This window comes from Haliotis rufescens, unplaced genomic scaffold (assembly GCF_023055435.1).
Source record: "Haliotis rufescens isolate VD_foot unplaced genomic scaffold, xgHalRufe1.0.p SCAF_15, whole genome shotgun sequence".
Taxonomy (NCBI): domain Eukaryota; kingdom Metazoa; phylum Mollusca; class Gastropoda; order Lepetellida; family Haliotidae; genus Haliotis; species Haliotis rufescens.
This window is the reverse complement of record NW_025963835.1, coordinates 4,541,800-4,685,978: the sequence shown is the minus strand read 5'-3', so window position 1 is coordinate 4,685,978 and position 144,179 is coordinate 4,541,800. Positions and strand designations below refer to the sequence as shown.

The 144,179-nt window shown below is 39.9% G+C and overlaps 4 protein-coding genes and 1 long non-coding RNA gene across 11 annotated transcripts in view; 4 read left to right on the top strand and 1 right to left on the bottom strand.

The window, feature by feature from the left end:
* The window catches only part of LOC124134968 (cytoplasmic polyadenylation element-binding protein-like), a 19,305-nt gene extending 7,949 nt beyond the window's left edge, over window positions 1-11,356 (top strand). For all 4 annotated transcript variants that reach the window (XM_046500091.2, XM_046500092.2, XM_046500089.2 and 1 more), the window contains exons 9-13: window positions 20-144; window positions 608-806; window positions 2,067-2,161; window positions 3,294-3,492; window positions 7,804-11,356. In XM_046500091.2, the coding sequence (XP_046356047.1) occupies window positions 20-144; window positions 608-806; window positions 2,067-2,161; window positions 3,294-3,485 (611 nt within the window). In that variant the 3' untranslated portion in view covers window positions 3,486-3,492; window positions 7,804-11,356. The remainder of the gene's footprint in view (window positions 1-19; window positions 145-607; window positions 807-2,066; window positions 2,162-3,293; window positions 3,493-7,803) is intronic.
* Window positions 11,357-26,587: 15,231 nt separating this feature from the next.
* LOC124134966 (solute carrier family 13 member 5-like) lies at window positions 26,588-107,110 on the top strand. 4 transcript variants are annotated; one of them, XM_046500086.2, is made up of 15 exons: window positions 26,588-26,910; window positions 38,022-38,602; window positions 90,409-90,558; window positions 91,295-91,410; window positions 92,104-92,246; window positions 93,466-93,559; window positions 94,136-94,282; window positions 94,859-94,987; window positions 96,852-96,953; window positions 98,127-98,231; window positions 98,516-98,610; window positions 99,730-99,872; window positions 100,875-101,036; window positions 104,606-104,743; window positions 105,567-107,110. In XM_046500086.2, exons 2-15 carry the CDS (start codon window positions 38,495-38,497, stop codon window positions 105,714-105,716), a joined length of 1,782 nt encoding a protein of 593 aa, XP_046356042.2. In that variant the 5' UTR covers window positions 26,588-26,910; window positions 38,022-38,494; the 3' UTR covers window positions 105,717-107,110. The 4 variants fall into 4 exon arrangements, with proteins under 4 accessions (XP_046356042.2, XP_046356041.1, XP_046356043.1 ...); XM_046500085.2 differs by lacking the exon at window positions 38,022-38,602; XM_046500087.2 differs by lacking the exons at window positions 26,588-26,910; window positions 38,022-38,602 and adding an exon at window positions 64,300-64,448.
* Window positions 51,924-76,653, bottom strand: LOC124134967. The gene is made up of 3 exons (XR_006861187.2): window positions 76,185-76,653; window positions 74,363-74,496; window positions 51,924-52,557 (listed from the first exon to the last, which is right to left on the bottom strand). It is a non-coding gene; the product is annotated as an uncharacterized LOC124134967 (long non-coding RNA).
* A 5,824-nt stretch (window positions 107,111-112,934) lies between the features above and the next one.
* LOC124135034 lies at window positions 112,935-120,135 on the top strand. Its single transcript, XM_046500186.2, has 4 exons — window positions 112,935-114,103; window positions 114,706-114,774; window positions 116,165-116,254; window positions 118,687-120,135. The coding sequence occupies exons 1-4, from the start codon at window positions 113,150-113,152 to the stop codon at window positions 118,789-118,791; spliced, it is 1,218 nt and encodes a 405-aa protein (XP_046356142.2). The 5' UTR covers window positions 112,935-113,149; the 3' UTR covers window positions 118,792-120,135.
* An 11,608-nt stretch (window positions 120,136-131,743) lies between these two features.
* LOC124134965 (cartilage matrix protein-like) overlaps window positions 131,744-144,179 on the top strand; it is a 15,836-nt gene continuing 3,400 nt past the window's right edge. The window contains exons 1-9 of the mRNA XM_046500083.2: window positions 131,744-131,870; window positions 132,567-132,582; window positions 135,972-136,195; window positions 137,704-137,866; window positions 138,332-138,508; window positions 139,133-139,243; window positions 141,413-141,475; window positions 142,519-142,551; window positions 143,888-144,179. The exon at window positions 143,888-144,179 is cut by the window's right edge and continues 140 nt beyond it. Of these exons, the coding sequence (XP_046356039.2) occupies window positions 131,823-131,870; window positions 132,567-132,582; window positions 135,972-136,195; window positions 137,704-137,866; window positions 138,332-138,508; window positions 139,133-139,243; window positions 141,413-141,475; window positions 142,519-142,551; window positions 143,888-144,179 (1,127 nt within the window). The 5' untranslated portion in view covers window positions 131,744-131,822. The remainder of the gene's footprint in view (window positions 131,871-132,566; window positions 132,583-135,971; window positions 136,196-137,703; window positions 137,867-138,331; window positions 138,509-139,132; window positions 139,244-141,412; window positions 141,476-142,518; window positions 142,552-143,887) is intronic.

Below are 144,179 nucleotides of genomic sequence, written 5' to 3'. Positions count from 1 at the left end.
ATTTCCCTGTTTGTTCCAGGGTACGTGTACCTCCTGTTCGACAATGAGAAGTCTGTTAAGTGCCTTCTGCCTGCCTGTACACACGACTTCAGCAATGGTGACTACTATTACAAAATCTCCAGCAGAAGAATGAGGTCCAAAGAGGTGAGAACATCTCGTATCATTTTACTGTTTACTGTCAAGGATTGGTTAGTTATTATGGAATGACTGTGAATCCAAAGTTAGAGCCCATTTCAACAGTTGCAATTATGAACAGTAAGCTGAAACAAATGTTTCCATGTTTAGTATTTAATGTGGACACGAGATTATCTGGATCTGTCAGGTCAAATATCTCCAAGCCTGCAGCAAATCTCTGCAACTTCCTCAATGGGAGATTTGCCTATTGATGTTAATGTGATGGCTTGGTCAAGGTTACTTGTATATCGCTGATAACTGAAAGAGGCTTTAATGCTGATTTAAACTTTGCATTGAATGCATAATTAGAATACAATAACTGACAATAAGAAATATCTGGATATATTTGGGAAAGAATTACACTATTTCCCCCAGTTTGACTGCCAATGGTATCCTATGTAAATATCCCTGCCAACTTACTTTGTTATTTAAGGTCCAAGTGATTCCCTGGGTGCTGGCAGACAGTAATCATGTGAGGTCCCCCTCCCAGAGGCTGGATGCCCAGAAGACTATCTTTGTGGGAGCCCTGCATGGCATGATCACTGCCGAAGCACTGGCCAGTATCATGAATGACCTGTTTGGGAATGTTGTCTATGCTGGCATTGACACCGACAAACACAAATATCCTATTGGTGAGTGTATATGACAGCAAGACTTCTTGATTTTTAATGTCATTCTGCACTTGTTTGTGGATGGAGGTGGTAAACTTCAAATTAAAAATATTTGGAAGATATAAAAAATATCTGGAATACAGCCGTCCAACTTGGCCTGGGAAATTCATACTTAAACTATTGGGAGACAGTGAGTATCTTAAATCCATTTCCGATTTTTTATATGCTTCATGCTTCTTTGTTCAAAGGGTCAATCTGACTATTTACTTTCTGTAACAGTGCTTTGTCATAGGTGTTTTTTAAGTGTCTTGATTTTAGGCCTAATTAGTTATTTTTCACTTCAGAGCAAGATCATGTTTCACTTATCTTATTTCCATCTTCTGGCAATGTTTATGATTATTGCAATTTGTATTCAATCATTTTTTTATAAATTTGAGATATAAAATGGTAGTCTACAGCACGTTCCTTTGGCGATGAAAAAAAAAAATGTTAAGAAGATAAGTGGTGGAAAATTTGCAATAACTCCTTGAAGTTGGAATTTACCTGCACTGCCAATGGCAAGAAGTCACCAGACCCGTGAAGAACCCATGCTTGCCGTAAAAGGCCACTAAGGGGATCGGGTGGTCAGGCTCGCTGACTTGTTGATGTATGTCATCGATCCCAATTTCGTCTTCAAACAGTAGAAACTGTATTTTATTTTCGGTATTTGTGACTCGATTTATGTTGCAATTAATGTTACTAGATTGTATAGATATATCCTGGCAATACCAAATTTCAAACATGAATAATTCACTGAATATTTTAAAATATGTGTAACATACTGGATTATGTGCATTGACAACTGAACTAAAATACCAATTACATTATTATTTATGTATTTCTGTTAATTGTCGACTTTAGGAGGAATTATGAGTCAGTCAAATTTCGAGGTCTTCCACAATGTGTGTACAGATCATGATTTAATGTATTAGTGACCGTTAATTTGTGTTTGATGTCAATCACTGGATTGTCTGGTCCAGACTCAATTATTTACAGACCACCATTATATAGCTGGAATATTGCTGAGTGCGGCTTTAAACAACAACAAAACAACCAAAACAAACAAAAAAGTAGTCACTAAGAGTGGTTATTATGTGAGTTCATCATTACATGTTTTCAGTAGTATTTCCGTTGTCAGCTGATTTGGACAAGTAAAATAATGCATAAGTAAAATTTTGAGATAATGTTACTTGTGATTCTGCTATGCTTACTGTTTACTTCTATCTGCTGATTGTTGTCCAGGGTCAGGCCGTGTTACATTCAGCAGCAAGAAGAGTTACATGAAGGCAGTCCAGGCTGCTTTCATAGAGATCAAGACACCCAAGTTTACAAAGAAGGTAACACTGCTGTTCTCACGATCATGCCTATCTTTAGGCTAGATTTGTTGTGCAAAGTTGCTCATACTCAGATTTTCATTGGAAGTTCTGACAATCTACCTTTTTAACCCTGTTGAGTCATATTTGTTTGGCCATGTCAGAAATCCAAAGGTTGCAAGAGTAAGAAGAAAAAGGGCTAGGGGTCAGTCATTTGAATATGTTTGATAATTTTTCAAACCAATATTGCAAAGTTTTCCCACAACATTAAAACTACTTTAAAATCGGTTGTCCAAACAGGCCGCTATCTTACCTGCTCCTTTCATACTTATTCTAGATGATTCAAGTCAGTCTGTTTTGAGAGCACCTGAGTGCTCAAGATAATTTTTCAACTTCAAAAGTTTGTACTCCTTAAATCTGTGATGCCAGAGTAATGACATAGTATGAGGAATACATAACACTTTATAAAGCTAATAATGCTCAAACATTGTTTACTAACTTGAATGTCACTCGACCAGCTGGCAGCAGTCCTGATATTATTTGCATAATTTGCTGAAAAGCTTATGGGAACCTGACGTTTTATCATGAACAATTTCTAACCATGGGTATAACTTCTGCCATGATTTATCTGTGCGGTCTTGAATGTGACTACATTTACAGCTCTGAGCGACATTATCTATCAGCTCATTGCTAAAACCCACAACCGTATCTCATGTGGTAGATAACACCGAAGGTGAATCTGTAGTGTTGTTTTGCAGAAGAAATTCCTATTTGACTATTTTGCCATTATCAATGAATATTTGCCAATTGCATAAAAAAAATACAGAAGCTGCTTTAAGATTGCCCTAGCATTTGGATTTCACAAATGAAGTATTCCCATACACATAGATTTTTACCTTGCCAGTGTAATACAATCACTGATGTATATTTTGAAGAGCAATGTAATTTTGTAAACGTGAAAGATATTGCCTAAAGTAAAATGTAGGACGTATTTACTCTTTTAAAACCATATAAGTATGTTTTCTAACTTAACTGCACTCATCTGTAATTTTTCTAGTTGTACATACACCAATACTAACCTTTTCTTGAGCATTGAGGACTACATGTTTGACCATGTCATGTTCATCTTCTTACATTCTATGTGTTTCCTTGATAGATCCAGATAGACCCTTACCTGGAGGATGCCATCTGCTCGCTGTGTAGCATCCAACAGGGGCCCTACTTCTGTCGAGAAATGCAGTGCTTCAAGTACTTCTGTCGATCATGCTGGTACTGGCAGCATGCCCTTGACACCATGAGACACCACAAACCTCTCACAAGGAACACCAAGAATTCCATTCCATTTTAAGGAAGAGGTAATTTTTATTTGTGAAGTTGGATGTCTGTAGTGAAACGATGTTATATTTTAAGTTTACATCATCAATACTTTACGGTTTGGGTCCGAGTTGCATCCCTTGGGTACGCCAGAAGACTGTGATTGTAGGTTTGAATCCCTGTTCAAATCGTGTTTCCCCACGATTGTTTCTAGACTTTTTAGCACTAGATCCATGCTCGTTGGTTTCACCGAAGTGGTAAGTCTTAAACATGCATCAGTTAGGGCTTTCCTCCCACATTATGCTGACACACCATGACAACTGGAATACTGTTCAGAGTCTTGTTCAACCCAAGTCCTCGTCCATCAGGTCAAATCCTATCCTGTCTATTTCCATCCTAAACTCATCGCTTTCGTATTCAGTCAGCAGTGAAAGCGGTTTATCATATTTGTATAAGAAGCAGTTTTAAATACTCTGCTTTTCTAGCATGCCTAGATCTCATCTGTTCTCCACTTACTGAAACAATTAAGTCATGTCATAAAGTTGTCCCTCTTCAGTGTCTGGTTTAGAATTGGTCTTCAGCATTTAGATGTGAGGCTTGTTGCCTTTGTTGATACTTGTCATTGCATCTTGTAGCGACGGCTACCGTGGTCTAGTGGTAGAGCATCCGCCCGGGGATTGGAAGGTTGGGGGTTCGATCTGCAGCCTCGTCATACCAAAAGAAGTTAATAGGTGGTACCTGATGTTACCCTACCTGACACTCGGTATTGAGGGGTTAAAACAAGGACTGGTCGGCTCGGAGTTACTAGCGTGTCTGAGTGGGGTATTCATGTTAAACTGTGCCATTGTATCCCAGTGGGCTGACTCTAAAAAAATCGGCATTAGTCCAGACTAAAGCACACACGCACTTGCAGGCACATCACAAAATAAGTGCAATCATTTTGAATGCAATGTGAAACCCCATTACACCTCAATTGTGAAGATCGATGCTTGTGATATTGGGTTGTCTGGTCCAGACTCGATTATTTACAGACCGCCGTCATGTAGCTGGAATATTCCTTGGTTAATTGATCTGCAAACAAATTCCAGTTAAATGTTTTTTATTGCTGCGATAAATAATTAAACAATTAAAAATAGAAATCACAAATTGTTTCCCAGCCAATGCTGTACAGAGAATTATCGAGACCTGCTCAAGGGCCTATGCTCGGCCCCAAATCTGAAGCAAATGTAGGTAAAATTTCCCAAATTGGAATTAAGGATTTGCAACATCACGTTATTATTGAAATAACAAAGGTTATTACATTGCAGAGGCAAGTTGCATTTCACTGATAACAGAACAAATGAACAAGAGACTTTAAGGCTTCGTTTTACATTGCACAGAATTAAGTATTAAAATACCTCTGAATTTAAAATAAGGGCTTTAAGGAACACTTACAGTTTTTCCTCACAATTCATCTTATTTTTTATGCATGCATAAGCCCTTAATAATCAATTTAATTTGTGAAAGAAAATCCTAATAGTGCTTCATTTATTGAAAAAGTATGATCATGGTACCTTTAATATATATACTACTCAAAAGAAGTTAAGGAACATCCGATTCTTTCAAATGGCTACAGATAATCTCTCATGCCATGACAGATTAACTTGATAGTCACATGTAAGAATAGTGTTCCTTAACTTCTTTTGAGTAGTATATATATAACCACCTATTAGTGCATGACAGCTAATTGTCTTAGATTAAAAGTCATTAATCTGCAAGTTAATATAATTCCACCTTTCAGTAGTACTTGTCCCTTCATCAGGTGAAGATTGAATGGACTAGAAGTTGCTTTGCACCATTATGTACAACAGGTGGGCAAGATGAGAAACTTTTGTTTCACCTTCATTGAAGAGCACAATAGCGAGGGAACACTTTCCATCTGGTACTGGAAATTTTCCTCTGCTCAATGAACCCAAAAGGTGCAACTAAATGGTTTGCATTCTTAGCTCACCTGACTGAAAGTCGTTGTGCATTGACTGTCTGTCTGTCTGTCCACTGTTAACTTTTGTATTTTCGTCATCTCTGAAACCACAAATGTCTATAAAACTAAAACTTTGCATAAATGATCACTAAAACTTAGCACACAGAATTAGGAACCAAATTTTAATATAGTAGCCATCGCAGCCTGTCTCATTTAGATTGGATCTTTTGCTCTAATATGGTACATCTCTGCTTGAAGATAGGTCACCTCCATGGGGAGTCGCATCGGGTGAACATCTTGGTGCAAATGAGAAGCATTCAGACAATATCTGATTTATGTACGACAGAAAGGAATATTATGTTTGTTGTTTAATGCCGCACTCGGCAATATATTTCAGCTATATGACGGTCTGTAAAATAATCGAGTCTGAACCAGACAATCCAGTGATAGACATCATGAGCATCGATTCACACAATTGCGATCGATGACATGTATCAACCAAGTCAGCAAGCCTGACCACCCGATCCCATTAGTCGCCTTTTACAACAAGCATCATCGCCTTTAACGGCAAGTATGGGTTGCTGAAGACCTATTCTACCCCGGAATCTTCAGTTCAAGGAATATAATGAAGGAAATCTGAAAGTGAAAAAGATATTGCTGGTCTATTTTATTGCTGTGGAAATTTTTTTAGTCCTGTTTGTGAGTGCCATGGCATCTATTCCCAAAAGGTTTACCATGGAGTGTATGTTTGTATTCTGTGGTTTTCTTTGCCAGAGTTCAAAATTTCCAAGTCAGTGAGATGTGAAGCATTATTGTTTTAGAAAGCTGACATTTTTTATTAATAATCTGAAGAACCTATACATCCTTCATTTTGATTGGGCAGTCAACTTTCTCTTTCTCAGGTCTTGACAGGTATCATAATGGAGTTAAAGATCAGATTTTGAAGATATTGCCAACTCAGCTGGAAATACTCATAAATATCTTATTCTCCTCTGATACTGCTTGAATGATAAGTTTGAAATTTTGTATACAGGTTCCTTCATGTTATTTGAAGACATTTTATCTTGTTCAGATCGATAGGATTTTGTAAGTTTGTTCGTTAAAAATATATATAAAATCAGTTTTACAAACAAATCTTACTCTTAAGAACCACAGAGTGCAAAAACTGAGACGTTGTGTGAATTGTAAGATCCATGTTTGTTTAAAGCATCTTGATTGTAATAAAGGATGTTGCAAAATTATTTTTCCTTTTCCAGGAATCTTTACACAAAAATAAGGTTGAAGTGTCATATATATTATTTCGTAAGGTGAACTACAGAGCTTCTGTGCTCTATTACTAGGCTATCTGAACCATATGTTCAGTGAATTGATGTCATGGCATGTTTGTCTGACATCTCTAAGTGAAATATCCCCTCATTAGCAAGTAACGCCGCGATATAACTGGAATACTGTTAAAAGCGGCGTTAAACCCAACTCACTCACTCATTTGCAAGTAGAAATTTACTATCATGTTCCTGTTGATGTTTACAGTAAGTTTGTTCAAATGCATCACCCCTCATTGAATGGCTCCTTTTCTTAACATTCTAACTGCTGTTCTGAATGTGAAAAGTAGAGCGACAGAAAAGTAGCAATATAAAAATACTTTTTGACTGGTCTGATCTAACAAACCCAATGGGTTAGTTTTTCCTGTATATTCCATGTAAATCTTTGCAAGCCATGCCAACTATATTTTTTATCTTATGATGTAACTGTTACATTTTGTTTTGTTGTTTAATGCCTGTGACACTCATCAATTGATTGCAGCTATATGAACACCCTACCACTGGAGCCACATCAAATATTTGGTAGTATGCACGCACAGCATGACTCATAAAAGAAACATTCACAGCCACGGTTATTACTTTATTAAAGATTACTCTTTATTTGACATGCAGCTCTCAATATACCTGGTGAACAATGGTACTGACTTATATATAAGTGTATTTGCCATAAGAAGTTAAAGAACACCCAATTTTCATATTCACCTGTGAAGATCAGACTCAGAATAGGCCTTCAGCAACTCATGCTTGTTGAAAGGAGACTAACAGGATCTGGTGATCAGGCTCGCTGACTTGGTTGATGCATGTCATCGTTTCCCAATTGCCTAGATTGATACTCATGTTAATCACTAGATCGTCCAGTGCAGATTTGATTATTTTGAGACCGCCCTCATATAGCTGGAATATTGCTGTGTGCGGCAGTTAACAAACATGACTTTTTAATGTCATGGCTGATGGGAGTTCTGCACCACACAGCCTTCCAATTGTGGGTGATCTTAAACTTGTTTTGAGTAGTATATGTAATGTTCAAGACCCCTTAGCACTGAAACTGACAACTGAATTTTGTGTTTCAGGGTATATATTCCAGACATCCAGTTGCTTGTGAGACTTGAAGAGGTTGCTTATTTTTTTACCCTGGTCATGTGATAACCTTTACCTATTGGACACCTGATATTTTTCCTATGCCACTATACTCTATTGTTGGTTTGTTGAATAACAATAACTTGTTTTGTACATAAGTGCTGTTTTCTTTGTTTACATTTGATTTTGTTTACCAGTGTCTCAAATGAATTTTGTTATAAATGAGACATTGATGATTTTCCCTGATTGATTATAGTTTCAGATGAACAAGATGTATCAATATTTTATTTTTCTTATCCCATACACTAGTCTCGCCCATTTCATAGACATTTTATATTATGCTAGCCTTTTAGGAACATCATTACAGATAGTCTTGATACCAGAAATACATACTTTTAGAAGTTTTATAACAGTTGAAAGGAAAGTGTTTAACTCCTGGAATGTGTCAAGTTACAATTTAGGAAATATAACATGGCAATCCTTAGTGTGATTAAGGAAATGGTTGAAAATTGCTAATCTTTTAATCTCCAATCAGACCATATATGGTATATGCTTGTCTCAAATACATGAACAGGGGTTGATTGAATAGCTGGGTTTGTGGCCAGTAGAAATGGCAGAGGCTATGTAGGCCATTTAATAACCTATCTGCACACATTCACAGGTTTATAAATAGGCTTGTAATGTTCTGGAATTCTACATATAAGCAATATGAAGTTGATTATTGCAACTAAGAAATAAGACCAAGACCCACATTGCCACAGATAAACACAATGGGCTGAAAGCAGTATTTGGTTTATTCATATGACCCAGTGTGCTTCCTTGGAGGACCATTGATGGGGCATTGATGGCCCATGTGTACAGGCCCTAAGTTTGCTGAAATGCTAATTAAATAGACATTAAGCTCAACACTCACTGAAGCAGTTCTTTTCAATGCTTTGCTAAAAATCCACCCCAAATTAAAATGAAATATACACCAGGAGCAGTTTTATCAATGTGTTAACATCTTTTTATAAGCATTAATCATCCCATTGTACTTTCTAGCCTCAGATCAGTTCAGGTTTATTTAGTATGAAGTTATTTTATTGAAACATGATTATTTTTACTGTGACATTTGACCTTTGTATCCATCATTTTCAGGTTTTGACTGATAGCATAGTTTCTTTCTTGCACAACACTCTCTGGTCCTGTTGGGTCTTAACACTGAATCCTTAAGTTTAATTGCTTTGAACTTGGATGGCACAATATGGCATGTTGACAACATATATATTGTTGCTATCTTTTTGCTCATTTTTGAAGGTTGTAATTGTATCTGTCCTATTTTTGTTATTTGAGTTGGTATGTTAGATCAGTTATTTCTAAACAAATTGAGAATTGAATGGAAAATACTCTATTCCCCGTAACAATTGTATTTTGTAAAATCTGTATTTTCACAAAGTTTAATCATACAGAAATTTGGAAGATTATAAAGTTTTGTTTGTCTGATCAGGCGAATTATACATTTCTTTAGTAGAAGATACCAAAATTTGAGATCTTAGACAGTTAAGAACTAAGTGTAAAACATGAAGTTCAGCCAACAAAGACCTTTTGTCTCCAAAGTCACCATGATAATAAATCAGCCTGCAATGTTAAGCTTTATCCCAAGTACCTTTCCTTTTAATTGCAAATGCAAGTCAGTCTATTTTTGTTTTTCATTTCATAGCAAACTATTTAATGTTTGTTCCGTCTGGGACTTTTTTATGTTTCTTTTGTGAATTTACAAGTGACTTTGAACCCATTAAATATGTTCAGTTGACTCATTTGCTAAAGTTCTTGTATCATATTTTTTTTTGTATTGAAATGCTTTTCAATAGTTACAAAAAGTTTTATCTGGAAGATTGGTTAGAAATGTGATACAGATAGATTATGAATTACTGATTGTACCCACACAAAAAAAATGTTTCACATAATTTTGTGAAATTCATCTAGTATAAGAAGTTTATCAACAAAAGTTTGGGTTAACAGTGTACATATATGTATTGTTACATGTAGTTACCTGTTTGTGTTTATTTTGCACAGTTATAAATTAATGCACTTGTTTTGTTTGAAATAGTTCAGGCTATGAGTTGATGGTCTCAGTTTTCAGTTGGCCATATTTCTGCTTATTTTGATTGTGCTATTTTTTGACGTGCTATTTTTTGACGTGCTATTTTTGTCATGTTCGTTCAGTCATTCCCTAGGTAGTACACACTTGTGTTCAAGCTAATTTGAATCTCTGCCTGAAGTGTTGTTGCTCAAGTCGTATTTGTATGCCAGACCTGTCAGTATTGAAATGATGCTTGTCCTAGTGTATTCTCAGGACTTGATTTAGCTACATGTATTTAAAACATTTACTATTGTTAAATGCAAACTAATATTCATATTTACATGCACTTGGTGCATGTAAACAAAACTCAAATTGTCTGATTAACCCTTACAAGTCCACAATATTCAATGTTTGAACCCTCAGTACCCCTTCAGTTAACATACTATTTCACAAGTCTGTTAGGTGTAATTCATGACACATGGCAGTCATCAGAGACTAGTTTCAACTTGATAAATTCATGGGACTGCTGTGCAACCTGGTTTTGTCAAGTTCCTTACATCGAGTCCAGAATACTCATGTCTGTTCCTTTGTGTACCCTTTACAGTCAGTGTTATGCCTACCCTCCATTTCAATTAAAAAAGGGATAGCTGAAGAAGCTGTAACCCTGTTCCAACTAATGCCCTATTTTTAAATACCATCAGCATAGGTGTTTTTTTCTTTCATGAAAAGCCAAAATGAACCTCTTATTTGCGTAGTTGTTTGTTTCAATGCTGAAAGTAGACTTTTTTAGAAAAAAATAACTTGCAATTATTGGTTCAAAAGCACAATTTGCAGGTTGCTAGCCAATGTTTAAACACAAGTCAAATTCATGTATTTTAATGTACTCTCCTTTGCAAACTAATATTTCAGTGATATTTTCCAATAAGGGACATGAATGTAATTGAGGATAAAACTAAATATTTCATTCTCTTGCTTTGACAGTTTTAGAGACATGCCTTAAACATTTTACAAGCTGATAATTTTTACGCACATCTTTCCAAGGAAATCATTCATGCAGTTTTATGTGACCGAGATAGACCTTTTTTTAAATCGCATGTAACAAAGTGAGATGTAATAGCAAGCTTTTTAAGAAATCTGAAATGGAATGTAAAGATTTTTATTGCTTTAACAAATGTAGTAATATTTTACCAGCAGTAATGACTCTCTAAACTTTTATGACATTTTATCCAACAGCTTCAATTCATGGGATATATGTCTAATCTTTTAATTTCCTATACAAAGGGAATTAGTTACACAATTCTAATTGTTTCTGCGTTCATTTTGTCATATTTCTTGAGTTGATTTTCTTTGTCATTTCCATTTTGCCCTTGTCAGGTGATGGTATATGTTAGAAAAAAAGAAGAAAAAAAATGTAAAATATTTTGTGATGCAAAAATATTTGTTACTATCTTTAAAAAATTGTTAAATAAAGCTTTTTATAAGTACACCTTTACTTTGTTTTGCACATTGAACTATATGAAATTCATGTCCTTCATTTATGCATTGCATCAACCCAAATACATGAATGAACAAACACAAATATTAAATTTGTGATATGTCTTGCAATTTAACATGTATCAATTGTAAGGATTAGGTATCCCCTAGGTTTACGCAAATGATGACTTGGATGGTTAAAACATTCAAAACTTTCATATTTCACAGAAGGTAAATTTCAACCCTTCCCAAGCAGAAGGATGGACTGTCAAGACTGCCTCTGACTTGTCTGAGCTCTGTGTTGTAGTCTCCAACATCATGGTGTTTAGTGCTTTCTGGCTGACAATGACATTTCAGGGGGAAAATCCAGAGCATTTAGCACAAAGGAGTTTGTTTTATACAGACATGCTTGACTTAAATGCAGGGCCTTTGCTCATTCTGAACAGTTCATGAAGTAATGATATGGTCATAAAACACACGATAGTTAACCTGGAGGAACTCATACCAAATGTTTTTGTAAATGTCATGGAGGGGCATTGTATTGAGAGTACTGCTTTGGGGATTGGGGACAACAGTGGCCTTTAATAAGTGACGTCAGGTAGCCACAGAAACAAACCAATACATGTGAAGTACTGTCGGAAATGCTAGAAAACTGCTTTTTGCCTGTTCGAAAGGATATATTTTTCAGACTTATTGAAATATCGAGTAACTACCGATCGCCCTACCTGTGGTTTGAAGTATTTCAGTCATCGACAAGTTTACAGGAGACAAATTCGAACGAAAACAGGAAGTTCACATTTATTCAAGTCCAATGATGACAGTCTGAAACGGACTATAGAAATGCGCACGTGACTCCAGGTATAATGATAATAATGTAGTATCCATAAAACATCTTATCCACACAAAAATCATTTTGAGAAAATTCTAGATGTGCATCTTCGAAAATGACAAAATGACGCTGCGTTTTCTTAACATTGCTCCCATGATGCATGTTTCATTACATTTGCATAGCCATAACCATGGTACACGATATGGAGTCTGTACTGGGAAATGTATAAAAGTTCTTTACACTTTTGAGAGATGGATGGAAACCATTTATTAGTTTAGATAGGGTGAATTACCGAACTGCCCAAGCTATGGGGTTTTTCAATTCATACCATCAAGTATGATAAGAAAACAAAACAGATATAGGGGTGGTCTCAAAAACAAAACTGGGAAGTAAAAGGATATTAGACTGCTTTCATTAGGCGTATAGTGTACAAGCTTTATGAGCAGAAGGTAATCCTGACTTGAAGTAGAATTTTTGGAAGAATTAAAGATGCCATTAATGTTTCCCGGACTGCACTAACTATTGCTCTCCAAGAGATGGGATTTCGATACACTGCGCGTGGCGATGACCGATCACTTTTCACGGGAAAGTATTCCAACCTGCCTATAAGGTCACATTATCTGCGAACCATTCGTAAATATCAGTCAGGGCGTCCAGATAATTTACCTTGAATCACTCTTCCGATTCCATGTGGCTATCGTCAGATGGACAAAAAGCACCCATGGTACCACCAGGTAAAGGAAATCGTATTATTGTTTTGCACGCTGCAACCCATGATATGGGGCTTATTGATGGACGTGTGCTAGTTTTCGAGGCGAAAAAGAAAACTTTCATAAGGAAATTATAGGAAGTGATGTGTTCATAAACTGGTTGGAACTTCCGCTATTGTCTATTTTATACAACGACAGTGTTGCCATGGATAACGCCAGTTAATACAACGCCCGGGAATCGGATACTGTCGCCCAAACCATGAGTAGTCTGAAGGCGACCATACAGGATTGACATTTTCGACTTCAGACCATATGGAATGAAAGTTCAACTCACGGAGAAATTCGGCTGAATAAGAAACCAGTAAAGTGCAAGACATATGTGCTGGCGGCACAACACGGTTACGATGTCTTACGTACGTCAGTCAGACATTGTGAGCTCAACCCTGTTGTGTCCATCTTGCTTAAGTCTAACGGGTTCGTAGCAAGACATAACACAACATTCAAAAGTACAGATTCATATACGTCATCAGCGGAGATAAATGCTACCTCAAGAAACCATCGGTAGAACAACAAATACTTCTGGTTTCCAAAACCGAACCTTCCAATACTCATCCCGTTTCATAGCTCTTAACTGGTCCATCGTGTTTCCAAGCAAATATAATGCAGTACATATCCTAAATTGCTACCCCATCAAAGCATGTAAATTAAGTAAAATAACAGCAATATTTTGAGACCACCCCCAACTCGATGACATTTGCACCTGGGAAAATGCACGGGGCGGTGTCAAGTCATCACCTAGGGACAGGTGTTAGGTAATTACCTCAGGTTATAGGCCATTTCATATATGCATGACAAAACACGAATATTTTCCAAGTTTATCGTCATTTCAGCTGTAAACGTTCATTTTAAGGGTAATCACAATGTCCGTAAGGACAGGATAGATTAGGTCAATTCGCTTTATTTTGATATATGCTCTTTTTATAGTCCTATGACTCGTTTTTATTAAATGAAGCCAGAAAAGCAGTTTTCTTGCATTTCCGACAGTACTTTAGCTCTCTGGTGTAACAAAGACCCTTAGATTCATGGTCAGATGAGGTCTTCAGTTTCCAAATCTTGGTGACATTGTGTATAACTCAAATGTCTTTAATGGGAAGAAGCTAAATCTTACTCATGGAGCGAAATACTGGGGTCGATATTTTAACTGGAACGTGGTACCATGAACTTGATTTTTTTTTTTTTTAAAGCACACATCATAATGAACATCCTATAAAACAGCAGCATGTAAGTAACAACTGACTGCAGGCATGAGCAGCGATTGGCACGATGGCGCACAATCGACCAAGACCTCGAGTCTGACCACCGACGGTCTTCAGTTGCCTCTATATCAGTTGATGAGACCAATGAGGATCGGGTTACAAAAGGTCCTTAGCAGTCTATGCATGTCGGTAAGAGGCGACTAACGGGATCGGGTGTTCAGGCTCACTGACTTGGTTGATGCATGTCATCTTATTTTAATTGTGTGGATCGATGCTCATGTCAATCACTGCATTGTCTGGCCCATACTCGATTTACAGACTGCTGTCATATAGCTGGACTATTGCTCAGTGCCGTGATTAACAACAACCAAACAGGAACCAAACAAAACCATTGTCAAAAAGAATATTTGTTGACAACTGTATTATGGTATTCACACTGTAACATCATATACTCCTCAAAACAAATTAAAGAACACCCACAATGAGACTGTTTTGCAATAAAATCAGCAATGACTGATTAGCCATATTAATATGAACGAAAGGTGTTCTTTAACTTCTGAATAGCATATATTTAGATTTGAACCTGATTAAGAGTATTGCCATGACCTTCCACGCTCTGGGATGGTCCCATAAAACACATAATTAAGTCAAATAATGAATCAATTTGTTTTTAAAACACCAACGTCTGTACAGTTACCTTAAGTGAATAGTGAGACATTTCAACATCCCCTAAAAGGGGATTGGAAAAAAAATAGCACTCTTTTATGAAGGAAAAAAACATCTCGGCCCCAAGAATGTAGAGTGCACGCACGCACAGTGGTTAAATCGTTCACTCGTCCCGCTGAAGACAATGTGTGAAGCCCATTTCTGATATCCCCCGTCGTGATATTGCTGGAATATTTCTAAAAGCGGCGTAAGACCACACTCACTCACTTTCAAACAGTGATAACACCAGGTGTTGACAAAAAGGTGAACGTACAATGACCCACCGGTTGCTGTTCAGTTGGAATATTCGACGTTTCTACAGTGTTGTTTTTTTATATTAATACATGTTAGATGAACAGGCAAAAGTTACATCCTTCCATACTTTTATGTATAAAGATTAACCCTTCCGAATTATAGTTTCATTCATGATTAACGCACACACCCACACCTTGAAGACCCTGTGAACACCATTGTTCATCATAACATTGCAGTTCCCCCATATTGTGACGTGGTCAAGCACCCCTAATCGCCAGCAAGACGTTTAGTTTGCAAAGGGATGTAATTCTATAAAGTCATATTCATAACATACCAATAACGATTTCTATTTATATCTCTTCCTACCATCGCTACACGACCCGTGAAGATTCCGGGGTAGAATTATTATTGGTCTTCAGCAACCCATTCTTGCCGTAAAAGGTGACTATGGTTGTAAAAGGCGACTAACGGGATCGGGTGGTCAGGCTCACTGACTTGGTTGATGCATGTCATCTTATTTTAATTGTGTGGATCGATGCTCATGTCAATCACTGCATTGTCTGGCCCATACTCGATTTACAGACTGCTGTCATATAGCTGGACTATTGCTCAGTGCCGTGATTAACAACAACCAAACAGGAACCAAACAAAACCATTGTCAAAAAGAATATTTGTTGACAACTGTATTATGGTATTCACACTGTAACATCATATACTCCTCAAAACAAATTAAAGAACACCCACAATGAGACTGTTTTGCAATAAAATCAGCAATGACTGATTAGCCATATTAATATGAACGAAAGGTGTTCTTTAACTTCTGAATAGCATATATTTAGATTTGAACCTGATTAAGAGTATTGCCATGACCTTCCACGCTCTGGGATGGTCCCATAAAACACATAATTAAGTCAAATAATGAATCAATTTGTTTTTAAAACACCAACGTCTGTACAGTTACCTTAAGTGAATAGTGAGACATTTCAACATCCCCTAAAAGGGGATTGGAAAAAAAATAGCACTCTTTTATGAAGGAAAAAAACATCTCGGCCCCAAGAATGTAGAGTGCACGCACGCACAGTGGTTAAATCGTTCACTCGTCCCGCTGAAGACAATGTGTGAAGCCCATTTCTGATATCCCCCGTCGTGATATTGCTGGAATATTTCTAAAAGCGGCGTAAGACCACACTCACTCACTTTCAAACAGTGATAACACCAGGTGTTGACAAAAAGGTGAACGTACAATGACCCACCGGTTGCTGTTCAGTTGGAATATTCGACGTTTCTACAGTGTTGTTTTTTTATATTAATACATGTTAGATGAACAGGCAAAAGTTACATCCTTCCATACTTTTATGTATAAAGATTAACCCTTCCGAATTATAGTTTCATTCATGATTAACGCACACACCCACACCTTGAAGACCCTGTGAACACCATTGTTCATCATAACATTGCAGTTCCCCCATATTGTGACGTGGTCAAGCACCCCTAATCGCCAGCAAGACGTTTAGTTTGCAAAGGGATGTAATTCTATAAAGTCATATTCATAACATACCAATAACGATTTCTATTTATATCTCTTCCTACCATCGCTACACGACCCGTGAAGATTCCGGGGTAGAATTATTATTGGTCTTCAGCAACCCATTCTTGCCGTAAAAGGTGACTATGGTTGTAAAAGGCGACTAACGGGATCGGGTGGTCAGGCTCGCTGACTTGGATGATGCATGTCATCGATCCCAATTGCGTTGATCAATGCTCATGATATTAATCACTGGATTGTCTGGTCCAGACTCGATTATTTACAGACCGCCGTCATATAGCTGGAATATTGCTGAGTGCGGCGTTAAACAACAAACCAACCAACCACATCTCTGCTGAGAGCAGGTTCGATTTCACCCAACATGTACTATTACCAACAATGTACAGATTAGAGACACATAGGACAAACTAATCTGGGTTTTCTTAGATACTTGAAACACGAAGGCGCTGTCTGAGCCAGTCTGAGGGCCATTGTTCGTGTCGTGTCGGTGGCATGACAATTTCTCCACATTGGAGACCCGTTCCATACCATAATTTAAGTGAAATTCTGCATGCGGCGAGAGTCCAACGTATCTGTTCTGTTGGTCTGCAAGATGCCAGAAGGGTTATCTCCATCCGCCATGTGGAGGTATGAGCCCTTATTAGTTTCAATTTTAACTGCATCTCAGAGTTCGGTTAGATATCATTTATCAATGGCTGCGTGCATATAATGGAAGAGAGTAGTACTTTTCAACTCACATGAACAACCACACACGTAACATATTTTACGTGACACTTAATTGAAATTATTGAAATTATCAAGAGCGTGTACAACGACTAGGCATTTTACTGACGCTTCAATCATTTGCAGATTGCCTTGCGAATGTCTGAACAAATGTCAATATTTGTAATATTGCTTGAAAAGAAATTACTACCTTTGAGTAATATGAAACTCCTAGCCAAAGTGTCCCTCAGTGACGCACGTGCAATCCATGGGACAGTCATATTAAGGGTAAAAATATGTGACCAGCATCCTGAATGCATATCGTCTTATTTTTGGCACATCCCTTGAACAGTCTCCTGATGTCGATTATCTAATGTCAGTTCTGAACTCACCGAATTAAGAATCTCCACCTTCCCACAACATGAGGTTTACAGCATGAAGTTTGCATTTTCTCCCTTAATTCGACAGACATCTGCTCTCCTCGTCCTGTCGACTAACTGAGGAGAGAAAGAAACTCTTATCAACACATAAAGATAACCATTGTTGTGACGAGAATCACATTATACTGTTTCATCAATCAAAGTTTATTTCCATTTTTCGTTTGCAAAAACGTGTAGTGTTGCAGCGTTATTGCAGTATAAACGATGTAATAAATGATGTGGAAATTACTGAATTTTGATGCTTTTGGAGTCGCGTGTAATCTAGAATCTTCAGTTGTTGACATTGTATGGAACTTTAGTGGCCAAGCGCATGCCTCTTTCATCTCACATTACATCAAGACCAGAGGTTGGTGGAAGACCGTGTTTTCACCCTGGATATCCAGCCTGGGCCTATATTGGAAGCTCGCAATTGACAACTGTTGCTGTAGGTGAATATTAATTTTATACTGCCATTACATTTTGTATTGCCACTCTACTGTGGCCTGCCATTGTAATTACCTTGCAGTGATTTGTATTGATTTGTGAACCTAGTTAAGGTTATAATGCAATTGTTACTTGTATAACATTTCTTTGTTATTTGTTGGTTTCACCCTGAATTATTTGCTTATAGATTTCTGGGTTACCTTATTATGGCTGACTACCTATATATCACTTTACAATGGCACAGATCGTGGTAAACACGTTGCTCAAAGTGAAGCTATTTTCCCTGTGCATTCTCAACATGGTCTCTGTCTGAAGTGTTTGGTCTGTATTCGGTCCATCGGGGTATTCCCATGAACTAGAACTTACCTTGGGTCTGAGGTAAATTCTTTTGTTCTGGTATCTTGTGATAGTAGTGTTTTTTCAAGGGATTAAAACATTGGTTACAGCAAAAATGAGAAATGTCTTCACTCAGTAACCGAAATGAGATATTTTACCAGTGAGTTCACTCAGATATGATTCATAACTCAATTTAATTTCATATATCTTACATAAACATGTCAGTTATTAGTACTATCTAAATTGTTGAGAACATTTTCATTTGCACAACCACAACCCATTATGGCAAATGCACAGTCAGACTATTTGTTCATTCCAGCTTGTCATGGTGGTAGATACGTGTGTGCAGATGGCTACATGTTCATAGTAAATAAGAGGAAGGCAGGAGAATGGATCTCCTGCAGATTGCAGGTCAATTGTCTCAACAATTAATGACATTGTTTCCAAACTACCTGGCAACCACGACAATGATACTGTACAGAATGACATTAAGGTATGACTATATAAAGTAAGAATTAATGTAATATAATGGAATGTAATGTTATGTATATTTATATGTTATGTATATTTCAGGTCAAACAGACTCTTCACAGCCTGAAGTTGAAGGTCACCACTTCCTTACAGCCCATGCCATCTATCTTCAATGAAGAAGTTTACACCTTCAGAGATGGAGTCTGGACAGATGTCAGCCGTTAGTTGGTGGAGTCCATGCCAACCTTCCACAGTGTGAAGAACCAACTATACCGAGCAAGACATTCCAACTTCCCTGCCCTGCCGACAAGTTGACGAGATAGTCGCTCAAGATGCCTACCAGAATGCCAGTTCTGGGGATCACTTCATGACTATCATTGACTAGTTGTCAGGAAAATAGTGGTATTTAATGTGAGCAGTGGCGAGGAAGTTACTTTTTTAAGATGCCAGTGTGATGAGTAAACTTCAGAATAGAATGGATGGATGTCAAGCGCTATGGAAACATGTGGAATATTCCGTGGTGTTCATGTGACGCTAGACTAGTCTGCTACGGTGTATAAAGTTCTCGAAGGTAGTCGGACTATAACACATTTCAACACTCATTTCCATCTACAGAGAATATATCAAGACCAGCTTTCGTGTGAAGATCACTCATCACCCCTGATTTCCTGCTTCGGAAGCTTGACCACTGTCGCTGCTGGGTGAATATAAACTAGTGTCCAAAAGAAACGATACCAACTTATTTTCAAAATTGTTTTTTACTAAGTGAATTGTCAAGTATGAAAACATGCCAATTCGTATTGCACATCCCAAACACAGCATAGTCGATAAAAAATACCGGGAACACGTGATCACTTCCGGGAAAAAACGTAAATTTCGTGAAAGTGACATTTCCCTCTCTAGCATGTTCTGCACGTGCAGAAAAACTGTATAAAACGGCTGATCAGACACGTTGATATCACAGCAACAAAAGAACACAAGATATGCCACGTTTGACAGCCATCGAGAGAGAGAGCCGTTGGAATGGTCCAACAAGGAGCGTCACACGTCGACGTCGCCAGAAGGTTGGGCTGCGCACGCATCACTATCACCAGGTTGATGCAGCGGTTACGTCAGACAGGTCAGACGTCAGACAGGCCCAGGAGTGGAAGACCACGAGTAACCACGCCCCGTGAAGATCGTTACATCCGGGTATTACACCTGAGGAACCGCACCGTAACAGCGACGTCCACGGCGGCTACAGCACTGGGACACAGGATCAGTCGACAGACCGTCTACAGGAGACTACGGCAGTATGGTATCCGGCCACGTCATCCCTATCGCGGACCGCTCCTGACGCCTCGACACCGGAACAACAGACTGATCTGGGCCAGGCGAGTTCGACGTTGGCAACGGCGGGACTAGGCACGTGTTATGTTCTCTGATGAGAGCAGATTCCTCATCTTCAGAAACGATGGACGGCAGCTTGTATACCGACGATTTGGTGAACGTTTGGCGCCTAACTGTATCCAACAGGTCCGGCCGTTTGGAGGTGGAGGGTTAATGGTTTGGGGTGGCATATGTGGTGACGTCAAAACGATGCTTGTCGTAATTCGTGGAAACCTGAATGCACAGCGTTATCTTGATGACATCCTACGGCCTGTTGTGGTGCCCTTTATTCAGCAACAGCCTCGTGGACTCCTTTTCCAACATGACAATGCAAGGCCACACACAGCAAGATTGACACAGAACTTCCTTGCCAACGCCAACGTACAGGTTTTGCCATGGCCCGCATGTTCACCGGACATGAAGCCCATCGAGCACTTATGGGACCACCTCGATCGGCAAATCCGACGTCGCCGTGTGCCTCCAGTCAACGTCCAGGACTTGGAACGATGTCTCCTCGAGGAATGGCAACGCATCACTCCCAACGTCATCAGACGTTTGACGTCATCAGTCCGTAGGCGTGTTCTGGCATGTATTGATGCTCACGGTGGACATACCCGCTACTGACTTGACTTTGAGACGTGTGGTGTGACATTTCCCGTTGTTTCTGTGATCAGTGCTCTAACGAAATGTTCATTTTTCGACCCCACCCATCTTTAAAGGCTTGTCATATTGGTTGTACCGATTTTATTGAAATGAAATTTTTGTACAGATGTTGTGAAAGGATTTCTCAAAAGCATAACACCAATCCTAAACTTCTGCATTGTTTAGTTTTTCTTTTATGTCGTTGCAAACAGGTGGTATCGTTTCTTTTGGACACTAGTTTAGTTCAAATCTAGTATGCAGCCCCCATCCGCCCCCTCGATGGTGATTGTCAAACGTTTCTTTACGATATCAGTATCATTTAGTCATTTCAATTAAATTTGGCTTTAAAACAATTCCAAATAATGTTTTACTGATTTTTTAATTTTTGGTACTAAAATTCATTATTTGAAGTAATGTATGTATTCTGTGGAATCTATTAGACTGCATGAACTAGGTTCAAATTTTGTAACTGTACACCCAACACAGTGCTGTCTTCAGGTTGAAACAAATTTTCAGTGGAACATTCCCTTCTGACTGCCATGAACAGTCTGTACCTGTCTCCTTGAAAGTTCTAATGAGTCTGATATTTCGTTGGACCAGCTATAGAGATATAATCCTCAACAAGAGGTACACAGTCCCAAAATATCTCAGAACGTCTTCAACGCGAGAAATCTCGGGGCACCGTCAACACAAAGACACCACAGGGACCGGGAAACGCCAGTCCCAGTTTACTTGGGATTTAACAAGAAAACGCGATATTGTTTACACATTTTCACAATATGGATCTGTGTATTTCGTGTGCATGCCTTGTGTATTTCAATAGATATAGCCAACAGTGCCGTATGTCAACCAAAAGTCTCATCGGTCATAATCTCATCTTTACAACAGCAATAAATTCATTATTATGGTACCAGCATTTTACTAATGGAACATCCAACAGGTTCTGTACCAAGACAGGGTCATTATGTGCCTCATTTAAAAGGACCTTTCACCCAAGATGTACAAGCGGCTGTAACACGTACTGGGAAAACAAGAGTTGGATGACGATGATTTCCTGTCATGGGCAGCATTCAATGCGTTATTACATTCCTCACAAAGGGATCCTCCAACAACAATTACCCTTATGCCAATAACTTTGCTGCTATGATACAGCATTCAATGAATGAGGTTACAAAGGCTGTTGAGCCCCTGAATTGAGGTCGGATACCTGCACAACGGGTCTCGAACCTTCATCGGGATAACTCTGGGCATTCTGGTTTCCCTGCATAAAAACGAGCCTCACTGCAGATACCTCCTTCCCAGACCATGACGCTACCGCCTTCAAACGGTTTTACTTTTTTTGACGCATTTTAGCGCTTAACGTTATACTCGTCTGTATACTCGCTTGCGACCATCATTTCTGTACAAGCAATATCTACTATCATCGAATAACATGACGCATCCCCAGTCTCGCACCTGTGATCTAATCGAAAAAACCCATTTTACACCATATTCCCTTGCTATTGAACTCGTTTTACATTCCTTTGTCTTAAAAAGAATTTATTCCCTCTACAGGATGGAATCTACCTCCTCAATTTGCTAGACTGATATAACTCATCCTTCAGCATACTACTTATTGGCTGTCTCGAATATGTTTTCATCAACTGGAAAATCTATGGTAGTATATGGTAAGATCAGTGTTGCAATGATTGTTAAATGACTTTTCATCCACATTATTAGGGCAAACGAAAGGATGATGAACTCATTGGCTTTGTCATTCTATTGTTATCTTTGTAAATTCATCTCACCTTGCGTTGTGTAAACATGTAGCAATTTCTTTTGTTCTGAGCTACTTATATACATGCACTTACTCAGCATTAATCTGATGAGGGAGAAAGAAGTTATGAATACACAATGCCATTTAGAAATGGTCAAATGTAACTAATGTAATATTTGGGATAACACTTTTTTTTAGTAAAGTACAGATTCTCGCACTTTTGGGGGTTGAGAAAGAAAATGCTCTGAAACGTCGTGACAAAGAATAAACGAAATTGCTATCCCAAGAATAAGTGTCACGTATTCATTGCAATTTTATCAACATGATTCGCTATCAACATCATGCCGATAACTCCTTCGAATTGCATCGCCATTTAGCTAATCTGTGTTGCAGGTTCGAAGAGATTCTGCGAGACTATTAAGATGAAGGAGCGAATGTAGTATACCATGATGCTATACCTCTTGTCCACCTACGTAACGCCTGTTATTCTTTTCGTAACTAAAGATCATTTGGTCAAGGATAGGATCTATAATCTTATTTTGTTCTGAACTTAAACACAGTGTGAACTATTAGTCATGGTGCCACACCACAGTGTTAGTGAAAGTAACAGGTAGCTGGGTTATTAGCCTGATAGTGACGGAATCTTTGCAAATTATTGGGGCAATAATTGAGCTTCAGTGTCATAACCTTTCATATGAATATCCAATTGTAGTGAGCTACCTAGCCTTCCGGGCTCTTTATGTTACATTTAAGACACTGTTTGGCTCAAGAAACAAGGTTGAAGAGAAGTTGTGTGAATTGGGTAGTTTCTTTTTGTCAGATATTTCGTATATGATCATCATCCAGATGGAAAAGGTAGAATGATCATTTTCTTCACCGAGGCTAATTAATACAAGCACAATGAAGCCTTCCCATGTAAGTCTGTCGGAACGTATATGCCGAGTGCAGTTATTTACGTGGCTAGTTACGTGGTATTCATTAATAAACATTGTCAAACAAATCGGCAATTATTGAAATCGTACGGCACATCATGCACAGATATATTTCTAATCTTATGATGTGAAGCAAGAATAGACAAGTTTTTTAACTGTAACATTTAAACTCATTAACTCACAACGTGATCGTGTTAAAATTGACAGTTTTGTTCTAATCACATGTAAGTAACACGTGTAATAGCAATTTCTCTCAGCTATAATGAATCAGTCTTTTGCAATCTGTCATTATACAAGGCAGAGGATTCAATTACGACCTACATAGCGTATGTTTGATGTGTAGAGAAGATACCCTGTTTGACCTGTTTATTTGAGCAGCCAACAGTACGACAACTATTGTCGGCTTTTGAATGCATTTCAACCTTTTTGTTGTCGGTTTATTTGCCTGTTTGACAGGTTTACACACACATGTAGCCTATAGCATGCGTTGTCTGGTTTCTCACTTACTGGGACCTTTATTCCTCAGTGTGCACAACTAGTCATTCGTTACAGTTCATCCCTTTAAGCTGCTGAGTAAGTGCCAATGAACCCTGTTATGAATATTTACGGTTCGCATCCTCGTCCCCAATATGAGCCAGTGTGACAGTGGACAGTGTAAAATTAATTTAGATAGTGAACCTTTATGCTTATCCTTATCCTTATAGGGGCGGTCGGGTAGCCAAGTGGTTAAAACGTTCGCTCGTCAGGCCGAAGAGTCGGGTTCGATTCCCGACATGGGTACAATGTGTGAATCCCATTTCTGGTGTCCCCTGCCGTGATATTGCTGGAATATTGCAAAAAGCGGCGTAAAACCATACTCACTCACCCCTTATCCTCATGTTATTATGTTTATTCTTATTATAATTAGTGCTTAGATGTATGTTTATGCCCACGCGTCTTGGTCACCTGCTTCAGATGATTGTCCACGTATATGAGGGACAGCCACCGTGGTCTAGTGATAGAGAGTCTGCCCGGAGAGCGGAAGATCCGTGTTCGATCCCAGGCCGCGTCATACCAAAATACGTTAAAAGAGAGAGTTCAGCTTAAGGACTAACACATGTTCAACGTGTTTTATAGCAAAAACATATGCATGAATAGATTATTGTGCTTCTTTGTCAAAGCAATGACATGCATGCAAAATGTGAAACTTTCAAACATCATCAATAGAACAACACAGCATTTTCTTTCCATTATTATTGTATATGACATCTGTGCACATTCAACTTATTTTCTTTCACTTTTCTTGAGTATTGTTTAGAAGAATATGATTCTTTTTGAGGAATTTTCTATGCTACATATATCCAAATTTGCTTTCGATTTAGATTAGACAAAAATGAATTTCAGTCCAAAATTAGACGTTTCCGTTCAGTTTGTATCAATTACATTAGGGCATTACATTTCGATGAGGTAAACGGAAGAGGATAATGCCGAAGATTCATAACGGATTTTACTTAGGCATCCGAAAACACACTGGCATGATACCCTCTACATATTATGAGTTGATTGCATGCGATGGTATCCCCGTGGATCGATGCACACGACGTCACTCACAAGGCTGTCTGTTGAAGATGCGTTGGAGCACAACAAATAAACAAGGATAAAGGAGACGTTTCAGACCTGCGTTTTTAGTATACTTGAAAATTATTTGTGTATTACCACGGGTAGTTCAAACAATTCTTTGCCTGTGCCAGGTACTGAATCAATTTAGAAAAAAAGTATTGTGCAACAATTTCCCAACAACGACAGAGCCATCAGAGGGAAACGCAGTCTATATCAGGTATATCGTTTTCACTGCGTGTGGAAGAATTGCATCAACTGAATCTTTATCATATCAGGTTACAATCGTAATGACACATGCTTTCTAGTTATGTATGCACCATGTTCGTTGGGGGCACGAAGTTGAAAGATGATTCATCGTTGTGTCATGAGAGTATGTAAGGCCAGATATTTTAAAGCACTTTTATCTCTAAAGACGTACATTCGTTTGTCATTGTCAAGGTATTTGTGAAACATATATATTGTAACGTGACGCACGCTTTCACAGTCCTTCCTTTAATACGTATGACTTTGATTATTATACTCTCATAAAAACAGTATGGTGGTAACAATATTTAAAAAAAAAAAAATTGTGGATGGAACGTATTCCATGTTTGACGGCAACATGACAATAAAGTGTACATGTTTTTCACACCTTTTTTCTCAATGGATGAGAAGGCAGCATGGTTTAAAAGTGAGCGAGTTTAACGTCGTTTTTTTAACAGTATTCCATTTATATCACGACGTGTCAGCCTAATGTGGGAGGAAAGCCCGAAGTGATGCAGGTCTCACTTTGGTGAAAACCACGAGCACGGGTATGGTGCTGACAAACCTAGAAATCGGGGCGCACTGGGGATTCGAACCCACAATCACAGGTTTCCACTGTGCCCAAGGGACGCAACCCTGCACAGAGAATTGCGGCTCCTTGCACGACTAGGACAGCCGAGCTCCCTGATTTAAGAAGCCTCTTTAGTGTAATGAGGAGTGTGGTTTTACGCGTTATCAATATGTGACGACTGCGGGGCACCACGAATGGTCGTAAAGGGTCTTCGCGTTAACCATTAGATTACTCCATCAACCCATGGTACAATGGAATTTTTCTGAAACCGCTTGTAATTTTTTTACATAAAAGCGACAAAATCCTTTGCATAATCACGAAAACTCACTGATAAAGAAAGATGCCATCTTATTTCCAGTTGACACATGATAACCACATAATGAAAAGATGCTCATCAGGTTCAATGAGCCAGTCACTACTCCTCCCGGATACCCGGGGTAATGGTCATGTGACCACTTTCCCAGGTTGTATATACAGTTTGACATACACCGTCAGCGAGCTTGTGCGTACGACCCACATAGCTAGCGTTGTTGACAGTGATATAAGTTTTGAAGTCCGAAATTGAAAGAAACGGACAGAGAGAGTTTCCTTGTTGTGCACCCTGTGCATGATACCATCAAGAGGAGGTATCGTATTGAGCAGTTTGTCATATCTCCACAACTAATTCATAAGGATGGCAATGAGCAAAACACTTAAGGATCTGTGGAGAATTCGGACATTACTGATACTGTTTCTTACCCCGATTCTGATATTGCCGCTTCCAGTACTGATACCTACGAAGGTAAGTATCAACTCACTTCATTATTCTGTTGATTTAATCAGTTTGATGTGCGGTGTAAATATAAATGTTCATGAAGCGTGTAAAGGTTCGTGTTTAGTTTTCACGCTTCATGTATATTTATGTCCCTATGTAATGCGCGTAGGCAGGGGTATAATTGTCATTCCGTTTGACGGGCGACGCATAAGCCTTGTAATTGTCTGTCGCTCGTACAAGCAATAGCGTGTTGACACATGATACATGTTGGTGAGTGATGTAGTATGGCCCCTTCTGGCCACAGTAATATTTATACTTGTCTCCACTATGCATCATTTGTTTGGTGTCACACCGCGGTCTGCAGTCCATCCATGTAACGGCGATGGCGATTTATATGTCAGGAAACAAACTGGTATACACAAACGGTATTATTATTTTAACAGACAAACTAAAGTATTGGTAAAGTAATTGACAAATAATTTTCAAGAAATGACAACTGGTCCGAGCCTGATGTTTAATGTAACCACGGGACGACAACAGGGCACTAGCCCGTGAAGACGCATGTGCCCTAACAAAGAGGATATTTAACTTGTCATACAGGTACCCGAACAGCTTTTCATAGAGAGGTGTATGAAAATATAAGCGAGTTGTATGAAAGCTACGGGACATACTTTTGTTGATGATACATATGTTACCGACGTGGAGTTGTTATGATGATTTGAAACTTCCAGGGTTAATGCTGAATTGAAACCTCTAGGGTTAATGCTGAATTGAAACATCCGTTGTTAATGCTGCCTTGAACCCTCCAGGGTTAATGCTGAATTGAAGCAACCAGGGTTAATGCTGAATTGAAACATCCAGGGTTAATGCTGAATTAAACATCCAGGGTTAATGCTGACTTGAAACAACCGGGGTTAATGCTGACTTGAAACATCCGGGGTTAATGCTGAATTGAAACATTCAGGGTTAATGCTGAATTGAAACCTCCAGGGTTAAAGCTGACTTGAAACCTCCAGGGTTAAAGCTGACTTGAAACAACCAGGGTTAATGCTGACTTGAAACCTTCAGGGTTAATGCTGAATTGAAACCTCCAGGGTTAATGCTGACTTGAAACATCCAGGGTTAATGCTGACGTGAAACATCCAGGGTTAATGCTGAATTGAAACATCCAGGGATCACATAAAGAAAGAGTATTTATTATTCATGAATGACCCAGTTCTTTTCACGTTGACATTCACGTTCGTAATAGTAAGCTTGTTGCTGTCACCTCAAGCTAGTTGGGTAACCAGGTACAGTACACATGAATCAGAAACTTATTACATTCGATAAGCATCTAATTGGGATCCAATTCGATATTAAAGCGTTGCCATTCATCACAATGTTAGATTGATAGATTTTACCACTTTCACACGTTATAATGTGATCTCTTCACGGTTACACGAGGTCCGTATGCGTTAACACATGTACATTGTGCCATACACTACTGCCTAGAGGTTAATTCACCTTATACGCGTTGAGAACGCGTGTAACACGCATATGACATGGATGCTCAACGGGTTTGCACACGGCTTGAGCACCCGTTGAACACGCATGTGCAATGGGTGTGCAGCGCGTATGCAACCCGTTGAGCACGCGTGTGCAACGAGTGACGAACGCGTGCGTGTAACACGGGACCCGGTTTCAGTTGAATTTGACAAAAAGATCAAATGAATAGTAAGATAAAACACAACCATGACCACAACCTTGTATGATGAAGACATGAAGGCCTTCAGTGCAGCACCCGAAGTAGCATCCCTCCCTACTTTCAAATCATGCAGATCCAGCCTGTATAGAGCCCCGTCGGTCTGTCCTACCCCCTCTACCGCCATCCACGACAAGAACTTGAGTTGCCTCAGGAGTTACAAGTAACACTTTCACACAAGGACTTTCTCCTGATGGATGATGGCGTGGAAGATCGTACGTAACTAGCTTTTGGAAAGAGGGAAATCTTCAGCTCCAAGAATGGAATCGCCACGACAACTCCGGACCACGTACGAATAACCACTTGGAGGGTTACCATAACAAACTAAAGACATTAGTGTCCAAAGCCCATCCTATCATTTTCGAAGCCATACACTACATCGCCAGCATCCAGAACTCCACAAAGACGAAACACATTCAGGTCGAAGCAGGAAAGAAAAACTAAAGAGGAGAAGAAAATACAGAGAGATCGACACCCGCCTGGCATCGTTAAAGCGTGACCTTGCTGCAGGAAACATAGACATTGCATTTTTCGCAAAGTCAGCTTCACATGCCATACAACTATATTTAGAAAATTAAGGGTGGTGTATTTAGTGATTGTATAATATCTTACAGTCAATCGCATATAAATATATATAGAGAGAGAGTTAGAACTTTACTGTGATATATATATATATATATATATATATATATATATATATATATATATATAAAATAATAAAGTCCGCGTTAGTCCATCATCTTCTTTATAAGGGTTGTATGAAACTGATATAAAGAAGATGATGGACTAACGTGGACTTTATTATTTTATTATATATTACATGTACACCGAGTGAACATTTCCCTCATTTTTGTATATATATATATATATATATATATATATATATATATATATATATATATATATTAAGCACAGTAACGTTCTAACTCCCAGGCACAATATAGTAATAATTAAATAAGTGGAGTAAGATTGAACACAGCACTTATTTAATTATTACTATATATATATATAAATATATATTTGTGTGCATAACTGTGATATGATAATGGTAGAATGGATAAAATGGTAAATACAAATCAGAAATGCCACAATTTAGTGATGTGTGTAATCCGGACTAACGGCTTACAACAACATGCGACATGGTCTATTGTACCGCTAAGCCTTTATTTGCCCAATCTGACGAGGTCGACCAGGGGGATTAACTTACCCGTGTCCGGTCATTGGATAATCGACTTCGTCTGATTAAACCCCGTTACATTAGTGTCCTGTTGCTGGACGTCTTTGCATTTACCATTCCACTAGAGTCCATTGTGACTAGCCGACAGTAGAACAGTAGCGAATTTATTTACGCGTTCATTCTACGGGTACCCCAGAGTTGACACGATTGTCGCGGGTTAGTGAATGTTCACAATTAATCAAGTGTTTGTGTTTGTGGTTAGCGGAAATTGTCTTTTTAATATTTGCCTATACGAGTCATACCAAAGGTAACAGCTTATTATTAGAGTAAATTGGTTGTGACTACTTAAACCGTGTAGAGAGGATATCTTTAGGATTTTTAATCCTTTCTTTCTCTGTGGGTGATCCTTTAACGCTAGACAATCACAGGTGCATTTGCCATTTTACAATGAAGTTCCCAGTATTTATGTACTATCTCATCCTTATAGGATACTATCTTTATCCTTATAGGGGCGGTCGGGTAACCTAGTGGTTAAAACGTTCGCTCGTCAGGCCGAAGACTCGGGTTCGATTCCCGACATGGGTACAATGTGTGAACCCCATTTCTGGTGTCCCCCGCTAGACAATCACAGGTGCATTTCCTATTTTACAATGATGTTCCCAGTATTTATATATTATCTCATGCATTATGTATTGTTTTAACTAGTCACTACCAATGCCTTAATTATTTAAAATTTCAGTGAACTGAGTTAGTTTTCATAGGTTCAATCTCATTAAAATCAAATCTTAGTCCTCGCTGCCGCTAAACAAAGATATGAGGACTTCCAATTACGGGTCACGTCAGAACGACCTTTCGCGAACTTTGTTTAGCGGCAGCGAGAACTTGGATCTGATTTTAATGAGATTGTCATGGGTTTTAATGGATATTCGTAAAATCACTAACAACTGTGAGCGTTTTTGGCATGAATCCCCTGCAGTGTGGTGACAAAGTGAGCATAAACATCAGTGTCAAAGACAATCAGACTTTGTTAGAATCAGTGTTTACCTGTGACCTTCCAGTCTGTGACTTTTTGGTGAACTTGACAAGTGATGATGAATTTTAGCATACATATTATCATAGTTCGTAAAGTTTAAATACAATTGTAATAAAACTTATTTATATATTCAGTATGGGGAAAAGACCATGTGGGAAAATGTCAGTGTGTGCTCTCGCGAAATGTATATTGTCTGGGAGTCAACTTAGATGTTACATCACACCAGCAATGTTTCAGCCATGTTGCGACGAGATTTTTACCAGCTTGATGGGCTGCATGTAACATGGCTGCTTCACTTGACATCTATTCCACCGGTTCCACACGAGTGACCAGAGGGTGCACACGGGTTGTGTTACGCGTTGCCGATGCGTGTAAGGGGAATGAACTTCTAGGCAGTAGCGTATGAGCATAAACACAAGTCAGACATTAACGTACTGCGACGGGCTCGAAAAATCATTAAGAAACTCCCGACCTACATACTTCCTTGACAACTGCTGAATAAATATATATAGCGACATCCATACACATATTATGTGTCAGACAGGCTGCTGGATCATGCAAACATATCTCCATTCCCCACAAACCATATGTGTCCTTTATGGTTGTTGGATCATCTATAGATATATATGGGGGCTGGTCAAAACGTTCTGTGAAAGTGTATTTAATAATTATTTTTTTCTCCCTGCTTTTCAATAAACGTGAAATCCCCGTTCACGGCAGCTTTGAGATCAACGTTGTAGATAGGATATCTTTAGGATTTTTAATACTTTCTTTCTCTGTGGGTGATCCTTTAACGCTATACAATCACAGGTGCATTTGCCATTTTACAATGATGTTCCCAGTATTTATATATTATCTCATGCATTATGTGTTGTTTTATCTGGTCACTACAAGTGCCTGAATTATTTAAAATTTCTGTGTACTGAGTTAGTTTTCATAGGTTCAATCTCATTAAAATCAAATCTTAGTCCTCGCTGCCGCTGCACAAAGATCTGAGGACATCCAATTACGGGTCACGTCAGAACGACCTTTCACGAACTTTGTTTAGCGGCAGCGAGAACTATATAGATATATATGGGGGCTGGTCAAAACGTTCTGAGCCTAACAATCAAACCAACAACTGTGAAAGTGTATTTAATAATTTTTATTTTTCTCCCTCCTTTTCAATAAACGTGAAATCCCCGTTCACAGCAGCTTTGAGATCAACGTTGTCGTCATACCGCTTTCCACGAAGGTGATTTTTCAGTTTAGGAAACAGGTGAAAGTCACTTGGTGCCAGGTCTGGCGAGTATGAAGGTTAGATGAAGCTCTTCGAACCCACATTGTCGCACAGCAGGCTTTGCAAGCCGAGAGGTGTGAGAAGAGGCATTGTCATAAAGTATTAGAACTACAGCAGTCAGCATTACTCGCAGCTTTTCTTTGATGAAGCAAATCAGCATAGTAGGCACCGGTAATCGTCTTTTGACTTTCTAAGTACTCAACAAGGATCACATCCTTTGCATGTCAGAATACAGTTGCCATAACTTTCTTCGCTGATCTTGAAGACTTGAATCTCTTTGATGCTGGAGAAGTGGAATGGTGCCATTTCATGGATTGACGTTTTCACTCAGGTTCATAGTGGTAGACCCATGTTTCATCACCCATTACTAATCTCTTTTTTAATTTGACAAAATCCTCCTCAGTAAGCTCCAAATTTTCTCTGGCAATCTCTGTTCGTTTTTCCTTAAGATCAGAATTTAGAAACTTCCGCACCCATCGAGCAGATATCGTATTGTATTTTCTGTGCCCATTTGGACCCGTATCACGTTCAACTGGCGGTCACTAATATACAAACGAACTAAAAACACTTGCAATTAACTACTCAAACAATGTACTCCATTGACTAATTCATTTTGTTATGGCCCACAGTTGAAAGTTATTCAGGCTTAGAACGTTTTGACCAGCCCTCGCACGCGCGCACACACACATGAACTCACAAACACACATACACTAACATTCGCTCGTACTCACACACACACACAACCACAACCTGTGTCTAATTTTGACAGCTGTGTCCAACATGGTTGTGCTGTTAAAGCATACATAGACAACTCCACTCCACACTTTTAACATCTGTGTCCAACATGGCTGTAAAGTCACATATCGATATTCCTATCACACACCGGCAACGCCGGCAATTACAAAATAATGTTGGAACAAGATAAAAGCGAATGCACACACTGTAAAAAAATATAATATTATTTATGTCTGGTGTTTGGCAATTATTGTTCGAAGGCATGTCTTTTTCGTTTCATTGTTTTATCACATTGTGCATACTGAGCTAGTGACATCCATTTATTTGAACAATAGTGGATGCAACGTCACATGAGGACACGGAATCAACCAACCCTTAAGTGGTATCTTACGACACGTTGTGGACTTTTATTACCCGGAATCGCCACGGACTTCCCCATAATTAACAGTTTGCAGCATTAATTTCCTTGTACAGAAATAACACATAACGACATCTCCACCTAAAACCAGTTCACCACAAGGAATCACATCCCCATTTCTCAAACACAATCGCCTTTAACGGTAAATGAGAACAGCTATAACTATTGTTTGATTGTTTCCATGTTTCGTTGGTTGTTTTGGGAATGTGTGCGACATAACAATGCAACTTCCTTGAAGCTGCCTGTATCATTGCAGTGTATCTCTTTAGGGTTCAGTTCTTTCCGGGATTTTCGTTGCCACTGGTCACCCAATCACCATCGTCTGAAGCTCCGCAATTCATTGTGCAGAGTTGGGTCCCTTAGGAGGTGCTTGAAACCTGTGATCGTGGGTTTCACCAAAGTGGTAAAGGTCACGCTCCTGCCTCACTTCGGGCTTTGCTCTCACATCAAGTTGATACGCTGTTATGTTCTGTAACTACTGTTAAATCAAATTGACTGACTAATTCCATTTTGGTGTTCCAAATAATCATCCCGCAATCAATAGATTGCTGACAAATTTAGTAGATCGTCTGTATTAATCCAGTTGATTTGAAACTGCGGATTAAACCAGTCACCATTAGAGTTGAATGTTAAGTATCATGCAAAGGATGCATATCGAATACTGCTCACATAACAACACAATCGTTTTACATTTGGACGTCAAATCAATTGATATAAGGAATAGGTTTATAGTTTCCTCAGTTTGATTGAATGGTCAAGGAAATAATTAAACATTGGCAAAAAAAGGTAAATAAAACCTTTTAAACAAAACACTTTCCTTATTCATAAGAAATCCCCGCTAAAAAGCAGAGTCGATTGTACGATTCCGGCTAAACCATGAGCATGTGTTTATGAATCACTATCAAATTTTGATGATACCAGGTGTTCGAGAAATGGTGAGTTTATCCTGACCCACTGGTGGCACCGGTCACAAACAACTGCAAGGGCAAGTTAATTTGTTAAAGCAAATTCACTGATTCATTCCTTTTTCCACATTGCTTACAAACGTATTTATAAGGACTGGTTGTGTTCAAGAGTAATCAGATTAAAAGTGAGGTGCATTTAGTAACATGCATCGAGATTCACTTTACAACATTCACGAACGTTTCAATAAAAGTATTCACACAAAATGAATTTATTTCTTTTATAACATGTTTGGGAGAAACTCCATTAAAAATATATTTAAACAAATCGAGGTCTTCAGTTTGGCCTCATTTCTAACAGTTATGAGTATTATTACTGCCGTGGTGTACATGTGTACATATCTTACCTCATACATGAATGTAGCTGGATATGTTTATACGTATTATAATTAGTGCTTAGATGTATGTTTATGCTCATGCGTTCTATTGGGAGTTCTGGGTCAAAATTGGTCCCCAATACCCGTACTTATCAATTAATGAGGACCATATTGTTGCAAAGTGTCCATAGGGTAATTATGGATGTGACGTGCTTGGCATTGTAGTCGTACGTTCATTATAGGACGGGGACGGAGGAAACAAACATATTACACTTGTTTACCACCTGTGCATGGGTTGAAGCAGGGAAAAGCTCATACCAAAATAGGATAAGTTACAATGCAGTCCACTACATTTAACTAGTGGAATTCGTCATATTCATCTGTACCATCACATTATCAATAATCTATATCAATAAAAGGCACACATAAGTATAAGAAATATCTGCTAGAAACAGTCCATTGTACGATTCCGTACAGCATGATATAGGTGTTCACGATAAGGTGAGAGTATCCTGCCTCAACGGAGACACCCGTCACGTGTTCACCTGAACAGACAGGGAGATACATGGTACACGTTGACAAGGGAATTGCATCGCACATCAGTTTGACCACTGATGCGCCAAATTTGAAAACAGTTTGAAAGTATTTTTAAAGACCCGTAATGCTGTAACCTTGAACGAACAACTTTTAAGCAAGAGTCGTATGACGCTCTTTGAACCATTGAACCCGCTTCCTTTCTTTCAAGAAGAAGGTTAATCATGAACACCTGCTTCAGATGATTGTCCTGGTATATGAGGGACAGCCACCGTGGTCTAGTGGTAGAGCGTCCGCTCGGAGAGCAGAAGATCCGGGTTCGATCCCAGGCCGCGTCATACCAAAAAGAGAGGGTTCAGCTTAAGCAATAACACATGTTCAACGTGTTTTATAGCAAAACCATATGCATGAATAGATTACTGTGCTTCTTTGTCAAAGCATTGACATGCATGCAAAATGTGAAACTACCAAACATCATCAATGGAACAACACTGCATTTTTCTTCCATTATTATTGTATATGACATCTGTGCACATTGAACTTTTTTTCTTTAACTCTTCTTGGGTATTGTTTTGAAGAATATGATTCTTTTTGAGGAATTTTCTATGCTACATATATCCAAATTTGCTTTCAATTTAGATTAGGCAAAAATGAATTTCAGTCCAAAATTAGACGTTTCCGTTCAGTTTGTATCAAGTACAAAAGGGCATTACATTTCAGTCAGGTAAACGGAAGAGGATAATGCCGAAGGTTCTTAACGGATTTCACTTAGGCATCCGAAAACACACTGGCGTGATACCCTCTACATATTGTGAGTTGTATTGTTGGGACCAACGTGGAGCCCAGTTGGCAAAACACTTGATCAGTTCACCTGGTTCACTCAAACCCACACTGGGGCCCATGCATACATGCTGACTGGGCGGTTGATTGCATGGGATGGTATCCCCGTGGATCGATGCACACGACGTCACTCACAAGGCTGTCTGGTCCAGATGCGTTGGAGCACAACAAATAAACAAGGATAAAGGAGACGTTTCAGACCTGCGTTTTTAGTATACTTGAAAATTATTTGTGTATTACCAGGGTTGGTTCAAACAATTCTTCGTCTGTGCCAGGTACTGAATCAATTTAGAAAAAAGTATTGTGCAACAATTTTCCAACAACGACAGAGCCATCAGAGGGAAACGCAGTCTATATCAGTAATGTCGCATTCACAGCGTGTGAAAAGTATCTGTATTTAATTGGGTGATGTTAGATGAAATTGGTTTTGAGGTCGAATTCATGATCAATGCACTAATAGAGCGACGTGCATGCACGTGTGTGCGTGCGTGTGTGGCTGTTTGTACTTGTTTGGAACATTTTTGTAATGCTAGCCCACTGAGATACTAGCTGTTTTACAGAATTGCATCAACTGAATCTTTATTTTATCAGGTTACTATCATATTGACACATGCTTTCTTGGTATGTTTCTAATTATGTATGCACCATGTTCGTTGGGGGCACGAAGTGGAAAGATGATTCATCGTTGTGTCACGAGAGTTTGTAAGGCCAGATATTTTAAAGCACTTTTATCTCGAAAAACGTACACTCGTTTGTCATTGTCAAGGTATTTGTGAAACATATATATTGTAACGTGACGCACGGGTTCACAGTCGTTCCTTTATGCGTGTGAAATGCATTATTTTACAATGAATCTAAAAGGTTAATTTTTCGAAAGGTTTAATCCTTATTGTGTTACCAGATACTTGCGATATTTTAGAATTAACTACATGTCCCAGTTAGACGTGAGTGATATGTTTTAGAAATTACAACTACTTAGAACAATTTCGTTGAAATATTTCAGTTAAATTATTACCTATGAAAACTTTGATTATTATACTCTCATAAAAACAGTATGGTGGTAACAATATTTTAAAATTAATTTAGTGGATGGAACGTATTCCATGTTGCACGGCATAATGACAATAAAGTGTACATGTTTTTCACACTTTTTTTCTCAATGGATGAGAAGGCAGCATGGTTTAAGAGTGAGCGAGTTTTACGTCGATTTTTTAACAGTATTCCAGTTATATCACGACGTGTCAGCCTAATGTGGGAGGAAAGCCCGAGGTGCTGCAGATCTCACTTTGGTGAAAGCCACGAGCACGGGTATGGTGCTGACAAACCTAGAAATCGGGGCGCACTGGGGATTCGAACCCACAATCACAGGTTTCTAGCGTGTCCAAGGGATGCAACTCTGCACAGCGATTTGCGGCGCCTTACACGACTGGGACAGCCGAGCTCCCTGATTTAAGAAGTCACTGTAGTGTAATGAGGAGTGTGGTTTTTACGCGTTATCAATATTCTGTTGTGTGACGACTGAGGGACACCACGAATTGGCGTAAAGGGTCTTCGCGTTAACCATTAGACTACTCCATCAACCCATGGTACAATGGAATTTTTCTCAAACCGGTTGTAAATTCTCTACATAAAAGCGACAAAATCCTTTTTATTACACGAAAACTCACTGATAAAAAAATCCCAGACAGACAGACAGAGAATAGTTTATTAACGTCTCACTTCTGTACATACATAAAACAGCTTTGTACAACTTGACATAGATAGAATGTACAGAACCATTCAATAGAATTATGAGAGACAAATTATCACAGAATTTATACATAAATGATATAAAGATGATATATTAAAAAGTTATCCATATAAAAGATGTTTTCTACGATTAAGAATTAAAAAGCAGACTTTGGCAAGTATAAAACACTCACAGGAGTCACTGAAATTAAACAAAATTTGTCGATATCAGGTATATCTAAAACATTATAAGATTTAGCAATACATTCATTAAAAAGAGTTGCCCTGATATCGTCATATAAAACGCAGTGAAACAAAACATGGACCTCGTCTTCTACCTGTCATTACAGTGAAACATTTTCTATTGTTGACAGGTACACCTTCGTACCGACCGGTTTCCACTCGAAAAGGAGCCACGCCACATCTAAACTTGGCTAGTGCCGATCTATAGTTTCTGGGCATCTTATTTGAAACATAGTATTCTGTCCCATATACTTGTTTGTGACATCGGTACATTCCATCGTGTTTCCAGTTGACTCATGATAACCACATAATGAACAGATGCTGATCAGGTTCAATGAGCCAGTCACTTCTCCCCCCGGATACCTGGGGTAATTGTCATGTGACCACTTTCCCAGGTTGTATATACAGTTGGACATACACCGTCAGCGAACTTGTGCGTACGACTCGCATAGCTAGCATTGTTGACAGTGATACAGGTTTTGAAATCTGAAATTGAAAGAAACGGATAGAGAGAGTTTCCTTGTTGTGCACCCTGTGCATGATACCATCAAGAGGAGATATCGTATTGAGCAGTTTGTCATATCTCTACAACTAGTTCATAAGGATGGCAATGAGCAAAACACTTAAGGATCTGTGGAGAATTCGGACATTACTGATACTGTTTCTTACCCCGATTCTGTTATTGCCGCTTCCAGTACTGATACCTACGAAGGTAAGTATCAACTCACTTCATTATTCTGTTGATTTAATCAGTTTGATGTGTGGTGTAAATATAAATGTTCACGAAGCATGTAAAGGTTCGTGTTTAGTTTTTACGTTTCATGTATATTTATGTCCCTATGTAATGGGCGTAGGCAGGGGTATAATTGTCATTCCGTTTGACAGGCGACGCATAAGCCTTGTAATTGTCTGTCGCTCGTACAAGCAATAGCGTGTTGACACATGATACATGTTGGTGAGTGATGTAGTATGGCCCCTTCTGGCCACAGTAATATTTATACTTGTCTCCACTATGCATCATTTGTTTGGTGTCACACTGCAGTCTGCATGGCCCATCCATGTAACGGCGATGGCAATGTATACCTTTATCTTGCCAATTTGTCACATATACATAATCAATGATAAGCACAGACATGTGTATATTTGTTATGTATATTTATGACAGCATACAAAAGTAAGCTCTGGTCGTTTTATCTATCTCATTTTAAGAGATGCCAAACGTGTATAATTTGCATCGACCAGCTGTGAAACCCACTGTGACATGTGTGACAACGTTCTGGTTAATGGCATTCCAGTGTTTTGCTTGGTTGTATGTATGTGTGACAACCACTGATTACCCTAAACCAGAGAGGATTATTAAAAGCCACCATGAAAATGCTTGAATATTTGATGACATAAAACAACATTCAGCATCAAGGGCTGAGACGCTAAATCCGTTTTTAATCAATATTTGGCAAAGTATGGATATTCAGGCACTTTTATCATGTACTTTTTTGTTTAATGTCAGGAAACAAACTGGTATACACAAACGGTATTATTATTTTAACATACAAACTAAAGTATTGGTAAAGTAATTGACAAATAATTTTCAAGAAATGACAACTGGTCCGAGCCTGATGTTTAATGTAACCACGGGACGACAACAGGGCTCTAGCCCGTGAAGACGCATGTGCCCTAACAAAGAGGATATTTAACTTGTCATACAGGTACCCGAACAGCTTTTCATAGAGAGGTGTATGAAAATATAAGCGAGTTGTATGAAAGCTACGGGACATACTTTTGTTGATGATACATATGTTACCGACGTGGAGTTGTTATGATGATTTGAAACTTCCAGGGTTAATGCTGAATTGAAACCTCTAGGGTTAATGCTGAATTGAAACATCCGTTGTTAATGCTGCCTTGAACCCTCCAGGGTTAATGCTGAATTGAAGCATCCAGGGTTAATGCTGAATTGAAACATCCAGGGTTAAAGCTGCATTGAAACAACCAGGGTTAATGCTGACTTGAAACCTTCAGGGTTAATGCTGACTTGAAATATCCAGGGTTAATGCTGAATTGAAACATTCAGGGTTAATGCTGACTTGAAACCTTCAGTGTTAATGCTGACTTGAAACCTTCTGTGTTAATGCTGAATTGAAATGACCCTGTTTTTTTTTACCTTGACATTCACGTTCGTAATAGTAAGCTTGTTGCTGTCACCTCAATCAAATTGGATAACCAGGTCCAGTGCACATGAATCAGCAACTTATTACATTTGATAAGCATCTAATTGGGATTCAATCATCACAATGTTAACGACACGTAAGTGAAAATCATCATAACTATGCTAATTGTGCAAAGCAAGCTGTTAATCATAAGACTTGTATTGATAAATTTTACCACTTTCACACGTTATGTGATCTCTTCACGGTTACACGAGGTCCGTATGCGTTAACACATGTAAATTGTGCCATACACTACTGCCTAGAAGTTTATTCACCTTCATACGCGTTGAGAACGCGTGCGTGTAACACGGGACCCGGTTTCAGTTGAATTTGACAAAAAGATTAAATGAATAATGCGATAAAACACAACCATGACCACAACCTTGTATGATGAAGACATGAAGACCTTCCGTGCAGCACCCGAGGTAGCATCCCTCCCTACTTTCAAATCATGCAGATCCAGCCTGTATAGAGCCCCGTCGGTCTGTCCTACCCCCTCTACCGCCATCCAGGCAAGAACTTCAGTTGCCTCAGGAGTTACAAGTAACACTTTCACACAAGGACTTTCTCCTGATGGATGATGGCGTGGAAGATCGTACGTAACTAGCTATTGGGTAGAGAGAATTCGTACGAATAACCACTTGGAGGGTTACCATAACAAACTAAAGAAATTAGCCTTACACTACATCGCCAGCATCCAGAACTCCACAGAGACGAAACACATTCAGGTCGAAGCAGGAAAGAAAAAGTAAAGAGGAGAAGAAAATACAGAGATATAGGCATAGTTAAAGCGTGACCTTGCTGCTGGAAACATAGACATTGCATTTTTCGCAAGATCAGCTTTACATGCCATACATCTATATTTAGAAAATTATGCGTGGTGTATTTAGTGATTGTAAATATGTATCTTATAGTCAAACGCATATATATCTATGTATTCGTGTGCATGACTGTGATATGATAATGATAGATAAAATGATAAATACAAATCAGAAATTAACTAGTGACTACAAGTGCCTTAATTATTTAAAATTTCAGTGAACTGAGTTAGCTTTCATAGGTTCAATCTGATTAAAATCAGATCTTAGTCCTCGCTGCCGCTTAACAAAGATCTGAGGACATCCAATTACGGGTCACGTTAAAACGACCTTTCGCGAATATTGTTTAGCGGCAGCGAGAACTTAGATCTGATTGTAATAAGATTGTCATGGGTTTTGATGGATATTCGTAAAATCCTCAGATGAGTTCACTCACTAACTACTGTGAGCGTTTTTGGCATGAATCCCCTGCAGTGTGGTGACAAAGTGAGGATAAACATCAGTGTCAAAGACAATCCGACTTTGTTAGAATCAGTGTTTACCTGTGACCTTCCAGTCGGTGACATTTTGGGGAACTTGACAAGTGATGATGAATTTTAGCATTCATATTATCATAGTTTGTAAAATTAACTAAAATTATAATATAAATTATTTATATATTCAGTATGGGGAAAAGTCCATGTGGGGAAATGTCAGTGTATACTCTCGCAAAATATATATTGTCTGTGAGTCAGCTTAGATGTTACGTCACACCAGCAATGTTTCAGCCATGTTGCGACGAGATTTTTACCAGCTTGATGGGCTGCATGTAACATGCGTGTAAGGGGAATTAAATTCTAAGCAGTAGTGTATGAGCATAAACACAAGTCAGACATTAACGTACTGCGACGGCCCGAATAAATCATTAAGAAACTCGCGACCTACATACTTCCTTGACAACTGCTGAATAAATATATATAGCGACATCGACACACATATTATGTGTCAGACAGGCTGCTGGATCATGCAAAGATATCTCCATTCCCCACAAACCACCTGTGTCCTACATTGTTGTTGGATCATCTATAGATATATACGGGGGCTGGTCAAAACGTTCTGAGCCTAACAAACAAAACGATCAATTTTGAAAGCGTATTTAATCATTTTAATTATTTAATTTTATTTTTCAACATAATCTCCCTGCTTTTCAATAAACTTCTCAAATCGATTGTGAAGCTTTTCAGTTCCAGTTAGGAAGACGTTTTCTTGAAAACCCCGTCCACGGCAGCTTTGAGATCAACGTTGTCGTCATAGCGCTTTCCACGAAGGTGTTCTTTCAGTTTAGAAAACAAGTGGAAATCACTTGGTGCCAGGTCTGGCGAGTATTGAGGTTTGAGGCAGCTCTTTGAACCGACATTGTCGCACATCAGCCTTTGCAAGTCGAGAGGTGTGAGAAGAGGCATTGTCATGAAATAATAGAACCCAGCAGTCAGTATTCCTCGACGCTTTTCTTTGATGAAGCAAATCAGCATAGTAGGCACCGGTAATCGTCTTTTGACTTTCTAAGTACTCAACAAGGATCACATCCTTTGCATGTCAGAATACAGTTGCCATAACTTTCTTCGCTGATCTTGAAGACTTGAATCTCTTTGGTGCTGGAGAAGTGAAATGTTGCCATTTCATGCATTGACGTTTTCACTCAGGATCATAGTGTAGACCCATGTTTCATCACCCATTACTAATCTCTTTTTTAATTTGACGAAATCCTCCCCAGTTAGCTCTAAATTTTCTCTGGCAATGTCTGATTTTTTCCCCTTAAGATCAGAATTTAGAAATTCCACACCCAACGAGCAGATATCCTATTCATCTGTGAGTGTTCATGAATGTTAGTTTCAATTGATCCATGGCTTGATCTGTGTCTTCCTCAAGTTCAGCATTGGTAATAGGTCTATCTGACAGTGTAAGTTTTTCTATCTGCTTGATTGAATCTTCATTGATGGACGTTGAGGGACGTCCAGACCCGGAGTCATCATTTAGGTTTTTTCTCCCAGCCTTAAACATAGCTGTCCTACGTTTAACAGTGGAATAGCTGAGGCATTTATCCCAACACACTTGTGACTTGCGGTCATGAATTTCTTGAGTACCTCAAAAGACAAAAACTTGAGGACTGCTCGGTACTCGTTCTTTTCTGTATCCATTTGGACCCGTATCACGTTCAACTGGCTGTCACTAATATACAAACGAACCAAAAACTTGCAATAAACTACTCAAACAATGTAGTACATTGACTAATTCATTTTATTATGGCCCACAGTTGAAAGTTATTCAGGCTTAGAAGGTTTTGACCAGCCCTCGGACGCGCGCACACACACACGCACACACACACACATGAACTCACACACACACACACATTCACACGAACTCACACATACACACCACCACCAACTAATTTTGACATCTGTGTCCAACATGGTTGTGCTGTCAAATCATACATAGACATCCCCACGCCACACTTTTAACATCTGTGTCCAACATGGCTGTAAAGTCATATATGGATATTCCTATCACTCACCTGCAACGCCGGCAATTACAAAATGATGTTGGAACAAGATAAAAGCAAATGCACACACTGTGAAAAAAAAATATAATATTATGTATGTCTGGGGTTTGGCAATTGTTGTTCGTTTGAGAAGGCCTGTCTATTTCGTTTCATTGTTATATCACACTGTGCTTGCTGAGCTCGCGACATCCATTTATTTGAACTAGTGATTGAAAGTGGATGCAACGTCCCATGAGGACACGAAATCAACCAACCATTTGGTGGCATCTTACGACACGTAAAGGTCGCTGTGGACTTTTATTACCCGGAATCGCCACGGGCTTCCCCATTATTAACACTTGGCAGCATACATTTCCTTGTACAGAAATAACACATTACGACATCTCCACCTAAAACCAGTTCACCATTAGGAATCACAGCTATAACTATTGTTTGGTTGTATCCTTGTTTGGTTGGTTGTTGTTTAACGCCGCACTCAGCACAATTTTAGCTATAAGACAGCGGTCTGCAAATATCCGATTCTGATACAGACAATTGGGATACGATGATATGCATCAATCAAGTCAGACGACCCGATTCCGTTAGTCGCCTGTTACAAGCACGGGTGGATGAAGATCCATTCTGACCCGTATCTTCCCGGGTGGCTTATCAGTAATTGGAATGTAGGGGACATAACAATGCAACTTCCTTGAAGTTGTGTATCATTACAGTATATCTCGTTAGGGTTCAGTTCTTTCCAGGATTTGCGTTGAGGTCAGTGCCTATTACGTTTTGACACAGAACACTTTTCCAGGTAATGCAATTTATAAAAAGATTTCAAAAAGGAAGTTTTGAAACTTGAGTACAAACAGAAAACTGAATTGTAATGAAGTTCATCTGGTACATCAGCCAGTAACTCCAGATCATTTGTAAACGTTTGTACAATCGTACGTAAGTGTCATGTTGAGGCATTTTAGAAATACGTGCATTCATGATTCAGTAGTTCTGGGTCATTATATGGCTATTATGAAATATGTAAATCATAATTAAGTAAGCCCGGATCATTTTAGAAATGTGTACAATAGTGATTCAGTTACTCATGGTCATTTTAGGGCATTCATTATACAAATATAAACAAATTGTTCGTAACTTTCATGCAGGCGTTTTTAGGCTACACACGTTTCGTTTCCTGCACACGTTCAATTCTTTCCAGGGTTTCCGTTGAGTTAGGGGTTGCTACGCTTTGACGCAATATGCTTTTCCAGGTAATTCAATTCCTAAGATTTTAATAACGAAGTTGCAAATATATCACAGGAAACTTGAGTACAAACAGAAAACTAACTTTTAATAATGTACGAGCGTAAATCTAGTGCATTTGCCTATGTTTGTATGCCTTTGTATGGCATTATAGAAATTTGTAGAACAATATCACAGTACGTCCAGGTCATTTTAGACGTGTGTTCAATCGCCATTCAGCAACTCACTTTGGGGCCGTGAAAGGAGTAGATTCAATCATGTTTCAGTTACACTGGGACATTAGGTCATTGTAGTCACAGTCATTGTAGGGCAGTTATAAAATAAATACAAACATAATTCTGTAAGTCCGGGTCATTTAGGAATGTGTACAATCGTGATACTGCAACTCACCTTGGGGTCTTAAAGGAGTAGGTACATCCTCCATCAATCTCAAAGAAATGGATTGAGCTCCTGGCCTTGCGGAGCCAATAAAGGAATATGCATAATACTGTCTGATTCAGTATCTCGAGGTCAATGCCATACAGCGGCGTGTATATTGTGATGTTGTAATAACCCGGGTCTTATGAATCCTGTTTTGAAAAATTCACATTGGATAGTACATAGTAAGCGTTCATAAGCTTTGTGGCCACACAAAATGTTTCAGAAAAACAATTGATAAGGGCTTATTTGCAGCAAGTAGGGGAAATCTGATCTCAAAATCAAATCTGCGTGAGACTATTTGAGACCATGTTGAAATAATCACTACGTAGAGAATAGACGTCGCCACCTGAGATAAGCTGTTGATCATGACAACCGACACACTGTGTTTTCAAACACGGACGATTCATATCCATGAGAAAAAATATACACATAAAGAAAAAAGTTAAGCACATCCTAATATATTTCATTATTGTTTGTTCCCAATATGTGTAACAGTCATGAAAGATTCAATTACGGGAAGAATTGTGTTTTCTCGAGATGATGTAATCAGTCATGCGTGACGAAAGCTCACATGCCATGCATGGTATGCCCGTGCATCATGCTACCCTCGAGTATCTCTGAAAGCAGTATATCCAAACGTTAAAATTGCTTTCTTAAGCTCGGTTTTAAACAGTTATTCCATGACAGTGCGTGACCATGGCACCAAGGCGATTATCAAACGCCACAAGATGGCAAATAATCAGCATGCATAACGCAGGAATGTCTTGTAATGCCATTGGTCGGAATTTGGGGTATCATCACACTGTTGTAAGCCGTTCAGGCGGGAAACATGCTCAGACCGGTGATGTACAGGACCGTCCCAGATCCGAAAGACCTCCTGTGACGACACATCGCGAAGACAGGGACCTTCTTCGCCTCATACGCCGAGAACCCTTTTTAACAAGTACTCGTCTGAAACAGCTGTGGTTGCCCAATCGTCGTCTCAGCACCAGAACCGCCAGGAACTGACTGAAAGCAGCAGGACGGAGGGCTAGACGAGTCATGAAGCGTCCCTTGTTGGGAGATCACCAGAAAGCTGCTCGTTTAGCATGGTGTATTGCGCGACAAAACTGGAATCTGAGAACTTGGAGACGGATCCATTGGTCAGACGAAAGCTGCTCCACGTCACTGATGGACGAACGAGAGATTGTAGGCACCGGAACACGGCCTACAACCACAGGAACATTAAACCGACTGTTGCATACGGCGGGGGCTTGGTAATGGTTTGGGGGTGTATCTCTCATGATTGCAGGTTGGATTTGGTCACCATAAGGGGCTCAGTACATCCGGGACGCTTTGAGGGCAGTCGTCGTTCCTCATTTTGACAACCACCCTCTTGCTAAGCGACCTCAGTACATGCATGACAATGCCAGGCCTCATCGTTCGCATGCAGTCGTGGATTACATGTGGACCAATGCAATAACAACTCTAAGCTTGCAAGCAATGGGCCCAGATTTGAACCCCCTTGAACATGTTTGGGATATTCTGGGGCGGCGCATACAGGCACGAGATCCTCCTGTACAAGATTTACGCCAGTTGGAAGCAGCTCTACATCTGGAGTGGTGTTGACCCATAAACAGATCCAACGTCTGGGTAGATTGCGTCATCCGGGTACGTTGCGGTTATACCCGCTACTGATATGTTTCATGTGCCATGTCAAGTGGAGACTTTAAGGAACATTTTCACATGAAACATTAAACGTAACTCGATTACTTAATCCTGCTGCTCCATACCTTTTTAGGTATTGTCTAAGGTCAAAAACAGTGACTGTGTTTCCATGATGTTTTTGTCGGTAAATTTCAATCACAACTCACCAATATCTTCTTTATTTGTTGTCAAATGTTTGTTCTATGACATTGGTATCGCCCAGCTCCTGGGGTCAGTCAACCCATGCCATGATTTTTGCCATTTGTCATTGTTCAGAAATAGGGGTGTGCTTATTTTTTTTTTCTTTGTGTATACCTAGAATGTGTCTTTCTGAGGACGTGCTAAGAGCAACATGCACGGTTTTTATGTGTAACTTAGCAATAACTGTCCGACAGGTCTTTGAATGACACATAGAGGGTTCGAATCTAAAAATGGTGCATGAAACCTTTATAGACTGCTATTTTAGCTCTGTGTGTCCTTTGTTTTTATTGGATATCAGTGAGATCGGAAGTTACAACATGAGATGTGGTTTCTTTTGGAAAATAATTCGGAAAATTTAAATGTGTCGTGTGAAGCTACCTTCAGGCCACATTCGGATGGATATATAAGAGGAAGAAGAAAAAAATATTTTATTAACGTGTCACTAGATGCATAAAAGCAGTAACATGGCAAATATGGCATGAATTAAAAAACATCCACCGGTCAGCATTGACCTACGAGACACGAATATACGTGTAACATCACAAGTTAAAATATAAAATATAACATATACATCAATGTATTAAAACGGGATTAATTGGGTAGTGATATGATATTAAGAGCGTGTGTGAAAACGACGCTTATACTTTTTTGTTAGTAATACGACTAATTTATGACATTGTGAATCATTGTTCATTATATACTCACACGCAAAAGAAACGCAAGTGATTTTAAGCAAATAGGTAACAAACACCGAACCATAAATTGATACGAGTTTTAGCATGTAGTGAAGCCTGATGGTGTTATCAATATTTTTGGTTGCATTTTGGAAGCCCCGATTAATAACGAAACATAAAAAACGAATCGCCAAAACGCACCATTTCAATGTATATGTGGGTATCATGCACCCATTTCTCGCGAAATCGAAAATGCACGAACTGTCACGAACTGTAGTGGGTATAAAACTGTGGCCGATTCTTGGACCTACCTCTCCTTGGTCAACAATGCCACGCCTAACTCAAATTCAGAGAAACCAGGCTATCGGACGTTTGGAAGCTGGAGAGTCTGTCCAAGATGTTGCCCGTCATTTCAACGTTAACATAACCACAATTTACCGTCTCCTGCATCGATACAATGCTACACAGACCACAGATGACCTTCCTCGGAGCGGTCGTCCTAGGGTCACCACACCTCGACAAGATCGGCAGATTACCCGTCAACACCAGCGACATCCGTTCCTAACTGTCAAGTGAAAGTGCTCGACAGACCACATAATCGACACATTGGCCGGGACACTGTGATCCGACGTCTCCGTTCCAACAACCTTAGATGTCGCCGACCAACACGTCGTTCTGTTCTTCAACCACGGCATCGACAAGCACGACTTCAGTGGGCACAGGGTCATCGCAATTGGCGTCATCGTGAGTGGACGCGTGTCATCTTCTCTGATGGAAGTCGTTTTCTGTCTCCCATGCAGACGGAAGAGTCAGAATGTGACGGCGTCGAGGTGATCGTTTCGCTGACAGAAACGTTGTGGAAAGGGATCCATGGGGTGGACCTAGCGTCATGATATGGGCAGGGATTGGACTTAATGCTAGACTTGGACCCATGTGCTTTCTGAATGTTGGTCAAGGTCGGGGACACGGCGTCACTGCTCAGCGGTATATCGACCAAGTGATCAAACCCCACGTTGTTCCAATTTTTGCACAACATCAACAACACATTTTCCAGCAGGACAACGCTCGTCCCCATGTTGCGAGAGCTACCATGGCCTTTCTGCAACAACACAACATCCGTGTTTTACCGTGGCCAGCCCTCAGCCCTGATCTGAACCCCGTCGAACACTTGTGGGATGAGGTTCAAAGGCGTCTGCACAATGTGCGCCCAGTCCCTACAACTGCCGATGAACTACGCACAGCTGCTCTGGATGTGTGCAGGAGGATCCCTAGGGCCTTCACAAATCGTCTGAGCCACTCAATGTACAGAAGATGTGTGGCAGTGATCAATGCTAATGGTGGTCACACCAGGTATTGACTGACATTTTGGGTATTGACCCGAAACTGTGTAAGCCCTTAACATTTGAAAAAAACAATTATGTCATCTGCCTTTTAATCCATTAAACTGTCTTCAGTCAATGATTTGTCAATCTTGCCCTATTAGTATTTCTTGTCTTTACTGTTGAAAATAAATAACATGTATACTGCATACTCGACTTGCGTTTCGTTTGTGTGGGATATATAATTAAACTTGTCTGCTGGATTTAGCTGTAGGAAGGAGGGATCTGAGCTAGAAATAGAATTTCAACAACGTGACGCTACATGAATATATGTCACAGTGACATATCATTACATATACATTGTGTATGCCGTACGTTTGCAAAATAAAGGCCTTGTATGGAATATTTGGTACAACAATCAGTCTATTCCCAATACGTTAAGGCGAGAGGCCTTTGTGCACAAACTGTTTGACTCAGACAGGTTATAATGCTGTAGCAATGTGTGTGTGTTTGTTTTTTAACGCCGCACTTAGCAACATTCCAGCTACACGACGGCAGTCTGAAAATATCTGGACCAGACAATCCAGTGATTCATATCATGATCATCGATCCACGCAATTGGGACTGTAGCAATGTAGAGGTATAAGAATCATAACTTCTATTAGAGACAAATGAGTGACTTTATAGTACATACGTCACATTATGACGTGGCCTTGTATTAAATATGCAGCATCACAATGTGGTCTCAGATATCTCAAAGGTAACCAAAATGACAACGAAACACATGTAGAGGCAGCACATATATGTTACATGTTACAGAAAAGGGTGTCATTATGATGTTAGGTATGCCCTCATATGCATGTAGGGGTCACGGGTGGCCCAGTCGTCTGAGGCGCCGCAATTCGCTGTGCAGAGTTGCGTCCCTTGGGCACGCCAGAAACCTATGATTGTGGGTTCGAATCCCTGTTCGCCCCAATTATGTTTCTAGGTTTGTCAGCACCATACCCGTGCTCGTGGGTTTCATCGAAGTGGTAAACGTCTGAGACCTGCATCACTTCGGGCTTTCCTCCCACATTAAGCTGACACGCCGCGATATAACTGGAATACTGTTAAAAGTGGCGTTAAACCCAACTCACTCACTCTTATGCATGTACTATTGGCTTTCATATGTAACGTGGTCTGTTCTCTCGTATTGAACTGACGAGCCGTGATATAACTTGAATACAGTTCAAACGGCGTTGAACCCAACATAATAATGTAATTACTGCCTACCTCTTAAAACATAGTACAGCTTCCTATTAAACTGGGGCCTTAAATTCAAATTCAACAGAAGAAATGGGATGTCCTTTGTTCGTATAGATACGATATTAATAAATTCTAGGTAATTATCCTATAAAGCAACCACTGTGTTCATTTGCAACAATTATTAAGACTGATTTTGGTTGGGTAGTTTTATCGGTCATATAGCTGTGAAATGATCGTTTTGACACCCATTCGTGGCTGGTGATCTTAACATCAAACCTGCATTGTCACGTCAAGGACACAAATATCTGTGCCATAGTACCGTTTGTTTACTCAGTAAACATAATTGGTAAACACAAGTTTCTCGTAAAAGTCGTGAAATTTGACACGGATTTTTTTAGAAAGTTTATGACACATGTAGTTTTCACAAATCCGATAACGAATTTATAATCCGAGACAAAACGCAATCGGTAGATCTTTTTTTAAATTCCTAAATCAAAAGCTTCAGTATCAAGCCATTTCAAAGTTGGCCAGGGCATAAATGTCCACACTAGGCACACACTTCATGATCAATGATCAGGGAGATGTCGTATCACCACAGCGGCCTAGGATAACTACACCCGATTATTTTGCCTTCGAAACAGGTACCCTCTGCAACGTACACGAATACACAAATTCCTGGTTTAGATATTTCTTTTTCTTTTCTTATAAGCAGCCGACTCTTCAGCCCTCGGGCATTTCCTTCGCTTGAGGTTTTACGTTTTCAAACAAACCCAGAGCCGTGTTTGAACCATAACATACTGAAGACTCGATGTCCATGACAAATATTGAGACCGTTGAAACAAACCAAAATGCATATTATAAATTAAAAACAATAATGAAGACAAGCATATTTCGAATTTGTTGTAATAACATTAATAGTACACAGAAATATAGCAAATTATTATGTACGGCAGTTGTAGCGCGAAGGAATGTTTTCTCGAAACAAGGGCAGCGTCATTTTCAGCCGAGTGTAATAAATAGAGAAAGTATTCAACAGATCGTAGAAGGAGGGAAACAATAACATAACAGATGAGACAGCCAGCTTTAAAGAGGCAAGAGTTTTTAAGTAATATCAAGGGTCTTTTCAAACCACAATGTGACATTTCCGTTTGGGCGGGCCAAGTTTCACTTTATCTCTGGGGACAGTCACGCAACGGGCTGTGACATGTCAGGAGCGCCATGGATGTCTTCCTTGTCACTATCAGTGTATCCTGTCATCGGGCCCATCACGACAAAAAGGGGCGGCCGGGTAGCCTAGTGGTTAAAGCGTTCGCTCGTCACGCCGAAGACCCGGGTTCGGTTCCCGATATGGGTACAATGTGTGAAGCCCATTTCTGGTGTCCCCCGCCGTGATATTGCTGGAATATTGCTAAATCAACGGCGTAAAACTATACTCATTCACCCAGGACATAAAAGCGACAAAACCCTTAAGTTTCAATATTCATAAGAACTCTCTTCCAGAGCAGAGTCGATTGTACGGTTCCGACTATATCTTGATCATGTGTTTATGCATCGCTCACAACTAGTGACGATACCAGGTGTTCGCAAAGTTCCTTTATGTGGAGGTGAACAAAACAGCAGATAAAAAATAAGGTAAAAAACGCTTTGGTAGGGGAAGCAACTCTTTATTCACAAATTGTGGTGCGGATCGAAAGTGTTAGTCTACTTAATCACTCGATATGGTTTTTATATTAACCAATACACATAAGTTCATCCTCAGATATCTAAAACATTGGGCCGTGCATTTAAGTATTTTGGATTGTGTAACATTCTCATTTGAGCAATTTGTCCTCACCAATTATTTGTGGTTTACCGCCATATTCACAACAAGATTCCAGCAATAGGACGACGACTTTTAATTCGAGTGTGGACCTGACAAACCAGTGATTGATATCATGGACAAAGTTCACACGCCGTCGTGGAGCGATAACACGCTATGAACCAAGTCACCAAGTCTCGTATGTCGCCTCGGGTGACACACACATGTTGTTGACGACCTTTTCTAACCCGGAATTCCAACGAGACCTCGACGACTTTTTCACATGTATGACATCAATGGTTCTAACTACGACTGTTCAGTATATACACAGTTGACTTATGTCTATATCTGTCCGGAAAGAAGAACTTGTATGATTGTAAATGTATATGTAGATCATTCTAATCGGATATTAAAAGAAAGTTCAATCCCACATGCATTGTCCACTTTAAAGGATGAGAAGGCAGCGAGTCACTGTAGTGTCATGAGGAGTCAGAGAGTGTGGTTTTAACCTGGATCAAGATTCTCTTATGAAAAGAAGAAAAGAAGAAAAGAAGAAAAGAAGAAAAATATTTTATTACAGTGCCACCTGATGTTTAAAGACAATAAAAAACATTACACGTACACATACATATGATATATAAAAACATCAGCCGACCCATGAAGGATCTATGAGGCACTTAAAATCATTAAATTATCAATAATATAAATTGGCAAGAATAATACACGAACATAATCGAAAGTACACACACCCACACACACATAAATATTACACACATTTCATTTTCAATCACACATGGAAGTTCACCACATTCACTCAATATCACGTGCACATACATCACATACAAACACTGCCCACATACTCATCCATCAATCACAAAAACATATACAATATATACATCACTGCCTGCCACGTTGTCGCCGGAGAAACATTGACGTCACTGTTGCGGCCAGAGGTTTACACAAGCTGACACTAATAATTCTTTATTTCAGTATAAAGGCAATAGGCCCACGTACAAATACTCATTGAAAAATACAGTATGAGGCAGATGACAGAGGGTATTAAGTGACAGTATTTCGGATTGCAAGTGCTTCCAGTATATACTTAACACAATTAGTTACAATACTAGTGCGGTTACAAGATAATAGTGTATTATATTTAAATAAAGTAGGATTGGAAGAGTAATAAATAGGTAAATACTTATTTCTTAAATATCTGTAACATGGGCAGACAAGCATAAAATGAAACTCATCTTCAATTTCCTGTAAATTACAAAATCTGCACTGCCTATTACAGTACTCTATACCGCATCTTCTGCCTAAATTTACCATCAATGGCAACTCGCCAACTCTTAATAAACAAAACATACGTCTATAAAGACGGCTTGTGATTTCACAGAGATACTTTTCAACTGTTAGCAATGACTTATATTCCTTATACATTGATAATTTACGTATTTCACAAACTTTACAATACCAGTCCTGTTGGTTACAGTCTTTTAACCTTTGAATAAATGCATTAATAAAGAGGGTCTCATTACCAACTCCTGCGAAATCCACACGTGGCCAAATCCATAACTGAATAATAATCTTTTGACACAAGTTACCCATGTAGTGCGATTAACTTCATATAAAGATTTCAGCATTAAATAACATTGCTAAGGGTATCTATAACTGGGTAAAGATAACAATTTCAACCAATATTTAATACATCTCTTGTGATAATCAATAAATAATCCATATCTACCACATTGGCCAAGGGCAGCAACATTTGTAATATGACTTCCAATTCCAATAGTAAATTTACAGAATTTAATCTGAAATTTTTCAATTGCTGCAATTTTTTAATAGCCCCATATTTCTGAAGTGTATAATAATACAGGCTTAATTTGAATGTCAAATATTTTAAAAAGTATATGTACGGGTATGTTCTTCAAACAATGCTGTAATTTCTTAACAACGAACAGAGCCTTATTTGCCTTCTGAACAAGAGAGTTGATACCAGTCGTCCAACACAGCCGATTTGAAAATAACAAACCTAGATAATTATAATAGGTAGATACATTAACATTAACATCTCCAAACCTCCATGCAGGCTTTCCTCCATAGGTCGTAGCGGATATCAGAGAAAAGGGTACAGTTGATCACGAAATGGGTCTCATCTTCAACTTGATGTTCATCACAGAACTGACATATACGGTCATTAAGTGGGGTAATCGGTCGCCGGTATCTGCCGAGCTCAATTTCTAAAGGTAAAGTCGCACATCTCAATTTTGCAAGAACACTACGCTGTTGTCTGTTCAGAATATTCCGGACATAAGACTCGACGTGCGCGGATGCCTTGAATAGCCTGTAGGTCCGCAGTTTGTTCCCATTGGCTAATCCCCTGTCATCCCATAGATCCATCCACCAAGAGTCAGCGTCGGCGGCAATGATACGGTCCTTAAGAACTTTGAAATCATTTTCAGCAATATTATACATGTCCAGATTACTTAAATCAAACCTTTTCAACAAAGACACAGCAGAATTCACCCATGATTTCCGGAAGCGTTTAGACCAGTTCACTATCACACTGATCTTTCGATCAGATTCAAGAGATATTATTTTCTTCCACGTCGTAATGTTTCTAAGTTTTGAAGAGTTATCGACGAAAGCCAGCCCATCTCGCCACGAACAGCCAGGTTGGGAGTGTTATTTGACGATCCACGGCAGAGCATCGAAAAAGGGGGCGTGACGGATTTCGTGTTCACCATTAGGCTACTCCACAGCCCTTTATTTAGGCTAACATTTAGTCCATGAAATCTTATATTACACAATATCCTTCTTGACTCTGAACAAAAATCCCCCTATCCTGATTTCATATGTGGAACAGAGCTAGCTAGAGCTGGCTAGACTTGCTTTTGTATGCGTTTCTAGATTATTGTTATTTTCATAAAATAAATAAATATATTCCATAGTCATGGTGCAGGACTATCCTTTATTGCAAGCGCATTGATTTTAAACCCGTCTGTAACAGTGAAAGTAACAGAACTCTTTGCATAATCATAAGAAATCACCGCGAAAAGTAGAGTTCACTGTATTTACAATTTATACACATTGGATTTTGCAAGATAGTCATCAGGTTCAATGACCTGATAATCACTCCTCCCGGATACCCGGGGTACAGGTCTTATGGCCACGTTCTCGGGTTACACACACAGTTGTACGTGCACCGCCGTCATAGAGTTTGTGCGTACGACCCACATAGCTAGCGTTGTTGACAGTGATATATGTTTTGAAGTCTGAAACTTGAAAGGAACGGACAAAGAGAGTTTCCTTGTTGTGCACCCAGTGCATGACACCATCAAGAGGTATCCCCTTGAGCAGTTTGTCATATTCAAACCACTAGTTCATAAGGATGGCAATGAGCAAAACACTTAAGGATCTGTGGAGAATTAGGACATTACTGATACTGTTTCTTTCCCCAATTCTGTTATTGCCGCTTCCAGTACTGATACCTACAAAGGTAAGTATCAACACGCTTCATTATTCGATTGATTTGATGAGCTTCATGCACCGTGATGTGCGTTGTTAATGTAAATGTTCAAGACTGTGTTTTCAATGTAAAGGTTCGAATTCGTGTTTAGTTTATACGTATACATGTATAATGGTCGAAGGCAGGGGTACACTTGTCATTCAGTTTGACGGGTGACGTGTAAGCATTGTAATTGTCAAACAAACAATAGCTTGTTGACACAAATGATACATGTTGGTGAGTGACGTAGTATGGCTGAAGGCAAGGCATCCTCAAGTTGTCTCCACAATGAGTTGTTTGTTTGGTGTATCACGCCGCAGTCTGCATGATCCACCAATGTAACGGCGATTGCAATATATACCTTCATCTTGCCAATATTTCACTTATGCATAATAGTAAGCACAGACAATGTATGTTTGTTGTGTGTATTTATGACAGCATTCAAAAGTAGGTTCTGGTGGTGTTATCTCATTTTAACAGTTGCCAAACGTGTGTATTTGTCATCGACCTGCTGTTAGAAACCCACTTTGTTTGACGTGATTTTTGTCAAATGACAATCGGGAGTTTTGTTTGTTTGTATGTGTGCGTGACAACCACTGATTATATCCTGAACCAGACTGGATTATTAAAAGACACCATGAAAATGCTTGAATATTGATGATGTAAAACAACATTCAAGCGCCGAAGACGTTAAATCTGTTTATTATCCATATTTGGCAAAGTACTTAAGATCAAGCTCTTAGATTATGAACTTGTTTATTGTATGAGAACAAATTGATATATACAAAAGTATAATATTATATTAACAGAGAAACTAAAGTATATCAAAATGAAATGAATAAAAACTTTCAAGAAATGGCAACTGGTTCGAGCCTACAGCCCCTATAACCACTGCGATTTAACGAAGCATCACTTTTATTAACACTATGCATCTGCGTCAGTAACAGAGATGTTAAAATACAGTTGTTTATAAGTACAATACAATGACAATAAAGATAATTGAATTTCGTATTGCATATCACATTATTCTCTATATTTCAGACAAACATTTAACGTTATGAATAATGGTATAGCTCAGTGATGTTATAAACATCGGCTCTAGACCGTAAATGGCCCTGGCAGTGAGGATAAATAATTTGTCATACAGGTACCCGAACAGCTTTTCATAAAGAGGTGCATCAAAAGAAAAGCGAGTTGTATGAAAGCAACTGACCATGCCTTTGTTGTCACATTTACCCACGTGGAGTTAAGCTGAATTGAAACCTCCAGTGTTAATGCTGAATTGAAACCTCCAGCATTAATGCTGAATTGTAACATCCAGGGTTAATGCTGAATTGAAACCTCCAGGGTTAATGCTGAATTGAAACATCCAGGGTTAATGCTTAATTGAAACATCCAAGGTTAATGCTGAATTGAAACATCCAGGGTTAATGCTTAATTGAAACCTCCAGGGTTAATGCTGAATTGAAACATCCAGGGTTAATGCATAATTGAAACCTCCAGGGTTAATGCATAATTGAAACATCCAGGGTTAAAGCTGACTTGAAACCTTCAGTGCTAATGCTGACTTGAAACATCAGGGGATCACATAAAGAAAGAGTATTCATGATTCGTGAATGTCCCAGTTCTTTGTATGTTGACATTCACGTTCGTTTTACTGAACCGTTGCTGTTAACTGTATTCCCCTCAAGCAAGTTGGGTAACTAGCTCCAGTTCACGTGAATCAGAAACTTATTACATTTGATAACAACCCAATTGGGATCCAATTCAATATTAATTCGTTGGCATCCCTCACAATGTTAACAATGCTAAATGAAATATGTCACCATAACTATGCTTATTGTGAAAGGCACGCTGTGTATGACAAGACTTGTATTCATAAATTTTACCACTATCACAAGTTGTGTGATTTCTTCACAGTGACACAAGGGCCGTATGCGTTAACACGTGTAGATTGTGACACAAGAGCATAAACACATGTACATGTCAGACATTATCGTACTGCGACTGGCCTCAAGAAACCATTAAGAAGCTCCTGAACTACAAAACTCCTTTACACCCTTCAGGTCTTAATGTCAAGCAAAATGTGAGCCTTATTTTATTCTAGCTATACACAATTCACGTGTTATAGAGGCCTCTACGCATAATGAACAAATAATGTCCTGGTACTTGAGTGTTGAGGTAACGTTGTTGTACAATATTCGCTGAATCATTGGGACCAAGCTGACCTTGTACAGCAACCGCTGAATAAGTATATATAGCGACATGCCCCTCATACGCACACACACAGTATATATGTTGGATCATACAGGGATATCTCCACGCGCCTCCTACCGCTGTGTCATACATGGCTTTTGGATCAGATATCGCGAGCAAGCAAGCATTGGATTATACACACAAGTGACCTCCATGGCTTCTGGACACTGAATCTCATTTCCCTCTATTGTTGATTATAGAGAATGCATCTTTCATGCTTTGCATGTATTCTGTATTGTCCCCGTACACATCTATAAACTGTCTATTACTCAGTATGAAATTGGTATGGTGGGTTCACACTGTGATTGCTGAGCTAGCGACATCTATTCATTTAAACTAGTGATTGATAGTAGGTATAGCGTCCCACGAGGACACGAAATCAGCCAACCATTTAGTGGCATCTTACGTCACGCAAAGTCTGCTGCGGACACTTGTTTCTCGTAATCGCCACGGACTTTGTCAATTGGTAGTATACATTTCCTTGTACAGAAATAGCACAACACGACATCTCCATCAACATTTCTCAAACACAATCTCCTTATAACAGAAGGTGTTTGGTTGGTTGTTGTTAAAGCGCCACTCAGCAATATTCCAAATATATGACCGAGGTCTGTAAATAATGGAGTCTGGAACAGACAACCCAGTGACTGACATCATGAGAATCGATCTACGCAAATGGGATACGATGACATGCATCAACCAAGTCAGCAAGCCTGACCACCGGATTCCGTTAGTCGCCTGTTACAAGCATGTTCAATCGTAATTTTATGTTGAGGCATTTTAGACATATGTACATTCATGATTCAGTAATGTTGGGTCATTTCTGGCTATTATAAAATATATACAATCATAATTCATTACGACCAGGGCCCACTTGCACAAAGCGATCTTAGCGCTAAGATGATCGTAACTCCCATACTTTAACATAGGCTTACAATAGTCTTAGCGCTAAGATTGCTTTGTGCAAGTGGGCCCAGGTCATTTTAGAAATGTGTACAGTCGTGATTCCGTAACTCTAGGTCATTTTAGGGTCATTATAGAAATATGTACAACCATAATTTAGAAAGACCATATCATTTTAGAAATGTGTATGATCGTGATGCAGCGCCTCATTATCACATTGGGGCCTTAAAAGGAGTAGGTACAATCTTGATTCAGTTATTCTGGAGAAATACATGGGCTATTGTAGAAAATGAAGTAGAGTTCATGGCCAATGCAGAGCCAGTAGGAGAATACGCCTAATTCTGATTGAGTATCTAGGGCTCAGGGCCACATGGCGCCACTGTATTTAGTGATGTAATACCTCCAGGTGTTGTGGATCCTGTATTGTAAAATCCACTTTACACGGAACATAGTCAGCGTACATTAGCTTTGTGGACAAACAAACTGTTTGAGAAAAAACTGTTGAAAAGTGGTAGCTTGCGGCAGAGACCATATATCAGTATATGGTCTCTGCTTGCGGCAAGTGTGAGAAATGTTCGTAAGGCCATTTGAGACCATATTGAAAAAATCACTACGTTCCCCGTTACGCTCCAGCTCAAAGACCCGCACACTGTTTGCCAAAGAGCTGCAGCGTCAGTACGATATGTCCCGAATACTTTAAGTAATGTCTTACAAAGCCTGTAAATGTATACGTTGTCACCGGGTCGTAAAACCAGTCAAGTCACAGACTAGTGACAGCACCGCTCCCCTCTCCGGCGTTCGTCACCATTCGGCAGGTCCGGCTGTCATCGTTGTCCAGGGTCCTTATATTCATTGTTGGAGAATTTGTGACCCATATTATTTTTATTCTCTAGCAGTTTAATTTGCACACTTTTATTATGTATTGATTTTATATATCTTGTCTCAAATGTGTTTGCTGCCTTATTCATGTGGGGGTTTTTGTGACTTCGATTTTCCCGCAATAGCGCGATTTTGCTTGTACTAATAGATATTTCTGATGTATTTGTGGTCGTTTTTGCCACCTCAATAATTGTACATATGTGGTTGTAAATCTTTAGTGGTACCGTTGCTTACATTCAGCGCTTTATTCTGGTACTTACATCTACTCTATCGGTTTAGTAGGTCGTTTGCTACTCGGGTCTACCCTTAATTAAGAAGCACACTTTGGTCACTCCCAAAGACTATTGCTTACCCTCGGCTGACCAGGAAAGACTGTTCTCTACGACGTCCGCGCACATGGTTAAAAACCCTTGTTAAAATCATATCAATACAAAAACAGAAATTATGTGAATACCAAACTCACAACAGATATGTGTACCCTACTCATACACATGAGTCCCAAAGAGGAACAGGTCAGCCGAAATGGCTAAGGCAGAAGGCGACCCCTTAAACACTTAAAGCAACAACATGTGTCTTTACCCTCAGGCGTCTTGCTAATGGGTGGACATTCGAAACTCATGTTTCGTTCATAAGCGAACACGGGGCAGTTTTTGGAAAACTTTGGCGTGATTGTCTAGTTTAGGTCAAGTACCTATTAACTGTTGGGAGTTACACTTTTGGTCAAGTACATTTTTAGTCTAAATACTCCGTAGTTCAAGTACCTTTTATCCTTGGGAAGTTTGGGATTTCCTTGCCTGTCATCTCGTAAACTTCTTTCGTTGTGGGACACGTGTGTCTGCTTGCCTTGTTTTTGCATTAAGAATAGCGCAGCGATGAATTAACATTACACAATCAACTCCACCAGCAAGTTGCATATCACATGATCGGTCTTTACTATTGTTTGTAAGCAAAAGCACTTAGCGGAAGCCTTTTATGTTTTGCATCATTATTAAGATACATACCGCAACTCCGACAGTGAGAAGTATGACAATAGATCTATACCACAAAAATGACTGTATCGCAAGCTATCCGTGGGGTTTCGATGTCTGTACGTGTTTACAACCATTGCAATGAAAGGATAAATAAGCAAATGGAAATAGTGTTACACATTTTAGGATATTTTCCCAATGAAAGTTCACGAATTCATGACATATGCTCGCCTAATTTTGTAGACTTTCAATAATGAAATAGATTTAAAATATGCAAATATGTCGAATGGACTGTGTAAGATGTAAGCAATCGTCTCATCTCCTGGCTTGAACTCTGAGCAGAGAGTGAAGTTAAATGGTTAAGTGAGATATTTAAGAAGAGGTTATACACTCACCCCACCAACCCCCCTCCCTCCAACGCACACCCTTTCGTGCCATGAAGAAAACGGTTACCTAGAGTGAGGGTAGTGACTAAATAACTACTCCTGTGTTCAATGTACCATGTGATTGCATTGAGTTCAGCTAGATATGCTGCAGTGTGTGGAAGAAACAAAATAGCAACTTGTACGACGGAAAATACCTCAACTCACAATAATCAGCGACCCCGAACATCGGCTATGTTTACATCTGTTAGCTTGGCCCCACAATGCACTTGGTGAATGTTTTCAGTCACATGATTAAATTCAAGCAAATTAATATTTTTAAAAACCCATTTAAATCCTACTTATTGCTGCATGGGTTTATGGATTACCACACACCAAATGGATAATGAAATATGACCTATATAAAGAATAAACTACACATTTTAGTGGTGTTGTATTGTGTTTAAAACGTAAATATGCCTCTAAACGCAGGGGTACAGGCAATTACGTGGAAGAGCCCGCCTGTTAGCCCTGTTCGAGGATTTTCAATTTACGTCACAAGTCATTACATTACAAGTCCTCGTGCTTTAACTATAATAGTTCAGGGCAAAACTATAGGGAGACAGAAAATGGTATGTCTTAAATCTGCTGTCCATTTTCCTTCTTTAGCTGTAGTGTATCATATTGTTAATCTATTATACAATTGTAAATAACACGTGGGAATGGCATTCTAAATAGTATAACTTGTTTCATTATTCACCCTAGAAAAGGTCATCCGTATAATAACAATACAAGTTCATTAAACAGTGTTTAAAAACATTACGTTCGCACGGACTATTTCTTACATCAGCTGATCGTCGGTAGCACTGTGCAACTCCTAGACCGGTAATCTAATCCCTATTGACACTTCTGTTTGTGAGAAAGCACTAGATATGCAAAGGTGAGGTGAGGTGAAATGGGCTTTAACGTCGCGTCTATTGCACTTATAAAGCGACGTGCATGCCCGTGTGTGCGTGCGTGCATGCGTGTGTGCGTGGCTGCTTGTACTAGTCCGGACTGATGCCGATTTATAGTGCTAGCACACTGAGATACCATGCCGCTGTTTAACATGAATACCCCACTCAGACACAGTTTACTGACGCCGAGCCGACCAGTCCTTGTTTTAGCCCCTTAATGCCGAGCGCCAGACAGGGTAACAACAAGTACCATCTTTTAGCGTCTTTTGGTATGACGCGGCCTTCCCGGACCTTCCGCTCTCCTGGCGGACGCTCTACCACTAGACCACGGAGGCGGTCTATATATGCATTGACACACTACAAATGCATTGAAAACTGTATTATTGACATATTTCACCCGAGTTTTGTACAGTTGCCTATTGTATTGTAGTTTGCAAGTATTAACTTATTAAAGTTCAGAGCATCACAAAAAAAAAAACATTATGACGAAAGACCGTAACAACATTTATCGCGGCGTCTTGAATTAAGTTTGTCTTGGAAACCACCTTCAGGATATTCGGGTTGATAGTTTTTTCAACAACGTGACGCTACATGTATATGTGTCACATGCACAGTGACATATCACTGCATTGTGTATGCTGTAAGTATGCAAAATAAAGGCCTAGTATTGAACTTAGGGCACAACAACTTATTTCCAATACGTTTATAGCATAGCAACTAAATGTTTAGATACGATATCTACGCGATAAATCGCAAAGAACAACCAAGAACGAAGTGTGGTTTCTTTCACGATAAAACATTGTTTTATCATGACGTCGTTTCTGTAGATTCGAACAAGCGCCCGCAACTCGATGACGCGGTATAGTGGACGACGTTATTTTGGAGAGGGGAGTGTCTGGTGAGTTGTTCCCCATAGATGTAGTCGGGCAACGCAGATAAACGCAATGCACGAACGATCCACCTGTGCATAACAATGGACACGTCCGACATTTTTTGAGATCGGATTCTATTGGGGGAATAATCATAAATCATAAATCATCGTATTTAGATACGGGTAAATAGTTTTAAAGCTTGTACATTTTATCATCATCCTTAAAGAGGCTGTAAATAATGTTGATATCTCATTAACGACGTGTGTGTGTTTTTATCGTACAATAAAACACAGTAGGGAGAATAAGCCACACGGGGCTGCGCCCCTCATGATATATTTTCCCTGCAGCGTTTTATTGTACGATAAAAAACTCACACTCGTCGTTCATTTCTTAAATATATTAGCAACAAATAAGTGATTTAGAGTACATGCGTCACATTATAAGGTGGCCAAATGCAGGTCTCATATCTCAAATAAGACCAAAATGACAACAAAACACATGTAGAAGCAGCACATACAAGTTTCCCGGTAAGCACACAATGACGTATGCGACACGAGGATGTAAGCAATGCAACATGATTGGATGTAGTAAAACATGGCGTCAACTATGCACACGCGTTTGTGGTTTCTAAAGAACATGGCTGCAGCTTTGGCAACATGCCGCGTGAAATATGGCGTCATAAGTGGTGAAGTCTCGTCTACATAGTTGAAGCAGTGAGTGTCAACAGTCACGGCATAGCCCTTTGAATAAGATTTGTCTCGTAATATCAACGAAGCTAAATAAAAAGTGTTAACATGGGGGCGGCTGTAAGCAACTTTCCACGTCGTAATGTTTCTAAGTTTTGAAGAGTTATCGACGAAAGCCAGCCCATCTCGCCACGAACAGCTAGGTCGGGTTTTATTTGACGATCCACGGCAGAGCACCGAAAAAGGGGGCGTGACGGATTTCGTGTTCACCATTAAGCTACTCCACAGCCCTTTTTTTTAGGCTAACATTTAGTCCATGAAATCTTATATTACACAATATCCTTCTTGACTCTGAACAAAAATCTCCCTATCCTGATTTCATATGTGGAACAGAGCTAGCTAGAGCTGGCTAGACTTGCTTTTGTATGCGTTTCTAGATTATTGTTATTTTCATAAAATAAATATATTCCATAGTCATGGTGCAGGACTATCCTTTATTGCAAGCGCATTGTTTTTAAACCCGTCTGTAATAGTGAAAGTAACAAAACTCTTTGCATAATCATAAGAAATCACCGCGAAAAGTAGAGTTCACTGTATTTACAATTTATACACATTGGATTTTGCAAGATATGCATCAGGTTCAATGACCTGATATTCACTCCTCCCGGATACCCGGGGTACAGGTCTTATGGCCACATTCTCGGGTTACACATATAGTTGTACATGCACCGCCGTCATAGAGCTTGTGCGTACGACCCACATAGCTAGCGTTGTTGACAGTGATATATGTTTTGAAGTCTGAAACTTGAAAGGAACGGACAAAGAGAGTTTCCTTGTTGTGCACCCAGTGCATGACACCATCAAAAGATATCCCCTTGAGCAGTTTGTCATATTCAAACCACTAGTTCATAAGGATGGCAATGAGCAAAACACTTAAGGATCTGTGGAGAATTAGGACATTACTGATACTGTTTCTTTCCCCAATTCTGTTATTGCCGCTTCCAGTACTGATACCTACAAAGGTAAGTATCAACACGCTTCATTATTCGATTGATTTGATGAGCTTGATGCACCGTGATGTGCGTTGTTAATGTAAATGTTCAAGACTGTGTTTTCAATGTAAAGGTTCGAATTCGTGTTTAGTTTATACGTATACATGTATAATGGTCGAAGGCAGGGGTACAATTGTCATTCAGTTTGACGGGTGACGTGTAAGCATTGTAATTGTCAAACAAACAATAGCTTGTTGACACAAATGATACATGTTGGTGAGTGACGTAGTATGGCTGAAGGCAAGGCATCCTCAAGTTGTCTCCACGATGAGTTGTTTGTTTGGTGTATCACGCCGCAGTCTGCATGATCCACCAATGTAACGGCGATTGCAATATATACCTTCATCTTGCCAATATTTCACTTATGCATAATAGTAAGCACAGACAATGTATGTTTGTTGTGTGTATTTATGACAGCATTCAAAAGTAGGTTCTGGTGGTGTTATCTCATTTTAACAGTTGCCAAACGTGTGTATTTGTCATCGACCTGCTGTTAGAAACCCACTTTGTTTGTCAAATGACAATCGGGAGTTTTGTTTGTTTGTGTGCGTGACATCCACTGATTATATCCTGAGCCAGACTGGATTATTAAAAGACACCATGAAAATGCTTGAATATTGATGATGTAAAACAACATTCAAGCGCCGAAGACGTTAAATCTGTTTATTATCCATATTTGGCAAAGTACTTAAGATCAAGCTCTTAGATTATGAACTTGTTTATTGTATGAGAACAAATTGATATATACAAAAGTATAATATTATATTAACAGAGAAACTAAAGTATATCAAAATGAAATGAATAAAAACTTTCAAGAAATGGCAACTGGTTCGGGCCTACAGCCCCTATAACCACTGCGAATTAACGAAGCATCACTTTTATTAACACTATGCATCTGCGTCAGTAACAGAGATGTTAAAATACAGTTGTTTATAAGTACAATACAATGACAATAAAGATAATTGAATTCGTATTGCATATCACATTATTCTCTATATTTCAGACAAACATTTAACGTTATGAATAATGGTATAGCTCAGTGATGTTATAAACATCGGCTCTAGACCGTAAATGGCCCTGGCAGTGAGGATAAATAATTTGTCATAGAGGTACCCGAACAGCTTTTCATAAAGAGGTGCATCAAAAGAAAAGCGAGTTGTATGAAAGCAACTGACCATGCCTTTGTTGTCACATTTACCCACGTGGAGTTAAGCTGAATTGAAACCTCCAGGGTTAATGCTGAATTGAAACCTCCAGCATTAATGCTGAATTGTAACATCCAGGGTTAATGCTGAATTGAAACATCCAGGGTTAATGCTGAATTGAAACATCCAGGGTTAATGCTGAATTGAAACATCCAAGGTTAATGCTGAATTGAAACATCCAGGGTTAATGCTGAATTGTAACCTCCGGTGTTAATGCTGAATGGAAACCTCCAGTGTTAATGCTGAATTGAAACCTCCAGTGTTAATGCTGAATGGAAACCTCCAGGGTTAATGCTGAATTGAAACCTCCAGGGTTAATGTATAATTGAAACCTCCAGGGTAAATGCATAATTGAAACATCCAGGGTTAAAGCTGACTTGAAACCTTCAGTGTTAATGCTGACTTGAAACATCAGGGGATCACATAAAGAAAGAGTATTCATGATTCGTGAATGTCCCAGTTCTTTGTATGTTGAGATTCACGTTCGTTTTACTGAACTGTTGCTGTTAACTGTATTCCCCTCAAGCAAGTTGGGTAACTAGCTCCAGTTCACGTGAATCAGAAACTTATTACATTTGATAACAACCCAATTGGGATCCAATTCAATATTAATTCGTTGGCATCCCTCACAATGTTAACAATGCTAAATGAAATATGTCACCATAACTATGCTAATTGTGAAAGGCACGCTGTGTATGACAAGACTTGTATTCATAAATTTTACCACTATCACAAGTTGTGTGATTTCTTCACAGTGACACAAGGGCCGTATGCGTTAACACGTGTAGATTGTGACACAAGAGCATAAACACATGTACATGTCAGACATTATCGTACTGCGACTGGCCTGAAGAAACCATTAAGAAGCTCCTGAACTACATAACTCCTTTACACCCTTCAGGTCTTAATGTCAAGCAAAATGTGAGCCTTATTTTATTCTAGCTATACACAATTCACGTGTTATAGAGGCCTCTACGCATAATGAACAAATAATGTCCTGGTACTTGAGTGTTGAGGTAACGTTGTTGTACAATATTCGCTGAATCATTGGGACCAAGCTGACCTTGTACAGCAACCGCTGAATAAGTATATATAGCGACATGCCCCTCATACGCACACACACAGTATATATGTTGGATCATACAGGGATATCTCCACGCGCCTCCTACCGCTGTGTCATACATGGCTTTTGGATCAGATATCGCGAGCAAGCAAGCATTGGATTATACACACAAGTGACCTCCATGGCTTCTGGACACTGAATCTCATTTCCCTCTATTGTTGATTATAGAGAATGCATCTTTCATGCTTTGCATGTATTCTGTATTGTCCCCGTACACATCTATAAACTGTCTATTACTCAGTATGAAATTGGTATGGTGGGTTCACACTGTGATTGCTGAGCTAGCGACATCTATTCATTTAAACTAGTGATTGATAGTAGGTATAGCGTCCCACGAGGACACGAAATCAGCCAACCATTTAGTGGCATCTTACGTCACGCAAAGTCTGCTGCGGACACTTGTTTCTCGTAATCGCCACGGACTTTGTCAATTGGTAGTATACATTTCCTTGTACAGAAAAAGCACAACACGACATCTCCATCAACATTTCTCAAACACAATCTCCTTATAACAGAAGGTGTTTGGTTGGTTGTTGTTAAAGCGCCACTCAGCAATATTCCAAATATATGACCGAGGTCTGTAAATAATGGAGTCTGGAACAGACAACCCAGTGACTGACATCATGAGAATCGATCTACGCAAATGGGATACGATGACATGCATCAACCAAGTCAGCAAGCTTGACCACCGGATTCCGTTAGTCGCCTGTTACAAGCATGTTCAATCGTAATTTTATGTTGAGGCATTTTAGACATATGTCATTCATGATTCAGTAATGTTGGGTCATTTCTGGCTATTATAAAATATATACAATCATAATTCATTACGACCAGGGCCCACTTGCACAAAGCGATCTTAGCGCTAAGATGATCGTAACTCCCATACTTTAACATAGGCTTACAATAGTCTTAGCGCTAAGATTGCTTTGTGCAAGTGGGCCCAGGTCATTTTAGAAATGTGTACAGTCGTGATTCCGTAACTCTAGGTCATTTTAGGGTCATTATAGAAATATGTACAACCATAATTTAGAAAGACCATATCATTTTAGAAATGTGTATGATCGTGATGCAGCGCCTCATTATCACATTGGGGCCTTAAAAGGAGTAGGTACAATCTTGATTCAGTTATTCTGGAGAAATACATGGGCTATTGTAGAAAATGAAGTAGAGTTCATGGCCAATGCAGAGCCAGTAGGAGAATACGCCTAATTCTGATTGAGTATCTAGGGCTCAGGGCCACATAGCGCCACTGTATTTAGTGATGTAATACCTCCAGGTGTTGTGGATCCTGTATTGTAAAATCCACTTTACACGGAACATAGTAAGCGTACATTAGCTTTGTGGACAAACCAACTGTTTGAGAAAAAACTGTTGAAAAGTGGTAGCTTGTGGCAGAGACCATATATCGGTATATGGTCTCTGCTTGCGGCAAGTGTGAGAAATGTTCGTAAGGCCATTTGAGACCATATTGAAAAAATCACTACGTTCCCCGTTACGCTCCAGCTCAAAGCCCCGCACACTGTTTGCCAAAGAGCTGCAGCGTCAGTACGATATGTCCCGAATACTTTAAGTAATGTCTTACAAAGCCTGCAATACATCATAAATGTATACGTTGTCACCGGGTCGTAAAACCAGTCAAGTCACAGACTAGTGACAGCACCGCTCCCCTCTCCGGCGTTCGTCACCATTCGGCAGGTCCGGCTGTCATCGTTGTCCAGGGTCCTTATATTCATTGTTGGAGAATTTGTGACCCATATTTTTTTTATTCTCTAGCAGTTTAATTTGCACACTTTTATCATGTATTGATTTTATATATCTTGTCTCAAATGTGTTTGCTGCCTTATTCATGTTTGTTTTTTTGTGACTTCGATTTTCCCGCAATAGCGCGATTTTGCTTGTACTAATAGATATTTCTGATGTATTTGTGGTCGTTTTTGCCACCTCAATAATTGTACATATGCGGTTGTAAATCCTTAGTGGTACCGTTGCTTACATTCAGCGCTTTTTTCTGGTACTTACATCTACTCTATCGGTTTAGTAGGTCGTTTGCTACTCGGGTCTACCCTAAATTAAGAAGTACACTTTGGTCACACCCCAAGACTATTGCTTACCCTCGGCTGACCAGGAAAGACTGTTCTCTACGACGTCCGCGCACATGGTTTAAAATCATATCAATACAAAAACAGAAATTATGTGAATACCAAACTCACAACAGATATGTGTACCCTACTCACACACATGAGTCCCAAAGAGGAACAGGTCAGCCGAAATGGCTAAGGCAGAAGGCGACCCCTTAAACACTTAAAGCAACAACATGTGTCTTTACCCTCAGGCGTCTTGCTAATGGGTGGACATTCGAAACTCATGTTTCGTTCATAAGCGAACACGGGGCAGTTTTTGGAAAACTTTGGCGTGATTGTCTAGTTTAGGTCAAGTACCTATTAACTGTTGGGAGTTACACTTTTGGTCTAGTACATTTTTAGTCTAAATACTCCGTAGTTCAAGTACCTTTTATCCTTGGGAAGTTTGGGATTTCCTTGGCTGTCAACTCGTAAACTTCTTTCGTTGTGGGACACGTGTGTCTGCTTGCCTTGTTTTTGCATTAAGAATATTACGTGACAATAATAGTAGATAACAATTTGAATACAAACTCCAGCGCAGCGATGAATTAACATTACACAATCAACTCCACCAGCAAGTTGCATATCATGTGATCGGTCTTTTCTATTGTTTGTAAGCAAAATAACTTAGCGGAAGCCTTTTATGTTTTGCATCATTATTAAGATACATACCGACACTCCGACAGTGAGAAGTATGACAATAGATCTATACCACAAAAATGACTGTATCGCAAGCTATCCGTGGGGTTTCGATGTCTGTACGTGTTAACAACCATTGCAATGAAAGGATAAATAAGCAAATGGAAAAAGTGTTACACATTTTAGGATATTTTCCCAATGAAAGTTCACGAATTCATGACATATGCTCGCCTAATTTTGTAGACTTTCAATAATGAAATAAATTTAAAATATGCAAATATGTCGAATGGACTGTGTACGATGTAAGCAATCGTCTCATCTCCTGGCTTGAACTCTGAGCAGAGAGTGAAGTTAAATGGTTAAGTGAGATATTTAAGAAGAGGTTATACACCCACCCCACCCACCCCCCTCCCTCCCACGCACACCCTTTCGTGCCATGAAGAAAACGGTTACCTAGAGTGAGGGTAGTGACTAAATAACTACTCTTGTGTTCAATCTACCATGTGATTGCATTGAGTTCAGCTAGATATGCTGCAGTGTGTGGAAGAAACAAAATAGCATTTAGAAACTTGTACGACGGAAAACACCTCAACTCACAATAATCAGCGACCCCGAACATCGGCTATGTTTACATCTGTTAGCTTGGCCCCACAATGCACTTGGTGAATGTTTTCAGTCACATGATTAAATTCAAGCAAATTAATATTTTAAAAACCCATTTAAATCCTACTTATTGCTGCATGGGTTTATGGATTACCACACACCAAATGGATAATGAAATATGACCTATATAAAGAATAAACTACACATTTTAGTGGTGTTGTATTGTGTTTAAAACGTAAATATGCCTCTAAACGCAGGGGTACAGGCAATTACGTGGAAGAGCCCGCCTGTTAGCCCTGTTCGAGGATTTTCAATTTACGTCACAAGTCATTACATTACAAGTCCTCGTACTTTAACTATAATAGTTCAGGGCAAAACTATAGGGAGACAGAAAATGTTATGTCTTAAATCTGCTTTCTATTTTCCTTCTTTAGCTGTAGTGTATCATATTTTTAATCTATTATACAATTGTAAATAACACGTGGGAATGGCATTCTAAATAGTATAACTTGTTTCATTATTAACCCTAGAAAAGGTCATCAGTATAATAACAAAAGTTCATTAAACAGTGTTAAAAACATTACGTTCGCACGGACTATTTCTGACATCAGCTGATTGTCGGTAGCACTGTGCAACTCCTAGACCGGTAATCTAATCCCAATTGACACTTCTGTTTGTGAGAAAGCACTAGATATGCATAGGTGAGGTGAGGTGAAATGGGCTTAAAGGTCGCGTCTATTGCACTTATAAAGCGACGTGCATGCCCGTGTGTGCGTGCGTGCGTGCGTGCGTGCGTGCGTGCGTGCGTGGCTACTCGTTCTAGTCCGGACTGATGCCGATTTATAGTGCTAGCACACTGAGATACCATGCCGCTGTTTAACATGAATACCCCACTCAGACACAGTTTACTGACGCCGAGCCGACCAGTCCTTGTTTTAGCCCCTTAATGCCGAGCGCCAGACAAGGTAACAACAAGTACCATCTTTTAGCGTCTTTTGGTATGACGTGGCCTTCCCGGACCTTCCGCTCTCCTGGCGGACGCTCTACCACTAGACCACGGAGGCGGTCTGTATATGCATTGACACACTACAAATGCATTGAAAACCGTATTATTGACATATTTCATCCGAGTTTTGTACAGTTGCCTATTGTATTGTAGTTTGCAAGTAGTGGACTTATTAAAGTTCAGAGCATCACAAAAGAACAAAAGATTATGACGAAAGACCGTAACGCCATTTATCGCGGCGTCTTGAACTAAGTTTGTCTTGGAAGCCACCTTCAGGCTACATTCGGGTTGATAGTTTTTTCAACAACGTGACGCTACATGTATATGTGTCACAGTGACATATCACTGCATTGTGTATGCTGTACGTTTGCAAAATAAAGGCCTAGTATTGAACATAGGGCACAACAACTTATTTCCAATACGTTTATAGCATAGCAACTAAATGTTTAGATACGATAGCTACGCGATAAATCGCAAAGAACAATGAAGAACGAAGTTTGGTTTCTTTCACGATAAAACATTATTTTATCATGTCTTCGTTTCTGTAGATTCGAACAAGCGCCCGCAACTTGATGACGCGGTATAGTGGACGACGTTATTTTGGAGAGGGGAGTGTCTGGTGAGTTGTTCCCCATAGACGTAGTCGGGCAACGCAGATAAACGCAATGCACGAATGATCCACCTGTGCATAACAATGGACACGTCCGACATTGTCGAGATCGGATTCTATTGGGGGAATCATCATAAATCATAAATCATCGTATTTAGATACAGGTAAATAGTTTTAAAGCTTGTACATTTTATCATCATCCTTAAAGAGGCTGTAAATAATGTTGATATCTTATTAACGACGTGTGTGAGTCTTTATCGTACAATAAAACACAGTAGGGAGAATAAGCCACACGGGGCTGCGCCCCTCATGATTTATTTTGCCTGCAGCGTTTTATTGTACGATAAAAAAACTCACGTTCATTTCTTAAATATATTAGCAACAAATAAGTGATTTAAGAGTACATGCGTCACATTATAAGGTGGCCAAATGCAGGTCTCATATCTCAAATGAGACCAAAATGACAACAAAACACATGTAGAAGCAGCACATACAAGTTTCCCGGTAAGCACACAATGACGTATGCGACACGAGGATGTAAGCAATGCAACATGATGGGATGTAGTAAAACATGGCGTCAACTATGCACACGCGTTTGTGGTTTCTAAAGAACTTGGCTGCGGCTTTGGCAACATGCCGCGTGAAATATGGTGTCATAAGTGGTGAATACATAGTTGAAGCATTGAGATTCAACAGTCACGGCATAGCCCTTTGAGTAAGATCTGCCTCGTAATATCAACGAAGCTAAATAAAAAGTGCAAACATGAGGGCGGCTGTAAGCATCTTTCCTGCCGCAGATGCAGGAAGTGGTGGATGAGGAAGAAGCCTTGGAGAGTTTCATCACGAATTATCTTGATTACTGTGCAGTTAATGGATTATATAAGGTGGTAGAAGGGTGTAAGTGTAACGGACAATCGGAAAATGCTACAGGACAAAGACAAACACAGCACTGTACATGGCTACACTACGCGCCACTTTGCCGCTTAAACTAAAGAAAGTTATCAAGAACATGTTAAACCAGTCGCAATCGGATAAGAACAACCCAGTGAAAGCTCTCTTGGGACTTTCATTGTGGAAGCATTAGTGTCCAAGCAGACTTACCAAAGCCAGACAAACTGTACTAAAACGAGGGGGAAAGTATCAGCTCATGGGATGGCAGGGTGGAAGCAGAGCGTCCAACTGTGAGTATGGTGAGTGTGGTCAGTTTGTAGATCAAGCTATTAAGGATCGCTTCCTTGCTGGACTAACTGATGAAACACCATAAGGGAAGTTGAATAATAATGGCCACAAAGACAAAGATGGCCATATCATTTTGACCAGATAAGTAGTAGAGATGGCCAAGAACCATGAGTCATCAATGGATACGAAAAAGCTGAATGCGACTGGCGAGGGCTGATCAGGAGCAAGTCAACTGGCCAAACATGAAACCAACGCCACAAGCATGGACAGGATCAAGGGGAAGTTATACAGGAGGAAGAGGCAGAGCTGATAACAGACATGGATTCAGATTCACAGGGGCCACAGCACAAAACAGGGAACAAAATGAATGTTGAAACTGTGGTGCCTATCCAGGACATAGTGGAGGCAGCTGCAAGGCAGTGCAGTTGAAATAAATGTGTGGCAGTTGTGGCTAGGAGGGCCATATTGCAAGGTGGTGCCTGTCAGTGTGGTCAAATCAAAGTGTTGATACAATGGATAACAGTGATGACGAGCAAACAGCATGTCATCGATTGTTTGCGGTGAATCAAATGGTGAACAATGTCTTCCATAAGCCAGGGGAAAAAGTTCTCCGTCAAATGGAAACTATCAGCTGCAGGACTTGTATTCATCGAAAAGGTTCAGCTTGACTGTGCATCAACAGCAAACACGTTGGGCGTAAACAACAGTAAGCACATGTGTCAACAATGGTACCCGAGGAGGCGCCTAATGAACAAACAAAGCTGTCCTCAATACATATTGTGGTGGTGTTATCAAGCTAGTTGGAGGATCGGTTTAATATGTGAAACACAAGGGCTTTAAATTATAATTTGAACTTTTGAAGACGAAGGACATGCGGGGTAAGCCAGCTCTTCTATGTGAGTCAGATTGTGTTCAGTTAATCAGTGTGAAAGGCTACAATTCAATGACCAAAGTAGACCATGTAATAATTGTCAGCCGACCAAAGGAGAGAGCTTACAGACAAACAACAGACAAAGGCAACCCCCTCAAGTCTAAAACAACTAGTAAACCACTCAAGTGTAAGAGACTGTATCACAATTCATTCAGAACCGAACTGGAAGTTATGGAGATGGAAGCACCAGACATGCTACCGCCCACAGTGGAGAAAATACAAATCGAACGAAGGCTGATCAAGTTTTGTCTTCCCTGGGTGGTTTTGTATCACACGGGTGGCCTTCAAGCACGTCTCAAGCACCTTCTCAACTACATTTCCGGGACAAACATTCCATGCACAATGGGATTGTACACAAGAGACAATGTTGTCTCACCCCGAAGGCTTCGAAAGGATATGCTTCAGAACATTCACGCTTCTTCCCAAGAGCTTAAGAGTAATATCAGATAAGATAGAGAGGCAATGTACCGGCCAGGTATGCAGTCAGCAATCAGGTATTTGTGCTCCATCTGTGCGGTGTGTGCCACCCACAGAGCATCACTTCCCAAGGAGCCCTGCTATTACGTGATGTCCCAGATGGGCCATGACAACTGTCACAGGACCTATTTAAACACAAGGAACAGGTACAATGTGACAGCTGATCTACATAGTGATTGGTTTGAGGTTGATGTGAGAGTACAAGATACAAGATACAAGATACAGTTACAAAGGCACATTTTGCGCACACTGGGATCCAGCGGAAGTTTTGGACAGACAATGGGCCACAGTATATGGCCATGGAAGTTAAGATATTATGATGGTTTGACACTTTCGTATTCAAACCGTCACAATATCTAGAATTAGCCATGGGGAATTAGCTCGGGATCGGGCACCACCTTCAAAGAAACCAAACAAAGTGTCTATGGCCAGCTTTATTGGGGATTTCTCGACAGTGGTTTACATTTAAAATAAGAAATATTTTTACATATAAAGTACAAAGTCATGTAGACATTTACAGTTTTCACAAAAGAAGCAGTTATCACAATAGTTTAACATTAAACAACGGTTATATATAAGAGTGTAAATTTCATGTTATACACATGTATCATGGGCTAAGTGATAAAACAAACAAATAACAATTATTAAAGTTAGTCTACATAGATACCTGTGAACAAAGCTTACATAATCTTATGTGATACTTATTTTCAGCCACTCCTAATTATGATTACGCCTTGCTAAATGGGACTGCCATAAGGTATATCTCATTTACGTATAAACCTAGTTAAACCCAATATCGGTATCGAATGTACGCAGATTTAAATATAAATAACAACATGCGTTGGCTGTAACTTCTGAGCATATATCATTCATTGTTTTATGCTGGTATATGTTATACTTGAAGGCCATATCTATAATTTATCTAAACTACCGCAGCAAACAAACTATCTGATAGCATCCACATACACTGAGTTAACGGGCCCATTAACAAATGTCCATTCACATTACTGAATGGTATAATATATGGATATATGTACATTTTAGGCATTGCCCGTAATGTAGACATGTTTGCTGAAGCTGTGTTACAAATGAATTGTGCTCAGACCTATGTAAGTACAAGAGAGTTACCTATCTTATTTGTACATCGCTAACAGATTAACTAAATGATTACATGGATATTATTACTGATTTTAGCCCTGGCTTAGTTGTGCTATTAGCATAAATATGTGTGATGTAAATACATCATATATTAGCTATAGAAATTAACGTTTTCTGCCAGGCTAGTTCCATCAAAATGATTTAAAAGAGTCTTGATTCTGTTTATGAACAAGTAATACATGCAATGTATTGTTCATCATAGAATCCTTACATTAAAAGATAATGTACATACCTCGTGTGATATAAAAGGTCTGATCAAAGTGAGGTAGTTCGTCTGCATTTACACGACGTTTTCACATATACAAAATATCTGAATCACACTAAAATATCAACACGCAGATAAAATACACAGCTTGCTACCACGACACCCGAGTGTCAACATCTTATTTCCGAATCGGAACATGTTTGATATTCAATATATGCTATACCGTGGAGTTAAACTTAAACGATAGTTTTGTCTAAAACTAACGTACATATATTTGACAGATAAGTCCGTTAAATAGATACAACCCACTTCATATATTTGCACTCATACGTGGTCAATAACATAAGATTAAATACCTTTACAGCTGATAATATTGCTCAACACACGATACAAATTATAAAACAATTTAACTTATAAATTTAGAGAAATAGTAAAGTGAACATGACTTACCTTCAAAGAAACCAAACAATGTGTCTGTGGCCAGCTCCTTTATTGGGGATCTCTCGACAGTGAGGTACCCCCGGGGCTAGCCAGTATATATACTCTAGACACCTTGAATGGTCACGAATTTACTGCATGTTCAATTATCAGCTTGATAAGAAAATTTTAGTTCGTGCGCCGAGAATAGGGATTAAGGCTTTCCTAAGAAGTTTGACCAAGTGATGTCCACATAAGTTGAATAATAATTGATGAAGTAGTCCGAAAATATTGATATGAGTTGGGCGTATCAGCAAACGTGTGGCAAGCGGTCATTGTGATGGAGGCTGAGACACGTACAGATAGATAATACTGACCATGCTCCAAGGATGTTATGTAATTTTCTAGATAGCTGCGACCTTCAAATATGAGACTGATTGAATACAACACCTTACATTTAACTTAATATAACACAATAAAGACTATTACCACAGTTAACTATTATATAAATATTGAGGGGAAAATGACCAATTTTACAACTATGACAATATGAATTCAGGCATGTGACACGCTCACCTTACAGGCAAAGGACAGTCCTGCGTCAAAGAAGCAAAAAATACATGAAGAAATCTAACCTGGTGGAGGGCTTGCTTGGAGCATAGAAACACTCCTCGGGCAGTTGGGAATCCCCAAGTGAACACAACATAAGCAAATATGCGTGGAAAATACATTCTTATGAGGCGCTGCCGACTCCAGGTTACCATCCGGAGCATCATCGCCAGCCCTCCCTGCCCTTAGTGAAGTCCAACAGTCTGAGGCACCAAGTACGTCTCGGAATTGTGTTGGCATTATAACATACTGACTACTCGAGTCCAAGTCCATTCATGGCCATGCAAATACGCTTATCATACTGTTAACATTTGCACATTTTGAAACCATCGAAAATGTAAAAATACATATTTCGGAATAATATTTAATACAACACAGAAATATAACAAGTTATTATGTACGACATTTGATAGTACGTAGAAATACTCGAAACAAGGACAGCGGTCATTTTCAGCCGCTTGTAAACATTCAGCAAGTGTCATATAAAGCGAAAGTATGTAACAGATCGCAGAGTTGGATTAAACACAACAATAAAATAACAGATCAGATAGCCAGTATTAAATTGGCAAGTGTATGTAATCAATACTGAGGCGGTGATGTGACAGTTCCGCTTGGATGGGATCGGTTTCACTTTCTCCGAGGGAACAGTCACGCTGTTCTGGGCAACAGGATATGTTTGTTTCTCATAGGAAACGCTGTTCTGGGGCCCGTTCCACAAAGCGATCTCAGCACTAAAATAATCGTAACGCCCATACTTTAACAAAGCCGTACGGCAGTCATAGTGATAGATAACTTTGAGGAACAGCGCCCTTGAAGACAGAATATGACATTTGAGGAGTCGCATCGATAGCGCCACTGTCATTGGCAGTGTATCCTTTCATAAGGCTTGTCAAGGAGATCCTTTATGTGGAAATGCAGCAGAAAAGAAACTAAGGTAAATAACCCTTAGGGGAAGTAACTCTTATGTCAGAAATAGTAGTAGGAATAAAAAGTGATATTCTACCAAGTCACTCGTTATGGTTTTTATTTTAATCAATAAATACATTATTTTATCCTTAGAAATCTAATACAATGGACCGTGCATTTAATTACTTTGGATTGTGCATCATTCTAATTTAAGCAATTAGTTCTCATCCATAATTTGTGGTTTACCGCCATATTCACAACAAGATTCCAGCAATAGGACGACAACCCTTAATTCGAGCCTGGACCTGACAAACCAGTGATACATATTATGAGCATAGTGCACATGCCGTCGTGGAGCGATGACACCCAATGAACCAAGTCACCGAGTCTATTATGTCGCCTCGGGTGACACACACATGTTGTCGGGGACCTATTCTAACCCGGAATTCCAACGAGACCTCGTCGACTGCTTACATGCATGACATCAATGGCTCGAACTACGACTGTTCAGTATATCCAAAGTTGGCTCATGTGTGAATGTGTCTTGTCCCCACTGATCGACAACACTTTTTACAATCCAATTACAAAATGCCTTGTCAAAAGTGCATCTGGAGAAGAATAACTATTCAACCTATTCAAATAATCAGTACATCTGGCACACTATTAACAGTACTGAGTTAACAGCATACGGTTTACATCATCGCAACAGCTGACATGAAGAACTTACATGTGTATGTAAATGTATGTGTTGGTCATTCTAATCGTGGACTAAAAATACGCCCATTCCCACATGTGTTGTTCACTGAATAGGATGAGTAGCCAGCACGGGTTAAGGGTGAGTGAGAGTAACGGTATTCCAGTTAGATCGCGTCCGCTTAATTTTGGAGGAAAGTCCGAAGTGATGCATGGGCTGTTCACTGAATCGGATGAGAAGAAGTCAGTATAGTGTTATCAGGAGTCGGTGAATGTGGTCCACTGTATTTCCAGTTGAAGTATGAAAAACACATTTGATTTTGGCAAGATGAGGAGGTTCAATGACCCGGTAACCTCTCCTCCCGGATACCCGGGGTAAACGTCATGTGACCTATTGAGGTTATATATACAGTTGTACATACACCGTCATAGAGCTTGTGCATACGACCCACATAGCTAGCGTTGTTGACAGTGATATAGGTTTTGAAGACTGAAACTTAAAAGAAACGGACAGAGAGAGTTTCCTTGTTGTGCACCCAGTGCACGATACCATCAAGATATATCGTATTGAACAGTTTGTCGTATTCAAACCACTAGTTCATAAGGATGGCAATTAGCAAAACGCTTAAGGATCTGTGGAGAATTAGGACATTACTGATACTGTTTCTTACCCCTATTCTGTTATTGCCGCTTCCAGTACTGATACCTACGAAGGTAAGTATCAACTCATTTCATTATTCGGTTGATTTAATCAGCTTCATGTACCGTGATTTGCGCTTTTAATGTAAATATTCAAGACTCGATGTTTACAATGTGTTTAGTTTATACGTGTTTTGTTTATACGTATTATGTATAATGGGTTGTGGTGATGAGGTGAAATGGGGTTTAACGTCGCGTTCATGATTATTGCACTTATATAGTGACGTGCATGCGCGCGCGCGTGTGTGTAATAGTCCGGAATAATGCCGATTTCATAGTACTAGCCCAGTGATACATCATGCCGCAGTTTAACAAAAAGTATACCGCTCGGACACAGTGTACTGACTCCGAGCCGACCAGTCCTTGATTTAGCCCCTCAATGCCGAGTACCAGGCAGAGTAACAACAAGTACCATATTTTTCACGTTTTTTTGTATGACGCGGCTGGGGATCAAACACCCAACATTCCGCTCTCCGGACAGACGGTCTACCACTAGACCACGGAGGCGGCCTTGTATAATGGGCGTTGGCAGGGTTACTGTCATTCCGTTTGACACGTGGCGCATAAGCCTTGTTGTTGTCAGTCGTACGTACAAGCAATAACGTGTTAATACAAAATACAATACACATGTTGGTGACAAAAAGCCACTATCTCGCCAGTTACTATTTCTTAGTGTCTCTACCATGCATTGTTTGTTTGGTGTATCACTCCGCAGTCTGCATATTCCAGCTATGTAACGGCGATGGCAATATATACCTTTATCTCAACAATTTTTCACATATTCATAATGATGAACAGAATTTTTATTGGTTATGTATATTTATGAAAGCATTCAAAAGTAAACTCTGATCGTGTTGTCGATCAGAGTTTAACGTATATTTTGCATCTACCAGCTGTTGAAAACCCACTGTCTCTGACATGTGTGACAACGTTCTGGTTGACGTGTATCAAATGACAATAGAGTGTTTTGCTTGGTTATATGTGTGTATGACAACCACTGATTATATCCTGAACCAGACTGGATTATTAAAAGCAAACGTCAAAACTCTTGACTATTGATTGTATAAAATTAAACAAACTCGTAAAGAAGCTAAATCCGTTTTTATCCATATTTGGCAAAGCATGGATACTCAAGCACTTTGGTTATCGATTTGTTTTATTTCAGAAAACAGCATGAAATGCACTGGTGATTGTATTAACAGACAAACTGCAGTATATCTAAGTTAGCTAAATATAAACTGAGTCTCTCAAAAAATGACAACTGGTCCGAGGCCTACAGCCCCTTTAACCACAGCGACACATCTACATCTTACACTATGCATCTGCGTCAAGTAACGGAGATGTGTTAAAATACAGTTGTAAATAAGTACAGTGACAATAAAGACAATTGAATTTCGTATTGTATATAACATAATGCTCTATATTCTAGACATTCATTTGACGTACATTTGACGTACATTTGACGTACGTTTAACGTTATGGATAATGGTACATCTCAGTTATGTCGTAAACATCGGATGCCAACCGGGCTCTAGACCGTGAAGACATGTTTCCAGATAGAGGATAAAACACTTGTCATACTTGAACCGCACTTTTGTTGATGGTGCACATTTTACAGGTGTGGACTTGTAAATATGTTGAATTGAAACCTCCAGGATTAATGCTGAGTTGAAACCTCCAGGGTTAATGCTGAATTGAAACATCCAGGGTTAATGCTGACTTGAAACATCCAGGGTTAATGCTGAATTGAAACCTCCAGGGTTAATGCTGAATTGAAACATCCAGGGTTAATGCTGAATTGAAACATCTAGGGTTAATGCTGACTTGAAACATCCAGGGTTAATACTGAATTGAAACACCCGTGGCAATGCTGAATTGAAACATCCTAATTCCTCACTTAGGAAACATTATATTCAGTTCTATATACAAATCACATGTCATGGAGCCCTCAACGCATAAAGAACAAATAATGTCCTGATACTTCCATGTTGAAGTAACGTTGTTGTACAATATACACTACATCAGTGTGACCCTGCTGACCTTCAGTTGAACAGCTACCGTTACATCTCCCTCACAGGCACATATACACACAGGTTCACACACACACACACACACACACACACACACACACACACACACACACACACACGCACGCACACACACACACACACGCACGCACGCACACACACACACGCACACACACACGCACACACTAACACACGCACGCACGCACACACGCACACACACACGCACACACACACACGCACGCACACACGCACACACGCACACAAACGCACGCACACGCACACACTAACACACATTAACACACACACACACACACACACGCACACACACACACGCACGCACACACACACACACACACGTACACACACACACGCACGCACACACACACACGCACGCACACACACACACACGCACACACACACGCACACACTAACACACACACGCACACACTAACACACACGCACGCACACACGCACACACACACACGCACGCACACGCACACCCTAACGCACACACACACACTAACACACGCACACGCACACACTAACACACATTAACACACACACGCACACACACACACTAACACACACTAACGCACACACACACACACACACATTAACACACTAACACACACACGCACACACACACACTAACGCACACACACACATACACACACACATACACACACACTAACACGCACACATTCACACACACACACACACACACACTAACACACACATTCACACATACACACTAACACATACACACACATACACGCACGCGCACACACACACGCACCACCTGTGTCCAACATTGCTCTTGGATCATACAGGGAAATCCTCGTCAACAACTGTGACCTACATGACTTTTGTACCCTCATTATTGTTGCTGCCTTCATTTCCCGTCTCTGTGAAATTTGTCCTCAAGTTTCTTATGTGGGATAGGGGTGAACAAAGTTGAAAAATCAGTTGTTTTGACATAATTGAAACTGGTTCTTGTTTGAGATTGTAAAATGTCAAGCAATCGTCTATTATTAACACTTGGCAGCATACATTTCCTTGTACAGAAATAACACAACACGACATCTCTGCCTGAAACCAGTTCACCGCTAGGAATCACATCAACATTTCTCAAACACAATCGCCTTATAACAGTAAGTGAGAACAGCGATACTATTCTGTTGTTTTTTTCCTGTTTGTTTGGTTGGTTGTTGTTAAAGCTCCACTCAGTATGACCGCGGTCTGTAAATAATCGAGTCTGGAACAGACAATCTAGTGACTCGCATCAAGAGTATTGATCTACGCAATTAGGCTATGATGACATGCATAAACCAAGTCAGTGTGCCTGTCCACTCGATCCCGTTAGTCGCCTGTTACAAGCACGGGTTGATGAAGATCCATTGTGACCCGGATCTTCACGGGTGGCTTATCAGTAAATGGGAATGAGGGCGACATAACAATGCAACTTCCTTGAAGATGTGTATCATTACAGTATATCTCGTTACGGTTCAGTTCTTTCCAGGATTTCCGTTGAGTCCAGGGGCTATTACGTATTGACACAGTACACTTTTCCAGGTAATGCAATTCATAAAAAGATTTCAAAAAGGAAGTTTTGAAACTTGAGTAAAAACAGAAAGCTGAATTGTAATGAAGTACATCTAGTGCATCAGCCTTTGTTTGTTTGCCTTCAAAGGAACGTGAACAAACATTTTCCAGTAACTCCAGATCATTTGTAAATATTTGTACAATCGTACTCCACCAAGTACGTGTCATGTTGAGGCTTTTTAGAAATATGTCTATTCATGATTCAGTAACTCTGTGTCATTATATGGCTCTTATAAAATATATAATCATAATTCAGTAAGCTCGGGTCATTTTAGAAATGTGTACAATCGTGATTAAGTCACTCCGGGTCATTATATGGCTCTTTTAAAATATATAATCATAATTCAGTAAACCCGGGTCATTTTAGAAATGTGTACAATCGTGATTCAGTAACTCCGGGTCATTTTAAGGCCGTTACAGAAATATTTACTATCGTGTCACAGTAATTTCGGGTAATTCAGTAAGTGCGGATAATTTTTGGGTCATTATAGAAATATGTGCAACCGGAATTCAGTAAGTCCAGGTCATTTTAGAAATGTGTACAATCGCCATTCAACAATTCACGCCTGTGCCTTAAAAGGAGTAGTTTGAATCATGATTCAGTTACACTTGGACAATATATGGGGCCATTGTTGGAAAATGTACAATCTCCATCAATTAAATGGATTGAGCTCCTGGCATGCGGAGCCAGTAAGGGAGTATCTACAATTCTGATTCGCTACCTGGACGCCATATAGCGCCACTGTAAATAGAGATGATGTAATACCTCCGGGTGTTGTGAATGATGTATTGGAAAATGCACATTACACAGTACATCGTAAGCGTACATTATCTTTGTGGCCACACAAATTGTTTGAGAAAAACAATTGAAACGGGCTAATTTGCGGCATAGGGGAAATACATTTATGTTCTTGAAGTCAGATTTTCTTCGGACTAGTTGTGTTACAATGCATTCAAAACACTCACAAATGTAAACGTGCAATTCTTGACTGAGTTTCATCATGTAGGTTAAGAAGAACAAAGTGCTATGTTATTTCGAGAACAAACGTTAACTGTTCGTAACTTTACTGCTGGCGTGTTTAGACGACACGCACTTGACGTCTTGTTTCCTGCACACGAGCTCAGTACATGACACGTTCTGGCAACTCGTAAAACTTCTTTTATTGTGGACACGTATAATGAATGTTTTCCTGTTTTCGCATCAAGACTGACAATAATAGTACCTAATAATTTAAATATTTATCATTTGATGATTAATGGGGGAGGAAAGCCCGGAGTGATGAATGTCTCAGACGTTTACCACTTCGGTGAAACCCACGAGCACAGGTATCGTGCTGACAAACCTAGAAACATAATCGGGGCGAACCCGGATTCGAATCCACAATCAGTGGTTACTGGCGTGCCCAAGGGACGCAACTCTTTACAGCGAATCGCGGCGCCTTAGACGACTGGGCCACCCGTGCCCCCTCCATCTGAGAAGTATGACAATAGATCTTAACGCATAATAATGACTGTATCGCTAGCTATCCGTAGGGATTCGATGTCTGTACGTGTCTACAACCATTGTAAACAAAGGATAAATGCGAATATAAAAATAGTTTTAGATGTTATAGGATATTTTTTTCAATGAAAGTTAACAATTTCATGACATATGCCCACCTAAATGTGTGGACGTTTCAACAGTGAAATAGATGAAAAGCATGTGAATTTGTTGAATGGACTGAACAAGATGTTATCAAATCGTCACACCTCTGTAGTGGAACTCTGGGTAGGAGAGTGAATTGAAATACTTACGTGAGAAATACAAGAAGAGGTTAAATACTCCGAAGCCCTGCGTTCAATTAACCACGTGATATTAATGAGTTCAATTATATATCTGTAAGGCATTTATGCTACATTTTTCATATGGATATATACGTTGAAGTCAAACATGAGAATAACGTCTTGATGTGTAACGCCACTCTGAAGTTTTTTCACGTCAGTTTAATATGGGAGGAAAGCCTGAAGTGATGCACGTTTTCACGTTTACCGTGGTAAGTGTCAATTGTCTAGTCCGTATGAATAGAAAGACGACTTAAACTCACATAAACAGTTATAGGAGATCACTATGCAGACGGGCATTACAATATGGCTTTGTCCCCAAACGTGACGGGATATGTCTGTATATCAGTAAACAGTGACGTTAAAAAATATAGTCAATATAATGCTGACCTGCCCGAATCCACGATATATGTGGAAGCACGTGGCGTTGCCGTGACCGGCGGGTCTGTTGTTCAGGGACAACAAACTTCAATTGCATTGATTTCTCCAAATTCATTGTGAATGTTTATTGAAAATATAGTGATGCACATGTTTAGACATGTCGACACCCCTCACATACCCACTTACACCTTGATCATAGCCACCTTGAAGCATACATCTACAGTAAAGGCAACTAGACAAACCCATATAGATTCTGAATAAAGCTAGTACCTCCCTTTTTCGGACAGTTCCCACCATGTCAAAAGTCCACAACTCAGCCATTTAGATATTACACAGACCTTTACGTTTTTAAAATCTTCCGACAGCCTTTCACTTTCTTCCCTTGCCGGGGGCGGACGGGTAGCCTAGTGGTTAAAGCGTTCGCTCATCACGCCGAAGACCTGGGTTCGATTCCCGACAAGGGTACAATGTGTGAAGCCCATTTCTGATATTGCATTCTAATTTGTATAACTTGTTATATCCCATTTATAAACTAACAGATACATTATCTGGCGTTCTGTCTTGCCGAAGGTTGAAGTTCTTCACAATGCATTATTAGTTATATATGTCGATACGACTTCATAAATATCAAACCTATTCAACATACTTCTCCACTTTATGCTCAGTTAATGACTTTATTTCAGGTGTAATTAGTGGTAGAGCTACCCAGATTACCTGACAAAGACTGCAAAATATCTTAATAATGTCACTGCTGTCAAGGTGTCAAGGTAATAAAGCACTCAATGGTTCGCGTTGTGTCTGGGGTAAATATTTAATCTACGACCTGGTTAAAATCCAGGTATGATGTGGTGAATGTACTACGTGTTATGTTATATGCACTTGCCAGCGCAACAAGAGAGGAGTGATCAATAGAGTTGCAAAAAAACAGCTATCAAAGGATCAACCGATAAAACATTTATTGATTTCTCACTGTGATCTTGCCGGTGGATTTGTCAAAAGTAGGGGTTTATATACTACTAGGTTTACTGAAGCATACGAAATATCCCTTATTTGTGCCGACGTAAAAACAACGTCCTTTTTTCAAAGGATTGCCGATGATACATTGATTGTATCTTGTTATCTTACTCTATAAATTTTAAAAGAACCGCGGACATCATGGGCATATATAGTTGTCACGTGTGCTATCTCAGCTAACCAATGAGACTTGAAACCTATGTGGAACACCTGAAACAAACTTACGCGATCAATTGAGAAACGCACTGGGGTCATAATATCCCGAAACGCTATAATTATATACATATATTTTTTTAAATATTAGATTGTTACAAAGACACTTGACATGGGACAACTTTCTTTGTACAGCTTCACATATATGGGAAATTGTTCCTTTATATAGATATTGACGGATACATTCCTCGAACATGGTAACTGCCTGGCATTATACATTTAACTTTTGTCGGTTGTAATTACGATATTTTCGTTTTGTTTTCATTCATTTGCGGTAGCAGGAACGCGAGAGGCCTCAACGGTGACTGATCAAATTGTTTCATACGTAAAACATATCCGGCAGCAGCAATCAGTTGTTCCAAAGTGCTACGCTTATGGTTTTTATTATTTTACATATATATAGTAAAAGCCGCGACTAAAATAACTCGAAGTTGGAATATTTTATATCTGATAAAATAACAGTTTCAGATACTGTTTGTACAATCATTGCAGCAAATTTCGTTGACGTTATATTTATTGTGTATTTTTCAACCGAATCACCGGTAGATTGGTGGAAAATGTCCATACAGCTGCTGATTGCTATTTCCAGCTTAGTTTACGAGAAAATACACACGGTAACCTTTATTTCCGCACATAAAACCATGTCTAGCAGATCAGAAATGCAAGTTAAATGGTAAATCATCATGTCTAGTGATAATTTATCTCAAATTTTCCATTCTTATTGACCAAGTTCGTTATCACCTGTTCGTATCTTGAATTCTCTGAAGGGATAGTATATAGTTTTTTTTCTGTGCATACTATGATGTTGACCGATAGCTTCACCCTTTCAAGTAATACATGGCAGTTTGGCTACAGCTCCTTTCTTATGATATACGGCTTCTCATTCTTTGATAATCGGATAGTCGCTTCGCGTAGCGCAGCGAGAATAGTGCCGAACACAAGTCAAACCAGTCGAAATTATAGTCCACAATAAGCAAATTTTGAATCCGCGAAGAAAAAGCCCATCCATTTGTCAATATTTGGAGTGTTGTTTCCCTTTAACAAAAATCAGAAAACGTAAGTTTTTCTTGTGAAGCCATCTTTAGGCCACATTCGGGTAGATGTATAATTTAATATGGTGGCGCTACATGTATATATGTCAGAGTGAGAAATCTTTGCATTGTGTATGCTGTACTGTTGCAAAATAAAACAAATATTGCAACAAATGAGTATTTTAAATGTACATGCAAGACATAATTACAAAATGGCCTTGTATTAAATATGTAGCAACGCAAATGAGACCAACATGACAACCAAACACACAACATACAGGTTCTGTGTAATAGAAAGTAATGTCATTGTTTTGTTCACGTGTGCCTTCATGTACATGTACTAGTAGCTTTTGTATGTAATATAGCCTTTCCTCCCACATTAAGCTGACCAGCCGTGATATAACTGGAATTCTGCTCAAAGCGGCGTTAATCCCATCTCCCACATGGAATGACTTCTTGTTGAATATGTATTGCCTTTATGTGATATAAGGACCCTTAGATTCAAATACAACTGAACTAATAATACGTTCTTAGTCCGCATAAAAACATTTTACCATATTCATAAACTCTATGTTGTTATGCTATAAAGCAACCATTATTATTCAGACCGAATTGGGTTGGTCGTTTTTATGGGTCATATACATTGTAGCAGTGATATGGTCGTTCTAATACCCAAACGTGGCTGGTGATCTTAACATCAAACATTCATTGTCACGCCAAGGACACACATATCTGTGCCACAGTACCGTTTGTTTACTCAGTAAACACAACTGGTAAACACAGGTTTACCATACTGTAACAGGCCTGCAAAGCATCAATAAACAGACCCATTGGAACTTTGGGGGCAAGAGGGCTGGTATTTTATTTTAGTATTTCAGTAGACCTACCTCGAAATAAATTAACCTAACGGCTGAACCTAAACATAACTATATTTAGTGTAGGGGACGCATATCTGAGCCACTCGTCACAGAATATTACTGTTTACGTTATCAGCGTTATACATGACGTCATACTAGTGAGGTGAGGTGAGGTGAGGTGAGGTGAGGTGAGGTGAAATGGGGTTTAAAGTCGCGTCCAAGATCATTGCATTTATAAAGCGACGTGCATGCACGTGTGTGTCTCCTTGTACTAGTCCGGACTGTTGCCGATTTATAGTGCCAGCACACTGAGATACCATGCCGTAGTTTAACATGAATACACCACAAAGACACAGTATACTGACTCCGAGCCCACCAGTCCTTGTTTTAGCCCCTTAATGTCGAGCGCCAGAAAGGGTAACAACAAGTACAATCTTTTAACGTCTTATGGTATGGTCTGTTCTAAATAATTACTGTACGGAATGTAAAGCGCTAAATCTCTCCATCTGTTCTCAATAATTACTGTACGGAATGTAAAGCACTACATCTCGTCATCTGTTCTCAATAATTACTGTACGGAATGTAAAGCGCTAAATCTCTCCATCTGTTCTCAATAATAACTGTACGGAATGTAAAGCACTACATCTCGTCATCTGTTCTCAATAATTACTGTACGGAATGTAAAGCGCTAAATCTCTCCATCTGTTCTCAATAATTACTGTACGGAATGTAAAGCACTACATCTCTCCATCTGTTCTAAATAATTACTGTACGGAATGTAAAGCGCTAAATCTCTCCATCTGTTCTCAATAATTACTGTACGGAATGTAAAGCACTACATCTCGTCATCTGTTCTCAATAATTACTGTACGGAATGTAAAGCGCTACATCTCTCCATCTGTTCTCAATAATTACTGTACGGAATGTAAAGCACTACATCTCTCCATCTGTTCTAAATAATTACTGTACGGAATGTAAAGCGCTAAATCTCTCCATCTGTTCTCAATAATTACTGTACGGAATGTAAAGCACTACATCTCTCCATCTGTTCTAAATAATTACTGTACGGAATGTAAAGCGCTAAATCTCTCCATCTGTTCTCAATAATTACTGTACGGAATGTAAAGCACTACATCTCGTCATCTGTTCTAAATAATTACTGTACGGAATGTAAAGCGCTACATCTCTCCATCTGTTCTCAATAATTACTGTACGGAATGTAAAGCGCTACATCTCGTCATCTGTTCTCAATAATTACTGTACGGAATGTAAAGCGCTAAATCTCTCCATCTGTTCAGAATAAATGCTGTACGGAATGTAAAGCACTACATCTCTCCATCTGTTCTAAATAATTACTGTACGGAATGTAAAGCGCTAAATCTCGTCATCTGTTCTCAATAATTACTGTACGGAATGTAAAGCACTACATCTCTCCATCTGTTCTAAATAATTACTGTACGGAATGTAAAGCGCTAAATCTCTCCATCTGTTCTCAATAATTACTGTACGGAATGTAAAGCACTACATCTCGTCATCTGTTCTAAATAATTACTGTACGGAATGTAAAGCGCTACATCTCTCCATCTGTTCTCAATAATTACTGTACGGAATGTAAAGCGCTACATCTCGTCATCTGTTCTCAATAATTACTGTACGGAATGTAAAGCGCTACATCTCTCCATCTGTTCTCAATAATTACTGTACGGAATGTAAAGCGCTACATCTCTCCATCTGTTCTAAATAATTACTGTACGGAATGTAAAGCGCTACATCTCTCCATCTGTTCTCAATAATTACTGTGCAGAATGTAAAGCGCTACATCTCGTCATCTGTTCTCAATAATTACTGTACGGAATGTAAAGCGCTACATCTCGTCATCTGTTCTCAATAATTACTGTACGGAATGTAAAGCACTACATCTCGTCATCTGTTCTCAATAATTACTGTACGGAATGTAAAGCACTACATCTCGTCATCTGTTCTAAATAAATACTGTACGGAATGTAAAGCACTACATCTCTCCATCTGTACTGAATAATTACTGTACGGAATGTAAAGCGCTACATCTCGTCATCTGTTCTAAATAAATACTGTACGGAATGTAAAGCACTACATCTCTCCATCTGTACTGAATAATTACTGTACGGAATGTAATGCGATACATCTCGTCATCTGTTCTCAATAATTACTGTACGGAATGTAAAGCGCTGCATCTCGTCATCTGTTCTCAATAATTACTGTACGGAATGTAAAGCGCTACATCTCGTCATCTGTTCTCAATAATTACTGTACGGAATGTAAAGCGCTGCATCTCGTCATCTGTTCTAACAATTTACTTACTGAATGTGTGGTTTCCGGAAGCCGCATGGCTTCACTAATGGATTTGCGTGTTACTTCATTGCAGGAAGGACGATGTGCGTACGTTGTCATCCTAATGGCGGTGTTTTGGATCAGCGAGTCGCTGCCAATATCTGTGACCGCGCTACTGCCCGTCTTTATGTTCCCCCTCCTCAATGTGGTCGAGGCTAAAGTCATATCAAAGGCTTATATGAACGTGAGTAATGAGAATTTATATACTCAAGTAACTCTGATGAAGTGTGTATTTATCATGGTGTGACTCACAATGTCTTATGTTCTTTGGAGAATTAAAGTGTACTTGTGATACATCTAAAGTCTTAAAACATATATTAAAGCCAAATAATTTTATGGTCAAATGTTCCCATGAAGATGTACAGCAGCTTGAAAAAGAAAACAACAGTGAAATGTGACTTTCATTTCACCCAGTAGTAGTAGTAGTAGTAGTAGTAGTAGTAGTAGTTGTAGTAGTAGTTATTGTTGTGGTAGTAGTAGACTTGGAAGAAGTAGTAGCAGCAGCAGTAGTAATGGTAGAAGTAGTAGTATCAGTAGTAGTAGTAGTAGTAGTAGTAGTAGTCGTAGTAGTAGTAGTAGTAGTAGTAGTAGTAGTCTTGGAAGTAGTAGTAGTGTTAGATGTAGTAGTAGTTGTAATAGTAGTTGAAGAAGTCTTGGAAGTAGTAGTAGTAGTAGTTTTTAGTTGTCAGTAGCTATATAAAACATACATGAAATATTGTTATCCACAACAACTGCGCAAACTGTTATTTGTCAGTCTATACATATAATTCTCCAAAGCCAGATAATAACCAGATAATAAAACCTGGGATTCCAGCCCAGAAGAGGTTCCCAGGAACTCTACATGTTTGTGATGAGAGTCGGCTGGTTACAATTGTGTGTGTGGGTGTGTAAACTTTAACCTTGGTGATTTATTTACACAGGATACAATCATGGTTTTCCTCGGTGGCCTGTGTATGGCTGTTGCTATAGAACACTGGAACATACACAGAAGAATCGCACTGCGTATTTTGATGCTGGTGGGGTCCGAGCCAAGATGGTGGGTCCTTCTCAATACAATCAGATCCTATCATAAACTCATACAACGTCGAAGTACAGAAACCAGTTATCAAGTAGTACGATATGCTTTTCTGCAATATGCGAAGAAATATGTTGCAATAAATAATACTTATTTACTGCAATTGATGACGGAATGTATACTTACATGAAAGCCTTACATGCACATGAGAATCTTCTGCGGAGGTTCATAGCTTAAACCTTTTTGGTATACATGTGGATCCCAATATGTTTACGAGCTTAAGTCTTCTTTGACATAACAAGGATTACGTCAGATCATAAACGCTGTGTTCTGACACCGTGTGGATCCGAGTTACACTAGGTCTTTAGCGCTGCAAATTGTAATAGGTTGGCTTGGTGATGTGGTTGATGTTGGTTGGTTGGTTTGTTATTTAACGTCGCACTCAGCGATATTCCAGCTATATGACGGCGGTCTGTAAATAACCTAGTCTGGACCTGACAATCCAGTGATTGATATCATGAGCATCGATCCACGCAGTTGCGATCGATGACATGGTTGATGTACTTGGTATAACGTGAGATGCTGCTCATATATCAACCACTGGTTTGGCTGGTCACGTTATTTCCAGGCTGTCGTGTTAAAACGTGTCTGCGGCGTAAAATAACAAACCGAAAGTCTTACAATATGGTCACACCGAAACCATTATTTTAACAGGTTAATGCTGGGGTTGATGATAGCAACCTGGTTCTTGTCGATGTGGATCAGCAACACTGCAACGACGGCAATGATGATCCCCATCGCAAACGCCATCCTCCTGCAGCTGAAGGATACCAGAGACCTGTCCAACGACCAGGGAGGTACGTTCCAGTTGTACGAGTCTGGTGGTATCACACAGAGGGGAAGAATCTGGACAGGACCAGGTCCCCCATGCTTGTAGTGAGAGTCGAGTGATGAGGTTTCAATGAGTGACCTGGCTCATTTTGTGTCATTGTTCCATGACGGTGTTGATCGTTGCTAATCCTGTCAGTGTCTGGTTGGCCTGTTCCAAAACATTCAATACATTGATTAAGCCATACTTACTCACGAACCGAAAAGGTCATGTCACTGTCTATTATCATTGATATACGAGTTAGATAATTGTACTTGAGAAGGAATTTTTGGTCACATAATTGCATTAAGGGAGGAATTGTCGGTTAGTAAACTGCACTTCATGAATTGTAAAGCAAGTATGCCACTATTTGTAAATTTAAAGAAAGGCTTCATTGTTTCTCTTTCTTCAGCAATGAACACGTGAATGCTTTTTCGGAATGAAGTTAGGAAAGAAAAAGAGTTGGACCTACAGAGTGTACACTCTGATAATTCGCACTCCTAGGAGATAGGGCGTTCTTAAGTACCCGTACATACTTGCTTTACAATTCATGAAGTACAGTTTACTAACCGACAATTCCTCCCTAAGTGCAATTATCTAACCAACAATTCCTTCTTACGTGCAGTTTTCTTACCGATAATTCCTTTGTAAGTGCGGTTATCTAACCGACAATTACGTCTTGAATGCAATAAGCTAACCGACAATTCCTTTTTACGTGCAGTTATCTTTCCTACAACTCCTTTGTAAGTGCAAGTATGTATCCGACAAATCATCTTAGGTGCACTCATGTTCATTGCTGTCATCATTGTTGTCAGCATTATTACACCCATTCTTGCCGTAACAGGCGACTAAAGGGATCGGGTGGTCAGGCTCGCTGACTTGGTTGAAGCATGTCATCGATCCCAATTGCGTAGATCGATGCTCATGATATCAATCACTGGATTGTCTGGTCCAGGCTCGATTATTTACAGACCGCCGTCATATAGCTGGAATATTGCTGAGTGCGGCGTAAAACAACCAACCTTCAACCAACCATTTAAACAGCAGATTTATATTCTACAGCATGACCTTTAAAAGTGTTTAGGTGACAACTGTATGGCACTCTCTGCGAGGTCTTGTTCGGCAAATGTCATAAATGTATTTCCCGTCACTGGTAGTGATCCTCGGAATCTTGTTTGTTTGTTTTCCTGAGATAATTTCCTTTTCAGCAATTGAAATGAATGGAAAAGAATCAAATAATGAAAAAATAGCTGAAAAAGAAGACCCCGAACCAGCAGTCGACAAGCTACAATCCAAACTGTCGTAAGTGTATCGCCGGAATGTATTCCACTATATTGCATGTTAAATCGTTTAGGTCGTGCACCAATTCCAGCCCGCTTTAGGGGGCCCAGTCGCGTGAGACACCGCAATTAGACTTGCCTCCCCAGCGTTCCTGAAAACTACGACCATGAGTTTGGATCCCTGATTTTTCTTCACAAACCGCCGTCATATAGCTGGAATATTGCTGAGTGCGGCGTAAAACATCAAACCAACCAAAACTTCCTCACTATGTTTCTGGACTAATCAGCACCAAAGTGGCAAACGTCTGAGACCTGCATCACTTCGAGTTTTACCGCTTAAGATTGTCCATGAAATACACTACAAGGCGGCGTTAAATCAACTGACACACCTAGTTCGCATCTTGCATAGTGAAAGACTCAAGTCGGACACTTTTTATGTGTATTCTCTTGAATAATGTGTATATTGTAGCGAACTGCTTATAACACCAGCTTCATGTCAAATCCAACGCCAGGGAATAATCAGTCTCGATTACATCGTAGTTTTTACGATACAATGCAATAATTTGGGGACGCTTCAATATTAGACTTACTCTTGCAGCGATGGACCAGGGACACCCGAAGAAGCAGAATTTACCCGTTTGAAGAAGGGCCTATCACTTTGTATTGCATACGGGGCTAATTCCGGAGGTATTGCAAGTCTTACAGGAACTGGGCCAAATCTCGTTCTGAAAGGACAAACAGATGAGTAAGTGTACTTTGTCCTACATTGCTTCAATTCAGGAACTTATAGTGTGAACGGATGTATACGTGAAAGGTTAGTTTAGGCCATTATTGTTTTCTTTGTTGGGTAGCGGATTGCAGTTGGCCGAAGTCAAAAGACAGAAGAAGAGAACACATGGCATCAACTTGTGATTTCAAAATAAGTATTCCAACTATCGGAAGGCTTATGGTGTTTCGGCAGCCTGTGTATCAAGGGAGAGTCCTTTACATTTAGTATGCACGAAAGCAGCTATGACTGGCGAAATATAGATGTCAAATTTAGCAGCGTACAAGTGTTCAAGATGATTTCTTTTCAAAACGCACACCATTATTTTGCATCCATGATGAGTCTGCAGAAAAAATAAGTGTAAATTTAGATTTTTTTCTTTCCGTTCTCATTGGGCATTAATGAATATAAAAATATAATATCCATAGTATTTCAGGTGGAACCATGTCTGCATCCTGATCGTTCCTCCGAGGTCCAAATTTATTTTAAAATGTTAAGACATACATGCTGACAAACTCTGGTGAAGTGTGGACTTTTGGACTTTTGTTGTTGCAGACTGTACAGCTCTCGAGGTATCGAGTCTCCCGTCAACTTTGCCTCCTGGATGGCCTACGGATTCCCTCTGTCCGTCGTCGTCCTCATTGTCTGCTGGGGGTGGCTGAACATTCTCTACCTCAGATGCAAGTAAGCATATTGCCATGACCATTGGGCATGCAACACAAGAGGTAGATCTGGGTCCCGTTCCACAAAGTGATCTTATTGCTACGATCGTAGTAAATCTATGTTATTATAAAGGCATGGGGGTCACGATCATGTTAGCGCTAAGATATTGTATCAAGAATAATTTGCAGACTTGACAGGTACACATTCACACGTGTACAGCCAGACCATTATATTGAACACGCTAACGTTGGTTGCTTGGTTGTTTAACGCCGCACTCAGCAATATCCCAGCTATATGACGGCGGTTTGTAAATAATCGAGTCTGAACCAGACAATCCAGTGGTTGATGTCATGAGCATCGATCCACGCAATTGGTTTTGTTTGGTTTGTTTGTTGTTTAACGCAGCACTCAGCAATATCCCAGCTATATGACGGCGGTTTGTAAATAATCGAGTCTGGACCAGACAATCCAGTGATTGATGTCATGAGCATCGATCCACGCAATTGGTTTTGTTTGGTTTGTATGTTGTGTAACGCCGAACTCAGAAATATTACAGCTATATGACGGCGGTTTGTAAATAATCGAGTCTGGACCAGACAATCCAGTGATTAATATCATGATCATCGATCCACGTATTCTACCCCGGATCTTTACGGGACCCACGTAATTGGGATCAGTGACACATCAACCAAGTCAGCAAGCCTGGTCATCCGATCCCGTTTGTCGCCTCTTACGACAAGCATAGTCGCCTTTTACGGCAAGCATGGGTTGCTGAAGACCTATTCTACCCCGGATCTTCATGGCCATTGGTCCCACGTAATTGGGAAACGATGACATGCATCAACCGAGTCAGCGAGCCTGGCCACCCGATCCCGTTTGTCGCCTCTTACGACAAGCATAGTCGCCTTTTACGGCAAGCATGGGTTGCTGAAGACCTATTCTACCCCGGATCTTCATGGGTCATGAACATCGATCACACGCAATTGGGATACGATGACATGCATCAACCAAGTCAGCGAGCCTGACCACCCGATCCCGTTAGTCGCCTCTTTCGACGAGCATAGTCGCCTTTTACGGCAAGCAAGACCTATTCTACCCAAATTCACGGGTCGACCACTCTAACGTAGCCTATCATGTTGGAGTTGGTGAGTGAAAAGGTTTTACGCTGGGATGAATAGCCTCGACAGGTCTGATGTAATTATTCCAAAAGGGATTCGTGGGAAGAGTATGTCCCGACTACCCCCTGCTTGTCGTGAGAGCCCACTGAGTATCGGTTGTTTACCATATGAGTAATCTATGTGTAGTCGTAGACGGTCACTTATACTGTCACACTGTTTGGCCTTGCTCAGACTCAAGTGGCATTTTAAAGTGGCTATAGAATATTGCTGCCTGTCGCGTAACACAACGTCAAGATTCTCTCACTCCTTAAAGTTCCTGATAAAATACCCGTAAAGATCCGGGTTAAAATTGCTAATCAGCAACCCATGCTTGCCCTAAGAGACGTCTTACGGGTAGCCAGGTTCGCCGTCGTATCCCACTTGCGTAGATCGATGCACATGATGTGTCTGGTCCATATTCGATCATTTAGCGCTGGAATATTGCTGAGTGCAGCGTTAAACAACAAATAAACAAACAACCTAATAAAAGCTCTAATATCGAAAACAGTTCATTTATTTATGTTCGTCGTGAAATGGTTTGGATGTTGTCGACGTTTTATTTTTATGAGTGTCAAATGGAAAAACGTGTTATAGATATTAGTCCTCGTCATCTGTATGTGATTGAAGCACTGTCATATTGTAACAGAGATCACGATAGTCGTCGTCCAAGGAAAGGGACAACACATCTTCTTAGAAAGGAATTCTTTTCAAGTCCTGTTTTTTTCCAGGGGCTTCTGTTCGTGCTTGAAGGATGACCCCATAAGAAAGCTGCAAGCCGAGAAAGTGAAAAATGTGATCTTGACAGAGTATAAGAAACTCGGTTCTATCACGTGAGCTTCATATTCTATTACTCTCAAGTTTTAATTTCATAAGGTGAGGTGAGGTGCAATGGGGTTTAACGTCGCGTCCAAAATTGGTGCACTTACATAGCGACGTGCATTACGCGTGTGTGTGTGGCTGCTTGAACGGATTGATGCCGATTTATAGTGCTAGCCCACTGAGATACCATGCCGCAGTTTAACATGAATACACCACTCAGACACAGTATGCTGACTCCGAGCCGACCAGTCCTTGTTTTAGCCCCTTAATGCCGAGCGCCAGACAGGGTAACAACAAGTACCATATTTTAACGTCTTTTGGTATGACGCGGCGGGGATCAAACCCCGGACCTTACGCTCTCCGGGCGGACGCTCCACAACTAGACCACGGAGGCGGTCTAATTACATAAGCATTATTCTCAAATAATAGACATAACAATGATACATATATTTCAACGGAATTTATTCTTATAAAATTATTGTAAATAGTAAGTTATCAGTCACAAGGTTATAAGTCTTCTGGTTAACTGGTCACGAAATAACGGGCCAAACATTGGTCGTGACTTTTGATTATTTACCTACAGAATGACATCTATATCAGCAAGAGTCGAAAGAGAAACTATCCTGTGAACCACTCGTATAACAAGCATCGCATATATAAAGATTGATGCCTTATTGCCGACCACCATACCTCATACAAGAATAGAGAAACATACGACGCTGTGCGCACATCTTCCCCTTGTGGTCCGCATCATGTCCGCTTAAAACACAGAATGTGTGCTCTTATTTGTGGTATTTATAGCATTATGTCTTCGCAAAAATTGGCTTCTCACTGGTAAAGACATCCCCGATCGCAAAGACTCTGTGACGGAGGGGTAAAATTTGTCGCCAATCGTAGCAGATCGTCGTTGATCATACCCCAATACAGGTGTTTGTTTTGGGTTTTCTTACCTTGTTGTTTTCAGTTATAATATTATCAATAACGACTCACGCCGTTGGGATAGGATGACACACAATAAACCAAGTCACCGAGCCTGAGCATGTTCCCCTGATCCTGTAGCCCTTATGACCAGCATTGGGTACTGTTCTCTGATTCCAATACTGTGTCAAAATTCGGTATTTTCCTCTGCATGTTGCATAATGTCCGATAATAGTTCACTGCATTGTAACGTGTTTTGTTCACAGGTACGCCCAAGCCAATGTAATGGTGCTATTTCTTCTACTGGTTATTTTCTGGATCTCGCGAGATCTCGGCGGAGTTGGTGGCTGGGGAGACCTCTTTGAGGATAAGTAGGTTTTGCATTTGAAAATAAGAGACAATCATTATAATTTACCTGTCTTTGTAAGATATTCTGGGTTACTGTTATTTATTTAGTATACATAGCAATAAACCTGTTAAAATTAATCTAAACCATCTGGATTCAACAATATCATTCAATAATATATTTTCACTGCGATTACAAAATTATACAAACATTTTCAACAGATCAAATTCATCCTTTATCTTTTAATGTTCGATATTAGAAAAACCGGATATATATACCTGTAAGAGCCAGATATTTTCTTCCCTGTAGCTTGGTTAAAGATTCTACCCCTGCTGTTTTGATGGCAGTGCTGCTTTTTGTTCTTCCTTCCAAACTACCACGTGTCTTCTGTCTCCGGAGAAACAGTACGTACATTTGCGGAATATAAAACAAGGATAAAACAAACCACCCTGCCCGTTTACACGCTGAAAATATGTTTTGTTTTGTTTATTTGTTGTTTAACGCCGCACTCAGCAATATTCCAGCTATATGACGGCGGTCTGTAAATAATCGAGTCCGGACCAGACAATCCAGTGATTGACTTCATGAGCATCGATCCACGCAATTGGGATACGATGACATGCATCAATCAAGTCAGCGAGAATGACCACCCGATCCCATTAATCGCCTCTTACGACAAGCACAGTCGCCTTTTAAAGCAAGCATGGGTTGCTGATGACCTCTTCTACCCCGGACCGTCATGGGTCCACGCAATTGGGATACGATGACATGCATCAACCACGCAATTGGGATACCATGACATCCATCAACCAAGTCAGCGAACCTGACCACCCGATCCCGTTAGTCGCCTCTTGCGACAAGTATAATCGCCATTTATGGCTAGCATGGGTTGCTGAAGACCTATTCTATCCGGGATCTTCACGGGTCTGAACATATGCGTTTTATCAAAATGATCCCCGTACAGACCCGGATTAAACTAGGCACGCCATTGCTGTTCGTAAGAGGGGAATTAATATAATAATACGACTTTAATATAAAGAGAAACATGAAACACTGCGATTTCACAGTTTATCAGTGCACGTGACAGCTTTGGATTAAGATTTATTTAGTTGTGTGGCATACCAGTGGCGAGTTGACATATGTCGACATAAATCTCCAATTCCTTAAGTTTGGGTTGGGGGTTAACAGTTATGCAATTTTTCCTTCCGATAACATGAGCTTTTCGTGGATTTCACTTTACAATTCAAAAGGCTCTGAAATGACATCTTCATCGTGTGTATAACACGTGAATGAAAAAGCAGTCAAGGTTATTTACGCGAAAGTTCTATTAATATCATTGCGAGTAAGTAATCTCTTTGTTGTATGACAAACAAAATGACATTGTTGTAAGGTTTTATTGTGAAAAGATATTGAGACTCATAGTTTGAATTGAAATATCTTGTGTTGCATCTGTGGCTGAAAGAGTATCTAGTCTCCACAAAGAAATCCCGGCAAGTTTAGCAACAATATGATTTTTACTACAGGTTATGAAATGACTGAAGAAGAAAAGGCAGAAGCCGACGCTCCTATCACACCGCTGCTAACATGGAAAGTCCTCCACGAGAAGATGCCGTGGGCGCTTTTCCTTCTACTTGGAGGTGGATATGCTCTTGCTAAGGGCTGTGAGGTAGAGTCTACATTCACACTGACACATGTTTGTTTTTTTGGAGGCAGATAAGCTTTTTGCTGGGGGCTGTTAGGTAGAGTCTTCATTCACACTGACACATGTTTGTTTTTTTGGAGGCAGATAAGCTTTTTGCTGGGGGCTGGGGGGTAGAGTCTTCATTCACACTGACACATGTTTGTTTTTTTGGAGGCAGATAAGCTTTTTGCTGGGGGCTGTTAGGTAGAGTCTTCATTCACACTGACACATGTTTGTTTTTTTTGGAGGCAGATATGCTCTTGCTAAGGGCTGTTAGGTAGAGTCTACATTCACACTGACACATGTTTGTTTTCTTGGAGGCAGATAAGCTTTTTGCTAAGGGCTGTGGGGTAGAGTTTTCATTCACACTGACACATGTTTGTTTTTTTGGAGGCAGATAAGCTTTTTGCTAAGGGCTGTGAGGTAGAGTTTTCATTCACACTGACACATGTTTGTTTTTTTGGAGGCAGATAAGCTTTTTGCTGGGGGCTGTGAGGTAGAGTTTTCATTCACACTGACACATGTTTGTTTTTTTGGAGGCAGATAAGCTTTTTGCTGGGGGCTGTTAGGTAAAGTCTTCATTCACACTGACACATGTTTGTTTTCCTGGAGGCAGATATGCTTTTTGCTGGGGGCTGTGAGGTAGAGTCTTCATTCACACTGACACATGTTTGTTTTCTAGGAGGCAGATATGCTTTTTGCTGAGGGCTGTTAGGTAGAGCCTTCATTCACACTGACACATGTTTGTTTTCTCGGATGTGAATATACTCTTGCTAAGGGATACCGTATTGAATTAAATATAAGTATTAAATAAATATAAATATAAGTAATAACCCTATTCACAAATATTGAAAAAAAAAAAATTCTCTCTGACTGCTTGTCCGTTAGTTTAAAATACTAGGTAAATCCCCGAACTCTACTCTTACTCACTCACTCTGAAAATGACACAACTGAAATAGTAATTCTTTTTTCCCCGGTTAATTTCAGGAGTCTGGTCTGTCCTACTGGATTGGTATTCAGCTCCAGGTATTGAAGGACCTGAACCCGTGGCTGCTGCTTCTGATCATCTGTTACGTGTGTGCCGCAGCAACCGAGGTCACCAGCAACACGGCTACAGCAACACTTGTCATGCCAATCCTATCCAACCTGGTACGTTACGCTCACTCACTGTCTGTAAACTGATGATATTGACGTTAACAGTGACATGACCCAACCTACATTGTACATCAAGGGCTGATTTTAAAGCCGCGTTTAACGATATTTTAAATATATCACAGCTTTGTGTATGGTGTTGATAAACTAAGGATAAGGCGAGTTTATAATTTGACCAGGCAATTAGAGGATCCTGGCACGCCCGGCACACCATGATCAGTGATGAGTCTATGTTCCTACTCGACTTAACAGATGCTTGGAGTTGTGCTTTGAGTCATGTTCATTGCGTTACCAAAGGCGCAGCATTCCACAGAACCACTGATCGAGGTGGATCACAAATGGTGTTGACTAGCATTCCTGAAGCTGTCTCATCCGTCTTGATGGACGACTAACAGTAATTCGTTCCCGTGATTAAGTATTCAGGTTACTCATCGTGCGTATGAGTGATTGTCAGTTTGAATTCCAGCAGTATAACACCCGCCCACACACAGCTCAACTGTGTCAATTGAATTGTTAAAACATTGTAACATCTGAGTATACGCTTGACGTCACCCCATCGAACATTAGGGGATGAACTTGGGCGTCGTGTATGCCAACTTCCTGTAGTGTTTCACAATATGAACTGTTTCTTTTCGACTCTGCAAAAGGAGTGGCTCCAGATTCCAAATGCTGACTTCCGAACCCTGCCAGATCATACACAGATCATTCCAGGCAGATGTCTGGGTCATGACTTGACTGTTAAAGTCATGACCACTGATTAGCCTTTCAATTTATGACATCCTTTATCCTTATGAATAAGTATAGTATCATCACAGTTGTCATGATAAATAATACGATCTTTCCGTCTAGAGACGAGGATGTTTGAAACGGACATAAAATCCGTCTAACGATACTCTTGACATGTTAAACACCTTTCACCATGTGAGGATATTTCAAATATAACCATTCCCATTCCTGTTTGTTATTCATTTAAATGTTAGAAATGTGAAACATCCATATAGTTCAAGAAATTGAATAAATATAAAACTCCACTCTTTTTCCGCGCACTGATGTATTATTGTAATAGGTTTTACGTCAGTGATGGTAAAAAAATCCACTCTTTTACGCGCACTGATGTATTTTTGTGATAGGTTTTACGTTAGTGATGGTAAAAAATACACTCTTTTACGCGCATTGATGTATACGAGCCACATAAAGAAACTGTGCACGGAGAAAATATATTCTGGATTGAAATACACGCAGCGAGAACAAAATGATGTAGACGCCGTAGCAGCTGAATGATCGGACCATAAGAAAATGTCAACGGGACCTGAACAACATCTGTTACGATGACGTCAGAAGATCAAAATGGAGTAGGGGGTCAAACGACAAAGTCACCAAGTCAATAACGGGTATGACCACCCTGTGCGTGAATCACAGCAGTGCATCGGCGACGCATGGAGTCCACCAAATGGGCATGGAAGGCCTGGGGAATGGCCTGCCATATCCTCCTCAAATCCTGTGCCAAGTCACGGACGTTATCTGGAGGATGTGGAAGACGACGCAGACGGCGATCCATTTAATCCCACACATGCTCTATTGGGGAGAGATCTGGATTTGCAGGCCATGCAGTAACATGACATTGTTATGGTGAAGGAAATCCATTGCGACCCTAGCCGTGTGAGGACGAGCGTTGGCCTGTTGAAATGTCAATCCCGGGCCATGACGTTGCAGGAAAGGAATGACCACAGGCCTCAGAATCTGATCTCTGTAGCCAACACCGCTGAGATTGCCCTGAACAACCACCAAAGGGGTTCGGTGCCGTGCTGTTATCCCACCCCAAATCATCACAGAGCCACCTCCAAAACGATTCCTCTCCACAATACAGTTGCGTGCATAACGTTCTCCCAAACGCCGGTAGACACGTCGCACCCGTCACTGTGGGAAATGTTGAACCTCGATTCATCTGTAAAGACAACATTTCTCCACCATATTCGAGGTTGGCGAACATGATTTCGACACCATCTTAGACGGTTGACTCGATGACGGTGTGTCAGGATGGGACGTATGGCAGGGCGTCGTGGTCGAATCCCGTACTGACGTAAACGATTCCTGATAGTGTTGGGATGGATACGGCGCAGTCCAGGAGTTGTCTGGGACGTTGTTACTGCCGTTTGGAACCTGTGTCGGAGATGTGTAACTCGAATCCATCTGTCCTGTCTTGGCGTCGTTACTCGGGGACGTCCTGAACGTGGGTGGTCGGCAACGTCATTTGTGTTCTGATAACGCCTCGCCAATGCCGATATCGTGTTACGATGTCATTGGAAATGTGTTGCCACCTGTTGTTGCCTCATTCCCGCTCGGATCATTGCAATGGCTTCATGACGCTGTGCAGCTGTCAATCTTGGCATGATTTGCTTGTGATATGCTTGTGTCTGCGCCTAAGAAGTTTTGAATTTTTGAGTGACCACAGATCATGCTTTCCAAAGTGACAGCGAATTTTGAGTTGCACATGCTGTGTACAGCTGCACAAGAGGCACGTGCAGTAACACATTGCACGTCCATAGGCCCCCATCAATGACGTCATATCGCATGGCACGTGCATGAGCGTTTGAATGTCTCCAATAATTGCTGTGTTCAAACCTATATTTCATATATGGACGGTGTGCCCTTATATCTATATTTTCTTCGTGCACAGTTTCTTTATGTCGCTAGTATATTTTTGTAACAGATTTTACGTCAGTGATGATAAAAAAACTACACTCTTGTACGCGCACTAATTAGAGGTTTTAAGTCAGTGATGATATCCTTTGTAATAAAAATGTCGCACAGCTTGTCGCTGGTCAACATGTAGTATCAAGACGTAAGAAACTACAACATATGACATATGTGTCCGAATTTTTGTATCATATATATCTGAATCTCTACCAATTTCGTAAAAATTACTTACATAAAAAAATCATGTTATTGATTGTGTCCATAGTTTCCTCAACAAACAACACAAAAACAAAAGGCATTACAAAATTGGAAAAAAATATCCACTACTGTGATGCACATTTGCGGACATAGTCCTAATATTCATGTACTAACTGACCGCCTACGTGGTCTAAAGGTAGAGCGTCCGCCCGGAGAGCGGAAGGTACGGGGTTCGATCCCCAGCCGCGTCATACCAAAAGACGTTAAAAGATGGTACTTGTTGTTACCCTGTCCGGCGTTCGGCATTAAGGGGCTCAAACAAGGACTGGTCGGCTCGGAGTCAGTATACTGTGTCTGAGTGGGGTATTCATGTTAAACTGCGGCATGGTATCTCAGTGTGCTAGCACTATAAATCGGCATCAGTCCGGACTAGTACAAGCAGCCACACACACACATACACGTGCATGCACGTCGCTATATAAGTGCAATAATCTTGGACGCGACGTTAAACCCCATTTCACCTCACCTCACCTCATGTACAAACTTGTACAATATTGACAAGCAAGGTCCATGTCGACAAAAGACGTTCCCTGTGCATATACATTCATTACTATTTATAGCTGATGTTGTATCTGGACTATTAAGTGAAACGTTTGCACTCCATTTTGCAGGCTATTGGAACTGGAGTGAACCCCTTGTTCTACATGTTTCCGGCCGCTCTATCTGTTTCATTTGCATACATGTTGCCCGCCGCCACGCCCCCTAATGCTATCGTCTTCGGCTACGGTCATATAAAAGTATCCGACATGGTAAGTCTATCGGGATCAGTTAAGGGCATAAACATTGTGTGTTTTTAGATTTGCATGTTGTTTTGCAAATTCTATGAACAGCTGACTGGATGACTTGATAGTATATGAGACAGTTACAAATATGGCTATACCCATACCCATTAATATTTTAAATATAATTATGATACGAGATCTATCTCTTCACAAATTGACAATACTTCGAATTGTGTACACAGCCATGTATAGCATTGCACCCATCTATGAAGACAACTAGATATTTTTACATAACATAAAATTTCTACTTATGAAAGCCTATGAGCCGAGGGAATAATCATTAGCCCATTTGAACACTTGTAAATTTTCAAAGAAGGGTAGCTTTTAGTTTTGTGAATCTTGTAAACAAATGTGTTATATATAAGATCAAGATCGCAGTTACATTTGGCTGTGAGTATAACAAGGCCCTTCAAGACGTATTCTGACACTACTCGGGTAGTTATGACAGTATGTTCATAGATCTTCAGCAACCCATGTTTGCCGTAAATAGCGACAGTACTTGTCGTAAGAGCGGCTAACGGGATCGGTTATCAGGCTCGCTGACGTGGTTGATGCATGTCATCGTATCCCGATTGTGTGGATCGATGCTCATGATATCGATCACTGGATTGTCTTGTCCAGATTCGATTATTTACAGACCGCGATCATATAGCTGGAATATTGCTGAGTGCGGCGTTAAACAACAAACGTGTTACCCATTTACGTCAATATAAATTTGTAAGTTTAGAAGATGGCCTCCAAACTTAATGTACATTGTTCATAGTTCACCATTCCTCCTTATTTCTTTCAGGCGTCAGCAGGTATCATGATGAACATTTTAGCTGTGCCTCTGTTGCTCATGGCAACTGCCACATGGGGGGATGCCATTTTCCATTTTGGTGTCGTCCCAGAGGCTTTCAGGCTAAACTCAACCCTTCCAGTAAACATCACTTCTTCTTAGAATGATACTGCGACTGCACACCGTAGTTTTATATACCCACTCAGCTCCACGACAGTTCAAAAGGACCCCTGTCAGAACTAGTTTCGTTCAGTGACATCACATGATACACCTAGGTGTTTAGCAACAAGCATAATTACCCACACTCTCTCCTCAGCCACTTCGTGTCATCGTCGTCATAATTACCAAATTACTTTGGGATAATGTCTAAGGGAAAGGAGAGAAATATGGAGCAGGAAGCACGTTACAAAGACGATGTCGTTCAACTCCTCAGTCACTACACGATGTTCTCAAAACAGATGTATAAAAGTTCTATAGAGATAACGACGGCATTCAACATCCAGCAATAGTGCTGGGAGAACGATAATAGTAAGATAATGCCGTATATTATTTTTTACATTTCTATTTTTACTTTAACTCGAGGTATCAAGGCTTCGTCTCTGAGCTATAACTCTCAAACTAATAAATATCTTTTGCATGAAACCATACATGTGCAATGACCATATGCTCAACTGTTGCTTTATCATATTTTTTCAGTTATTAACATTTTACTTTCTCATGTTTCCCTTGAACAATTTGAACATAGTACTGAGCCTCCAAACTAAAATATGTACATATAAACAAAATGTTTGTCAGCACTGGTTTTCCATGCATATTGTTACGGTGACCAACTGTTTATCAGTTTATTATAATTCTCTTGTTTATCACTATATATAATAACTGTCCATATTTCTTATTTTGTCCATCCGCAAATATTTGTCATTATTACTGTCAGACTTTTCATTATGTTGGCATATATGCATTAGTCAGAATTTGTACTAATTTACTTCTTTTCCTATTATTGTTTTTCGGATTTGCAAACATATTTATAGTAACAACTTGAACTAATGGGTCCATAAAGGGGGAAAGACAAACATTTTTTTAGGAGAAAAATCACATTCTCGTTCTCGACCTGAGTTTGATTCCTTTCTAGATTTATTCTCTGGGGTCTTGGGGACAGAAGAGCAGAAATACGATGATCGTTTCGATTTCCTGATTCGCCTTTATTACGAAGCTAGATCTGTCCGCACCATAGACAATTCGCCCAAGTTATAACCGTCTCGGGTCTGCGCCACTTATGGCTTTCTTCCCACATTTAACCGAGATGTTTTAACTTAACTCTGTTCACATCAGCCTTAAGCATGACACACTCGCTTTGGTTCAAAATTAGTTTTTGTTTCAAGTTGATCGAAGTTCATTAGCCACGTGACAGAATCAAGTATGTATGTGGTATTGTAATTACGTATGTTTAAGCAGAACATCGAAACTAATATTAGTGAGGACATGGTGCTGTTATACTGTACATTCATTAGCGTCTTTGTCAATGTAGAACCCACAATAAAGAATGTGTAGTCATTTACAATGTTTTGTGGTTCAAGTCCAGTCAGACCGCCTCCGTGGTCTGTGGAGCGTAGAGAGTTCGATCCTTTGGACGAGTAGCAGGGCGTGGAGTCATCCCACAGATGACATCCTTACCTTGTCAGCTTGCTGACGTGGTTAACCTCTTTGGTCATGTGGACAAGGCGTCCGACCTCGGATCAGACGGTCCGTGGTTCGAATCCCATCACGGGACTCGGAAAGTGTATGGCCGCTACATTGGCGCCCAACGTGGGGCTGAGCATGTTCATAAAAAAATTATTAAATTTGAGCAAAATTAGTCTCAGTACTCTACTATGCGGCCCGGGACGTGCCTTCTGTTGACGGCGGCATATGTAGCAGGGCGTGGAGTCATCCCACAGATGACATCCTTACCTTGTCAGCTTGCTGACGGGGTTAACCTCTTTGGTCATGTGGACAAGGCGTCCGACCTCGGGTCAGACGGTCCGTGGTTCGAATCCCATCACGGGACTCGGAAATTTTATGGCCGCTACAGACGCGTCGTACCAAAAGATGTCACTTCCGACATTAACGGGATGAAACATGGACTGGGCGGCCCCCATGGCAGTATAATCTGTCTGAGCAATGAATCCATGTTCAACTGCGGCATGATATCTCAGAGCTAGCACAATACAACCAGCATAAGTCTGTACTAGTACAAGCAGCCACACACACGTTGTTGTTTAAGTTTAATAATCCTCAACGGGACGTTAAACCCCACACAGTTTATTCAGTAATTTAGGCATCAAGGCCCATAATACAAAGAAGATAGGGTATTAACATTTGTCACGTGATATACATGATTAGATTTTAAATCAAGTTACACATTCCTCATTTTAAAGACATTTTTCAAGAAAACAGAAACAATATCGATCATATCAGGATTTTCAGAGTTTTTCATATTTATCATCAACTGGCGGTCTTTAAAAATACCTTGCAACATGGGGAGAAATGTATACCTTAAATGGGAATACGTTTCACATGTAAGTAAGACATGGTATTCATCCTCTACTTCTCCAGATGAACAGTTTGCACAAATAGAGTTCACAATATCATCGTCATTGGACCTGCGATATACATTTCACTAACTAGCAAGGACTCATTTTCTTACGGTGGATACCATGGCCCTCAGACAATAGATAAACAATAGATAAAGGATAAATGAGTACCATATGGGAATATCTAGGTACAATTACATTGCTAATACAAATGTCGCGGCGAATCTTAGCCTTATCGTCCTTGCAGCTGTCCTTTTTTAGCACGATAAAGCTGTGTTATGATTTCTTAGAACATGGTCAAATAATATGAACAACACATACATGCATAACGTGAACAGTTTACATTCTCCACCCAAGGCCAGCTAACCCATGGTCCATATGTCTATGTAAATCTTAAAGATACATCTCTTTCGGCACCATTCTACATGTGTATTGGCTGGGGTTACTACAGGCGACCACAGTTAGAAACATCCATTGGACTGGTGCCTGTAAATGGTGCTTGTAGCTAGTGCCTGTAGCTAGTGCTCGTAGCTAGTGCCTGTAGCTAGTGCTTCTAGCTAGTGCATGTAGCTAGTGCCTGTAACTGGTGCCTGTAGCTAGTGCCTGTAGCTAGTGCTTGTAGCTAGTGCCCGTAGCTAGTGCTTGTAGCTAGTGCCTATAACTGGTACCTGTAACTGGTGCTTGTAGCTTATGCCTGTAGCTAGTGCTTGTAGTTAGTGCCTATAACTGGTACCTGTAACAGGTGCCTGTAGCTAATGCATGTAGCTAGTGCTCGTAGCTAGTGCTCGTAGCTAGTGCCTGTAGCTAGTGCCTGTAACTGGTGCCTGTAACTGGTGCTTGTAGCTAATGCCTGTAGCTAGTGCTTGTAGCTACTGCCTGTAGCTAGTGCCTGTAGCTAGTTCTTGTAGCTAGTGCTTGTAGATAGTGCCTGTAGCTAGTTCTTGTAGCTAGTGCCTGTAACTGGTGCCTGTACCTGGCTTGTAGCTAGTGCCTGTAGCTAGTGCCCGTAACTAGTGCTTGTAGTTAGTGCCTATAACTGGTACCTGTAACTGGTGCCTGTAGCTAATGCCTGTAGCTAATGCCTGTAGCTAGTGCTTGTAGCTAGTGCCTGTAGCTAGTACCTGTAGTTAGTGCCTGTAGCTAGTGCCTGTAGCTAGTGCTCGTAGCTAGTGCTTGTAGCTAATGCCTGTAGCTAGTGCCTGTAGCTAGTTCTTGTAGCTAGTGCCTGTAGCTAGTGCTTGTAGCTAGTGCCTGTAGCTAGTGCCTGTAGCTAGTGCTTGTAGCTAGTGCCTGTAGCTAGTGCCTGTAGCTAGTTCTTGTAGCTAGTACCTGTAGTTAGTGCCTATAACTGGTACCTGTAACTGGTGCCTGTAGCTAATGCCTGTAGCTAGTGCTTGTAGCTAGTGCCTGTAGCTAGTACCTGTAGTTAGTGCCTGTAGCTAGTGCCTGTAGCTAGTGCCTGTAGCTAGTGCCTGTAGCTAGTGCTCGTAGCTTGTGCTTGTAGCTAGTGCCTGTAGCTAGTGCCTGTAGCTAGTGCTTGTGCCTGTAGCTAGTGCTTGTAGCTAGTGCCTGTAGCTAGTGCCTGTAGCTAGTGCTTGTAGCTAGTGCCTGTAGCTAGTGCTTGTAGCTAGTGCCTGTAGCTAGTGCTCGTAGCTAGTGCTTGTAGCTAGTGCCTGTAGCTAGTGCTCGTAGCTGGTGCCTGTAGCTAGTGCTTGTAGCTAGTGCCTGTAACTAGTGCCTGTAGCTAGTGCCTGTAGCTAGTGCTTGTAGCTAGTGCTTGTAGCTAGTGCCTGTAGCTAGTGCTTGTAGCTTGCACCTGTAGATTGAGGCTGAAGAATCAATAGCTGTCTTCGCTGAAATGTACTTAAAGACGGCAAAAATAATACTGCAAGAAACATATCCCTTTCCAAACATTTCCAAACTTTCAATGCTTGGAAATAATTTCCTAAGTTAAATGCCATATATCAAAACCTTGAGTAATTATTTGGGAAGATCAGACTTTCCACTCATGGAAATGATGGACGTATGAACCTTTCCGTGTTCTCGAAAATGTTGCTTTTTCCTGTTTAAAACTGAATGTTATAAATATACATATTGTACATGCCACTGACAGAGGTTTAATTATCAGTGCAGTCATGTATTTCCACAGTATAACAATTCAAGTCAATAATAACTCCAGTTCTCACAATCGTTCCGTGAAGATCCGGGGTAGAATAGGTCTTCAGCAACCCATGCTTGCCATAACAGGCGACTATGCTTTCATAGGAGGCGACTAACGGGATCGGGTGGTCTGACTTTGTTGAAGCATGTCATCGATCCCAATTGCTGTATTGTCAAGTACAGACTCGATTATTTACAGACCGCCGTCATATAGCTAGATTATTGCTGAGTGCGGCGTTAAACAACAAACAAACAAAACACAGTCGAACACAGCTCGAAAATTGTTTTGTGCAAATGGGCCCAGCTGTAAATATGGGTGTTTGATGGTGAGGATGAATAACTATAAATCTAGATTTAGATGTATATATTCTAAGAACAATTATGATAAGTTCGTTTTACTGGTCCAGACACCTTACTTACAGTCGCCGTGATATAATTGGGATATTGTGGCTTTAAGCAGCATTGGGCCATTTAACTGCGATGTACATAATTAGGTGTTGGTTTTATATGCCCGCAGGAGAAAGCAGGTAGTTTGTCTGAGGACCATATCATGTAGAACGCCCCGGAGGAATAAGTCCAGGATTCCAGAGATGTTTTGTCATCGTGTTCACAAAGTTAAACCGTCATTGCTGTGCTGTACTGCCGGACATTGACAGTATGGTTGGAATGCCGCGAGCAGGGACGGATGGAATGTAGAGTCGAAGAGTGAGTGAGTTGGGTGTAACGCTGCTTTAAACAGTATTCCAGTTATATCACGTCTGTCAGTTTAATGTGAGAGGAAAGCCCGAAGTAATGCAGGTCTTAGACGTTTACCACTTTGGTGAAACCTACGAGCACGGGTATAGTGCTGACAAACCTAGAAACATAATCGGGGCGACCCGGGATTCGAACCACCATCAAAGATTTCTCTCCCACCATCATAGATTTCTGCACAGCGAATTACGGCGCCTTAGACGACTGGGCCAACGGGGCCCCCGTATAGTCGAAGAAATCACATTGAAAGATGCGATCCCTCAATAGCATACGCATATTGTATGTGTACACATAAGTACAAATATGTGCCGCTATGACAGGAGTGCGGCGTTAAACAACAAACAAAAAAATTCCATTCTGAGATTTTATAACTCCCAGTCGGCATAACACTTATTTTAACCCCTTAATGCCGAGCACAGGCATCTTTTAACGTATTTAGGTTTATCGCGGCCAGGGGATCAAGCCACTGCCCTCTTGGCAGATGCTCAATGCATTATATCAGGGAGGTGGGTCCACTTTAAATTAACCCGGGGGCACGGGTGGCCCAGTCGTCTAAGGCGCTGCGATTCGCTGTGCAAGGTTGCGTCCCTTGGGCACGCCAGAGACCTATGATTGTGGGTTCGAATCCCGGTTCGCCCCGACTATATTTCTAGGTTTGTCAGCACCATACCCGTGCTCGTTGGTTTCACCGAAGTGGTAAACGTCTGAGACCTGCATCACTTCGGGCTTTCCTCCCACATTAAGCTGACACGCCGTGATATAACTGGAATATTGTTAAAAGCGGCGTAAAACCCAACTCACTCACTCACCGAATTAACCCATTTGAAGAGTATTACCTTCCCTCGACCAACATCTTTTGTAGCCGCCTCGAACAGATATTGGAGTCTCAGGAAGGTACCTACAGCATACAGCAATTATCGAAAGCTAATCAATACGTGTCGCATAGTTGTGTCAGTAATGTATTTGTATAAGCGTCTGTCCGGAGAGCGTAAGGGTGGTGGTTGCTGATGCTCTGTTGTAGTGGTTTTCTAGCATTATGAGCGGACATGATGAGTGTTTAAGTGATTGTGTTACTTTGTGATAAGAAAGAGACATGAAGCCATTACCACTATACATTTGTGCAAATATGCATGTCTGTTAATACGCGACACGCATACACATTTTAAATTTACATGAAGCTCAGACCTTTTTGATAACTAACTTTACAAATCAGAAAATGTATTTTGCATGGACCGCCATGAAGTCTGAAGTGACCAACAAATATTCAAAGTCGCATATGGCCTTATTGTTGAAGGTGAGGGAAAGTGGGGTTTAACGACGCTTTCAAGATTGTTGCACTTATACAGCGAAGTGCAGGCATGTGTGTGTGGCTGCTTGTACTAGTCAAGACTAATGCCGATTGTATAGTGCTAGCCCACTGAGATACCATGTCGCAGTTGAACATGAATACCCAACATTATACTGACTCCGAGCCGACCAGTCCTTGATTTAGCCCCTTAATGTCGAGCGCCAGGCAGGGTAACAACAAGTACCATATTTCAACGTCTTTGGTATGACGCGGCCGTGGATCGAACCACCTACCTTTCGTCCTCCAAGGGGACGTTCTACCTCTAGACCACGGAGGCGGCCCATAAATGCTGAAGGTGGTGAAGTGAAATGGGGTTTAACGTGGGTTTCCAAGATTAACGTGCTTATATAGCGACGTGCAGGCTAGTGTGTTTGTGTGTGTGGCTGCTTGTACTAGACAAGACTAATGCCGATTGTATAGTGCTAGCCCACTGAGATACCATGCCGCAGGAATACCCCACTCAGACAGAGTATATTGAGTCTTTAACGTATTTTGGTATAACGCGGCCGAGGATCGAACCCACGACCTTATGCTCTCCGGGCGGACGCTCTACCACTAGAACGCAGAGGCATTAATGTTGAAGGTCCTCAGCGTTACTGGAACTGTCCAAATACAACATATTTGGAATAATTATCCGCTTCACGCTTTATGATAATTTCATAATGGAACGACGTTTGCTTTCCTCTCCATGGTGATCATTCTACAGAAACTCGTTAGCGTATCTATGAGACCGTGAACACACTACAGTAGAAACTGGTCTGATGCAGTCGGTTTCCGCAAAGGTGACGGACGTTAAAATGTCGGCGAAAGTGGAACCTCTTCCAGTGTCTGACAATCAAGGGTTTACCAATTTCATGTTTGCCCGGAGTACATTGATGTTCGCTTTTGGGGGTATATATACTGGAGACATATTTAAGCGCTACAGGAAAATACGTCGAACCGCTGTTGGTGTGTCCATGTCTGTGCTATCAGCTGTCACGACCCTGTTTTGCCTAAACTTTTACTACAAGACGACGACGCCTGCAAACCTTCTGCTACAATCTTCAGGATATCTACAAATATTTATCAATGCCATTGTATGCTCTCTGACAATTTCAAAGGATATCAAACACCTAAAAAAACACTTATATGATTATGAGAAACGACATTGTTTGTGTGCCAACGTTCCTAAAATGAAGAAGTGGATCACCTTCTCGTGCATTCCGCTATTTGCGGCAATACCTGCCAAGGCAGTAGTTGAAGGACTTAATCTGCTGCCTGCTCGCATATACTCATCCTGGCTCTTTGAATCTCCCTGGATTTATATCGGAAAATGTGTCACAACCTTCAGTTTTATCATTAGCTGCGCACAAGGATATGGCTTTCTTACCCTAACAACCCCATTGGTCTATATCCTCTGGCGTGAATTTATCCAAATTGACGAAAAGTTTAAACAACTTATAAAGTCCGATGATCCGAGTGTTGAGGAGACTACTGATGCAATAATGTGCCAACACGAAACACTGGCAAAGATTCTATCTCTAGCAAGCACCTGTTTTCAATTTTTCAGTTTCAATATGATCTTCATAACAATTATCGCTAACGGTGTATATTTTTACATCGCAGTTTCCCAGTCTGTTTCAATAACGGAAAATATATTCATCTGGTTTATGATGACATCTACAATGCTGACTGTTGCTGTGATTCTGCTGATGCAAGCACAGCTATGTTCCAAGGTAATGCACATCATAATTTGATCATCATAATTATCATGTCTATCCTGTTCCCAAGGCATCTCATACTGGGTGATATGTTAATATGAAGACGCAGTAATAAAGATAACACCCATATATCCCATCCGAATTATGCGTCCTTCTTAAAACCCTCCGACGGTATACCAAGCCATTATAAATGATTTAGGAGTTAAATTAAGCTCCCCTGTGATGTGTTTTTCTTACAACACATATGTGTGTAACAATAGAAACCAAGTCCGCAAACTCCTGCCAAATGTAAAAAAAAGTGAAAGGCATCACCTGAGGGGTTTTGCCGTACTAGTCTCAATATATGACCGCAGGCAAGAAAACGTACATCGTTTAATACTACCGGTGGGGATGGGTTTTGTTATTGTCATTGCTTCAAAACACGCATTTGTTTTCAGCGAAACAATAAGCCGAGCAAATATTGTTTCCTTTGCTACACATTTTTTTCATGACTGAACTAATTATTTATTTTCGAGGCGGCTTCTATTGACATAATATGTGTATGCCCTTATTTTATTCCGAATGATTAATCATAATTAACACACAATGTTGATGTGTGACTTTCGTTACACGTCCAGGCCCACGCTCCGCTGCAACACTTGTGGATGCTGAACAAGAATCATTTTTCTGATCGTGGACTTCAAAAGGTAAGCGGAGAATGTAAATGTTGTATGACAGAAGTTATGGACAGTTTGAATGTCAAGCGTACGCTTCACAAATTGTACCCTTGTGAGAAATTGAAATCAGGTCGTCGGCGTGACGAGCTAACACTATCGCCTCGGGGTTATCAAATCCGGCCCTCTGAAAATACCCATGTCCCGGGTTAGAATTGATCCCCAGCTACCTATGCTGAAACAGTGAATGGATCGGGGGTTGACTTAATTAGCTGCGTGTCCCGACGGCGTCGAGAGGTCCTCACAATATCAATCACTTGTTTGTCATCATTTAGCTACTGCTATTGTTATTTAAGGAGTGCGCGCATAAAACAAACATACCATGAAAATATGAATGTAATTCTTCAAAACTATATGTGCATTATATAACGTTGGGACACATTACCACATTTGTTGACGCCTTTGTTCAGAGTGAGTGAGTGAGTCTGGTTTAACGCCGCTTTTAATAATATTACAGTTATATCGCGGCGTGTCAGCTTAATGTGGGAGGAAAGCAGGTCTCAGACTTTTTCCACTTCGGTGAAACCCACAAGCACGGGTATGGTGCTGACAAACCTAGAAACATAATCGGGGAGAACCGGGATTCGAACCCTCAATCATAGGTTTCTGGCGTGCCCAAGTCGCATTCACCGTGTCAACCCGATGTTTCAAATCACAATAATTTCCTCTAACTGATTTGACCGCTCCTTCCAATGCATTAATTTCCTCTATCTGATTTGACCGCTCCTTCAAATGCAGTTTGGCACTTTTCTATATCTGACACTGACGTCATATCGTTTACGTTACAATAACGGTTTTACATATTAATAGTGATATTCGCATTGCCTGGCTGCACTTTTCCAAATTTGGGACATGATATTAATAAAAGTATTCATACGTAGCCCTGAAGATTTCCGTCCCTAAAATCCCATTTAACGACAATTTTCAACCAATGAGATAGCGACACACTCCCAACACTCCCCATCAGATAGAGACACACTATTACAATTACTGTTATACCCAGGCATCAGTTGGAGAATGGTAAGGTGTGAAATATTATTAGTTTGGCGAAAGTCAAATTTAGAAACGTTTTGAACACAGTGTTTAATCCACAGTTTGACGCAGATAGATTTCAGTTGCTGTTTTATCGTGTGTGAACAGTTTTGCTGTTGGTAGTACAGGAACAGTTTGAAAATTAGTTTTCGATAACCGATTTATAATACTTCGAATTATTCGAACACGGCATGTTGATAATTGATATCACACACTAACCTAACACTCACGCCCGCGAACTAATGACCGGATTGAAATAATATAATAGATTAGAAGATTATTCTTTTGTGTCAAACTTTTGCCTACATGAATTTACGAAATCTTATTTCAGTTGAACCTGTGGGTTTCCAGACTGACAGGAGAACCAATCGCCTTCAGTATCTACGGCCTAATCACCATCAACCTTCCAACACTCATGGGGGTGAGATTGTTTCATTGAATGTGCAAACATTCTTTTGTTCATATGAAGACATAATTACAATGACAACGGCCCCTAAACTGCGTGCAATATCGGTTCCTCACGTAGACACGTTTTACCAACTCCGAATCTTTCTGTTCAACGCGGGGCAGTCGGGTAACCTTGTGGTTAAAGCGTTCGCTCGTCTCGTCCGGGTTCGATTCCCGACATGGGTACAATGTGTGAAGCCCATTTCTGTCCCCTGCCGTGATATTGCTGGAATATTGCTAAAAGCGGCGTAAAACCATACTCACTCACTCTGTTCAACGCCCTTAGGGCATCGGCCCACCGACCTTCCGGTCTCCGGTCAGACGCTATAAAGACTATGCCACTGCAGCTGTTATATTAGTACCAAACATTTTTAACATTCTAATATATCTTCGTAGGCATTTAAACACTAAATGATGATATTTGCAATATGTGATCAGTAAACAGTAAATATGTTTCTTCCCCTACGAAAACATGTAGAAATTATTTAGGAGTGTGTACAGATTTGACATTTTACAGAAAAACTGGACTGTAATAGTTGTAAACTGATTTGTCACTTTACATCTCTACGACTATAGCCTTAATGCAATTAGAACATTTTTTCGCATATATTCCATAATCATATAATGGGTAGTTTTCTCGGCAGGATTTTGCCAACGGATACAAACGATATAGGCTTGGGTCACATGCGGATAGATATGAATATCAAAAGTCAAATAGGGACTACTTTTAATGTTCACAAACAAACATGGTGTCGCCCATGACAATCGGCGATCGAGTCACAATTAACTATCAGGAATCTGGAGAAACTACTGGGATAATTGCTATCATTATCAACAGAATACTTTGATATACTGAAAATCAGTGTCTAACTGTGGCATAGCTAAGGCATTTTGCAATTTTTGGTCACTTTGGAGATACAATTGCGAAAGAATTTAGCGAGGATACTAGCCTAGCGGGATCAGTTTACATATCTGTCACTTGTAGACCTCTGACGCTTGGAACCTTATCCACAAATCAAAACGGTTAGATTTAATCGCAATATATCAGAATTGTTACCTTGTTTCGTTTTGTCGCTGTGTGTACATCCGACTGCACTTCGTAACGTTATGACAGGAGAGGCAGACTCTAAACAAACGTGACGTCTCATAGGCTAGGTTTAGAGTAGCTTCCCTTTGACAAAGGGCAGTTACTCTAGCGGACAGACCGATGGATTGCCGCGAAAGGCAAGTGGAAACAATGTGTGAAGACAATTGTTGTTTTGCGTATATGTAGTTACGCCACTGCATAAAAAAAACAGGTTTCAATTGAAACTATATTGACTATCATCACTGTCATCTCATCACTTACCTTCTTACGTAATATAGATTAATGCGCACATTCCAGGAAAACTTGCAATGTGTAGGTAATATTTGTGAGAGATGGGAAGAGTTTTTTCGAGCACAGAATTTAAGAATGCCACAGGAGGCGCGCTTAATAAAATGTTTATTCCTAATACAGGATCTTTACCATCCCAAAGCACACTCGCGTGATAGACCCGTGAAGATTCCGGGGTAGAATGGGTCTTCAGCAACCCATGCTTGCCGTAAAAGGTGACTATGCTTGTCGTAAAAGGCGAATAACGGGATCGGGTGGTCAGGCTTGCTGACTTGCTTCATACATGTCATCGATCCCAATTTCATGGATCGATGCTCATGATGTCAATCACTGGATTGTCTGGTCCAGACTCGATTATTTACAGACCGCCGTCATATAGCTGGCATATTGCTGGAGTGCGGCGTTAAACAACAACAAACCAACAAACCACTCGCGTGAAAACCTCTCTATATATCTGTCATGTGTTAGCATTATCTATTTTCACTTTCATTTATTACACACCTATATTTCTACAAGTATATATAGAATTATACAAGATTGAAAATAATCAGTCTGTCATTCAATCCAATATGTTGAAATTGGTAATAATTACAACGTTTCTATTTACCTATTTAGTCCAACTGATCAGTTGACAATGAATAACTGTTATACAAACACACATCTAAATTGGCCATGGATGGAATAATTTGTTAAAGAATTACAAGAATTGTGCTTTGTTAGGTAGATGGTGCCTTCGTGCCATGTATTATTGAGTACGTACGTTTCTGCGTGCGTGTATCACACTTGCCACATGGTCAATAATAATTACTTCTGTAAATGAGGGCAATGGATATCAATGAAAACACATTATGTTTTCTCCTGATTGGTTCAGTTACAGTGAGTCAAAACAATGATAACGCTTTAACAGTCACAAGAGACTTCGTAGCCATTATTTTGGTTAGGCGTCTGTTTTTGTAAGAGAGATAAAACGAATCCCTAAGACATTGGGGTTTTGTTTCCAGTTTGCCTCAGTTGTTCACTTTATCTTTCAGATGTTTGGAACGGTTGTGACCTACATCTTTGTGGTGTTGCAGTTTGGTTCTTCCGGAGGTTCCACATGCCAGACGCCACACGGGAACATGTCCCTCAACATTTAATAGCGCACAAATCTGGCCACACTGTTATATATTTTGTCATACATAGAAGTGTTGCACGCTTGTCCTTTCAGTGCCTGATTGCTAACTGGTTCACTTTGTGTGAAGACAAATGTCCCCATACTCGCCTTAGTTTCGCACTTGAAGCAGGTTGGAGGCCGTTAGGATTGTGGTGATGAATTCTCCGCGTATCAGAACACATATTGTAATCATATTTGGTTGTGAACTCCGATATTGAAACATTACTGTATATGGATAACTTTCAAGAAGATTTTATTGTCATAATTTTGAATTGGGCAGATTATTTACGGACAAGAGCGTTGACACTGAACAGTGTAATACAAATCAGGATAACTTTGATGACAATTGCGACACCGAACTATACTTGGCAAGTCAGACGATTGAAGAATCAGGAATTATTGTCACACTTGTGTCTGAGAGACAGTTACATTCTGAAATACTAGATTCGTTAAAAAGGTGACAATGAACGTTTTGTACACGTAACGCAGTTAGAAACCAATCTGGACAATGAAGAGCGTCGGTTCGGTACTCCCCTTTCTGAAACGGATATGGTAGATATATGCGATTCGGCATACTCTGTGAACACTGAACATAATAGTAGGTGGACTTTGAATATTTTCGAGAATTGGGTTGATGAGAGGCAAAAACGCAGTAATAATGAAATTCCAAAGGCAATTCAAAACATAGTGTCGTCAGCTGAAAACGAAAATGATCTGAACAGAACATTAATGTTATTTTATGACGGAGGTTCGAAACCCAAAGCGTGAAGAGTGCCGAGGCAACACTCTTTGCGAAATCGTGTCTTCTCTTCAGTGTTACTTAAGGAGGAATGGGTTTGTCATCAATTTCTTTGAGTCATCTTGTTACACCGTATGCGATACGTTCTCAAAGATGAAATAACTAGCTCGGAAAGGGATGGGAAAAAGGACAAGCGAATGTAACCACTGAACGGCAGGAAGATGTTCTTCGGGAGACAGGTACAGCACAGAAATTCTTGGACACTCTCGTCTATTTAATCGGGTTGAACTTTGATCTTAGGGCAGGAGATGAACACAGATACCAAAGCAGTGGTTCAAATTAACAGTATCAGTTGTTGCAATGGCGTCAAGCAGTTGAAATATACTGAGAACATTTCCAAAACGAACAGAGGGGGGCTAAAGAACAGGACGGTTGAAAGGAAACACGTGACCATCCCTAGTAATGAAGAACACCCATTCGTCAGCACTCGCCCCTTTCCGTAACCTGCAAGAAGACTCGTCCCCCTATCGATGAATGTTATGTGCGAAAATACGACAAACCAATCAGAGTGCGCGTATGATTTCAAGTACTTCGTCAAAGAATCCCTCAGAAATAATTTTTGATTTTACATATGTCTTGCATCTAAAAATATACCCAAGACACAGTTAAATGTGTTCAATCATATTGTATAATTCCGCACGTCCCGATGTGCTTTAAAAGGCATCTGAAATATATATAATATATGGGGAAATATATGTGAACCATTACGCAACGAATTGACAATTGTTTTAGTTATGCCCGTTTGCGCTAAGACGGAACCCGGTCGCAAAAATGGCCACGAGAGGGGCACGAGTCGCTATTCGGCTTGTCCCGGAATAACACGAGTTGGTCACGAATGGAGGAACACCCTGAACGATGCCTCACATGTTCACAAGCTCACAACTCATACTGTGAAAAGGACGAAGTAGTTCCTCATTGGACTTCTACCTGTCTGTGTAGCATGCTCCTGACTAACATATTTTGGATGACTATCAATATACGTTCTTATGGTCTTATGTACTACGTACTGTGTACGGTCAGCTGCATGAACTGATGACAGTTCACTTTGTTTTCAGACCAGTACTTGAAAAATGTGTCGCCCTCTATTTCTGCCGGTCATGATATACTGCAGGCAAAGTTTGGTATGCTGATGCGGCCGTTGGGATTCATTCACTCCGGTCAACTGTTGCACCTCCCTGTTAGACCGCTGGGTTTAGCGGATTTTACACAAATCATTCCCTCATAGCAACATCAGCAACTCGGCTTTACGACAGCGGAGTAGGCGAACAGCTAACTGCCGAGAAGACGGGATATACATCGGCTGCAATTCAAAGTTACAAGGTATAAACTTTACCTATACGTTTGTGTTTTTCCCACAATTCTTGGATCATATATATATTGTTTTCTAATCTGCTTGTAGCTGCAACATTACCGTGGATGTTAGAGGACGCGGTAATGCATTTTGGCGAATGCCCAACTTTGGATCAAGAGTTCCGGGGTTCGAATCCAAAATAATATTTCTATATATCCAGTAAAGATATATGGTCTCATCTGGTGTCAGTATACTGTATATATTTTTATACTGACACTGGGTGTGATCATATATCTTGTAGCTGCTATTTTTTGCGTTACAAGCCCCTGTTGTACTGCTTAGCTGACGAGGAAACGAAAGTTGCATTTTGATATAATGGAAAATTAATTGTTTATGTTATAGAATCAAGCAAAATATCCTTTTATTTAGAGGACGTCAAAGAAAATGGCGGATACAGTAGACTCAATCGTTCAGAGAAAATCGAGACGACCCAGTGCTTCTGTAACTGGTCCCCCTGTTATTGACACCGCGACCTTTGATCCGCCAGGCATTCAACCATCCAACAAGACCGACGCTAGGCCCATCAAGAGGCGAGCAGGCTCCCTACACTAGTGACAGACGCGATTACACAATGAAACCTGGTGACGGCACAACATTTTCCGTGAAATTTTGAATTTGTGTTTAGCATAAATAAAAGTGAAATCATTTGTTTTGTTGTGTTTGTTTTATAATTGATGTAGATTGTCAGTTTGTCTGTACCGAAACGCACCTACCACTTGCAAGGGCTGACCTTGTTGATTATAAACGCAGAGCTTGTGCGTTACTAATGTACAGCAAATTATTCAACTGTATTGAAGGGGGGCTGTTCCCAAGTTTGTTTAAAATATGGACATAAAATTAGATTAATCATTAGGTGTCATATTATACATCGTAAAATTAAACAAGTCGACATGATGATACAAAGTTGTGTTCAGGGGACTTGAATCAAATTTGCCAGGACTGCGAATGAACACGTGCTTACTTGATAGCCTCTTTAACACTGAGGAAGAAATTACATAATGATGTCACCACATTTTGAGTGATCCATTCATGTAATTTTCTGCACTGTTTTGCCTTTCACGCCCTGTGGAATTAGTTTCGGCAGATTTTTGGGAGTGTTTGTTCTTTGGTGTAGACGTTTTGAATTTATCAATAGCTACCACATGTTTGGTTGAACTTTAACCAGTGCACGTGCCGAAACTACACAGTTGAGGATTAATCACATGAGATAGAAGTTCCAGTAACGAAGAAGAAGAAAATTATTTTATTACAGTGCCACCTGGTGTTTAAAGACAATAAAAAACATTACACGTATACATACGTATGATATATAAAAACATCAGCTGACCCATAATGGATCTATGAGGCACTTAAAATCATTAAATCATTCATTTTATAAATTGGCAAGAATAATATACGAACATAATCGAAAGCACACACACACACACACACACACACACACACACACACACACACACAAATAAATAAATATTACACACATTTAATTTTCAATCACACATGGAAGTAAAGGAGGCATCAGAACACCCAACGCTTACGTGACTAATACTTCCATGTAACTGGGTAACGAGCATGTAGGCTATAAGTGTGCAATGTCTATTGATTATCAATCAATCGTCGACTTCATGTCAAACATGTGTAATGAACAAAAGCATTAGTTTTTTCTCAACGCCCTATTCAATATCAGCCACACCCAACATGTCATCTTTTACAACAAAGATACTCAGGCGTTAGTTACCTGTACTGTGTACCAGTTGAAAAGATTCACAAAGGGAAATGGTCTGCGTCTGGTCAAGAGGCGTTGTTGCGTTAGTTGTCGTTTGGTTGAAGCTCTTTGACTTTATAAATTGTAAGGTAAGTTTTGATCTTTGATTATCGTGGGAGTCTATCTCTCCCATCTTGAACTCGTTGCTGTACGGGGGCACGGGTGGCCCAGTCGTCTAAGGCGCCGCGATTCGCTGTGCAGAGTTGCGTCCCTTGGGCACGCCAGAAACCTATGATTGTGGGTTCGAATCCCGGTTCGCCCCAATTATGTTTCTAGGTTTGTCAGCACCATACCCGTGCTCGTGGGTTTCACCGAAGTGGTAAACGTCTGAGACCTGCATCACTTCGGGCTTTCCTCCCTCATTAAGCTGACACGCCGCGATATAACTGGAATACTGTTAAAAGCGGCGTTAAACCCGACTCACTCACTCACTCGTTGCTGTAGACCCTAACGTTGACACCTTGTGAGCACGGATAGCTGTTTAAGTTAGCCCTTTCAGTTTGAGATACTAGCTAGATGACAGAGCGGAAGCAAATTTTGTTAATTTTCATCAACAGAGAATGCCTAGCCACTTTGATGGCTGCAGAACTATGCAGCCTGGTTGTGTATTTGGTCACATCATGGGAAGTATTGTACTTTAATAAACATGATTGATTGATCATTTTATAGGTGTTCGGGGAACTAGGCCCATTTACACCTTGCCCATAATAAAGGTTTGCTAAGTACCTAGATATTCTATGAAGTATCAAAACTGCCACACGCTTTAATATAAGCGAGAATGACATTCTGAACGTCATGGTGAGCAATATTCCAAGAACATAAAATACCAGACAATGAGAAGTCAATATTGAGAACTGTTAGAGACTCCACCATTGCCTTACGCTGATTAACATACATTTGGCAATGCAATAAAAAATGAGCTACATTATCAAGCTGATTACACACTGTACAATGTGCAGAGATGTCTTTATTAATAACATTTAGATAAGCACCAAGACCACAATGCCCAAGACGAGGTCTGGTTAAGAGAACCTCCTCTCTTCGATTATTTCTAGATATGTGTAACATGCAAACTGTTAAGTGTGAACTATACATCCTTCATAGCTAGGCTCATTCACATCTCAGCCACCCTTGGTACGGCTGCTTCGTTCTTTGCAAGTAAAGCCAAGTCGTTACTGAGGAGCGACAGTTTTATCTATTTTCATATGTATCTATATTTTGAGAGTATTTTATAAAAGCGACAAAATCCTGTCCATATTCATAAGAAATTATTCCATTGTACAATTCCGATTAAACCATGAGCATGTGTTTCTAAATCACTCTACATAAATGATGGTACCAGGTGTTCGCGAAAAGTGTGGATGGAACAAATTCATAGAACGTTTGGCTTGAAGGATTAGAGAAATGGTGTAGATGCAAGAAGCAGAGACACGTGATATCCTTCCTAAATGGTACAGATGCAAGAAGCAGAGACACGTGGTATCCTTCCAAAGATATCGGCAGCATCTGTACCAAGCTGTAAGACAATATAAAGTTTGGCACCGACCTATGACCATACAGGTTCAAGATACAGCGATATGCATGTACGTGTCTGTGTGGCTGTGTGGCTGCGTGTATTAGTCCGGTTATAAGTGCTATATATCCCATTGATATACCGTGCCGCAGTATGACATGGCTACCCCACCGGAAAATACTGACTCCGAGCCCTTCGAGTCCTTCTTGTATCTCCTTAATGCCCAGCGCAAGGCATGGTAACAGTAAGTAGCATCTTTTAACGTATTTTTGGTATGACGCGACCTTCCGGGCAGATAATCTATCCACTTCACCATGGAGGCAGCATCTTACTGGATCTTACTGGATCAACATTGGTGTATTTACAAATGTGAAACACATCAGGAGCATACAGCAAGCAACGGCTATGTTTGAAGAAATTAAATCATTGTCAGTCATATATGTATTTCTCTGAAGATTTTCGAAATGTGGACATTGTATCTACTGAGGTATTCATAAGTTGCGTCTCAGAATCATGAAGCCAATCACTACATTGAAAGAGCTCTTATCCGGTATTTCTTTAAGGAATCATTACGTAAAGTTCTCAGTATGTCCGCGATAAACATTTAACGCAGTTTTATAATAAAAATTCTTTACGCTACAAAAGCTAAACAACAATCAATGCCACATTGTATACACCAAAGGCCAATTGACCAACAGCTCAAACGTTTCAGTACTGCCGTCGCTAGATACTCGTTATGAATGCGATTAAATAAGTCAATGTTAAATCGCCGATCAGTGCCACATTGTCCGAGTTAAGCAATTAAATAAATACATATAATATGCTTTGTATTTTAAAGATCAACCAATGTTTTTAAAGTCATTTTTATGGGGGTTTTTTTGTATATTTTTATATCTCAAAGGCAGTATGTTTATATAATCACTGTAATCTAACAATGACTAATCCTTTTTATCATAAGAATGCACCAGAACAATATAAAAATGGGACAATAGCTACGATAATATAACTATGATCTATTTAACTTTACGACTGTTTGAAAGTAAAATAATTAATCGCGACGATATTAACTGGAAAATAGTCTTTGTCTTCTTTGACGATAAATGGTCTTCGGAATAGCAATTAAAAATGACATTTTATCCTATCTGAGGCAGAATTCCTATGTATACCGATCTTTAAATCTCAGTACAAGTTCAATCCCACCCTGTGACAGTGTAGCACAGGAGTTACTATATTACGTGGCATTTGACAGGAGACGTTAATGTGTCTGTCGTTAATTGTTGCTGTTTGTGTAATTATCTCAGATTGTCACGATAGTTTATGAGATATTCTGACTATGTCAAGTAATTGCCAAACCTGGGACTGATTAGGTGTTTCATTGGGATGGTAATGATATGGAGGTCTGATCTGTGTGGAAGTAGGATCAGATTGCTTTGCTATTTTTTAAGAATGCACTTGACAACGCGTTTCAGTCTTTTGTGGCACATGATAAGGTATAGGCGTGTGAAACAACATAACAAAGTTAATACTTTAATTTATGGCTGTGTACAAATGTTTTAGTTCTGCAATAAATAAGACATCATAATGACATCATGATAAATGATAGTGGCTAGTACATTTGCCCTATGATTTCGAACGCTGATCCTAATACATGTACATCCCAGCGTTTGAATAACGTGTATTTACTTCTGTGCGTGTGGCAATGTATTTTGTCAACTGGATATCATTACATAACACTAAACAATGAAATTCTTGACTATTCTACTTAATAAAAACGTTAAATTCTTTGTTAACGTTTGTTGGGAACAGTGTTCAGTCAATCAGTTATGTGCGATGAAATGGGATTGACTTAACTGCTGTTATTTAAGGCATTTTTAAACCTGAGACCACGTTGACGGGAAGAGGCATAACTGGAGCTGCTGTTAAAACGTTTCCGTACCACTTTGGAGGATTCAACGTTAATTTCAATGTATTTCCATCAAAATAACATAAACTTTACGGACATGATGTGAGATAAAGTATTCATATTCTTGGCATCGCAAAGAAACAATATTAGGTTAAATAAATGTGTCCAAGTGTTACTGTTTAAAGTTTCCCGTGAAGTCAATGTTGAAGACCTGCACGGGAATCGTAGAAGTTCCAGGGATATGTAATGGCTGCATGTTGATATCAGCTGAAATGGCCCGTAAATCACACATACCTACCTATTGACACATGTAACGAATCTATCTTCGTTTGCAAGTCAAAGTTACAAAAACATATTTCAATAATACATCTGTGTATGACTATTAGATCTGTCGTCTGACCGCCCTCGGAATTTGAGCATAGACCCTCGAAGTAAGACCAGGGGCAATTGAGACGCGCAACACAAGTGACGTCACATCAAACAGCATGTCTTTTTTAGAGACGGTGACTGGTCAGGCAAATAGCTATGGATGTCATTTCAGTTTGTATTTGATGTTACCTGATGTTACCTGATGTTACCTGGTGTTACTTGATGTATCAGTAACTTAGTACTAAGTACACCGTTGACAATTATTCATTGCATGGAGGCATTTAACACTGCTGATGGAAACTTCAGCATGGACTAGACTAGCCTTCTCTATTGCCCTACAAAAGAACTATGTGTGCTGTTGTTTACAATATGTTACTTCATGTGCTGCTAAACGCAGTCATCAAGAACTATGAAGAAGTTTACATCTCTCTCGAAGTTCATGTTCGCTGACGAGACCCAGGGGTTTATGGCGCCGCAAATCGCTGTTCAGAGTTTCGCCCCACAGTTGGTCCTGGGTTCGGATCCCATATTTGTCCCAATTATGATCTTTGGTGCATCACCACAGTCTTTCATTTGACGGCTATGGTTTGAGTTAATTTTGCTGAAATATTGTAAAACATTACCTCACTCGTTCTGATGTAACTAGCGTTCCACGTCATTGAAGGTATTTTGTCAGTCTATTAAGCGTAGTATAAATGTAATTTTAGTTTCCTACCACCTATCGCCAGAGACTAATGGTTTGGTTTAAATCCTTCTGAGGTATCATGCAAGGAGCAGATAAACGGAAATATAAGTCCTAAAGGTCGCAAGTATGGTCACTTTGCTTGCTGATGATGAAAAGCCCATTTTTATGTATACTTGTCTTACGTACAATTCTGTCATAATCTAGTTGTTTAGTATCCTTTGTAGATATTATACAAACAATTACTCTTGACGAGGTCAATATTAGCGAATTCGTCAAAAGTAATAATTCGTTGTGTTATACCAAAATTCACTTCAAAGTTTATGCAGCATTTAAGCCCTAGGCCTCCTGTGTTTCATTACAGTAACTTAGCTCAGTATTCGAGGTCAGCGTCAGTCACGTTAGTGGGGGGTCTACATTGACATGTGTTGTTTCGTCTCGTTGTACGGATTAACCAATGGAATCGCAAGATTCTTCCAAATTCTAAAATTAATGTATTCTGGTCCTTCACTCTAATGTAACCCTCCCGTGTAATAGGCACATAACTTAATGTACACAATTCTGCATAAAACTGTTGCAGGTTGAGGAACTGGGGCTGCTACGCAGAGTTCCATCCCTTAGGCGTACCAGGATCTTGGATTCAAATCCTTGTAAACGCCCTGATTATTATTCTTGGTTTGCCAGCATCTTACCCTTGCCAGTGGGTTACAACAATTGAAAAAGGTTTGCCAAATGGTAAAGAAGAAGTGACACTGTTTACAACGGCGTAAACCCATCTCCCTCACTCATTCCCTCATCCACTCAATCACTCATGGATGGCCTCCGTAGTTTTATGATAGAGCGTCCGCCCGGACAGCGGAAGGTCCGGGGTTCGATCCCCGGCCGCGGCATACCACACGACGTTAAAGATGGTACTTTTTCACCTTCCTGGCGCTCGGTATTGAGGGGATAAAACAAGGAGTGGTCGGCATGTACTGTGTCTGAGTAAGGTATTCATTTAAACTGCGGCATGATATCTCAGTGGGCTAGCACTCTAAAACGGCATTGGTCCGTACTAGCACAAGCAACCACACACACAAACACACAAACGTGCATGCACGTCGCTATTTTAGTGCAATAATCTTCGACGCGACGTTAAATCCCATTTCACCTCACCTCACCTCACCTCACCTCACCTCACCTCACCTCACCTCACCTCAATCACTCATGGCGTCTGTATCCGTTGATACTGACCGTTGCTAGCTCATTGCAAGTGACAACGGCAACCATTCTAATAGAGATTGACGTGTAGGTATGGCACCGCGTTAATGCCAACACAAAACCGATAACATCAAAGCATAAAATGTTACAATGCATTATGACACTCCCCGTGATAATGAATGTAATGCGATAACTTATTCCGACATATAATTAGTTTTAGGGAGAAGCCTGGTGAGTAAATACATTTTGTTATTCAAGTTATTTGTCCATGCTAATTGTTGTCCTTCCTGAGAATAGTGATGACTTCATTTTGCTGTAGACATGCCCATTAAGCATGTCCGGCATGAATAAATTCGTAGGAGTAATCACATATTATGTCAGTACATGCATGTACAGCCCTTCTTACTACGCATACCACTACCATTATCACACCGCGTTCTGGTAGTTAGAATCAGGAGGTCATTGCATAGTCTTGAGGAGTGGGGGTAGGACTTTTTGTGTCTGTCATGTCGTCACCACTTTTTACTGCTTCAATAGCTGACCATTATTGTAACTGTCTATCAAATGCGCCCATAAATTATGATAACGTGTTAAAAAATCATATTTTCACCATCAGTAATGACACTATAAAGTGTGTTTGGTATGTCCGTTATATGATCGTAAATAATCGAGTTCAGTGACCACACGATCTGTTTGTCGACAAGCATAGGTTGCTGAGGACATATTCTAACACGAGGGCACACTAAAGACATTTTGAAAAAAGAGGAGCTTTAGTAGCCTTGTAGTTAAACTGTACTCAATCTCTTGAAACAATATCTCCAAGTAATGTTCACATGTTATAATGCTAGATGAAGTTGTATTGACATCGGTAATACTTGAACCATTTCCAAAACTTTCGGATAATTTGATTAAATTGTCTTGTCCTCACTTTAATAAGCTTTAAATTTAAATCATAGAGGGTTTTTTCAACACATGAATTCACAAGCTTCGCTGAGATCACACTTCGGAGTGAGTACTAAATGTAAGATCGTACAAACACATATGTTTTGTGTTGACCAAAGGTGACTACGTTGGATTGGGTGGTGAGGCGTTTATAAGTCTCATAAGCTGAATTTGACTTGTGAACATTATATTTTAGATATTAATATTTGTGAGTATAAACGACTGCTAACTAAATTTAGAAGCGGCCACAACACCCTTGGTATCCAGTTGGTTCGTAGAGATTTAGTGTGCTGTGGTGACCAAACTGCTTTGTGCAAGCGTCGTAATGTAATCGAAGGCGAAATACATGTTAGATACCAATGCGTGCTCTACGATAGTGAGCGAAAATATTTCATTCCCAAAACTGTAAGTGATAACTATTATTCATTACAAAGAATATGTCAGTCAACAAATGTTAATGTCATGTGAAACTCTGCCAGGTTCCTGAATTGTATCTTCACGGGAAGATAGAGATAGAGAAATAACTCTCTGTAAAACGGTACTTGTAAACCTTTTTGTACTATAGATCTGATGGCCTTCATACAAATAAAACTGTCTGTCTGTCTGTCTGTCTGTCTGTCTGTCTGTAAGGCGTTTGACTTTCAATTAGTTGAATATATATCATCGTAACCCGAAAGCGTTGGATAGTGGCTCATAATGGTTTGTCTAGTTCAGTCTTGATTATATCAATATCTCTCTGATCAAGCTAGAATATTGTTGACTGTTACGGCGTTAAACAATATTCAATCACTCACAGACTTTTTTACATGCCTCCATCAACTGGAATATTGTTGACTCCGGCGTTAAACATTATTCATCAACTCACTTGCTTATCTCTAAAACAAAGCTGGAATGTTAACTGCAAATACCAACATAGATCATCCACAACTGGCATATCGCTACAATTTATTTGCATCACAATGTTTTGCAGACAATTTGGATGTCATCGACTACCATGACGTCACAGCAAAATGACATCACTTATGTCCGTCACTAAAACTAGTCAGCTGTACTTTATACGGCCAAGACACTGGTTATTACAGTCAGCAAACTAAACACTTTGTTTATTAGGATAATAGGTTGATTTTGGATGATAATCTCACCCTCGTGTCTTTTGATATCAAATATATCAAAATTTGACGATGAAAGTTCACAATTCTCGACAAGCCTCGGAGTTTAAACTTATATCGACTCGTGTTTATATAGTTGGTATCAAAAGACACGATGCTGAGGTTCTCTATATACGTTGTTGCCATTGATTAGACCTCACTCTCGCCAGTCACATCAGTGTGAATGCTTCACCACAGTCCGGTTTTGGTGTCCACGCTATGACGTTGCAACGTTCGTGAAGTGCTCCTTACTTTATTGTATTGTATATAGGTGGATTTACGGTGTTCCCGACTACGATATGGGTACAATTATTAATTCTGCATTGTTTCTTATTGTTAGTTATTGAATCTAGCTATCTGATTGGTCAGTCATGACTTCAAGAATTATATTCCAGAAAACACTCCGGCGAAGTTATGACTCAGTAGTACACACACAGACACAAGATAATTTGCAGTGACCGGACTTTTCTCTCGTTTATAAACAAACGTGCTTATTCCGAAATCAGAGCAAACTGGCCTAATGTAGCTTTTCAGTGCACTTTACATATTGTTTTGCATATTTTATAAATATGCTGCAGCAAACGCACCAGTGAGCAGCATGATAGTGCATCTTTACACATGAAAGTGACTGTATCGCTGTCTCTGCCTTAAGAAATATGACGTCTACACTTATAACCAATTTAAACAAAGGAAAAATACTCAAATGGAAATAATCGTTTCACGTTTTAGGATAATTTCTCAATGAAAGTTAACCATTTCATGACATATGTTAATTAAATGTATTGTCTTTTCAAAATAATAACAGATAACAAACATTTTTTATGTATTTTGTTGAATATACTTTGTAAGATGTGATGATTCGTCACGTCTCGCTGGACTGGGGCACTCCCAGGCTGACCGCTAGGACCTCTAGGTAGGAACGTGAGCAAAGTAACTATTTTATTATCTTTTTACATGAAATATGAATATAAAAATAATTCAAAACATAGAAGGCATACCCGTTGTCTACGTACATTTTATCCCTTTATCTACATGATTACACTCCCTTACATGAAAGAAATTCCTTAAACGTTTTGAAATAAGCAGACATGAAGCGCCATAATTATAACAGCAACTATGCATTTGCATAAAAGATCATTTCTAACCAACCAATTAAACAGCGATCTCTTGACATACGGGGTGATAATTAAATGGTGAATCATGTGGCATTTTTCTCCTCCGCGTTGATATAAGGTGGATTCAGATAGGGACATAATAACAGATCGCTGCGCCAAGCACAGGAACAGCTTTGACACTAAACACAGGGCGTCGTTGTATTCCCTTGCAAATTGACGAGAAGCGAAGGATGTGCACGATGCTGAAATTTTTTGCAGCGTTATCACTGTGCTGTGTGGTAAGAGCAAACCTCTTATTGTTTATGTTTTTAATGGACAAGAGATTGTTTTCTAGTTTAAAGATCATATCTTTAGCTCAACTGGTCTGAAAGGCTGTGTGAGATTATGATGTGGCAGGTCATCTGTCGTCCGTCTGTGAAATTGTATTTTCGAATTTCGAATTCAGCACCGTTTTTTGTGGATATTTGTAAGTGATTGCGTGAGATGGGTTTAACGCCGTTTTGAACAGTATTCCAGTTATATCATGGCGTATAAGCTTAATGTGGGAGGAAAGTCCGAAGTGATGCAGGTCTCACACGTTCACCACTTTGGTGAACCCACGAGCAAACTTGTACAATATGAGCTACACAACCTTTAATGCTCTGTCTGTTTTTAGACAAGCAGCTCTATTGAACATATGAGTTGGGGGACATTTAAGTACAAGACAGACTGTACCAGTTCATGTTCACAATAGAGATATCAATCAGTATTACCATAATCGTTAGCGGTTATTAATCTAGAAAGATGATGATTGGTTAATTTATAGTATAAACATTTACACGGAATTTACTGTATACCTTACCACTGTCCACAATATCCTTAATATGAATGTATATACTGTAATTTCTTCACTCGGTGATTGTGTTGAATCAGTTTCATCTGTATCACTTCTGTAAGATAAACATAACATTAATATACTTACCTTTGCTTTACAGGTTCATTTTGTGGAGGGTAAGTACATTTATCAATTTGAAAAAAATATGTCTTCATTAAGATCCATCCTCGATTACATTTGATTAGAAATAGGTATTGTTGGATACAGTGAAACACATTATTTTCAGAACGGTTCTGTTCGCAGTAAAATGGAACAACAATTGTCTTATTTCATATATTCACAGTAAAATGGAACAACACTTGTCTAATTTCATATATACCTTTAATAATTATGTACACGTTCCGACAGTTACAGCTTGGCACGGATTTTATCGAAAAGAATTAATTGTCCCAGAAGATTTTTGAAAAAATAATTGTGCTTCTGAAAGTGTCAGCCAAAATATCACATCATAGTTTTTGCATTTGTAGTTGTTAAAATATCTGGTCTCCACATAAAATCCCAGGCCCCCTAGAATGTCAAATGGTCGGACCCGAGCTTACATGTATAATACAGCATGCCACGGTAGACTTATCAAGGAAGACAAAACTCTTAAAGTATAAGTATATAGATCTACATTAATACTATATGTAACTGTCCGAACACAAATAACTGCTGAACCGCTTGCTCTCTGATAGCTGACACGACAGATCAGAACAATTAATATGTAATTGTGTCCGATTGGCTCCAAGATCAGACCAGAACCTTTGCAGGAACCTGCCAGTTATTAGATCCAATCAGTACAGTATTACCATATTATAATGAAACAACTACTTTAAAGGACAATTAAGGTCATACGAATTATAAATAATTGCTGTCGTGTTTGTTCAAAGCATAGCCTATTATTCCTATAACGACGGAGGATGACTTAATGTCATATGATAATCGATTTCGATTTCTGTATTTCAATATGAGTATGTAACTTTTTACATCTCGAGATGTACATATTGTTAGGCTTCTGATAAGGGAAAATAAAAAAATAAATATTTTGGCGTAAAAGATTGCATGGGATTTAAGTGATTATTTTTGGCCTCAAATGAATTCTTGAATGAATTCTTCAAATGAGCCATTGCCTTTTACAGTAAAACTTCCTTAACAGGTGAGTGATAGCTCGAACTATCTTCAGTTGTAATGTCTCTATTCATACTCTATAAAAATGGGGCGGTCGGGTAGCCTTGTGGTTAAAGCGTTCGTTTGTCACGCCGAAGACCCGGTTCGATTCCCGACATTGGTACAATGTGTGAAGCCCATTTCTGGTGTCCTCCGCCGTGATATTGTGGAATATTTCTAAAAGCGGCGTAAAACGAAACTCACTATCGCACTCACTATAAAAATGAATATAACAAACGTTCACTTGTTCCTTTTGTCTTCTTACGTCTCTAGCACCCTAGGGATATGAAGACCAGGGGGTCACAATGTGTCTCCTGGCTGAATGTGTGGCATCATACCGCGACGGCGTGGATTGTTGCTCAATTTATCCACCACTGATTGTCCACAGGCGGGCGTGGTATAAGATATTCACACATGCCCTTCTTATATGTTGACAGAATGCTTACCGCCTTAGTAAGTTATAAACGCCCTCGTCCAGTGTCAGAATACAATACACTGTCAAATGAGGGTAAATGCTATGTACTGACGTGTTCACATGCATACTTAGTAATGGTAAATTTACCAGCCTTGAAGATACACAAGTTTCACATATAATATATATATATATTGGCGTCAATCAAGCACAGTCTTTTGTGAACAAACAGTGTAGCCTTATTGCTGCAAACAGAAACAGCATTGAAATTGAACAAAACCAAATCAATTTGTGACTATCATGCAAAGTAATTTTGAGGATTTGCGGTTCAGTTCCAACAGAATAAAATTCACATAATTGCTGACGAGCCTTTACGACACCGCTACAACATAGGAGGGCACGACTGCACTTCTAATAATTCAAGTTTGGACGTGCAAGTTAGCATGCCATTGGTAAAGTAATGTTTTTATCATATTGTCTAAAGAGTATTGACTGCACGTTTTCGTTTTCGTTATTATCTTCAGGGGGTGGCGGAGTAGCATAGTGGCTAAAGCGTTCGCTAATCACGCATAAGGCGCGGGTTCGATTACCAGCATGGGTACAATGTGTGAAGCCTATTTCAGATTACCCTCCGGCTTTATCGTTAACAAAGTTTGTTTGTTTGTTGTTAAACGCCACATTCAGCAATATTCCAGCTATATTTCCCGGCGGTCTGTAAATAATCGAGTCTGAACCAGACAATCTAGTGATACAATTGGGATACGATGACATGCATCAACCAATGTAGCGAGCCTGTCCACCCGATCCCGTTAGTTGCCTCTCGCGACAAGCATAGTCGCCTTTTACGGCAAGCATGGGTTGCTGAAGACCTATTCTACCTCGGATCTTCACGGGTCCTCGTTAACAGAGGCTTGAAATTATACTCACTCATCCTTTCTTCTAAATCGTAATATAACTGACTCACATTTCTACCCCAGCTGTAGATATTTGTAATTACCTTTGACATATGACGGCCGGAGATTCAACTTATGTGTGACCTTTGCAAAATCCGACAAGAGAAAGGAAGAGCAGGTCACGTACTTGAAAGTTTCTCTAAGTACATTTACAGTGAGTTTGTGATTTGTAAGAAATTTCATATACAGTTGATTTTTATGATGGATTGTTATGAACGTCTAAAGCATTTTCGTCATTGCACGTCAATGTAATTGCATAATTGTCTCGTCTGACTCCGGGTTTCCTCCAACATTAAGCTGACACACCGTGATATATCTGGAATAGTATTAAAAGAGGCGTTCAACCCATCTCACTCAGGTACAGATAAAATATGTAAGGTTCAAGACCCTCAACGTAGTGTATGTTCAAAAACGTCATAATTGACCACTTCGGCATCACGCGTGTAATTTACGCTTTTAACTCCACTTTGAACTGTGTACAATGTATATCCCGATGTGTCAGCACAACGACGGAGGGACCCTGGTTGTAGACGTGTAGTACCTAGGTGAAATCAATGTACACGGGTATGGTGCTGACACACCAAAGATCATAATCGGGGTACATTCGAACACACGACCAGCTGGTATTAACAAGGAGCACATACACCAAATGTTCATATTAGATAATTTTAGTACAATAACATCTATAGATTTGGATAAGCCAAAAGGGGCTCGAGTGGTCATGTTGTCTAAGGCGCCACAATAAGCTGTGCACAGTTGCGTCCCTTGCGCCAGAAACCTATGATCGTTGGTTCGAAACCCGGTTCCCGATAATGTTTCTAGGTTTGTCAGCACCATACCCGCGGATACGTAGGTTTTACTAAAGTGCTGAACGTTTAAGACCTCCATCCCTTCGGATTTTCCTCCCACATTAGGCTGATAAGCCGTGATATTACTGGAATAAGCGGCGTTAACCCAACTCACTCACTTAATTTATGTTTCTGTTTTACTCAAGGCGGCGACAGCTGTGGACAGCCGGCTGATATTGTGTTCATCATTGACACGTCGCGAAGTATCTGGCCTCCATACTTTGCCCAGCAGCTCAAGTTTGTACAGAATGTTGTTAAAATGTTCCAAGTTCAGGGAGACAAAACCAGGGTTGGAGCAATAACTTTCAGCGAGGGAGCTAAATCAGAGTTTGGTTTGGGCGATTTCGAAGATAAAAAATTAGTTTTAGACGTAAGTAATTGCAAAATGAATTGGTTACACACACTGAGGCTGTTTTGATTGGTCGAGACCTTCCGAAAACTTGCCTTTATAACCAATAAATGCACAAAAGCGTGCATTTATACATCATATATGCACGTTTTCCCGGAAGTGACAGAACTACTTTCCCAATGACGTCGACCTTGCTTACGTCTACAAATAGCTTGATTTGGGAACTCGCTTCCGGAATGCCGATTGATTTTTCAAGGGGCTCGAAAAGATAAATTTCAAATTTATATTTCAATTTTTTGGGCATGCATCGAAGTAACAATCAGACATTGTATAAATTGATAACTTATCGCTGCGTCATACGTGTCATACTTGCTTACCAAACTAGCCAAAACTCCCTTGTTTCTTCAAACGTCAAATGTGCCGACACTACACGTCGAGTACCCGGAGACCCATTTCCAAATCCAGACTGTCCCCAGCAGCCCCAATAATATAATGAACATACAGGCTTCTCAATCACTGTCTGCTTCTCGGGGCATTTTGAGTAATTCATATGTCGAAAACTGCCTGTTCTCAATTCACATGAACCAGGCTTAAATGACGACGCTAGCTGCTGCCGCAATGTGATGCTGATATGACGTCATCAATATAGTCCCTTCCGAAAACAAATAATTTTGAAGATTCTCTCGCTCAGGTATAATAACAACGGGGAAAGTAAAACATTTATGTAAACAATATAATATGTGCGTATCAGTGTTTCATCTTGCCAAAACACTCTTTTTGTTAGTTGTATGACGTAGCGATAAAGTATTCGTGTATTCTTGCCTGTTCTACGATGTGCATCGAAATCATCAAATTGTCAACAAACGTGATAAAAAAGAGCAAATACATCAGATAAGAGTCGATTTTGTAATCATAAGAATTGTTTTTTCATTTTCTGTGTATGCATCAAAGTATAACAGTCGCAAATTTTGCATAAACGTGTTCAGCTACGCGATTTTATACAATCTGTGACTCTTATACTTTCACGTACGCACAAAAAATGTTAAACAATTCTCAAGTAAAATCTAAGATCGAAAAGTGAACATTACAGCAAACTCTACGTCTTATATTTAAATCAGCAACAAATGTTGTTTTGTCAATAACCTATATATCAATGCAAACAGCAAATCTACCAAAACGTTTCTCGCCCCACAGAGAGAACTTGATGTCAGTACGACTTGAAGACTTGAACACGGGAGTAGGATGTTAGGATGTTCTTAAGGTTTAACTGCATGTATACTGAACAAAAGAAGTTAGGGGTCTTGACTATTTGGGGGAATATTTCTTGTAGTGAAGAGTGAGCTTCCATTTTCACAAAAATATTCCTTGAAATACTCATAATTCGTCACTCATTTTTTGTTCAGTATATATTGAAATTACTACTGATTTGATTGCCTTTTTTATGTTTGCATGTAGCAACAACAGAACAAATCGTATCCAATGTAAAACATGTTTCCATGTCAAATATATTCTTCTCCCTGTTTATATAGGCTATTGGTGGAATAGAGTTCACGATGGGTGGAGCCACAGATACATATATGGGGCTGCAGATCGTACAAAAGATGATGGCGGATCTTGGCAGAGAAGGAGTTCCTCACATTGCGATTATCCTCACAGATGGAAAATCATCAAATACGTCCCTAACCTTACAAGGTACCACTAACGGTCACACTTATAGGGGACACGGGAGGGGGTGCAGTAGTCTAGGGTGTCGCTGTGCAGAACTGCGTCCTTTAGGCGAGCCAGAAACTATGATGACGGGTTCGAATTCCAGATTCCCCCTGACCAAATTCAAGGTGTGTCCGCACCAGACCATGCTCGTGGTAATCCTTTAACCCCAACGTCACTTCGAGATTACGTCGAATATCAAACTGACTCACAGTAATGGAACTGAAATAATGTTTAAAGCGGCGTTAAACCAAACACACTCTTTTCCTACATTTAAGTACAGTTGATAGTAGATTTGGATAACATAATTTCTGGTCATAACGTCTTTACAAAACTAAGGGATTGTACACAGATGTCCCGAAATGAAAACGAATAGACAAAAGGGGCATTGTATGTCTTGAAGCAATGACAGAAAATATATGCCCTCATAAATGGTGAGTTCCTTTGCAGAATCGGCAAAGGCGAAGGGAGCGGGTATTCAGATCTTCGCAGTCGGTATAGGAAGCAGCGTAGACGCCAAGGAACTGGAGGAAATGGCCAGCTCCCCCGCGGAGGAGTACGTCAAGACTGTCAGCTTCCGGAGACTCGACTCCATCCGATCACTGCTCGCTCTGGCGGCATGTCAAGGTAAAGTTATTTTGGGGATTAGTATAATTAGATACAGCCATTAAAACATGGATGAATTTTCTTTTTGTCGTGGTAATTATTTAATACGAAATTTACAACGTAATCGGGGTAACGGTCTAAGGCGCCGCAATTTGCTGTGCAGAGTTGCGTCCAACGAGCCTGCCAGAAACCTGTGATTGCTGGTTCGAATCCCAGATTCCCTATGCTTATGATTATAGGAATGTAAGAACTATACGTGTGGGTTTCATCAAAGTGGTAAATATCTAGGGCCTGTGTCATTTTTGGCTCTCCCCACACATAAAAGCTGACACGCCGCAATATAACTGGAAAGCTTTTCTACTCGTGATAAACTTAACTCACTCACTACATCATAATGCACACCGTTCTCATGGTCTGATGGGAACTGAGATGGATATAACGCCGCATTTCGTTAAATGCCTTCCATATCATGGTGTCTGAGAGCGATATTTTACTCATACATTTTGTGAGGACATAAGCTTGGTCTTGGACATGCTTACTCAACGTATTAACGGCCATGCTACCCCAACGCCCCCTGGTCTAATGCATCCTTAGTGCTTCGGAAATATAATACTGGTTTTATATGTATATTGGTTTTTTTGACAGTGACAACCCCCGTTCCACCTTCTACAACAGAGGCAACAACGACAACGACACCTACGACCACTACTACTACAACTACAACAACTACAACTACCACAACTACAACTACCACAGGTAGATTCTGTACATTGACATTTTTCGTGATAAAACACTATTTTCATACTATATTATCATTGGCATTGCTTCCATTATCTCCCATTTGTTAGACAGCCAGTTGTTAAACAGTGGAGAAATGGGTTAGGTAAGACAACAATCACAGCTGTAGTGGTACAGTCCTAATTGGATCGTTCTGGTGAGAGGAGAGCTTGACAGAAATTGTTGTTTGTTTGTTTGGTGTTTAACGCCACACTCGGCAATATTCCAGCTACATGACAGCAGTCTGTATATAATCGAGTCTGGACCAGAAAATTCAGTGTTTGACATCATGAGCATCGATCTACGTAACTAGGACAGTCGCCTCTTGGGGCAAGCAGGGTTGCTGAAGACTTATTCTATCCTGGATCTTCACGGGTCAACAGAAACTGATGCTGACCCAAGTTCATCTTTTCATGTGTATATATTTTTGCTTTTTCAGAATTATCTCCTCAGTAGCTTGTTGCTGAATTTATCATTACACTGATATGTGTTCGGAGCATGTTCATTCAGCTTTCTCATTTTGTGTTTGACCGAAATACACCGCAACTTACTTACTTTCTCTAATAGTCAAACAATGACTTATTTTGGTGATACTGTAGAACAATGGAAATAGTTGTATGGACATGCAACGTCTTTATTACAATGAATGCATCATCTAACAAGTTTTCACTTCTTTGAAAACAGTGTAAGTATACACCGAAATGTCGCATTCATTGCAATAAAGTAGTTATATATACATACAACTATCTCCCATGTTCATCATCCCATCTTCTAAATACCTCTTAAAGAAGCATCCTGAAGGTAGGTATACAATGATGACACAACCATATTGATCGTGCTGACGCAAATGAAAGAAAAGTTAGAAGTTAACGTAGCCATTTCACGCCTTAGACTCGGTCACAAACAGCACTATGACAAGGTGTGTCCATCTGGAAATCAACCTAGATCTATTGCTCACTTGTTACTGGAATGTCAAGAGCATGCCACAGCCCGGTTAGATCCGCTATCTGCCGTAGATCTAAAGCCAAGGGATGCAATGGAGGTGGTGGTGAAATTGGGCTTAACGTCACGTCCAAGATTATTGCACTTATACAACGACGTGAATGCACGTATGTGTGTGTGGCTGCTTGTACTAGCCGGACTGGTGCCGATTTATAGTGCTAGCACACTGAGATACCCCACTCAGACACAGTATACTGACTCCGAGCCGACAAGTCCTTGTTTTAGCCCCTTAATGCCGAGTGCCAGACAGGGCAACAACAAGTACCATATTTTAACGTCTTTTGGTATGACGCGGTCGGGGATCGAACCCCGGACCTTCCCTTCTCCGGGCGGACGCTCTATCACTGGACCACGGAGGGGGTCTGGCAAAAGAGAAGGCCAACACTATTTTTGGAAAGATGGTCAGCTACTAGAATGTATATAAACAGAGACACCAATTAACTCTATCAATTTCTACAAATCAAAAATCAAATCATATTAATACGAAAACAGAAATTGTATCATACAAAAACAGAATTCTTATCAGTACTGTAACTCCCATAGATATGTGTAACCTAATAACACATATGAGTCCCAAAGACGAGCAGGTCGGCTGAAATTGTTAAGGCGGAAGACGACCTCTTAAACACATAAAGCAACAACAACATTGATGGTATCAGCACGGCTTGCTTAGTAGATTATATTGCGTCGTAGAGAGGAACTGAATGTCTCTTTTTATGAAAGTCGTCATGTTATTTTCTGCATGGGTTGTTCCTTTAGCTAGTACCTATCTAAGGTGACATACGGCTACTTAGCTGTGCATCCGTCAGGAAATGTTCTTAAAAGCTGTCTAACAACTGGCTGTCTAACCATTGGGAAGTTACCTTGTCATTTGCCAAACTCCCATTTTGTGCATGATGAATTAAATTGAAGAGGGTAGAAATTAGAAAAGGAATACATATAGCAATGCGGATAGAGCTCATTTGAAAATGGAGGGGTAAACTTTGAAACAAACGCGTGGAATAATACAGGAAACAACATACCGAAATGCAGAAAAAACATGTTTATCGACTGTGGTTCATTTATATTTCGAATACTTACCAGTCCTCCCCATGCAATTCTGCAAATATGTTACATCTAGGTATTATCAGGACATCTTTATTTCAGTTCCAACAACGACCACAACCACCACAACTACCACGACTACACCTACAACAACGACAGAGAGTCGTAAGTACGATGACCGAACACAAACTGCCAGACTTGACTCATCCACCAATTATCTAGTAATTAACTGAAACACCCACCAAATGACTCGATAGTTCAATGAGTGGAGTCGAGCTGAGTCAATTACTGGGAAAGATCATACAGATAGTGGTCTAACTATTTATAATTGCCCCGTAAGTAATTCTGATTGCCTGACATATAACTTGTCTACTTGTCTCTCCTTTGTTAGGTGCTACAAAGCTATTTCAGCGTCTGCCACGTTTGTATAACATGAGTAAGCTAATTGAAAGTTCATAACATCAACACAGTACACTTATGTGAACCATTTAAAACGACAAAACGCCTATATTTGAATTTCTTAGTTAGAATCGACAGTTCGAGAAATATCATACAAGTAATAGATTTTCTATGAATGATATGAAGACGAGTCGCAAGATTTGGCAGTTCAGACAACATCAACAGATTTTGTGATGAATGAAATGAAAGATTCAAAAGTTAGCTTTGAAATAGTGAAACCTCAGTGTCTGGGATACATGTATATATTTTCTCACGTCAAATGACAATTGGAGTGACAAATTCAAATAGAGCTCCAATTATGGCAACATGTGTGAATTGGTTAATTGTTTTACGTGTTATTTGTTAAAATGGTATCATTCTGAATTCGCCCCACGGGTGTTTCTTTTGACGCAATATATCAATGTGAAGTTAAATACAAGTAGGTGTCATCGACACCGCTAGGTCATTGATAGTTTAGACCGATGTAATACCTCACATACTGATAATGAATGTATTGACTGAAATATATGACTATTTAGCCATTACCGTTCAATGTATTATATACCACATAGTGAAACATTAACTTTGATTAATTCTGTATGGATTTCGAGCTATTAACAATAAGTTATCACGCCAAAATATTAATTTATCTCTTGACTTACATTTTTCATGTGCCGAACCGCATGCGTATTCCACCTTAATTTGTTTATTGTATTGCGTTATTTCTTTATGACATGAATTATTTATGAGGATACAATTCTTGTTTCCAGTTGATGATATAATGGGAGCAGAAGCAATGAGACGTGAGATGCTTATTATACATAATTGTGATAGTTGAAGGAATAAGATTATGTATTACCGTGAAAGTCATTGTGTTAATTTTCTCGGTAGCAAGTCGTTGGGAACAGCATTAACATCATTTGTCACAATGACAACCTCCACGGTGAGAATTATCAGAATGCCGACTGATCTCGTTGAAAACACACACTGTAATAGACAACATGATCAGGCCTCTTCACCATCTTGTTAAACAAAATCATGAATATACAGAAATATGTTTTTTCTGATCATGATTATATTAATAATACGGTTATCACAAATCGTTTTCTTTAAAGATAAGGGACCGATCATTTGATATTCTGGGCTGGGATTTTATCGAAAGGATTAATTGTCCACCGATAATTCATGAAAAAAATAATAATGCTTCAGACTGTTGAAAAAATTGTCTGCCAAAACAATGACATTCTGGCAAGATAGTTTTGAAATTAAAAAACAATATCTGGTTATGCAGCTGTAGTTGACAAAATATCTTGTCTCTCCTTCCCCACTTCTTATCACGAGATAAGAGAAACATGATATTTCGCTCGTCACATAGAATATCCTATTTATTACATACTTTTTGTGTTAAAATTAAATTATTTCATTTAAATATAAAACATTGAAATGTAAATTCTCCCTACCTTACACGCAGTAAATGAATATTGTTTTTTGCAAAATCTATACAAAAATATATACTAAAGACCCATAAAAGTCTTTATCATAAATTTAGATATGATTATATACAAAATCAACTTCAACCAAAAATAATCCTGAAATCTAGAAGCCGTTGGAAGCGAATGAATACATGACGGTGAAGTCTCTATTGACGAGTTAAATGAGGCATTTACAGCTTACGACGAAATACGTTCATGAAAATAACAAAGGGTAAGAACCGATATTAACTACATACATGTCCACCTGTCATCATTATGACATGTCAATGTGTTACGTAAATAGAAGGGAGATAACTCTTGTAAGAAAATAGTCCTGTCAATGTGTTATATGTGTCAAGTGAAATATCATGTGTTATGGTCCCTGCAATTAAAATATCACTTTTCTCAACTTCAGAAAACTCAGTCTTCACACTTAAGTATATAAAATGTAAAGTATCTGTAAATAAGTGCAACGTTTGTAAAAGAAAGAAAGGTTAAGGTGTGACTCTTTGACCAAATACGTTTTTCTTTGTTGTATGTTAGAAGACTGATCAGACGGAAACGCCATACAGGCCATATCTATATAAAAATCTTAAGGTTACAATTATTAATAGGTTCAGGCCAGTCACCTTTCTATGAGTCTGTATTTGGAGGCCTTTTTCTGCAGTGTGCGGTGGGAAGCCAGCAGACGTCATCTTCGTCCTTGACACCTCCAGCAGCATCTGGATTGACGACTTCCTCGTACAACAAGATTTCGTCAGCGACGTCGTCGACATCTTCGACATCGGTCCATGGAAAATTCAGGTTGGTTTGGTAACCTTCAGCGACAACGCTTCTGTGGCGTTCCATCTCAACACCTTCAAAGACAAGGCTTCCATTCAGAACGCAGTCAAGGCCATCAACTACACTGGCGGAAAGACCTACACAGCCGATGCTCTATCTCTGGTGAAGAGTAGCGT

Coding starts and splice junctions, on each gene's coding strand:
- LOC124134966 (XM_046500085.2), top strand. CDS start 26,803: ATGGCAATGAGCAAAACACTTAAGGATCTGTGGAGAATTCGGACATTA. Junction 90,559..91,294: donor TATCAAAGGCTTATATGAAC/GTGAGTAATGAG, acceptor TTATTTACACAG/GATACAATCATGGTTTTCCT. Junction 94,283..94,858: donor CTGAAAGGACAAACAGATGA/GTAAGTGTACTT, acceptor TTGTTGTTGCAG/ACTGTACAGCTCTCGAGGTA.
- LOC124135034 (XM_046500186.2), top strand. CDS start 113,150: ATGCAGTCGGTTTCCGCAAAGGTGACGGACGTTAAAATGTCGGCGAAA. Junction 114,104..114,705: donor AAGCACAGCTATGTTCCAAG/GTAATGCACATC, acceptor TTACACGTCCAG/GCCCACGCTCCGCTGCAACA. Junction 114,775..116,164: donor CTGATCGTGGACTTCAAAAG/GTAAGCGGAGAA, acceptor ATCTTATTTCAG/TTGAACCTGTGGGTTTCCAG.